Source organism: Mytilus edulis, chromosome 13 (genome assembly GCF_963676685.1).
Source record: "Mytilus edulis chromosome 13, xbMytEdul2.2, whole genome shotgun sequence".
NCBI classification, from domain to species: Eukaryota; Metazoa; Mollusca; class Bivalvia; order Mytilida; family Mytilidae; genus Mytilus; species Mytilus edulis.
In genome coordinates this window covers 21,548,849-21,661,278 of record NC_092356.1, presented here as the reverse complement: position 1 = coordinate 21,661,278, position 112,430 = coordinate 21,548,849, and the positions used below count along the sequence as shown (strand labels likewise).

Sequence of the window (112,430 nt, the reverse complement as noted above, 5' to 3'; positions counted from 1 at the left end):
TTACATTGATCATAATAAAAATAAAATAAAGTTGTTTTAAAATTTATGAAAAGTGCAAGATTTACAATACAATATGAGTTAAAATTGAGAATGAAAACTTGGATTGTGTCAATGAGACAACAGCTCTACCAATAGGGTGAAAACAGCCAAAAACCACCAATAGGTATTCAACACAACGAAAAGATTCTGCAACCGGAGGTGGGTCTGAGCTGGCCCCTAAACAAAATTGTATACTACGTCAACGAAATTGTACGTGATACTTAACTCTAAAACATATATATATATTTAAAAAGATATGGTGTGAGTGTCAATGAGACAACTCTCCATCCAAGTCACAATTGGTAAAAGAAATAAAATAATAAAATTTAACAAACAAAACAAATATATCAGAATAACACTGGCCAGCGATTCCTGTTATGGGAGAGGCGCAAAAATGCGGCGGATTTATATTTGTTTTGTGAGATCTCACCCCTCCCTTTTACTTCTAAATCAGTTTTTATTTATATATAAAATTATATTTGTGACCAGAAAATTGTTACTAATCAGTCGACATTTAGTAAAGTAACTGGTACTTGGACAGGTTTTTTCTATAACGACAGCGACTTGTACGTAACAGCATTTAATAATTTATATGTTTGAGAAATATCGTAACGTTTCAGGGATCGTTTGCCCTCCTTTTCTTTAATACGACCTACCGAATTAGACTTATCAACGGGTTTGTACTTGCATAAGTAACATGATAGGTATCACATGTGCAGCAGGATCTTTTAGCCTTCCGGAGGACATGAAACCATTTATGGAAGGGTTCGTCAATCTTTATATATGAAACTGAAGTTGTGGTATGATTGCAAATGAGACAACTCTTCACAAGAGACAAAATGACACAGAAGCCCATGCTGCATAGTCGGATACAAATAGGCCCGATATGACATTTGTAAAACAAATCAAACGAGAAAAGTAACAGCGTGATAAATGTACAACAACTAAACTACAAACAAATATGTAACACAGAAAAAAGGACAACTTCTAAATAACAGGCTCCTGACTTGGGACAGGCATATACATACAGAATTCGGCGGGGTAAAACATGTTCGGGGGATTGCAACGCTCCACCTAACCTGGGACAATGATGTAACAGTATAACATAAGAACGAACTATGCAAATCAGTTATAGAAGGCTTAACTCATCAGATGGATACAAATAGAAATACATCGAGAGAGAAAAAAAATATAGAGTGGACGTGGCCGGGTACTTGTTCATCCCTACAACAAAAAGACACTTAGTACAGATCTGAAAGAACTCGCATTCACTGACACCTCGTGCAAAGCCAACAACTATTAATAAAACAAATCGTGCAACTAAGACTAAATGTTTTAGTACTCTTTGTTGAGTTTTGTATACTGTTGGTTTTTTTTTTTTCTTATTTGCCAGACGTTCTTAGTTAAAATAAGTTTGAATGTTCCTTTTATATCTTTCGCCTCTTTTTGTTTTTATAAATTTTAATGTACTATGAAATGGAAGGGGTCTACATGGGTTTTGTTAATCCTTCTTCCACTATAACTGGATAGTGTTTTGCTGTTATCAGTGGTATGTTGCCTATTACGAGTTAATGTCTTATCTGTCAAGTATGCTCAAGTGATAAATGACGTTAAGTATTTTCCCTACTTTAGAAAATATACAGCTATATTTACTATTGTCTACTTTCCTTTTTCATGTGTTTTCAACTTTTGTATAAAAATGAATCATATTTGTATCATATTTTATCAATATATAATTTAATTTTGGATGTAACGCGTCTTCTGAAATGTTGTATAATTGCCAATGAGACAACTACATGTATACACCATAGTTCAAATGAAGTGGAAGTTGTCAATTATAGGCAACCGTAAAACTTCAACAATGAGAAAAGCCCATAGGGTATACTAAGTAGTCGGCTATAAAAGGCCCCTACATGAAACATATGAAAACAAACTATAACTAGATGTTCCAAGGAGCCTGTATCGCTCACCAGATATTGTTATTCACAATTCGTGCATGAACTAATACAACCGTTATACTTTTGCTTTAGTTTCAGGGATATAAATCAAAAACTGTTTTTCCCTATGTTCTATTTTTAGCCATGTCTACCATGTTAGTTAGCAAGCAGGGTCATTGGACACATTTCTAAACAAGCACTGGACTCATTTCTTAACAAGATACCCTAATGCTGATTGTGGCCAAGTTTGGGTAAATTTGTTTCAGTTGTTTCATGACAAGAATTTTTGTAAAAGATAACAAAAATTTACGAAAAATTGTTAAATTTGACTTAAAGGGAACTCCTAATAGGGTCAATTGACCACTTTGGTCATGTTTGGATTATCTGTGGTTTTACTTTTCTGAACATTATTGTTGTTTACATTTTATCTCTATCTATAATCTTTATATTCAAGATAACTAAAAACTGCAAATTCCTTTAAAATACCTAATTCAGGGGCAGCAACCAATCAATAGCTTGTCTGATTCGTCCTGAAATTTTAGGACAGATAGATCTTAACCTGATGAATATTTTTACCCATGTCAAATTTGCTATGCATGCGTTAGTTTCAGAAGTATAAGCCAAAAACTGCTTTTTACCCCAAAGTTCTATTTTTTAGCCATGTTTGCCATGTTGGTTGGCAGTCGGAGTCATCTAATATATTTTTCCAACAAAATACCCTAATAATGATTATGACCAAGTTTGGTTAAATTTTTGTTCGTAGTTTCAGAGAAGATTTTTGTAAAATTACAAAAATTCCCATTTTTTGTCAAATTAACTATAGTGGAAAATAACTCCTAAAGGCATGAAAGGTGTCAATTGGCCTTTTTGGTCATGATGACTTATTTGTAGATCTTCCTTTGCTGAACATTTTTGCTTTTACAGTTTATCTCTATCTATAATAATATGCATGATACATGTAATAACCAAACACTGCAAATTTTCCTAAACATTACCAATTAAGGACAGCAATTCAACAAGGGGTTGTCCGATTTGTCTGAAAATTTCATGGCAGATATATCTTGACTTGATAAACGATTTTACCCCATGTCAGATTTGCCCTAACTGCTTTGGTATCTGAAATATAAGCCAAAATCTACATGTTACCCCTTTGTTCTATTTTTAGCCATGTAAGCCATATTGGTTAGTTGGGCGGGTCAACCTAAACCTAGATACCCAAATGATGATTGTGGTTAAATTTGGTTAAATTTGGCTAAGTAGTTTCAAAAGAGAAGACTTTTGAAATATAAACGGTTGACGGACGACGACGAAAAAAGACAACGGACGCCAAGTGATGATAAAATTTTACTTGGACCATTGGACCAGGTGAGCTAAAAAGCAGTAAATAAAAGGCTAAATTCATCATATCAGTTAAGGAAATAAACAAACAAAAGTTAAATGGAAGACAGATATTTTTAATTACATAGATACATTTTGATATTAAAATTTATGAAAGATGTGTTGATAACATAAACAGATAAATTTGCCATTAAGAAGTCCAACTAAACAGACAGCAGTCAGAAATACTGACCACACATTTTAAGTTTATTCGTATATCAATTTGATAAAATGTAAACACTTTACTCAGTATAAAATGATTTGATCATAAATAGTGATAACATCTAATTAATATATTTCAAGAAATGTTCGTCCACTCATTTACGTCTATCATTTTTTTTTTTCAAAAATGTTTCGTCTCTTCACTTTACAATCTAATTGCAGCATTCTTTTATCTATTTTGAAAATAGTTCAGTAAGAAATTTATTTTGTAACTGAAGGCAGTGTGTACAAAACTTTAATTCTTTCGCAGACAGTTCTCATATTGTGTTAAAAGACTAAAGGAGTGTGTCTTCCGTGTTTCATGTGTTCATCACCCTACAAAAAAATAAAACACATAAACTGAAATTTTTATTTTGGTGATAAAAATATAATCGTGTGTTACTAAATAATTAACTGGTTAAACTAATTCCAATATATTTCTGCAGTTTTCTACAAGATAAAAAAAACCAGATACAGTATGATTTCTAATGAGACAACTATATACCAAAATTGAGATGAAGTGGATGTACGCAATTATAGGCACCAATGTTCGTAGAGTTAAGGCTAAATAATGTGTGTCTTTAAAGTACATGGTTTTCCTAAAAACAAATGTTCAAATGAAGTGGATGTAAGCAATTATAGGCAATAAAGTTATGTTTTAGTTATAAAGGCTAAATTATGTGTGTCTTTAAAGTTCGTGTTTTCAAAAAAAAAAAACATGTGTGAAAAATGGATTTCAGTAACCTTTAAAACTTGCATGTGTTGATATTTAAAGTGGGTAATAACTATTGATTGATTTTTGTTTGCTTTACATCCAGTGGCAAATAGTTCATGTTGTTAATGACTAAAACAAATTAACAGGTCTCGTGAAAGAAGAAGTCAACTGACATGAAGAGCGCATTAGATTCTGATCAAACGTGGCTGCGTATTTATACATCCCTCACATGATAACAGAGGCCTGAACTTGGCAAGTGTTTTACTGTCGGTCGGGAAAAGACAAAACTTAACATTTTCTTTATCCCAGTCGCCTTGATGAACGGAAAGTGTGTACACAGTTGATTAGGGAAAAATAACTGGGCATACACACTTAACATGAGCACTTCCGGTGCCTAAACATTTAAACATGCACTGTATTTACCTGCTTTTATATTTGATAAAACAAGGTACTTACATTTTGTTGATGCTCAAAAGTTCCAACCTGCTGACAAGGCTTAGGAATATTAAATACGGTTGTATTTCGGATTCCACTGGTCATTCCCATGTAACCAATGTCAATAAAAGCACCAGGTAATATAACATGTTGGGATACAGGTACACAGCTATCTTTAGTCACAGACATGGTAATATTAGCTCCGTTAAATGAGAATGAGTACATGTCTATATCAATTTTCTTGTCACCGTATCCCACGAAGGTTGACATCAGCAGCTTAGCATCAGCTGTGAAAAAATAAATACAAATTTACAGCCGATTGCATTGAGCGTGTTGTTACATCTAATATCTTTGATGAGCTTGCTTGCTAGCTGATCCGTGAAGTCATTGTTAGGTAAGGTATACTACCCTCCTTTCGAAGTAGCCTAGTCCTACAGACAGATAGATAAGTTATGAGTCGGACATGTCTACTCTTAGATGAGGGTAGTTTACCTAATCTAATAATGATTTCACGTTTCAGCTAGCAAGCAAGCTCACCAAAGATAAGTACCTTTATCTACACAGTCATCGTAATCGGCTGTAAAACACATGAATATATGAATTCGGTATTAGTTTTTTAAATGATGATTAAGTATTATGAGTGCTAATGAGAAAAGTCTCCCTTCAATGTATTAACAGTTTACAATTATAGGTCAATGTACTGTCTTCAACATGGAGCCTTGGCTCAAATCGATAGTTGAATTTCGGTCTTATAGCTTTTCATGTTTTTTGTTTTAATACATTCTTTGGTTTTTAATATTCGGCTTTGAGCATATTTCTGATGCATGTAAATCCAGAAAAGCGCCTAGGACACATATAATTAATGGAGTATTGTGCTCATTTATGTATTAAAGGAGTTAGACCTTGTTTCAGGGAGATAACTCTTTAAATCAGTTATGCGTTTGTAAAAGTCAAGTTTCGTCAATGAATTTTAAGCATTTACCTGAAACAGATTGGAAATAATCTATGTATCCAAGAAGCTTAGAACATATTTATGAAAATGGCTGACACAAACGTACTGATGATTTTTAGAGTTACAAATGTATTTCCCTTAACCTAGGTCTACCTCCTTAAATGATATAGAAATGTGAAAATATTTTGCTCAGTCTTTAGTTTTTCTATTTTGTGTTTTGTGTCTTATTGTTTGTCTGTTTGTCTTTTTCTTTGTTAGCCATGGCATTGTCAGTTTGAGTTTGGATATCCTGTTGGTATCGTTCGCTTTTCTTTTATTTATCATGATCTGTTTTTAGTTTTCATTTTGCTGTGTTATTGTGCTACCAAATAATGGATACAAGTATAATGTTTTCATAAATGCTGTCCTCAAATTTTGCACTTACATGGAATGCATGATACCATTTCTACTTTTAAGACTGAAACAACGCATTTACCATTGGTCACCGTGTACTTCTTACCCTGGAAAATGTAAAATGAAATAAAATCATCATATTTTGTCAAGACTACATTTAATGTGTTGCGTATTTAGAATTGTACAATTATCCTCAGTGCTGTAACATGATTTATTATGAACGAAAAAGAGTTAACACCAATCCTCGAAGATACTGCACTATATACAATCCACAAACTGAATTTACCAAGGTTGCGTGCAATATCGTAGCGGCTACATAGGGCTACGTAGATTCATGACTATAGCTAATATAAAAAAAAGAAGATGCGGTATGATTGCCAATGAGACAACTATCCACAAAAGACCAAAATGACACAAACATTAAAACAACTATAGGTCACCGTACGTCCTTCAACAATGAGCAAAGCCCATACGCATAGTCAGCTATAAAAGGCCCCGATAAGGCAAATTGTAAAACAATTCAAACGAGAAAACTAACGGCCTTATTTATGTAAAACAAAAGCTGCAACCCTGGTTTTAAATATGATAACTTGACCAAATTATTTAGATAGCTTCTATTTGATACTAACCGCTGCATAATCGTCTATTTCATGAGTCTTAAATGGTATTCCGTTAGTTCGTCCCTCTCCTAGCATGGACTTTCTTTTTCCTTTTACGTCAAATGCCAGTTGGAATAATGCCTGAAAAATGTCATGGAAAACGTTATCATAAATGCTTTTTTTTCGCTTTGTGTATAAACCCATGCTCTAAATCCCAAAAAAATTGTTTGCACATGCGTATATTGACTACTGCAGAATAACGAATTTTATCAAATTGGCATGCCTTTAATATATTTCATTAACATAAAACGCTTCCAAACTCTTAAATGATGCACAGGTTGTTACTAATTCAATTATTATGCCTTTAATGTGTTGCAAATGGAAATTGACATATTTGACCTAAATACGACAGCCGTTCATGCTGGCTGTTCAAACTCCTCCCTCAGAAAAATCACATTGCCAGTCTTTTGCTTTTTTACAAACAAAATAGGGAGGCTCATGGAAGAGCTTACACAAACGCTGTACAGTTATAAACATCGGACATAGATATTACCTAAATTGTCCTAATCAGAATCCAGTTCAAGATAGCTAAAAAAAATACAGATAGAAAAGATTTTCTGGTAGGAATGTTGTACATGTAGTAGGAAAATAAATAGTTTAAAATCAGATTTACAAAACAGAAAAAAAAATCCATACAGACCTTTCAAATTCCACCTAGGTAGTAGGATTTTGGCATGTTTGGTAGTAGGAATATAATAAAAAAATCCAATCAGAATTTTGTTCATTTTCCATATCCGACTACTTTCTATACGGAATCTGATTATAGGTAGATTCCTACTTCATTCCTACTAGGGTCTAGTTGGAATCCTACTACTTATTCCGTAATGGTTACCATGGTCACTACACGGACGGAATGATCAATGAAAATAAACATTTTTATTTCCAATGGGAATCGATCTCTTTAATAATGTATTGTGAGCAGTAATTTCACACTTTATAATTGCTAAAAAATATTATCGATAAAAATTCCACGAGTTATGAATTAATCAATTTATATATACCATGATGATATTATGTGTAATGCAGTATTATACGCATAGAAGCTGCCAGAAATTTCAAGCTCTTATTTCGGATTGTTTAAATAAAAGAAATTCAAAACAAAATAATCTGATAAAAAAAAAAATATTTTGAAAATTGCAAGATTTACTTTCAAAACAATTAAACAAATAAAATTCGTTACACTTCTTGACCTTTTCTGGTACGTATACCCACGGGGGGGGGGTCTCTTCCTATATAAAGTATATACATATGTGCCGCTGGAATGGCCCTTTTTTGATCCGTCAAATATATCAATGGGGTGCAATTTTACCGAGGAAATATATCAATAGGTAGTAATTGACCGATTGTGATATATCAATGAGTCATAAATTTCAGTTTGTTGTGCAACGATAAATATATGAATGGGTTATGATTTCGCTGTGAAATATATGTATAGGTAGGGATTTCACAATTATTCGATATATGAATGGGGGGTGTTTTTAAAATCCCAGCTGCACACCTGTACCCAAAATCCCATGTTGAGACCATAAGATATTTTTACAAATTGGATTTTTTTTTTTTTTTTAATAAAAAGTCATCAAATAGGAAACTGGTCCTACTTTTCTTTTGATTCAGACAATTTCGGTTATCTAAGTGTAATTAATGTTCAAAAAAAATATTTATTAGGTCTTATTTAGTAATTATGTAATAAAATCTACGATCCTCCCAATAGGTATAGAACCACTTAGTCGGGTCCGGTCTGAGAGAACATACAAGAAAGTAGTACATATTTAAAACAAAATAGTTTCTATGCATAGCTGTTACTTTTTAATTTTAATTTGTGAAATAATTTGGCAATTTTGGTATCAAATGAAAGGTGAATGAGTGTGGATCATTGTAAAACCTTTGTTGAATGATTACATTAAATAATAAAACAGTTGTATGAAATTGAAACTTGATGGCATTTATTGCCTGATTCTCAGATCTGCAGTACCTGTTTTAGTACTTCCGAACCTCGGAGAACCAGTGCGACCTTATATGCATTTAAAGGTATGATGATTTTTCTAGCATAGGAAACCAGAAGGTATTGTTTTGACATGGAATGAGTGTGACTTCATTTGAAAGAGCTATGAAAGCTTGAAATCAAGAAATTCAACATAAAAAGCAAGGGGACCATTAATTAGTGGTTTTATTCCAATAGAATTCGTAATCTATTGACTACTAGATATAAAGATTCTGATTTAAATCAGTTTTAAATTGACACACACAATTCTTATTCAGTTATTGAAAGCAAAGTTGACCATAACGGGTAAAAACTTTTTGTCTATGTTTTTGTTCCTAATATTCTCAATTTTGATTTATAGTTTTGCTTCTTTTATACTTTTGGCATTATCATATATGAACATGTAAGTGTGGTACGTTTATTTACAAACAGATAACTAATAACGTTTCTATTGCAGTAGATTATGGCACGGGCATCCTATTTGAATAAAAAATTTACCTCAAAATACATCCCAATTACATTGCGTATTATTTTTACATATTGTAACAAGATGTATGTATACTCGAATTACAGGCATTTTATAACCAAAGACACACAGCTGGTATTAGTATTACTTTTAAACATTTACTTATTGCTTATAAAATGTCTTAAAACACATTTAACCATACAGTTTGAATTCAATGATTAAACAACTACTGTAATAAAATGAAGAAATGTTGCATAAATGCCATTGATAAAATTGTCGGACAGAGTTCAAATAAAGCGGGTCTTTATGTCGCAGTACGGACTTCAACAATGGCCAAAACCAGTATTGCAACTATAATTTTTATTCTTTTCTTCTAGACAAGTAACACTCAAATTTGGTATCAACTGTATACGGCGGCCTTCCAGATAACTCCAAATATTGCAGAGTATCGTGACAGATGTAAATATTGCAAAGAGGAAGTACAAAACTATCTCTTAGATGCAGCCATTATACAATGCACATCAAATTCAAACAAAATATGTGGACCCACATCTGTGTATCACTTCATCCTAGACCATAGTGGACACTGTGGAAATGGAATGGAATTTTTGCAACTCAACAAGAAATGTTTTGTTAGACATTGGCTTGTAGAAAATGGTACGTTTCATTAATATAAGGATAAAAGTTAACAGCACATTAAGTTAGAAACATAATTAATTATGTACTGTACAATTTTAAAACACGTATTATTTGGTTTAGAAATTATCTCTTAAATTTTTGTGTATCTATATGTAAAGAATTAACTTACCCCGTTTGTAAATCATCCCAACCATAATTTAGATAAGTTTTTTTGTTACTCTCTTACTATATACCTTAATGAAATGCTGTAAAAGACAACTCATGATAAAATGATATTCAGGAGGAGAATTGTTGTTTAACAATCAGGATCGGGGAGATATATAAATTTGTTTATTATTATCTTCCCATTCTTAAGTAGCTATAATCCTGTAAAGTCTTTATCTTGAGTATAGTTCTGTTGCCGTATGCTTTGTTTTCTAATCATAAAGATGGTTTCACTGATTTGAAGGTCTTACGGTCGGCAATGAAACTTGATCATCCTAAGCAATAGTTTTTTTTTGGTTTTTTTTTTGTTATGTGTTTAAATTTGAAGTTGTCAAAACCTCTTCCCCTATACGTATATAAGGCATATATTACCTTAGCTGTATTTGGCAAAACTTTTAGGAATTTTGGTCCTCAATGCTCTTCAACGTCGTAATTTATTTGGCCTTTTTAACTTTTTTGGATTCGAGCGTCACTGATGAGTCTTTTGTAGACGAAACGCGCGTCCTGCGTATATACTAAATTTAGTCATGGTATCTATGATGAGTTTATTTACAACCACTGAGTCGATGCCACTGCTGGTTGAGATAGATTTCCCCGAGGGTATCACAAGCCCAGTAGTCAGCACTTGTTGTGCTGACATGAATTGTAATTGATATGGTTTTATTGCATATTCAATGTGCGCAATGAATATACAACTGCAGAATTGTTTTGTTTCATTCTTTCGCAAGAAAAATATAAACAACAAACAAACAATTGAAATTTGAAATTTGGCTGATTATTTGTCATGGCATTTATTCAACAATATTCAACAATAAAAACCAACAAACAACCAACATCAACAAACTGGCCAACAAGTTAAAACTTGATGACAATTGGTCACTGAAGGGAAACCAACAGTAAATGCATAATAATTTCTAGCTGCTGGGCAGATCCATAACAGCTTAATGAACGATATTTGAATAAATCACTGCCAGTTGAATCATGTTGATGATGACATCCAACGCACTTTCCATATTGAACGGAATGCCATGACGATAGACACTTTTTTTTTATTATTCCTGCAAATTCCTTGAATATTTAGGTTTCATTGGATCTTCCGATGAATATTGAAACTTCTGACACTTTTGATGATACATGACAATCTAATAGGAACATTCAACACATTTGGACCTGTTCACCATGTAATCTGAAAAATAAACTAAAAACAGCAGCAATTTTGTTTATTAAAGGGAGGGAGGGTGGGTTGTGCAATCTTGTTGATAAATACTCGTGGAATGAAAATTTAGCGGGAGCACGTGTTTTTATATGACCAAAGTCCACGAGGCGCTTCAAAGCATAGTCTTTCGTATGTTTAAATATATGGTTGTAATTATTTAAATGGCAAAACGTAAATAATGGACTGACGAAAATTTAAAACACAATAAACAACTTAATGTAATTTTAATGCAATAAATCAATTTAATTATTAGATCATTAAATTTTAATATTTATAAATTTACTGTTTACAAATTTTTGAATTTTTGAAATACTAAGGCTTTTCTACCTCAGGCATAGATTACCTTAGCTGTATTTGGCAAAACTTTTAGGAATTTTGATCCTCAATGCTCTTCAACTTCGTAATTTATTTGGCCTTTTTAACTTTTTTGGATTCGAGCGTCACTGATGAGTCTTTTGTAGACGAAACGCGCGTCTGGCGTATATACTAAATTTAGACCTGGTATCTATGATGAGTTTATTTACAACCACTGGGTCGATGCCACTGCTGGTGGAGATTTATTTCCCCGAGGGTATCACAAGCCCAGTAGTCAGCACTTGTTGTGCTGATATGAATTGTCATTGATATGGTTATATTTATAAATTTACTGTTTCCAATTTTTGAATTTTTTAAAATACTAAGGCTTTTCTACCTCAGGCATAAAAAAAGATGGACGAAAGATACCAAAGGGACAGCCAAACTCATCAATCTAAAACAAACTGACAACGCCATGGCTAAAAATGAAAGAGACAACAGAAAAACAATAGTACACATGACACAACATAGAAAACTAAAGAATAAACAACACGAACCCCACCAAAACCTAGGGGTGATCTCAGGTGCTCCGGAGGGGTAAGCAGATCCTGCTCCACATGTGGCACCCGTCGTGTTGCTTATGTGATTACAAATCCGGTAAATAGTCTAATTCGGTAGGTCACATTCATGAAAGGGAATGGGATTGATAAGATTACCTTAGCTGTATTTGGCAAAACTTTTAGGAATTTTGATCCTCAATGCTCTTCAACTTCGTAATTTATTAGGCCTTTTTAATTTTTTTGGATTCGAGCGTCACTGATGAGTCTTTTGTAGACGAAACGCGCGTCTGGCGTATATACTAAATTTGGTCCTGGTATCTATGATGAGTTTATTTATATCCGTGTGTGTACTAAAAATGTGTTAAACTTGAGTAGCATGTCAGGGATCCATTACTTAAGAATGAATTCTTCCAAATTTGTCATTCCAGTCCCTTTGACTTTTGACATTACTACATGTGTATGTTTATGAGTAGCGTGTTGTAGTCTGCTGTTGGGCTTACGTTTCTTCTCTCTTTTTATTTATTTTTGAAATGTCTCTTTTAAAACCATGCTTTTTATTCTCCTCTTTTTATTTTCTCCTTCTTTATACTGTTTTACATTACTAGTTATAAATTATGACAACAATCATAGAATATAACTGGTCATTTGCACCACTCAGAATTGCTTTCCTTCTAAAGAATCAGAGTTGAATTTTTTGTCGTGTATCTTTCAACTTTGAATTAGTAGTCAAAATAAACTGCACAATTATCTCATTTACAGGGGATTTGGAACAAAAATTCATTAAACTGCGTATTCTGTATTTCATACGTACCTTTAAGACGATTTTATGCCGTTGTAGTTTATTGTTACTTTCCAAATAGGTTTAATTACATTGCCAGCTGTATGATAACAATTTGAGATATTATTTTAAAATTGTAAATTAAACATCATGGATAAACACAACAACGCCATTATGTGTTCACCATTAATAGGTAAATACAGTTTTTTGATAACATCAGCTATGATGAAAACCAAAAATTATTTAAGGTACTGAGTTTGGAACAATCAAACCTAAAAGTAAAAGTTTTTGATTATCAAAAAACGAAAGGATACTAGAATAATTACTAAATACTTTACAGCCAAATTTTAAGGAAGAAAAAACATTTATGAAACACGTCAATATAATTTACCGTTCAATTTTTATTATTGAGACATATAGACACGTAAAACGTTTATCAGGACTAACAAACTTGTGCTGAAAACTCCCTTGGTGATGTCTGATGGAAACAAGGTCACGATATAATATTACCTAAAAATTAAGCGTTTTCATCTGTTGCTTTCAGAAAGAGCTGCTAGTGACGTCATAATTTTAGTCGTATGTTCAATTGTTGGTGGATTATGTATTGTGTATACTATACTCTGTCTTTACGTATGGATTGTCCGGAAACGAACAGTTGAAAAAGAAACAAATTCAAGACCTATTATTTCAATTGATATCGATGGGTTAGTATTGTCTAACACGGAATAGTGCACAAACACTTTCTTTTATCACAATGACATCCGGACCTTTTACTTTGTGTTTACCCGTTCTGTCAGTGATTTTAGTTTTTAATGGCATGATACTATTGTAAATAAGTATTTAAATAATATATAATCAACGGTGTAAAATGGATAAAACTATTTGTTGTATACATACAATGTTAATATTGAACAAAACCTGTTTCTTTACTTTCTTGGGTTTTTTTTAAATTTCAAATGTTATACATAAAATTTAACAAAACGCATTTTATCTATTATTTTATCTAAGTCCTTCAGACGACGATACGATATCTGGTACATATGATTGGATTGAGCCATACAGACCATCCGCGGGTAAAGTATATATTTTTTTAAGAACAACACCGTTTTTAAGATTTTAATTATATGGTCTAATATCAATGTAGTTGTCGCATAAAAGCATTGAGAATATATTAATCATTGATACTGTATACACTTCATATCGGGTAAAAAACCTGTAATTATTTAAGGATAATTCGTCTTTGAAAAATTATGAGATAAAATATTGCAGCTGTGGTTCGTTTTTAGCATAATCAATATATATATATATATAGAGAGAGAGAGAGGACTGATCGACATTTGAGTATTGAAAACTTTGGTGTATTTATTAGTTGAAATTAGGATTTCAAATTTAGTAACTGCGAGTACTTTAAGTTGAACACTTTGTGTCTGTTGACTTATTAAACTTAGTTATGTGTTTGCTTGATAACAATCATGCAATACACAAATGAATTAAACGACTTGTATTCTTACGTTATTTTAACAGAAAGTGAATGTAAGTGGACAGGACTGTTTCAGGAGTGCACAACAAAGCCGGAGATTATCGACCAATGGGAAAATTTTACTAGGATATTATGCAGTGAGTATGAATTCGCCTTTCGTGTACTTGTTATTCTTCCAAGAATGCAATTTCAAACATATGCGTTGCAGTTAATGTCAATATAAGATAATTAAAGAATTCCAAAAGAACATTTTAACTCTAGAATATGTGAAAGAAAAGTGGATCAATATCTTGAAAGAAAGTCGCAAATTTATGTTTGTTCAATTTAACGGTTCGAAATTGTCTGACTCCGATCAACAACTAACATCGCAAACGAAAAGGAAGGTATTTTTGGCAGTGTATGAGACATTTTCTAAATATTAACGCTAGTACAGTATTAATCTGATATACATCATTTGGAAGGATTGAGGAATATTGCTATAAATACTCATGTAATCTAAGTCGCTGATAAAGATAGGATACAGGGCCCTGTACATATGTATTATAGCATTTGTATTAACTGAAAATCCACTAAATAAAATGATCAGACCTATGACGAATAAGTGTAGGTTCGGATAACCTTATTTTTTTTCAAAAAGATTATCTCCATCTTAAACTAAATAATCACAGTGAGCGTTTATGGTTCCTATAATGTCTTAATACTAATTAGTTCAGCATTGCCGCCGCAAATACAAAATTTCAAACCTGGAATCTATGATGAGTTTATTTACAACCAATGAGCATCTGAGAACTAAATCCATAACTAATAGTTTAATTGATAAATATATCAATCAAACAATATTTTCAGGAAAGAAACTACACACATATAACCGGAAGAAAAGTGACTTCAGGAACTTTTGCAATAATTCGCAAAGTGCTTTATATGAACTCTCGTTTTGAATTGAATATTCATATGAACTCTCGTTTTGAATTGAATATTTATATGAACTCTCGTTTTAAATTGATTATTTCCCATTTTAGTTTCAAGTTGAATATTTCTTGTTTCATTCTTAAATATAATGTTTCTTATTTCAAATATCCAAAGAGATTATAGATTTACTATTTTACAACTTAATCCGATGGCTGTCAAGAGTGTGAGAGAAATTAATACATATATCTAACACTTGAACTACAAAAGCAATTATCGCTATTTTATAAAGTTTAGCCGGAGGACAATAATCCTATTATTATTACATAACATTGGACAAGTATATTTATATTTTATAAGAACCTTTTCATGTTTTAATACCCTTATCTTTGAATTAATTCATGTTTTGTAAACTGTTGCTGGGGCAGTCTTCCCCTAGCTTTCGAACTGTAAACTTGTGTGAATAAATTTGTATATATTTTATACGGTCTTGCGTTTAAAGCAGCCAAAGTGTCGATTATAGACCTACAGACTTTAATGTAACCCGTGCCGAAGTTCACGGACTTATGCCGCAATTTCACGGGGTTATACACACATCACACAATTGATTACATTGTATTGGTATTGCTCTAGTTTCTTATCAGGAGTTAGGGTTATATTTTATGTAAGTTTGCGGTTCTTTTAGAAATCAGAACTAAAAGATATTTCAAATGTGAATATTCATCGTGATTTTTATGCAAAACATAAAAAAGGATAGAAGTGCTTACAATGCAGTTTGCATATTTTATATATAATTTATATATATTAACTCGTTCGTTAAGCCCGTTTGTGTAGTGATGTCATAGATTTAAAGGAACATAATCAATGCATCATTGGCAAATTATTAAGTCAGGGATTTGCTTACCATAAATTACTTTAAAATTTTACTAAATTCTTTCATAGATACAAAGATTTGATTAGTAAATATGGTTGTACCTGTAGAAATAGAAAAAAAAAAACAGTATTTCAAATCCTAAATTTTACGGTAATATTGTACTTAAAGCGCGGAAATCACTTTGTGATCCGTGTAAATTCATCGAACCTTTAAACAAACTTATTAGTAAAGGTTATCTTACCAATGTTGTAATTAGATCTTTGAATATAATTTACGTTGGCACTTATATCGATTTTGTCATCAGCAAATTAAACATAACTCAATTTGTATTCTCTTCAAACGGGATATATAAAGACACACCCACGTTCATTTTTTTTTTGGTATCTATAAAGAGGGTAACCTCTAACTATTCTTCTGCATATCGATACATTTATTTTTGGCATTGCACAAGTCATAAAATTGAGAATGGAAATAGGGAATGTGTCAAAGAGACAACAATCCGACCATAGAACATACAACAGCAGAAGGTCACCAACAGGTCTTCAATGAAGCGAGAAATTCTCGCACCCGGAGGCGTCCTTCAGCTGGCCCCTAAACATGTCTTCTTTGACTGTCCGTGAAGTTAAAATACTTAATCCCTGGGCTGTGTTTTATTCGTGTATAGTTTCTGATGCAAGCATTTTTATTATTAATTGTGTTTGGCTTTCAACTAGTCGTCAATAACTGCGAGTACTCTCAAATCGCACTTTCTTGTTTATTTGACCTGTTGATACTATTTGTAATACTTTTTTATTATTTAATTTTTACATCAGAGGCCCCTGAGGGGCCTCGGGTGTATTGCCATCGCCTACTTTTCAAAGATCTTCAAAGATCAAAGAGATGCATATATAATTAGTGTTGGGATAATAACCGACATTATGAACCCGCGAACATTATAGTGCAGAATAAAATTCCTTGTCTCTTCTTTTATATTCATGTTTTCAATGGATACTCAGATTTTTTTTTAATGCAAATTAATAACATGAAAATGTTTTGTCGTTAGAAATATTCGTATATCAATCAAACGATCTTCAATATCAATGATATACCGAAATATTATTGTCGCGGATGAATACCACCTATGCATATTCATCAAGTGAGCAAGAGCGAGAAGATAAACGAGAGAAAATCAATTCACGCAATTACACACAGAAAGGTAATTATATTTCAATTATTTGATTTAGAGTAACATCTTTAAACCGTTTGTAGCATATTTGTCTATAATATTAACGAAGCAAAATCAGGAATATTTATTCTGACACAATATTAAAATAATTTGTCAGGCCGCGTCCCCCGCAGCCATTTTGAAAATACCAGCAGATTGGTAGGAGAACAGAACCTGCAAGGCAGTGGCGTAGCTTCCATTGAGGCAATGAGGCAACTGCCTCACTAGTTTTTTTTGGCAAAAAAAAAAATATGAAATATTTTCATGTACTTGACACTTAGTTTTATTTCAAATAAGAAAATACTAGATCATCGTCTTTTTCTGTGAAGCTTTTTTACGGAAACATACATTGTCGCCCGTCATTGGTATTATAAATTTGTAAAAAGTTGTTGACGATCCAAAATTGGAAATCATGGACAAATATCTTATTAAAAAAAGAAACAGTCACTGCAGAATCCACGGATAATATGGATCCGGGTAAATTAATATATAATAGTTCTTTAGTATCATGACAGCATTATATCCGATTTATTGTGTATAGATCGTAGATCTTTAAATTGTCACGGTATTTTTGGTTATTTCGTCATCATGTAGAAGTGTTGATATGATTTTTTGAACCGTATTTGATGATGTTAATCAATTAACGTGGTTCCTTGGTGGCAGTGCAAAGAGAACCGCAATTCTTAAGCGACACTTGCCCGATGCAAAACAAGTTGATAATTTAGTAGGGGATACCGATGACGAAAAAGTTGAGAGTAACATCAATATTGCAAATGCCTTTTCCAAGAGTTTGCTTCCGAAATTGTGTGAAACAAGATGGTCTGCTAGAGTTGACACACTGTCCGTTATTTTGGCTAAATACAAGGCAGTTCTTGCATCTCTTGAAGATGTAAGAAAGGAGAGTACGGCAACCGAAGCTCGCACAAAAGCCACTGCATTTATACATATGATGGAGAAGAGCACTTTTGTTGTTGCAATAGTAATTGCCCATCATATTTTAAGTTATACAAAGCCCTTAAGTCTTGCATTGCAGAATGCAAAATGTGATGTGTTCAAGGCCTTCACAGGTGCTCAGATATGTAAAAAGGTAGTTGCTGCTCAAAGGTCGGACGAAGTGTTCAACAGATGTATATGGATGAAAGCAGCTGCGATCGCCGAGAGCATAGACATCGAGCTCGGTAAACCAATAACAGTTGGGCGAATGCGTCATCGGGCTAATGCTGCATTTTCCGACGATTCGGTACACGGCTATTATAGAGTGAACGCATACTTTCCGTTTGTCGATCACTGTTTGAATGAGTGGAATGAACGATTTCCTGAACAAACACGCCCATCTTTCTTGGCGTTTCAGTTGCTGCCATGTCGCCTTCAGAACATAACTGAGGAGGAAATTGCCGATATCCAAGTCAGATATGAGGAGGATATGCCAGACTCTCCAGGGTTTGTTAGAGAACTTGAACGGTGGAAAATGTTCTGTTCCGGACTCCAAAACAGAGATAAAGATACCGGTAATCAGTCTTTGGAAACGACAATTCAACTTGCAGACCCCAATTATTATCCCAATGACTTTATGTTCATGCAGTATTTAGAGTGCTGCTCACAATGCCTGTAGGATCCGTGCCCTGTGAGAGGTCTTTCTCTGCGATGAGACGATTAAAACATTGGAGCAGATCTACGATGACCGAAGACCGACTTTCTGGACTGGCTAGTCTCTTCATACATAGAGATATCACCGTTTGTAGAGAGAAGATTATGAGAAAATTTGATGAAACCAAAAAACGTCGCCTTGGACCATTACATTTCTAACATTAATGATAATTTGATAACTACATGTACTTGTACACAGGTGTTAACTTATTAAAATTGCAAAAAATAGTACACTGTCATATTATTTACATGTGAAAAGAGAATCCCATACAATGCATAAGAGGTATACTTTCGAGACGAATACACTATTTATTTAATATTTAGTACTTGTCATCCCAAAAGACAGTGTTGTATCAAGACTATCTTTCCTCATATAGATATGTTGCGATATGGCGATATGGCATTAGGTTGTGATCACAAATCATACATTTAAATCCAGGAAAACGCGTTTCAGGCCCTCAAACACCCCTAAAAAAATGTTCGCCTCGCTCCGCTCGGCTCAAATTTTTTCGCCTCGCTTCGCTCGGCGAATTGCCTCACTATATATAAGACCCAAGCTACGCCCCTGTTTTACAACCCTATAAAGTTACAAAAAGAAGCATTCAATACTTATAATTACATTTTTTTTAGCTAGAATCATGAAAACACGTTTTTTTATCAAGTCTTTATATAATTTACCTGTGCACTTAATTGTGGGACCTCGTGTCATCGTGAATGATAAATGTTATTGTCTCATACAATTGTTTCAGGAATAGCACGTGATGTGCAGTTAGCCAATCAGAATAACGTATTATAATGAAACATACATCTAATGTAATTATTCTCAAATATAATGCAACTTATTATTTCAAACTCTTTAAAACGACTGACCAATATAAAGTTTCTCACAAGATCGAGCTATAAACATTTGTTCTTAATTTAGATTAGACCTTGATTAATGATCTTATATTATTTGGATAAACTTGTAAATGCTATTGCAGTTCAACTGTGCAACTCATGTATCTTATAAAGTGTCACATTAATCAAGATGAAATATCATTAAACTGATTAAGAACTGACCATTAAATCTTAGATGTAATTGACCACGCCACACTAGGCATTTTTAAAAAGACATTGTTAATAATAGAAAACGTACCATATGATTAGTTTTGGTCAATATAAATACATTGTCGGTTAATGTGACGAACCTTATACACCTCATCTTCGCTATCCAAGGTCCATGCAGTTCCCTCCTCGTAACCCTTGGCTAGCGAAGATGATACACCTAGACATAATTTTATAACTGTTCGTGATGGAGAAAAAGGTAGATATTTTTTTCAAAATTTAGTTCTGGACAAATACGTGACATTTTTATTTCCATGTACCGTATGTAAATACTTATACATTTTTAATGATTAACCGGAAAGTGACCCTTTTTGAAAGTCATTTAATAGGCTAATTTGAATAAAAAATTGATTTTGCAATGTCATGTATATATACCACCTCGTTGAATCCCGGCCTGGCCAAACCAATGAAATTGTTATCTGGTGATTCTCCGCTAAGGACACGACTATAATGTTAATGAGAAAGTGAAAAGCCTTGTCGACTCGGAGTGAGAATAATTTGTCTGGATATTAAAGTGACATATCTGTTTGCGGAGTGTTACATGTACCTTGTGAGCTAGCATGTTAAAAATCCGACTTACTGTGTCGGTCTGTACAAAGCAGGGTACCTTTTCATATTAAAGTGAAATGTTTTCGTCCTTTATAATATATGCATATTAATCTGCTGCTGGACATCATCATTACATATAACTAAGCTACATTCTCAAAATTTTATGGTATTACATACATTGTTGAATCATTCGCTATTGGTTACATTGACTTTCTTACTTTCAATTCTATCACCTTGCGAAAATTTTAATACTCTGAAATTGCAGCATGAGAATACAGTATAATTTTTTAAATAATGATCAGGCACACATATTATGTTGTTTTATTTTTTAAGGCAAACGTCATGAATTAATGTGTCACCTGATACGCCAAGCGGCAAACATATGATTGATATATAAGAGATTGTAATCTATTCAAGTTCGCAATCTCTGATTTAAAATTGTCATTGTGTACAATAATGATCAGGTTTCCTGCCGTAGTTTGTATGTAGGCTTGTCCTCACGATTGCTCAATATTCAAAAATAAGATTATTTGGAATCAAACCTTCGTGAATTTACGGACGCCATAACGAGTTGGTGAGCCGTTATTGAATATCCGTTTTACAGATGATAGATACTAACATTAGCAACACGACGGATGCAACATGTGGAGCAGATTTGTTTACCCATCTCGAGAACCTGAAATTACCCACCAAGTTTTGATAGGGTTCGTGTTGCTTACAGCTGTAGTCTTTATTTTTCTATGTTATGTTTTGTGTACTATTGTTCTGCAGTTTGTCTCTCTTTTTTTTTTAGCAATAGTTGTCAGTTTATTTTCGATTTATGACTTTGAATGTCCCTCTGGTATCTATCGTCCCTTTAAGGAATGACAGTAATATTTTTTCTGTCTATGAAGAAATAACATAAAAAGTCTGGTGCACACTGAATAACGCGCGTAGCGGGTTATTTAACAGTGTGCACCACATTTTTTATGTTATTTCGAATAGACAGAAAAAATATTACAGTCATTTCTTATAATTTAATTCTAAATTCCATTTTAAACCGTAGAAAACCATGAAAAAACGTTGATGACGTCGCGGTCACATGACTAAATTATGTCTATGGGCTCATAACAAAATAACGTCAGCCAATCAGAAGACACGTTACATCCAAAATTAAATTATTTTAAATTAGACATACAATGAAAAAGTTTAGCCCTATGGTATGACCTGTTTTTCATTTGCACGAATAATTCGTTGTCTATCCCGACTGTGAAAGACTGTAAACAATGCATATTACGAAATCCAGTTCATGTTCATATGTCCTCTTTATACTACAGCAACAAAAAATATTCTAAAACAATTTTCCACAGTTTTCCCATGCAATTTGTATAATATCTAAACCTCCATAACTCATTAGTTTATATCTGTGATGTCTAATGAGGAATTACAATTCAATATTTCAATTTGTAATCATGTTCTTTCAAATTAGTAGAGAATCTCATTAGGGTCATGTATATACATACATACTAGATATGTTGCTGTATATTTATGACCGGTTACCATGTAAATCTGCAGTGATTTATTTATCAGTTAAAAAAAAGCAAGAGTTATTCCTCTTTAAACGAATCACTCTTTCTTCCTCTTGATCTTTATTTGTTGTGAAGTTGATGTTAGTTTTCATCATTACCAATCATTAATAACCAACTAAGTACATTATTGCCAAAAATGACTGTTTATTAAAAATTCCATATTTTCTGTAATGGCCCTTGTTTTCTGTAATGGCCCTGTTTTTTCCTGTAATGGCCTTGTTTTCCTGTAATGGCCCTGTTTTTCTGTAATGGTCCTGTTTTTCTGTAATGGCCCTGTATTAATGCCCAGTTTGTCTGTATTAAGCCCAGTTAGGGTTTTTAATAAAGTTAATAAAATCAAGTTTTAAAGAGTATAATACCTTTTTTGTATTTTATTTAATTTAGTAACCAGTAACCAGCATTAAAGAACCATATAAAGGGATCACTGTTCATCCTGTTTTTCAACAGATAACTTCTTTCAACTTGATATCTTGGATATTTGGTATATTTAAAGCTTTATCACGGTGAAGTACAAATTATTATTTTTCAAACTAAACTTTCATTAAAAGAGAAGGAGAGTACATCAAGTTGGCAGCCATACATACATTTTTGTTCAGTTGGTTAATAAATGTATTAAGAAATGGGTGTTTTTATAATGATCCTGTTATATGTCCTCGGTCAGTAATAACGGCCTCGGATGTCACACACACACAACTATATACAGGCTAACATACGACCTGTGTGTTTATGACATATATATTGGAAGTCAAATACCAGTGTGTAACACTGATGGATATTTCTTTGGTTTTTTTTCTAATATATAATATATCGAATATTTGATGTCTCCACGTGTCTGTGTTGATATCAAAGTATCACTAAATATAATTTGCGATATATCAATTTAAAGATAATTATTCATTAGAATATGAAAAGAAATACAAAGCTGTAATTTTTTTATTTAGAGATGAACAAACCGGTAAAGTGTTTATTTGCAATTACGAAGTGTTCATTTTTCTAAAACTAGAAAAGGGTAGAGATTTTGTTTGAAACACTTGAAAAAAGTAAGGATTTCTCTAAAGTTGTATAAGCCAGGTCGTTTTCTTCTGACATCAGATAGAAGGATTTCTCTAAAGTTTTATAAGCCAGGTCTTCTGACATCAGGATTTCTCTAAGGTTGTATAAGCCAGGTCGTTCTGACGTCAGATAGAAGGATTTCTCTTAAGTTGTATAAGCCAGGTCGTTCTGACGTCAGATAGCAGGATTTTTCTAAAGTTGTATAAGCCAGGTCGTTCTGACGTCAGATAGCAGGATTTTTCTAAAGTTGTATAAGCCAGGTCGTTCTGACGTCAGATAGCAGGATTGTTCTAAAGTTGTATAAGCCAGGTCGTCTGACGTCAGATAGCAGGAATGAATGGCACTTTTCCTACTTCCTGTAAAAAAATGCAAATTAATATTTCAGTAAAAGAGTACAATAAAATGTCCCAACTTACATGTATGTGTCTTTTAGTTTCTACTATTTATAAAACATAATCCATAGTACCCGGCCTTTAGTTGCGACAAACAATACACGGTATCTGAGAAAGATGTTCGGTGTTCTGCAAGATCAACAAATGATTTTATTTCACTGTTTATACATATTGATAATTTAAACAGTATTTGATTGGTTGAGACTATCCCATGTGTTATTAAAAAAATCTTTATATCTCCCCCAGGCACGGAAAAAAGGTGAAAAGTGTTTCCCTCAATCGAACGTAAGTTTTTGCTCTACGTCTATTGCTTCATGCAAATGCTAATTTCATGACAAGTGAACTTCTTGCGACTTTTTTTTAAGGTTTGTCTATTTTTGTTCTGTTATCTCTTTTTTATTGCAATAATCAAGAAGAAACATTTATTTCATTTTCTTTTTGTCAAGATATTGTTTCGATTGAAATGTCGTACTCATTGATACGTATCCGGATTGCAGTATACAGGAAGTGAAAACAATAGATTCTTACAATGGTGGTTTTATTTACAGAAGTTTGAAATGTCGGTATGGAAAGTCAAATACGAAACTCAAAATGCATCATTTAAAGTAAAGTCGCCTTTCAAATAATTAACTAAATCAACGAGGGTTTAAATCTTTTTTCATTAATTATGAATTAACTTTCTTACCAATCTTAAAAAAATTATTTATTTCTGATTTAAAACATTTTTTTTTTTATACAAATATAATGTTTCCTTGCATTTTTCACATCAAACAGTAGAACCTATGCTAAAAAGTGAGTCTGTTCTTCTGTGCGGAATGTATGACTATGTTGTAAAAGAGACACATAAAAGACCCTTTAGTTACTTTAACCAATTGAACCCATCACCATCAATCGTTATTCGTCCATATTATCTCATTTTATCCACCATCAACCAATTCAAGACATTACCCTATTCAATCTTATTTAAAGTCAGTTCTATTTATACTATTAGGGATTTTATCTCTGCGTTGAACACCAATTGGTGGCCTTCGGTTGTTATCTGCTCTTTGGTCGGGTTGTTGTCTTTTTGACATTTTTCCCATTTCCATTTGCAATTTTATCGCTTATTCATCCATATTTATAGCGAAGTTACAAATGTCATTCACTTGGATTGATTTCATATTTTGATGTGAGTTTCTGTTGCCAATAGTTTTCTAGCTATTTGTATTTTGTATTTTACATGATTAGATAGTTATCAAAGGTACCAGGATTATAATTTAGTACGCCAGACGCGCGTTTCGTCTATATATAGGAATATCCCTCTTACAGAATTCTCGATCTGCAAATTGATTGTGACAAACATTAACGTATGAGAAGCATTGTGCAGAAGTTCGAATATTAACAAAAGAGGGCTGATTACCGCTAAAACTGAAATAAAAGTAAAAGGGAAACTACACAAACTAAAGGGAAATCCAGAAAAGCGATTCGGACGTATGATATTTATAAAATGATTTTTTTGCAACAATACCACTTCTTACTATATAAAACAATCCAGATTGGGGTTTGAATAATACTTACTCTCTTTTTCCTCGATGGCTGAAGATCTTTACAAACCTGAGGCATTTCGAAAACTGAGGGGTCTGTAATGCCTTCTGTGAGTCCCATGAATCCCATATTAAAGACACCTTCTGTTGTATGGATACTTTCAGATAATGGGGCGCAGTCTTTTGTCGTCAATGACATAGTCATTTGGCCACCAGGAAATTGAATCAGATACATGTCAAAATCAATCGTGTCATTAGGTAAACCTTTATAGCTCGCCATTATTTTATCAGAAGCTGAAAAATAGAAATAACATCATTTTGAGTTAAAATATTTTAGAAATCTGGATTCATTATCGGCATGATCGGATGATTACTAGAAAAATATCAAAATTGCGTAAATAAAAAGTAAAAAAAATAGTAAAAACATAAAACAAAACTGCTGCTGCTATTATACACCAGAAAATATTTATTAAATTTTAAATCTGGTACCTTTTGTTAGCTTTTATTCGTGTGTTTCTCTGTCCTTTATGTTTTCCCATTATTTGTATTGTAGTCCTGTCATGTAATGTGGTCATTGTAATGTTATATTTAACATTGACATAAAAGCGGGAGGTTGGCATGCCACAAAACCAGGTTCAACCCACCATTTTGTTCTTCTTAAAATGTCCTGTATCAAGTCAGAAAAATGGCCATTGTTATATAATAGTTCGTTTCTGTGTGCGTTACATTTTAATGTTGTGTTTCTGTTGTGTCGATGTTCTCCTCTTATATTTGATGCGTTTCCCTTAGTTTTAGTTTGTAACCCGGATTTGTTTTTTTTCTCAATCGATTTATGAATTTCAAACAGTGGCATACTTCTGTTGTCTTTATTTATACTCATAGTAAAGTATCTGATGTTCATCTTTGTTTTGCCTTTTCATCCATTTTTGTTCGTTCATTGTATTTCCGTTCCTTTTCTACCACAAATACCTTTAATCTATCCTTTGGTATCTTAAAGTTTATTGTTTCAACTTATATGATGACGGGGATATAATAGGGATGTCAGCCGAGAGTTCCAAGGTTTTCAGCTACAATGACCAATAGAGCTAGGTTTTGACGATTTCGATAGTTGCACTGCCAACTGTTGTTTTATACTTGTGGGGCTATTGCATTGATATTTGCAAAATATTAAATTTTAAACAATTGCAAAAGTTGCAGTACATATCATACATTTTCTCAAAACCTAAAATTGAACATGTAGTCTATTCGAATCTAAATATAAATGCTCAACTCAGCCAAACATTTTACATTTTCTTAGCCTGTATACAAATAAGTTCGACAATTTGATACAGACTGAGACTGAGTGTATATTTATTCACTTTTTTTATGCACCACCTACGATAGTAGAAGGGCATTATTTTTTCTGGTCTGTGCGTCCGTTCGTTCGTCCGTCCGTTCATCTATTCGTTCGTCCGTACGTCCATTCGTCCCGCTTCAGGTAAAAGTTTTTAGTCAAGGTAGTTTTAGGTGAAGTTGGAGTCCAACCAACTTGAAACACATGTTCCCTATGATATGATCTTTCTAATTTTAATGCCAAATAAAAGTATTGACCCCTGAACATGTATAATGATAGTGCGAGTGGGGCATCCGTGTACTATGGACACATTCTTGTTTTATACAAATAAATATTCAGAAAGGTGATACATGTGACAAATGTCCATGTTGTACTTACGTGACATACAAAACTTTCCTCCTACGGGTTTAATGTCAAATAGTAATGGGCTAACAGTGCACCTTCCATATGAAAGCTCATATTGTTTTCCCTAAAATGGGAAACACATGGATTGGTTCATGGCAAAACAAATTGCACATATATATATATATAGTTTTAATATGTATAGTTATATATTTTTTTTTTTAGAAATTCCTAAGTGACGTCACTTTGTGCGTCGATCTCTTCGGCTTACTTATAATACGTTTTGTGCCTTTTTGATTTGCTAATTTAGGTTCTTTTGTATATTCGATTTTATTCTGTAGTTAACATGTTTAATATATCTATTATAAATTTCTATAAATTTACTGTTTGAAGTATGAATTATTCTAAATAATAAGGATTTTCTTATCCACGGCAGATAACCTTAGCCGTATTTGGCACAACTTTTTGAAACTTTTGGTCCTTAATGCCCTTTAAATTTTTACTTATTTTGGCTTTCGAACTTTTTTGATGTGAGCATTACAGATGAGTCTTATGTAGACAAATCGCGCGCATTAAATTATAAGCCTGGTACCTTTTGATAACTAGTATGTGTGTGTTTCTCTGTACTGTATGTTCTCCGATTTATCCTGTCATGTAATGTTGTCATTTTGATGTTATATTTAACATTGCCATAATAGCAGGAGGTTTGGCTAGCCATAAAACCAAGTTCAACCCACCATTTTTTCCTAAAATGTCCTGTTCAAATCAGGAAAATGGCCATTGTTATATTATAGTTCGTTTATTGCTTTTTAGTGTTGTGTCGTTGTTCTCCTCTTATATTTGATGTGTTACCCTCAGTATTAGTTTGTAACCCGGATTTGCTTTTTCTCAATCGATTTATGAATTTCGAACAGCGGTATACTACTGTTACCTCTACTTATCAATAAAAGTGCAAGAATTTAGAACAATAATTGCTGTGCTTCATCTAAAAGTCACAGAGAGACCTCTTGCAGAAAGCAAAACTCATGTCAAACTTCAATTTTTTATCAAGCCCAAAAAGTAGAATAACAAAAATACTATTGGAAATACAATAAAAATTCAAAACGAATAGTCCCTTATCAAAATGGCAAAAGAAAAATCTCAAACACATCAAACGAATGGATAACGACTGTCATATTCCAGACTATTTATAGGCATTTTCTCATGTAGGAAATGGTGGATGAAACCAGGTTTTATAATGATAGTAAGCTAATCTCACGTTTATAAAAGTCGCATTAAGTTCTAATATATTAATTATCGCTATTTTACACAAGTTTCATTTTGTCTTGCTAACTAATAATTTCCTTTTTCAGCGGAGTCGAGTGATATCAAAAAATATCGCTAAAAACTAAGGGGACACGTTGCGTTGCTAATGAAATTGACATGAAATTGACAACGTCGTCATAGGTAAAATAGTGATACACAGATTATCATTCGTCCTCTCAACTCGATTGCTTTTCTCACCTTCGCCGTACCGACTTAAGCGAGAAAATTAATTTCGTTGAGATGATCAACGATAATCTATAAATATCACATTGACATACCAGATTGTAATCCTGAAAAACCTCTTGGTGAGTTGGATATCGGCCGTAGTACAGTGTTCCAGAAAGGTAGCCCCTTCCTATAGAAGTATCCATTGCCCACTTATCATAAAATGCCTGCAAATGAAAATTCAAAATTATTTTATGTTTAAAAGAGAGACGAAAGATACCAGAGGGAAAGTCAAACAAATAGATCGAAATTAAACTGACAACGCAATGGTTAAAATTAAAAAGACAAACAGACAAACAACAGTACAGAAGACACAACATATAAAACTAAAGACTTAGATACACGAACCCTATTAAAAACTGAGGGTGATATCAGGTGCTCCGGAAGGGTAAGCAGATCCTGCTCCACATGTGGCACCCGTCGTGTTGCTTATGTCATTACAAATCCGGTAAATACTAGTAGTCTTATTCGGTAGGTCACATTCGTGAAAAGGGAAGGGTATTGTTGTTACGACATAAGAAACATATCCAATATCATCTGTGAATTATAATATATATATTCGTCCCGAATGTTTTCCGATATAATGTGGTCGGAAAAGGGAATATCATTTTTCAGTGTTCCTCAGACAATACGCACCAGATCTCTTTTAAATTTAAATTTCTTTTTGTTCGTATAGTGACTATATTTTGTATGCGTAGGATTTGAATCCTGGTTCATCTTTTGCCTCTTGATATCCAAGGTTATTTGGTGCCGAATGGACAAATGTATTCCGGTGCAATGCGAGGAGTCGACTGTAGTTTAAAAGAAATGAGCGGGAAGTTGCATCTATACCCTAGTCCACACTTTGTACTCATACCCTTATGTTCATATTAAAAACAAATTGTGTAGTTCAATATAAGCCTTCTTTTTGAACAAAAAAAGGAGGTAAGAGCCAAAGGGCAAAAATAATCATAAGTCGTATAAATCAGACATCATTAATTGTGACGTGAAATAACGACGAAAGTTAAACATTAAACCCAGAAAATAAAAGATCGAGTAACAAAAACAACAAAAAGAATCGGCATGATTTCAGGTGTGTCGGAAGGGTTAGCAGTTTCTTTTCCATAAGGGTCCCTTATCAAATTGCAGTTTTTAACACATGGAATGCTAACTCAAATAATGTCAGTCGTTATATTGCGCTGATCTCCGTCTAATCTCCGATTGCCATATTAGCCTCGATAGGCTATAGGCCGCTAAAGGGCACTGAATTCTTCCAGTTATTGTAATGCAGGTTAGTATATTTGATGAGCCTTGTGACACCGTTAAAGTCCACAATTCCTCTAAAGTCCACAACACCGCTAAAGTCCACAACAATTTTACGCTAAAGTCCACAACGCCGTTAAAGTCCACAAACTTTCCGCTAAAGTCCACAAAATGACCTCCGCTAAAGTCCACAAGAAAACACCGTTAAAGTCCACAATAACAAGTTCCGCTAAAGTCCACAAAAAAGCACCGTTAAAGTCCACACCATTTTTTTTTATTGTTAAAAATATATTATTCGTTATTTTTATCCCGTTCGTACAATACAAAGCATGGGCCTTTCTTCTCGGTAGTATTTTTTTTATCAGTTTGATACATGGAAAAAGGACAGTATCTATATATGATTTTGTTCCATTAACTTTGATCTTTGTATTATGATGATGATGGCCAATTTGGACATAATTTCTAAAAAGTTTGTAAATTCGTTAGTTATTATTACTGCATTCTACAAGTACTTTTTTTTCTCTTACTCTTTGCATATAATCACTTTTTTACATAATTAATGTACAAAGCAAACGTGCCTCCTAATCTATAACCTTTGAACGGCATTCATTCAGGCAACAATCTTGTATATCATAAACAAAAGTAAGTTTATGAATTCACAAAGGTTTCCTGTCGGAAAACTTAACAAACGTTTAAGGTTATTAATTTCGGTGTTCGTTATAGAAAACAACGAAAAATAATGTGTTATGATTTTCAGAACGGAAAAATGAAGCCAATATGATAAATTCTAAATAAAAAAGAAAATATTTTAAGCTTTAAATTATATTTTTATCGATTAGTATCGGATATTGATGCGTTGAATGGGTGTCTATGAAAATGTCACAATAAAACCTGATTTGATCGATATAGGAAGATGTGGTATGAGTGCCAACGAGACAACTCTTCATCCAAGTTAAAATTTATAAAAGTAAACCATTATAGGTCAAGGTACAACCTTCAACACGGAACCTTGACTCACCATGACTGAACAGCAAGCTATAAAGGTCCCCAAAATTTACAAGTGTAAAACCATTCAAACGGGAAAACCGATGCCAATAAATGGGCCTTAAAAATATGCATAAACTAGTTTTTTTATCTTGGTAAAGTGTTTTAACCACATGTAAAATAACTCACAAGATTAATATGTATAAACTCACAAAACGCTAAGTCTGTTCTACAGTAACCAATAAAATTGTATTGAAAAGAACAGAAACGTTCTTTGATATTATATAATTCGTAAAGTTTCAGCTTAAAACTTTATACTAGTCTTCCATCTAGCCTTTTCAAAATGCTAAAAAAAGTATCTTTAAAAGAGAATAAAGAAAGGAAATTAACTCTGAAAGCGATACCGTGAACTTTGATGTGACGTACATTTTATCAATCAATATGGCTATATGATAGTTTAACAATTGTTGGTGTTCGGGCTCAATGCAAGATGAACGTTCCTATCGCCTTTATTCTATACCACACCCTGCCTTTATTCTATATCCACACCCTCCAATGCTCATAGACACATATGTTTATCAGATCTGGATTTCTCAACAAACAAATACATCGGCAAGTGAATGGAATTTTTTTTTAACATTTGACGGCATTTAAAGCTGGATTTTCACTATTACCATTTGTTGAAGGCGCAGAATTTTCTGAATTATATAATTGGTTATTAAAATTTGTTCATACTTTTCTTCTGTTAGTTTTGTTTTTCTCCTGGTTCAAATCAAATTTTTGGATAAAATAAAAACTTTGTGTTAAATCATCAGAAATTGATAATTAACGCTTCAAAATAGATATATTACCAAATAAACAAATAAACCTATGAGAGTTCTGCTTCTATTGGTACTAATTTTGATTAAAATCTTACATGATTTAGTCCCTAAATATTTGTTATGAAAAAAAACGTAGATTTTCATGATATATATATATAACAACAAATTGTAGGTGACAAATACTTCTGACTATTATATTTTACTGACGGTTTTTGAAGTTACGTTTCTAAATGTTCTAAAAACTTATCTTCCAAAATATACATGTACATGTATGTACTTCCAATAACTTCAATTGCAATTTGAGCATTTGAACTTAATTTCATACTAAAAAACGTAGCGTCACTTTTGTATTTTATCAAAGTTTTTATTTCATTTTCTGGCTCTTGATAAATTTGACAAATGCACATGTATGGTCGACCTCGTATACTAAACCGTACGAGTATACTCATACGTTACGAGCATACTTCATGTATACTTATATGGTCCAGACCGTACCCGTACGGTTCAAATACGCATATTGTCTGGAACATATATACATGTAACATTGTTGAAAAAAAATATACTTGTACTCATCATGGATAATACACAACACAGAACCACATCCGCGTATAATTTATTCAATTCATCTGTCATTCGGAAACAAATTCATTTTTCTTTTTGAAAACAAAACAAACATGCAAACCAATGAGTGATGGAAATCTGCTGAGCACCACAAAATGCATGAATGTATGGTATTCTTTATCATTATTTTGCTTTCAAACAAGAACATGATGGTTCAAAGTCTATTTTTGAGATTTACGGACCGTTCTGGCTGCTATGGAGCCTACAGACACTGAATTAACATCTTACTTATGTTTTATAGATATCTGCAAAGGAAATTTAAATGTCAAATAAAGGCTCCAAGTTATGTCTCCAGCATATACATAAAGAGAATGCAAGAACAAATAATGTTGGAGTTTCTTGTGGATGAACAAATGTTCTCTAAAGAATAAAAAGAGTATAATAGCTAGATAACTTTTCCGAAATGTTGTCTGTTTGATTGATAAAAAATCACAACACAAAGATCAAATTTTTGGTGATAAAGAAAAATACTATATTAATCTTTTCATTCATCATAAATATGATTTATGCTGACAAGATATACTTTCTAAGAACAAAAGTCCATGCTTTTAATTAGATTTATAATATCAGGTGTAAGAAACAGAAAATTGATCTTTTGATTAAATAAAAAAAAATGTTTGGACTTTAACGGTGCTTTTTTGTGGACTTTAGCGGAACTTGTTATTGTGGACTTTAACGGTGTTTTCTTGTGGACTTTAGCGGAGGTCATTTTGTGGACTTTAGCGGAAAGTTTGTGGACTTTAACGGCGTTGTGGACTTTAGCGTAAAATTGTTGTGGACTTTAGCGGTGTTGTGGACTTTAGAGGAATTGTGGACTTTAACGGTGCCACAGAGCCTAACTACCTGTACCTAATTATTAAGTCTAGGCATCACTACAGTAACAATTTAACATATTTTCCTCAGGTAAAATGTTTAAGGATTTTTTTCTGTTTTGTTAAATGTTCAATTTTTACGTTCAGTGCATTGTCTTTTAGAAGGAGGAAGATTAACAATAGAATAAAAGGATGTAGAGGGTCAATAAGATAGCCACCCATGGAGAAAAAACACCAGACAAACAACATCACGAAGTCAACAGACAGTCTACATCAATAGACAGACTTGTCTATTATGCGAAACACAGTATGTCAGGATCTGACTTGATTGGCCGTTTCAGTATCTAAAGAATCATTGGTAATTTCATTGCTCATACCCCAAAATGAAAATAACGTCATGTCATTGGTTGAATTTTCATTGTTTATGACATTTTTAACCAATCACGACGTTCTGGTGTGCACTTTTGAAAATATTACCCAGGATGCATTAGATTCTTAAACGGCGAATTATATCAAGCGTTTACAATAAGTTGACAATTTTAACAATTACAATCGAAGGTATGTCAAATGAAACAAATCCTCCTAAATAAAAATAAACAAACTTAAGATACGTAATAGAAAGATTTTACATGAGACATGTATAATAAAACACAAACAACACAAACCAATTAGTAGGTTACAAATTATAACGTATCAAAGAATGCTCGCAGTTTCTATATAAAAGCAATCTTAAATTACTAGTACTTAAACCTGTTGGTAAACAAAATAAGGGTTAAGCGCAAGATCGCTTGCAGTAATTCATCGAGTATTTCATTCAACAATGTCATAAACTGTAAAGTGTAAAGTCCGTAATAAAACAAAATAAGAGAAAAAGCAAACGCAACATTGAACCAGAGACATATGTCTGTCTAATCGAAGTATATCTAGAAATCCATTTTAATATATTAAAAAGCAGCACTTACCGTCATGGCACACGGAGTTCCATTATTTTTCAATCCAATTGACATCCCAATCTGTCCCTCAAGTTTTTGTGGCATACAACACGAATAAGCTTGGCCAAAAATTACTGAAAGACTAAAAACAAGTAACAATTTCTCCATAGTTTGTGTTGATGATATTTTGTTCAAACACAACAGACGCCTAAATACCAACAAATATGTTGACTCTTATTACATTGGTTACATACATGTACATGTATCGAACTACGTTTTATTAAAACAAATCGGACATGGTGACGGAAAACGGATATCTTGTTATTTACAAGTTTTAGACTATTGTCATTTTGAAAGAGATGTACAATGTATTTGATTTACGTTTTACTAAAATAATATTGCGAAGAACAACAATAATACATGAAGTTCATTTAAAAACATATTCATTTTGTTTATTTTCTTTTGTTACCTCTTCTGACAATGTCATCGGACTCGGGATTCTCTTAAACTGAGTTTTACTGTGCGTATTCTTTTCGTTTAATTTTTCTACATTGGCTAGAGGTACATGTATAGGGGGAGAATTGAGAGCTATAAAAAAAAACATATTTAACCCCACCACATCTTTCCGCCTGTCCCAAGTTAGGAGCCTCTGGCCTTTGTTAGTCTTGTATGATTCTTAATGTTACTAGTTTCTTGTGTATAATTCGGAGTTTAGTATGACGTCCATAATCATTGACCTAGTATACACATTTGTTTAGGGGCCACCTGAAGGACGCCTCCGGGTGCGGGAGTTTCTCACTGCATTGAAGACCCATTGGTGGCCTTCAGCTGTTGTCTGCTCTATGGTCGGGTTGTTGTCTCTTTGACGCATCCCCCATTCCCATTCTCAATTTTTTCCAGTAGTTTTAAAAAATAAATGTTCTACTGTATTCAGTTTAACATATTCTGCCTACGTGAATTTTAGAGCTTGTAATTAAGACAAGCGGTTTGACGAACCAAATTTGTAAAGTGTCAATTTCATTTATATAGTCCGCCAAAAGTAAAGCACCACCTAAATATAACTGGCAATTTTGTTTTTACATTTGCGAAAAGTAATTGGCATGGCAAATGCCGGAGGCAGCTCTAGGAGCGTAGGTAACTAGTTTTATGTGAACAACACCGTCATTGGTACACTTTCACAACATCAACTTGACACAGGATCTGGAAATAATAGACTAAGGTCCGGATGACCCGTTTAACAACCCGTCGGGATTAAAGACTGCTTATTCGTTGTTTCAAAGCCGACCTATTGACTCCCACAGCTTAGCCTCCAGGTGGTCATGTTAAAGTTCCCACAGTAGTTCGAGGCAACATAAGAGCACGTCGTGTTGTCAATAGACCTTCTCTAACAGCCAGACACCGTATAACCAGGTTTCAGTGGGGCTAATGACCATTGACGTTTGAACATGAGAAGCTGGCAAAACATTCATTGATCAGATGATACTAGTAGTCGGTTTATGTTACGACCAGTAGACAAAATAATACAAGTTTGGAGGGGAAATTGAGCTGCCTATGATCAAAACAACATTTTCGCAACGACTGTATTTGGTGCTATTGGTGTTACAGTATGAAATTGTTTCTCATAACTTTGTAAGCTGGGTATGCATATTCTTCTGAGTAACATGAACAGACAGAAATTCAGGGGTTCGGTGCTTTTAAACCTTGTATTCCCTCATTTTGACAATCACTCTATTGCGTCTTGACCCTTTTACATAGACGACAATGCTAGACCACACACGACAAGGATTGCAATCGAGTACGAAGACCAAGAAGTGTCTCCAGGCATGAACCCTATCAAACATGTCTGGGATGTCATTGGCAGAAATCTCAACTGCACAGATCCACCACTGTAACATCTTGGCGATTTAAGAATGGCAATTGTTGAAAAATCATGCAGCTTATCCAGCTGTTATCTATCTTATATTTTTTTTAAATCAGCAGAAAAACTTACAATTTAATTGCAGTATATAATATATTTGTTCTCATGTTAATGTAAGTATAATATCATTCTCCGCTGGTATTTCGTATTTTGTATTTTGTATTATTATATATTATATGCATCATATTTTCTTTCATGTACACCTCTATATTTATATATATTATCTATCACTTGTAAAAAATCTTATATTGGCGCATGAAAAATATGTGTATGTATCCTATAAGGTGTATTGCTTTAATTTTGGAATAAAGTATTATTATTAACTTTTGGCGGACTGTATACATATATAAAAAAAGATGAGACAACTCTCCATGTACATGTATGACTTATTCAGGTAAACTTGAAATGTCTCATTTATTCATGTTAAGGTGGCTCGGCCCTTTAACAGTGCGCATATTTTAACGCATGTTTCTTACGACGACTGCCTTGGGAACGGTCGCTTTTAGGGGTCTTCTCAAAAATAGCTTTGACGACCTTGGAACGCGGGCGTGTATGAAAGCACCCTTGACGATGTAAACAAATGTCGAAATGATACAAAACGTTCTTCAAAACAGGAAATATGTTCGATCAGAAATTCAGAGTGCTTTCTTCATTTTTCGCATAAAAGTTAAAAAGGACAGAAATATACATGAATATAACATTAAAAAAAAAAAAGAATATATAAATACTGACAAAGTCACATGTATGACGTCGACGGTATTTGGTGCCGCTTCGCAAAGCCCAAAACGGCGGCCCCCCTTTCGTGGGAAAAATTTGATTATATAGGGAATCATTGAAGCATGACTAGAGCGCCCCCCCCTCCTTTTAGGAAAAGGTCTGGATCCGCCACTTACTTGTGGCCCGTATCAGAGACATATATGTGTCTATATGTCTCTGCCCGTATAGTATGCTTTGAAAGCATCGGGCGGGTTTATTTTCAAGCTATAATCCGTTTGGCGTTTTATAACAGTTTGTTTCTGTCATAAATCTATTTAAAACTTGAAATATCTTTATTTCCAAGTATTTTTTGGAGTTTATTCCCGAGTATGCGACATATTTTTCCACAGCAAAATTTTGATAATTATAGAATATTTTTTATTTTCCCAAAAACAAATTTGAACATGCCAATTTTCTAACAGACTTAATACTTGACAGGCACACCTAACATTTTAATTTAAAGATTTGTTTACCTGCACGAAAATCATTTGAATTTTTTTCTCGTATCACAATTCCATGATTTCCGGAACACTAGACTAAGTCCTATAATCTAAGACCTCGGGGCCAATGTTTTCTATTTTTATGATACTTTTCTTCTATTACTTATTTTGCTGAATTGTTATTTTGTTGATTTGCAATTTTCTGTTGTATCTATCAATATGTCAACCGAGTTCATATTAAAAAAAAAAAAAAATATCAGCATTAAAACTAAAATAATTGAATCAGAGCACTGATTGTTATTAAAATAGACTAATGGATCCAGCAACTTATTTCACTAAAATGATTATTTGTTTTCCTGCAGAAATAAAACGACACTTCAATAATTTGCTGTTTTCCGCCTTTTCATGAAGATGAAAATTGATCAATCGGGGTGGATCCAGCCATTTTAAAAGGGGGTTTCCAACCCAGGACAAAAAGAGGGTGTTCCAACTATATTTCCCCATTCTATCGTCCAAAAAAGGGGAGTTCCAATCCCCGGAACCCTCCCCCTGGAAACACCACTGTCAAAAGTAACCGGGACTGGCCTAGTATTCCGACCTTATATATCGGTCTATGATATAATTCCTCAATACTGCATGCTTTGCGGAGAACCATGTTTCACCATGTCGGGATTTTGCTAGGACATACACCCGCAGCGTACCGGACAGTCTCAAACACTACTAAAGACTTTATATATAAAAAAATCTATACTACTAGGTTCAGGGAAAGTTTGGAATGTAATTTAAAAACTACGCCCAGTACACAGGAACACTATATTAGCCGGGGATGTTGGCAAACTTTAACTTCTATCTTAATTTTTGACATGCTTTTTTAAAAGGTAAAAAGTTCTTGATTAAAAAAAATATAGTTGAGTGATGTCATTGCGGCAAAAAATATGAATGACAATTTTGTTTGTGAACACTGATTTGATCTTACTGTGGCAAAGAAATGCATAACTAATCATCGATCTATGCGTGATGATAAAAGGAGATAATGTTTTTTTTATTTATAATATTGAATTTTGTGGATAGTTGTTTCATTGGCAATCATACCACATCTGCTTATTTTCATATCGTGTGGTTAACATAGAAATATGACTAATCTGACAGATGATCCCTTGATTATACAGGGTGTTCAAACAGCTGGATATATACATACGAAGCCTCGTAGGGTAAAAAGCGGGAATTTTGCCTATACATGCACCAAGCATAATTGTCCATTCATTTTCTTATGGCAGTCCATATATCTAGCTCCTCTTACTTTGCATAACTTTCATAATTGATACTTATCTGCATGTTCTCATCCGTATTATGCTTGAAATATTTGCCAGTGATCATTCAGTATGCAAATTAAATTTTCATTATGTGCAATCATATAAAAAAACGTTATTTCTGGGACTTTTATTTGTTTGACTATGTGGTATATCAGTTTATAGTAATTGTTGAAGTCCGTACGGGAACATAATTGTTATCTTCTCTGTAAATTGGTCTCTGGTGAAGAGTTGCCTCATAAACAATGATACCCCATCTTCCTATTTTTATACCCTATGCAACGAAGTTGCGCAGGGTATAACGTTTTTGACCTGTCCGTCCGTCCGTCCATCAGCCAGTCTATCTGTCCTGTTTCTTGTCATCACAACTCCTCTCAAACCGACCAACAAAATTTCATGAAACCTTTTTAGATAATAAGGACATACTATGTAGATGTGCAAATCGACAGGAAATTACGAGTCAAATTTGTTCTAGAAGTTATGTCCCTTTGAACTTATTTGCTTCAATATACTACTGCATGTTTGTCCTTGCAACTCCTCTCAAACCGCACAATTCAATTTTATGAAACCTTTTTAGATAAGGACATACTATTTTGATGTACACATTTTTTTTTCTAGGAGTAAGGCCCCTTTGAACTTATTTGCTTCAATATACTACTGCAACAGTTTGTCATTGCAACTCCTCTCAAACCGCACAACAGAATTTCATGAAACCTTTTCAGATAATAAGGACATACTATGTAGATGTGCATATCAACAGAAAATTATCGTGATTCAATTTTTTTTTCTTATACCATTTTTTTTCTTAGTCATTTTATTTCTCCAGTGGCAATGTGGAGACTGACTGCCAAAGCGGGGCCGGCTTCAGTTATTCACAATATAATCAACCAATGAGCCTGCACCCTATGTCGGACTCTGTAACAATCATCCCATCAACCAAATATTTTGAAACATATTTAGAATTCAATAAACAGACAAGTCCATGAAAATGAGGTTAAGTTCAGATAAACCCTGCAAGACAGACATATTTGTTTTTCATTCATTATTTTTTACATAAATCACCCATTAGTTTTCTCATTTGAAATGTTTTAAATTGTTCATTTGTCATTTCGAAGCCTTTAAAACCAACTATGCAGAACAGGTTTTACTCATTGTTGAAGTCCATATGGTGACCTACATGTATAGTTATTTCTGTGTTATTTGGTCTCTTAGCTTGTGTCTCATTTACAATCATATCACATCCTCATATTTGATATTTTAATTTGTTATAATACATTTAATAATCTTTTCATACACCAAATATACATGAAGATGACCTATTTATTTCACAATATAGCATATTAAAAGAGGATTGCTAGACAGAATTGTAAATTATTGCACGCAATAGTTTATCTACTACATGTACCTTTTAGTATTTATTATTTTTGAGTATATGTCCGACATGTTGATGACGGACAGTCAATGGTATACCTTAATATGTCCCGAAAACGGGCGTAAAAAAAAGCCTCAACTAAATCAAATTTTTGAAACGTGATTGATTTTATTCCTCTAATATCTATGAGATCAAATTTATAAAAAAATTATTAATATAATTAATTTCAATGTACTAGTATACATGTAAGAATTGTTGCCATTTATACATCATGTACATTTACAATCAGTTGCTGATCAGCTCTATATTTTCATTATTTTTATTCTCCTTCACTGTTTTTTTTATAAGACTCATATATATGATCTGTATTCATCATTGGGACAGGTAGCAATATATATAGGTGAAGTAGGTCCTTTTGATTGGATTTTTTTAAAGGATTTTGACAGCACTAAAGCATATACATGTAGTTCCAATTTTTAGTTGATCTTAGCTCCTTAAATGGATTGTGGCAACACATATTGCATATATACATGTAGAATGTTGTTCTTAAGTTTCAGCACTTTACGCATAGTTTCTGGTTGCAAGACTAGAATATGATACTGGCTTCTCATGAAATTCTGTCAGAACTTTGCCAATAGTTTCCAAGTAAAGTTGAACATTCCAAGATCACTCCTTCCATTTGCAATGTACATGTACAAATGTACTTGCAGCCTGAAATTAAATATCAGAGTAATTCTGTCAGAAAATCAACAATTATTGACATTCAAAAGCATATAGATGTAGACTAGTTCATAATAGGTAATGTGTCCATGGGACACAGATGAGCAACCGCTTGCATATAAAGAATGAAAAGAGTGACACCACCCAAATTTGTACTTGATCTGAGTGTTGTTGTAGTAAGCATTGCATATAAGTTTCAGAACATTTGGATGAAGCAAACTTGTGTTAAAGAAAGGAACAAAAATTCAGCATTTTTTTAATTTTGTAAAGGGGCATATCTCTAGAACAGTAAAAGCGACCCCACCAAAAATTCAAACTTCATGTTTGTTTGTTTGTAGTATCATATATATGCATTAATTGTGTATTAGTTTCATAACATTGGTAGAGGCAAACTGAAGTTGGAGAACAGAATCCAAATTTGGGAGGTACATGCAAGTTTGATAAGACTGACAATGCAAGGGTAACCTTAAAAGAAGTAGAATGGTATAAATAATTATGTGTTTATTTGATAATAGGTTCGTTTCCATGTGTTTTTGTTTTCCCTTGAGAACACATAAAATATTTTTTTATAATTTAATTTGGTTGAATATATATCGAATTTCTGAACAGAAAATAATGAAAATGAGACATAAAAAAATATAGCCAAAAAATAAACCTGTGATAATACTGCTTCTATTGGTACATGGATGCTAAAAATCAATCCAAAATATTTTTTTTTTTAAGAATATAGTTTTATTTACAATATACATGAACAGCTAAAAATCTCAAGTGACAAATACTTATGGCCACACTCTGTACATGTTTAACCCTGATACTTCTATTACTAGACCTTAAGACATTTTTGTATACCTAACAGAATTGGGGGGGGGGGGGGGGGGTTAATGGTAAACAAATTGTGATTGATCAAGACGAATCCTTCAATAAGGTGTAGGGTTTATCATTTACAAATTAGGCCAATTATTTCATATTTTCAAGAAAATAAACAAATCAATCAAACCCCTTGAGGACCTTAATTGAGGGGTGGACAAGGGTAAGGAGACAGGGGAATGAGGGATCAGAGAAAAGGGGGTATCTTGGAAATATATTTTGTCATTTTTATTTTGTCTTGGAGCAAGGAGATGGAAGTATTGAAGTAATCAAAAGGGGGGGGGGGGGGGGATTTTAGGGTTGAAAGGGAAGGGAAATATAGTTAGGACTAAGCCTATAAGGAATAGAAACTGTTCCGAGGGAAGTTATGGGGTACCCCACATACATATGACCCTGACTTGGCTACGAAATTAGATATTACAAATGATGATTAAAAAAGACTAATTCATTGACACTAACGGTAGCGTAATAATGACAGTTGTAGTGCTTCATAGTAGATGTCATCCCTTCCTCTTCGGCCGTTCAGGGCCGTAACTACATTGAGGCAAATGAGGCAAATGCCTCATGCTGGAAATTTCAACAACAAAAAAATGAAAAAAAGATTGTCTTTGTATCAAATTGTTTTCACGGAAAGTGTCTTGCAAGAAGCAAGTTCTCTTCACTCCCTGATGTCGCCCCTGCATTTTTTTCGTGATCAATGTTTCTATTTTACTTTTGGTTTTCGGAGTTGATGGTCTTTTGTTTGTACTTCTGTGTCTCGGGTTTGTCTTTTGTTCTTTTATTGTCCTACTTTATGACTATAGTCTGAGTGTTGTTTTTCATTTGTAAACGTGTGCAATGTTGCAGGTCCACCGATGTCCAGATATTGTGCGGAAAAATATTTTAAGAATATGCTCTCGTTTTTTATATAGATTAGACCGTTGGTTTTCCCGTTTGAATGGTTTTACACTAGTAATTTTGGGGCCCTTTATAGCTTTTTGTTCGGTGTGAGCCAAGGCTCCGTGTTGAAGGCCGTACATTGACTTATAATGATTTTACTTATAAATTGTCATTTGGATGGAGAGTTGTCTCATTGGCACTCACACCACATCTTCCTATATCTATTTACGATGCTATACTGGTCCCAGAAAAAAATGTTGTTTCAGTCTGCATGGATAATTGAACTTGATATCAAAGAATACAAATATTTTTTTGTCTTTTATTCCGTTGATTAAGATATTCAATTTTCCATATTAATAAGACATATCTATCACTTTTGTGCATGTCTCACCTAGTTTCGAGTGATTTAAACGACTCAGAGAAAAAACCGGCAATTTTTCTTAGTATGGATTGTAAAATTGGGTATTTTCTCTGAGTCGTTTAAATCAATCGAAACTAGCTATATATAGGTGAGACATGCACAGAAGTGATAGATATGTATTATAAATATTGAAAATTTACTATTTTAATCAACAATAAAAAAATTAAAAAAAATATCTGTATCATATACCCAAGCTCCTGTGGATAAAACTACATAGCTGACATGGTTTAAATTAAAGAAAGACCACCAATTTTCCGGTATCAAATCATTTAAAAAAAATAATGTATTGCCATATGACCTTTTACATTGAAGGGTTAAACTTGCATTAAGTCGTGTTTAGACAGAAAATAAAGGAATATGGAGTAAACGTGCACGGGACCTAATCGCACACAAAGTCAATGCATAGAAAAAGTACAAATGATCAATGGTCAAAGTTTTTATTCCTGTTCTTCATCTCGATAGTTGGACTTCAATAATCATTAATACCGTAAAAGAAGGTCAAGATGGTCCCTAGTGTTGACTTAAACTAGTACTTAAAGTATAATACTGCACTGTCACTATATTTAAATCTAGTCATAAAAAAATCACCAAAATCAGCACAATACAAGACAAGAGCAGACAGACAGACCCAGTATTAATGATTATGAGAAATACGATTTTTACTTTATCCTACATATCGGTCTTTTAATGTTGCCCCTAAAACCTAAAAGTCTTAAATTACAATAAATCTATGCTTTTGCTTTGAGAACAAAACATTGTCGAAAAAATAGTTAAAGATTTATTTGCGTTTCAATGTAAGAAATAGTCTGTGGAACGCTCAGAATGCATGATTTTGCGTTATTTTTCTCAGAGCTTATAGACCCCTCGCCAAAATTTTTTCGACTCGCTACGCTCGGCGAATATGTTTTGCCTCACTATTAAAAGAGGCTAGTTACGGCCCTGCCGTTTGCACACGGATATTTTTCAAAACTGGCCAGACATGTTTACAACTTGTCTGTAAAGGGTAAAATAAACACATAAATAAGATACCAGCTATAACGATCTATAACATTAAACATGGAACAGAAATTGAGCCGGTGCAAGGTTTCAGCCGCAGTGATTTTCAACAGTAGTAGGTACGGAAAGTGATTTTTTTTAAATCAACTGATCTAAGAAAACTTAATCTCATTTTAAGGGCATTGGGAAGACATTTTAAAAACAGTTTCATTTTTATCAATACACATACATGACATAATAACAACGAAGAAATAGCAAATTTTCAAAATGGAAATTTTTTACTATTCTGGAAAAACTGTTTCCTCTCTTTAAAAAATAATAAAATATTTTTTTTTAATCATTTGGGTTATAGTTTTTGTTTATATTGCTTCTTTTACATCTTGTTAGTCAATTTCAATCCTCCATATTAAGTTTTTTGGTTAAAGTAGAAGCATAAAGCATGAAAATGTCAACCACTCTCATGAAATTCTATCGTCCAAAGTCACAGAACATGACGATAACTTTATATAATTATTCCTTTTTTCAGAGCATCAGTTGGTATATTGAAACATACCCGCCAACTATCACTATTTGCAGGGGATTTCCCCCATGGAGGCTCCCAAGTGGAAATTTTGTAAGAGCAATTTTGTCCACTATTTTAAAGAAAACAATTAATTTAACAATTAATGGCTATGATCTAGTTAAAGCACGAAGAAACCAAAAAAACACATTAAAATATATTTGAAGGCCCCCTTGAAGGTTTTGTAGGACTATAAGAACCATCTTTCACGTAAAACCCCCATGGGCATTTTGAAAAGTTGGCAGGTATGTTGAAAATGTAAAGTAAAACTTATAAACATTTGAATGTAAAAAAGAAACAAAATATAAAAATATGAATATTACTCTTTATATACAAATGTATATTGTTATGATATTGTAATTATTATGTTTATTTATGTTGGCCTAATTTGTGTTGTATGGCCTAATAGTTGTTTACCAAATAATCTTATAACTGTGCAGTTTAGGAATCACTGGAACAATCACAGAATGATTGGAACTTTCTAGAATGATCCTTATAAAAGATGCGTAATTTAAACTTCTACGTTATTCCAGAAACTTCCGTTGTAACTTTCCAGGATTTTCCACAATGTTCCATTATAGAGTGTTCCAGAATTTTCCATGACAACACTATATATACAGACACTAAAGTTAAACTCTTACTCTTGGACTTGGACTTAGACATCGATAGACATTAGCATTCACAGCATTTGGATTGACACTTTTATTCTACAAACAACATCATACTGGATTGTGACCTTAATAGTGAACGTAATATTCAGATTGGATTCAAAAAGTTATCCGGATACAGATAAAGATAAAAGATTGGACTCATATTTTGACAGTTAAGTTGACAGTAATATTTGTGTAATACTTCTTGTAAACTTTTGTATAATAAATAGTGTTAAATTTTATTATTGATTTGTGTCTTTTGTTGGCTACAATTTAAAGGCGATTTCTGGCCGTAACAATATGTTTAATTGTGTGTGTGTATAAAAAAGAAGATGTGGCATGATTGCCAATGAGACAACTCTACACAAGAGACCAAATGAAACAGAAATTAATAACTATAGGTCACCGTATGGCCTTCAACAATGAGCAAAGCCCATACTGCAAAGTCAGCTATAAAAGACCCAGAAATGACAAATGTAAAACAATTCAAATGAGAAAACTAACGGCTTAATTTATGTACAAAAAATGAACGAAAAACAAATATTTAACACATCAACAAACGACAACCACTGAATTACAGGCTCCTGACTTTGGACTTTTTACAGCATGTGGTGGGGTTAAACATGTTAGCGGGTGCCCAATTCTTCCCCTGACCTGTCACAGTACAACATAAGAACAAACTATAAAAATCAGTTGTACCATGAGAGACAAGAATTGTTTTGAAATATGTCATCTGTCTTTGTATAGTCATGATAGTTTTAGAATGTTCCCTTTTCATTAACATTCTATTTAATGAAATATTCTTATTCTTATATAACATGTATAGTAAATGCTTATGAAGAAAAATAAACAACAAGCTTTTAACAATTATTCTACTGGACTAAAATACCTGTTGCACTGAAAAACAATGAAAATAATATAACATTATTTTTTATTCGAGAAATTTCAAACAAAATAATTATGTCAGATCACTGTAAATACTTGTACATGTATGTATAAAAGTAAAGTAAATTCATATCTGTATATCAGTTACAATATTTATACAGTGAAATCTGTAAACCAATCTCATTCAGGACTGAAGTTCAAAATGCATTCAATGTGAATAGCATTCGAAGTAAACTGCCACTACTGCATGGATTCCTAGTATGTATGTTTTTAGTTGAACATGTTGAAAATACATATGTTTTATTCAGTATCCTTACTATCTCGTGTGCAATGGCAAGTGGTTGAACTATCTTTAAATCGCAATAAACTGGCTGTATAATGCAAAAAAAAACCTATCACCGCTGATTTCCAATCAAAACTTAACCAAAAGTTGTCCATGCAAGGGAAATAACTCTGTATACACAAAAAGGAGGGTTATTTATAAAAATTAATTTTGATATGAACACAGCTATCTAGATTTATTTAATGGACCTAATTATTTAATTAATATATTAAACTTAATAAAAAAATACATTTTATGGCTGTATAAAGTTCCCTTGTATTTTTTTGAAACGAATGTAACTTTCAAACCCTTGTTTGTACCTCAAATATTTCATCGTATTCCCGAAAATTATAATATACAAAATCATGTATATTCATATAATATCTATCAAAAGCAATCAGAACCTTCTGAGACTTAACAAGTTAATAGAAGGCCGTAATCGGAGGTCACCCAAAGATTTTACTTTTACACACATCTGGGAACAATTATTTAGGGTAATTTGGAGTTATCTCCCATTGGTTTGCCATACCTAACAGTAGCGAGTATTTTGAGACAACCCCCAAGTTTGTATTTTTCGTTATACTGATAACATTTGGCTGCCTAATATATCGAAATCTATGTTTTCTTATGTAATAACTCTACCTTCATCGTTGTATATTCGCCACAATGTCTGTTATGCATGTACATGGTCGTATTCATCAATATAGTATGCTGCTCGGCAATGGCGACCTTGAAATTCCTCTGGTCCGATAATGGCGCCAAATTAGAGGGAAGCAACTCGCGCCAGACAAAATTACCGTATTTCACCAAAATAATCAAAATTTCGCTTTTTGATAAAAAACAGTAATACGATAACCACATTTATATTCAGTGATCGTTCATTGATATAATTACAAACATTATTTTATTAAAGCCATCAATAAAGAATTCACAATTAAGTAATTAATGGAGTCCATTGAAATCAGACCTTATGGGGTAGAGGGGTTAAACAAAAGCTCGTAACTTTTTTAAAAGCCTGGTGACCCCCATTTTATTTTACCTTAAAATGTTCGAAAAGTTCATAGCTTTGACATATCTGTTTTTAAAAAAAATCTACCGGGGAAATTTTACGAAAAATCGATTAAACCAATATTTTTTGCCTTAAACTGAAATTAGAAAATGCAAAATTTAGACATTAATCTGAAAATAAAAGGATTTTTAAGTCAAAAACAACCAAGGCAAAGGTTTACATTTCAAATTCTAATGTTTTTTCACATAAAAATCATACTGAACTGGTTTTAAAAGTCTTTTAATTTGATGTAACCGTTATTGTTGAAAGGGTGGGCATGTTTGGAAATAGGGTCAAAATCGCACATTTCGCTTCAATTTGAGGGGAAAACGAGCCTGGTGACCCCCTTTTTTCTTTGCATTTTTGGATTCAGCATAAAAAGATCTACAAAATATGTGAAAATAAAAAATTCTACCGGGGGTCCTTATTGGGGTGAGCCACCTTAACTACATGTATATATAACAGATTACTTTATTCAACTAAGATGAAGAGGTACGAAATCCTAGCCCATAGATATAAGAAGATCTGGTATGAGTGCCAATTAGACAACTTTCCATCCAAGTCATAATTTGTAAAAGTAAACCCAGTTTTTCACCAATAATTTTAAAATATATAATAAATAGAAAGACACTTTGAAATGGCAACACAAGTACTGGCCACTAACAACTATAAAAGAGGGACGAAAGATAATAGAGGGACAGTAAAACTCATTAATCGAAAATAAACTGACAACGCCATTGCTAGAAATGAAAAGGACAATCATCAAAAATATATAGATATTTATAATATATCATGTGGCACTATTCCGACATATATACAAACGCCTAACAAGTGTACAAAATAACACCAATATTCAGAAAAAAAGGGAAGGGGGTATCGAGCTTGCCTCCCTAGAGTGTCTTGCACAGTCGTTGAAAAAAAAAATATATGAGCAATAACTAGAAGGCGTGTCGACTGAGGACTTCGACCATTATACTTTTTTGCAGACCTCGTCTTGCTGATCAGTTTTGAATATTCAGCAAATATGGCAAAATAAATAATAAAAACGTCATTAAAGGACAATGACTCGAAAAAAAGAGTTGTCTGACGCTTTTGATCATGTTGACTTCTTTTTAGATCTTATTCTGCTAACATTTGTTATTTGAAGTTTCTCTCTATCTATGTTTAGGACAAAAGGCAATATAAACACACATAAATGATAAAATAGTTTATTTCAGTGCAATTACTCATGAAGGACAGGTTTGACTAAACGGAAAAAAATAGTGCTCAACATTCTGAACATATTCTCCTGTCGGATTTATTTCTCATTTTAAAGGGGTGTTCGAAATAATAGACCAAACTTGCATGTTACCCCTATTTGTTTTATTTTAGCCATGTCTGCCATCTTTGTTGGTAGGCACGGTCATAGGACACATCTTATAAACTAGATACCCTAATGTGGTGAAGTCGGGTTAAATTTGGCGAATATGTTTTGTGAAAGCTAACAGACGACGAAGGCTGACGGACGCCAATTGATGAGAAAAGTTCACTAGGACCTACGGGTTAGGGGAGCTAAACATTATGTAAAGGTGTTAGGGTTATCATCATAGAGGCTCCCGCAGTGTCAAAAACGACCTGCGACCTCCGAGCTTTTTAGAGGCGACTTCCGACCTGATGGCCTTCTAAAAACGACCTGCGACCTGTAAAATTTGGAAAAAACGACCTCCGACAGACTTCCGTCCTCTGTGTTGGGGAAAAAACGACCTGCGACCTGTACATTTCCCTTATAAACGACCTCTCGACGAATTTAAAAGCGACCTTGCGACCTGAGGGGGGTACCCTGTGGGAGCCTCATCATAATGACTCTACTTCATATTCACGCTGAGTCGGCTGGCAATATACTACACGCTGTCCACATGAATGCACGTGACCTTAGCCATACAAATTACTCTCGGACTTGTTGCTCTTCCTCATAAATGTCACGTGCGTACAATTGATATTGAGCGTGTCTGTGTTAATATTAATTTTTCCTTTGCTTATGAATATTTATTTAATAGAAAGTACAACTTATACATATCAAATTAAAAAAAAAGTAAACATAATAAGAAGAAATTTAAGTGTTCATTTTGATTCCTATTGAAAAGGGTGAATATATTTATTTCGCTTGAAAATATTTTAAACTACTTTGAAGAAGATGTCTTTTTTTTTACATTAAATAGAAGGAATGAATGGCGACTGTCCAACATCCTGAAAAAGAAAGCACATTAATTTTACACGTCATTAAAGGCTCAGTTTTATCCTTCTTTTAAAGTGTTTAATGATTTATACTTTGCATTAGTGTGGTTGTATAAAACAGAATTCACAGTAAAGGCATTTGAATATTTTTTTTTTTTTTGCAATGCAATGCAAATCGCTTGGTCAATGTTCGTGGAACCCTTTTCCTAGCATCCAAATCAACAAGAGATTATGTTTCAACATTCGAAACGTGATCTGTTGTTTCACAAAACGCAAACGTGATCATTTTTTTTCTTCACAAAACGCAAACGTGATCTGTTGTTTCACATAACGCAAAACGTAATCTGTTGTATCACATAACGCAAAACTTGATTTACAAGTAATATTTTTTTCATTTATTTTTTATAAACTTTTTCAATATCTGCTTGTGTTTATTAAAATCGTATAAACTACGAACAGAAAAGTATTTCATTTCATTTAAGATTGACAACATAATAATTATGTCGAAAGAAATGTTATTGCTGGACGGTAACACAGTCTACATCCCCTCTATTAATTACAAAAGTTCCATATGTGATCATAATTATGTCCCTCTGGAATCATGATATGGTACCCATAATTGATCATTGAAATCCTCTTTTTTAATGATAAACCACATCTAAAAGGGCTATTTTCATTGTCATGGTATTATCATAATTTCAAACCGATAGTGCTGACATGGCTATAAAAATATGATCACTCCTTCGTCTTCTCCCAACAGTAATAATGCTAATGAGAAGCTAGGCATCGGTTTGTCAGTGCGGGATGTAAAATGTATGAATACACAGTCACATACAGTCATACATTTTACCTATTATGACTGTTTGTTTCATTCTCACATTATTGTCAATATAATGGAATTTTATGCGACTGTCATACAAATGAGAGGTGTAGCAAGCTTTAAAACCAGGTTTAATCCACCATTTGCTGCATTGAAAATGTCTGTTCTAAGTCAGGTAAATATATATATGTAGGACTCAAATCTATGGCGGGTTCCAAATATATGGCAGATTCCTCATCTATCATTCCATGCGTTTGATTTGTTAGGGCTTTTGATTTTTCCAATTGTTAAGGGACTTCCGTTTTGAGTTTTCAATGGAGTTCGGTATTTTTGTCTTCTTTATTTTGGTAACCGATGGCGTCACATACAAAAAACTTATATCAATTATTTGAACCAATTACAAGGCAATGTGAATCTCCTCCATCGAGGGGATCCGTTTTAAATGGCAGTTGGTCCATATTTCCAATAGCTATACTGATTGCATTATTTTTGTTATATTTATTCCCGTACTGAAACTATATGAAATAGACCTCAATCACACACATATCAATCAAACTTTTTCTTCTATTGACATAATTATAATTCCGTGTCAAACCATCATGACATCTTACCCGATTTAATTATATTGTAAATCAGATTTATCTTTACTCGCAAATTCCTCGAAATCACAGATATTATTAAATTGAATAGATTTCTTATGTTAGTTTTATATGTTGCTTTAAGTTTCCATCTATTTGGAAATATGAGAATGGTGAATGGAGGGTTTCTACGTTAATTGTATGATTATTTGTGTGATTTACAATAAATGCCGAAGAAAAGAAGTCTACCGATCGGATACCCCTCTCACTGCATTCTTAACCTGCCAATGTTATATGTCTAACGCCGTATGAGAAGCGTTATTATATCATGATCACTATTTTGAGTTCGACTATCAACAAAAAAGGCGGATAACTCAGATAACTGTACTAAAAGAAAAGCTTAAAATACAAAAAGTACTCAAGAAAAGGTAATGAAGTTGCAAAATGCAGACAAAAAAACATCGAGTATTGTTCTATGTGACTTAAAGTTGCTTTACATCTACGTTTTGGTCTCTTGTTGATAGTTATCTAATTAAAGTAAATCCCAAAAAGCGCATCGAATTCGGACGCATGAAAATTAATAATTAAAAGTAATATATCAATTGTCTCAATAGCAATCAAACCACATCTTCTTTTTTTTTTTTTTAATTTAAACCAATCTAGCTATATAGAATGATGTTGTAATACTTACTCTCTTTCTTACCGTTCCCTGGAGATTCTTACAGGACTGGGGCATTTCGAAAACGGATGGGTCTGTAATGCCGCTGGTCAGCCCCATGAAACCAAAATTAAAGACACCTTCTTCTGTCGAGATACTTTCGGATATTGGCGCGCATCCCTTTGGCGTCAATGACATGGTCATTTGGCCTCCATGAATTGGAATCAGATACATGTCAAAATCAAGTGTTTCTGATGCTGAACCATAATAGCTCGTCATCAGTTTTGAGGAAGCTGAAAATAAAAATAACCTGATTTTCGAAAATAAAATTATTATTAAATAATTAAAGGAAAACTGTATAATCGTTTTGTATTCAAGGATTGCATGAAGATAAAGTAAACAAAGTTCTTCAAGACAGAAAAAAACATCTGTGGGTACTACTTATACAAAAGGAACTGCTTACTCATCAGGGCGCATTTGATTTTTAAATTAGTTGATGGTCAAGTATATGATTATCATCCAACGTTTCTCTATTCGTCCCTTCCTTAGGTTCATGGCATAACTTGTTCTCATCTACAGCGTAGATGTTTAAATGACCCTTTGTTAGTCAAAAGGGGGATGTCATAATTTTGAGATTGATAATAGTTCGAACCCTACTCGAGACAAGTAGCTATTTACACCTCATTGGATTGCCGTGGATGAAAACATACTTGACATACTTGAGGAGGTACTTATATTAATATTGTAAATGGTTCATGTGGAAAATTCTTCAAGAGTTGCATGATTCGAAAAACAAATCATACATTGTCTCAAAACTTAAATTTTAATTGCACTCTGTTCGATATGAACTAGAAATGCTCGATCTTGACTTAAATGTTCCACATTTCTTGGCTTAGTACTTATTGATCTAACAAATTTCGACCACGTATAGTTATCATATCTATTAATTTCATATAATCTAGCAAACATATGGAATTTAAAAAGGGATTTGATGAGTAATTAAATCATGCATCAATAATAAAGAAAAAATCAATAGATTAGGCCAAAGTATGTAACTTTATACGTAGTATGCTTACGTGGTAGGCACAACTTTCTTCCTATTGATGTAAAAGAAAATGGCAGTGGTTTAACAGTGCAATTTCCCATTGCAAGCTCAAATTGTATTCCCTGAAATGAGATTGGTTCACGACAAAAATACCAAATGCAATGATTCAAATGAGTAATTAAGAGATAACTGTATTGCATATAAAGCTTTGTGGACGTCCATTGATAGTTTGCCTGTCGCACATTGAGTTCACATGGCGACGCGTAGCTGTCATCCAATCAGAACCATTGATACAAAATAATTGCATTATAATTGCTGTTCTCTTTCTAAGAGACCCTTAGCGCAAACCAAAATTCATATATATTTATTTTGTATCTATCCCAGTCGGGGAAACTAAGCACAAAACAAATCTCACGTCTATTACTGTTTGTATCTTTGACATGTACCTTTCAGCCATGCATCATGTACTATTTGTTTATCGTAGTCGTTTCAATTAATTGTAAACACTTTGTATACCGGGTTCTTTTTTCTGTAATATAAACTAAACTACTATGCAAACGCTTTCCCTGCAGAGAAACCATGGAGTTCGTGCGATTATATATTAAGATTGTTGATTTTATATGAACATACCAAATTGGTTTACGAAATTTTAATATCGGTTAACTTCAGTTGTCTCTATCTTTCAGTGTGTTTGAATGATTTTAGATATTCTTCAATTCGCCTTTTAGGAATCTAAGGGACTATGGGTAATCCTATTGTTCGTACACCACAATGAAAATAACGTTACATTATTGGTTAAATTTCTATTAATTATTGTTTAGAACATGTTATACCAATCACAACGTTTTGGTATACGCTTTTGGAAATATTACCCAAAATGCATTAGATTCTGAAACGGAGAAATGTCTTAAATACATTGAATAGAAAAATGCAAATGTCACACTGACTTATTACCTGACTGTAATCCTGAAAAACCTTTTGGTGAATTGCTTGCCCCTGGACGTAGAGTGTTCCCGAAAGGTAGCTCTTTGCTATAGTAGTATCCATTGCCCACTTATCATATATTGCCTGGAATTATGTTCATTATTGTCTTTAATATATCCCAAAAGAAAGTGGCCGGAAAAGTATAATATTTTGCTAAGATTTTCCCAGACAATAAGCATCATCTCAATTAAATTCCTAGTTTAATTTTTTTTACTAGAGTACATTGTGTTTCTACCTTATACTTGCAAACTGGCTCATACAATGAAAGACCACATAGCGGCAGACCCCACGACACGTCGCAACGTCAAAACCGCGAGGTATGCCTTTTATACTTGATCAACAAAACATTGAATTCGAAAAATACGGCCCGAGGAATACCTGAACAACAACAGAATTTCGGGTCAGACATTTCGTCGAAGACTCAAAGCTCATGGAATGCGTCCAAGACGTATTCCGAAGGGACCACTCTTCAAACAGCGTCATAAGGCTGCAAGACTTGGATGGGCTAGTGCAAGACGACGTTTGAGGTAATACACCTGGCAGCATATCCTGTTTACAGATGAGTCCCGATTTGGTCTGCGTTTTGGTGATGAACGCATGACAGTTTACCGTAGGTAAAGTGAACGTTTTTCAGACCCTTGTGTCATGGAAACGGATCGATTCGGAGGCGGAAATGTGATAGTATGGGGTGGAATATGTCACAACGTATGCACACAGATAAAAATCGTTGATGGTAACTTGAACGCTTTGAGATATAGAGATGCAATTATTGGCCCTATTGTTCTGCCATCTTTTTGACAACGCTGTTTCAACCATGTTTTCCAACAGAATAACGCTATATGTCAAGTGGTCAGGATTTGTATGGACTCTCTTAGACAAAACCATATTCGCGTTCTCCTGTGTCCAGTATTATTACCGGATCTTTCTTTAAAGGGACCAACTTGGCAGACGTGTTCGAGAAAGACAAAATCAATCGGAAACACTTATAAGGTTTAAAATTAGCTCTTAAACAGGAGTAGAACAATATACACAAGCCAACATTATGACTTTGATTGGATCTATGCGCAGTAGGTGTAAAGTTGTGGTAGCTGAAAGAGGTGGTCATACTCGTTATTAAATATCGAAAACTGAAATCTGGAATAATAACTGTGATCCGTCCGTATTTGATCCAGGAAATGTCTTACATATTATTTTATTTGTTACTGTGTCACGTAGAACGTTTACAAAATACAATTGTATCTATTTGTTATTGTTTTCTACCAAACGGCAAAATGTTATTTTTGATAAAAGTGTTGTATCGTTTCCTTGATGACTAGTATATAGCTAAAATACCACTTAAATGTGAAATCAAGACTAACCGTGATGGTGAACGGGTCTCCATTATTTTTCAAACTAATTGACATCACCATCTTTCCTTCCAGTTTTTCTGGCAAACAACATGGATAGACTTGTACAACAAATACTGCAAGACTTACAAAATGTAATAATTTCCCCGGGCCCATATTTCGTGTTAAATATATATTTCTTCCAATTATATACCAAAAAACATGTTATACAGGCTCTTATTTCTTCGGTTATATACATGTACACATATTGAACTAAGTTTTTGTTCTCGAACGGACATGATGATGGATATCGGATATATCATGTTATTGATTTTACAAGGTTAGGACTATACTAAATTGTCATTTTGATAAATATTTAGAATTTACGTTTTATTTTTTCAAGAATGTTGCGAAGTAGCGACTGCTAGTCACAACTATCTATACATGTTTTACATTTAAAACATATTGAAGTACTCAAATAGCAGGAATGTTTACTTGTACTCAGTTTGGCATATACTATCTACTTGAATTTTGGAGTTTTTTATCCAGACAAGCGCTTCTGACGAACCAAATGTAATGTGAACTAAATAATGTTTACTAAACTAAACTACTAAATTGTCTATTCTTCTTACCAGCACACTTGGTACAATTAAAAACCTGATAATAAATTGTTCAAATAAGGCCTTCGAAAATAGTGGAATAAATTACTTTTGGAGTGTCAAGAACTCGTTGGAAGTGCTTGATAAATTGCATGCTTATATTGGTGATTTTGAATCTGTTCAAAGTTTTGATTTTTCTACCCTGTATACCACATTGCCTCACATTCTCATTAAGAAAAAATTCACACACCTAATTAAATGGGCATTCAAAAAATCAGAATGTGAATATATATGTTCAAACTCTTTTAGGTCATTTTTTAGTAGCAATAAACAAAAAAACTATGTTAATTGGACATGCTTTGATACTATATATGCCCTTGAATTTTTACTAGATAACATTTTTGTTCGCTTTGGAGATTCCGTATATCGTCAGATTATCGGAATTACAATGGGGACTAACTGTGCACCACTTATTGCGGACCTGTTTTTGTATTGTTATGAGTTACAATTTATGACAAAAATAAGCAAAGACCCATCGAAACAACATCTGATAAACAAATTTAATAATACTTTTAGATATTTGGATGATATTTTGGCTCTCAATAATGACGACTTCAGTATGTATATTAATGAAATTTATCCTGTTGAACTCACTTTAAATAAAGCTAATACTAACAATGACCACTGCCCTTTTCTTGATCTTGATATCTATATCACTAATGGAAAGCTGAATACTAAAATTTATGATAAAAGGGATGATTTTTCATTTCCTATCGTTAATTATCCGTTTTTAGATGGTGACGTTCCCTTGTCACCATCTTACGGTGTTTATATATCTCAACTTGTACGATTCGCTCGTGTATGTAACAATGTTTTCGATTTTAACGAGAGAAATTTATGTATTACTGAAAAATTATTACACCAGGGTTTTCGATATCACAAACTAGTCAAAACATTTACTAAATTTTATCATCGGTATAAAGACATCATTCGTAAATATAGCTCAACATGCAGACTTCTAATACGTTCAGGTATTTCACATCCAATTTTTTTATGGTAATATTAATCTTTATAAAGCACAAAGGTGTCAGTATTCACCTCAGAAACTTACAAAACCTTTGAAGAGACTTATTAAGAAGGGATATAATTACGATACTGTTGTCAAGTCATTAAAGATTGCATATTTTGGCGTTAATATTGAGTCACTGATAAGGTCTTTGCATCGGAACTAAACACATTTATTCTAAAATACTGTTGTTGGCATGACACGGGTTATGTTCTTCTCATATATGTTATGATGGTATGATACTAAACCCCTAACGGGAAGGATTGTGCCTGATGTTCATATGATGAAATCATAATCTTTCAGTCAGTTTAATTGAAGTCTGGAGCTGGCATGTCAGTTAACTGCTAGTAGTCTGTTGTTATTTATGTATTATTGTCATTTTGTTTATTTTCTTTGGTTACATCTTCTGACATCAGACTCGGATTTCTCTTGAACTGAATTTTAACGTGCGTATTGTTATGCGTTTACTTTACTACATTGGTTAGAGGTATAGGGGGAGGGTTGAGATCTCACAAACATGTTTAACCCCGCCGCATTTTTGCGCCTGTCCCAAGTCAGGAGCCTCTGGCCTTTGTTAGTCTTGTATTATTTTAATTTTAGTTTCTTGTGTACAATTTGGAAATTAGTATGGCGTTTATTATCACTGGACTAGTATATATTTGTTATGGGGCCAGCTGAAGGACGCCTCCGGGTGCGGGAATTTCTCGCTACATTGAAGACCTGTTGGTGACCCTCTGTTGTTGTTGTTTTTTATTTGGTCGGGTTGTTGTCTCTTTGACACATTCCCCATTTCCATTCTCAATTTTATTTATTATGAAATACATGCGTTTTATAAAAAAAAAAAGAAGATGTAATATAATTGCCAATGAGACGACTCTTAACAAGAGACGAAATGACACAGATATTTTGAAACAACTACTAGACTAGTATATGTTTATTTGAAGTGAATATCTCTCTTTTTATTCTCAATACTTACTATCTAGTGATTATGAAACTATGAATTTGACTGTCCCCTCTGGTATCATTCTTCTCTCTTTTAAGAGCCTATAAATATTTTATAAGTTAACTAGTGTTGATTAGACAGTATGGCTTATGCATGTGAAATTTAACAAATAGAGTCTTATTTGTTCATGATTATAACGCCATATAAAGTGCAAACTAATAGAAAATCACAAGTATAAGACTAAAAAACATAACAGCTATCATGATCAGGCTCACAAAATAGAGATGGGATTTACCCAATATTTTGTTTTACTGAACAAGATGAAATCTTAAGCAATGAAATTGTAAATCGAAACAGGGAATATGAGAAGGAGATAACAATCTGACAAAAGAGCAAAAAACAGCACAAGGCCACCAATGTGTCTTCAACACATATTGGTTTCATTTCTCTTATCTTAACAATGCTTATCAAAGTTGAAAAACAAAGTCTTCCCTTACTTAACCGTCTTATGATATAAATGTACAATTAATGCTTCATCGCAAAAAATAATGATTTTCTAGACATGTATCATCAAATGTTTTATATAATTACATGCTTTCTAATAGTAGTTTAACTGAAATATCTATAAATGTTATTTCATGGGATCCTTAAGCCCCGGTTACAACAGATCGTACGATTTTTTTGTCGTGGAAGATTTATAAGATAGTTGTCGTGACACTGTCGTGCAAAATGTCAAAAAAATATTTCGAGTGGTCACATCAGCTACGACATGTCCACGATGGGTACACGATCGAGAAAAAAAGTTGTAATTGTACCGTCGTAGGTAAGTCGCAAGTAGGTCGTGCAACAGTCGTACGACAATCATGAGTTGTTTGGGGCTATTTTTCATGTCATGGGATGCGCGTGATGTCGTTACTGTCGTTCGACTGTTGTGATACTGTCTTGAAATATGTCGGGCTCTAACCGCATGAATCCAACAAAAACACCGGCAGATTCCAGCTCCAACTCCTGTATCAGTGTATACTATACTGCCCAAACATCAGGCGTGGTTCGATCTATGCCCTAGCCCACCAACATCGGGCGTTTCGCTAGTTCCTATACTGTTCGGGGCTCTAATCAACGCCAACAGGACCATATTTTGCTCTTGTTGGAGTCCGAGAAGGCGCCTATTCAGCAGGACCAAGCGTAATCCTTCTGGTATAAAGCTATCCTCTATAAATGGTAGACGGTATGTTTTCCTAAACATTTATTCCCGCCGAAATGTATTCTTTTAAATAAAACAAAAATATGTTGCACGACGAACGTACCACTGTCGTACGACAGACAATCCATGTTGTGCAAGCATCGTACGAAATTTGGTATTCGTGAGACACTCGTGCGACTGTATCACGAGTGTCTTGCGACAGTCGTAGGATTGTCGTACGACAGTCGTGCAAAAGTGTACGACTTTTTTTTAAATGGTTTATGTTGGTACCCATGAAAATGTGTTTATCGGACGACAGTCGCAAGACTTTGATAATACACTCTTATACACACTCTTAAGCCCTGGTCACAACGAACCCACGACAAATCTATGCAGCGCCACGACAATAAATTTGATAAAAAACGCGAGTCATCATACGACAGTCGCACGATATGTTGAGCATTGTGGCGATGTCGTGTGTCGTGGGACAAAAATTGGACAGGCACCTTTTTTGCTCTACGATTTTTTGTCGTGTCACTGTCTTGTAGCTGTCGTGAAAGTGTCTTACCACAGTCGTGCGACTGTCGTGCGATAAAAACCCATTGTCGTGGGTACCAACATAAACCATTTTAATAAAACAATCGTACGACTGTCGCATGACTGTCGTACGACAATCTAACGACTGTCGCAAGACACTAGTGATACAGTCGCACGATTGTCCCACAAATACCAAATTTCGTACGATGCTCGCACACCATTAATTATCTGTTGTACGACAGTAGTACGTTTGTCGTGCAACATATTTTAGTTTTATTCAGAAGAATACAATTCGGCAGGAATGAATGTTCGGAAAAACATATCGTCTGCCGTATAAGGAGGATGGCTACTACACCAGAACGTTACGCTTGGCCTTGTTGAAAAGGCGCCTTGTCGGACTCCCAACTAGAGCAAAATATGGTCCTGTTAGCGTTGCTACCACCTTTCTTTTGTTAATTTTTCTTTTCGGGGGCATCCTGGTTAAAATTCGCTGAACAATTATAATACAAATTAATACGAAAAACGTTGTTTTTTTTGTGCACCGAACTTATAATAACACTGAATAATATTGAAAGCAAATGACAAATGGCACTTAATAAATCAGGCCTTTTTTATATACTAGTAAATCGGATTCAAACGCGCGAGTGACCCACGACTGTTGTACGACAGTCGTATGACAGCTGCACGACAGTGACACGACAGTTACACGGGCATCACATGACATGATAATCTGAAAACATCCCCAAACAACTCACGATTGTCATACGACTGTCGCACGACTGTTGCACGACCGACTTGCGACAAACCCAGAACAGTACAATTACAATTTTTTCTGTAGTGTTCCTATCTTGGACATGTCGTAGCTGATGTGACCAGTTTTTTTACAGTTTGCACGACACCTATTTTATAGATCTTCCACGACAAAAATTCGTACGATCTGTTGTGAATGGGGCTTTACGACAGCCAACAGACAGTGACACGACAAAAAATTGTAGAGCAAAAAAGGTGCACGTCCAATTTTCGTCCGACGACACACGACAGCGCCACGATGCTCAAAATATCGTGCGACTGTCGTACGATGATAAAAATTACCCGCGATTTGACTAATTTTTATGTCGTGGCGCTGCAAAAATGTGTAGTGGGTTCGTTGTGACCAGGGCTTAACCAAACACAAAATAATTGCTATACTTATCCGCAAAAACCGTCCGTCATTGAACGAACGGTATAAAGCCGCACCAATTAAGATTGACTATTTAATTACTCTAAAAGAGTTTTCTTATAATCAAGGGGAAAAAAATTTCACTTTGTATTTTCCAGCTGGTTGATGAATTGACACAAATTTCCGACAAACTCTTTGATAAAATCAAATATGAAATGACATGCATATATAAAAAGGTTAATACATGACTTGTATTGATTTGCACGTACTGAAATGATCGGAAAAGTCACTTAAAGATAAAGTACGATCAATTTATATTTCAATCCTTTGTTTACAACAATACAAGTAGTTTAAAAGAAATATAAGATAGACCAGGAAGTGGGAAGTGTGCAAACAAAACAATATTATTTACTAATTTTTCAACTACAGTGGAATTTAAAAGGTATTGTACAATTCTTTTTTTCAGCAATCTATAATGTTATTATCGCTATGACATAATTGCGTCCTTCATTTTATTTCATTAAATTTCATATACTGTATTTTTACTATATATACACTTTATTCTAATAAACTGCTTTATAAACAAAGGTATACATGGATATTATGCAGTAAAATAAAGGTAAATATGTTGAGAAAATAAACAATGAGTACAATAGAAATACTAGATATGTTTACATTTACAAAACGGGCTGTGAATATTAATTGAAAGACTTTTAAAATATGAAGAAGAGTTAGAAGATTAATTTTTGGAATCCACTCCGTCGTATACAACTTTAATAAAGTTGCACAAATTTCGAAATAAAATTGTTTATGTGTATTCCTTAAAATAGTTGTGAATATGAATATAAGTTGATATTTATATGTTTTTGTTTTTGTTCAATGTGCATTATGCCACCGGTTTGTTTTTAGTTATAAATCACTGATTGGTGTTTGAAAATGAAGGAAACGTTACGAGGTTTCGTACTTTTACCGGAAAAGGGGCTGTTATAACTCGTTTAAATAATCGCTGAATCGAAAAAAAAGTACTTAAAACTATAAATTAGTAAACAATCTAATCAATCGGATATTTTTCTCTTTTATTCTGTTTTAAACTTTTTTATCTTATTTTTTGTTTTTTCTTTCTATTTCATTCCAAGATGGAGATGTTACCAGTAGTTTTCCTTTTATTTGTTTCCGGTACAGTATTTGCCAATGTACAAATCTCTGAGTTCTTTCCTTTTGGACATGGTACAAAGGATACATTGCTTCATTCAAACGATGATGGGTCTTCACCGGTTCAGAACATATCAGTGGTATTTGAATTCTTCTCTGAACATCGTAAGCAGCTCTTTGTAAGTGCTGAAAAAAATATTTGATTCAGTTTCGACATGAATCAATATAACTTATTTCTTTAACAAACTGTGACAACTTACAGGTACCAGTGAGATTAATCTTAAATTCGGCTTCACAAAATAATATTTAGACGTGTAAAAATTAAATCGATAACAGTATATATGGCAATAGTAACGTATTCTATCAGCTGTAAATGTATACTTTCACAAATCTATAAAACAAACATTAACATTATCGATCTATGTTATTAATCTATTAAAATACAAACAAAGCAATCATAGGAAATAGTTTTTTTTATATATCAGATAAATCCTTTTATCTCAAAAGTCCAAAATAAACGTATATATGTAATACCTATTGCCTTTTTAGTTGTAGTCTCAAATAAAATGTATTAAGCGAGTCTGTTTATATAACAAATATCATCCAGTTTTTGTTTTGATTATGAGTGTAAATTTATGATATGAAATCAGAAGATGTGGTATGAATGCCAATTATACAACTTACCCAACAAAATCCAAAATAGGTTGATAAAAATATAAGGCATCAGTATGCCACGTACAGAAAGATCCTGATCAATTTATAAAAATCAAAAGAATAACAACTTCAAACGCATTGAAAAATAATTGTCATATTCCTGACTTGGAACATAATTTTCCTCAGAAGAAAATGGAAAATTAAACCTGGTTTACAGGAAGCTAAGCATCTCATATGACAGTCGCATAGAACTCTAATATTATGACAACAATGTGTAAGCGAAACAAAATATACATGATAGTTAAAAATGTCAAATAATGGGATACAGGAGTTATCATTGTGCTATAATCTTAATCATTTTAAAAACAAACTACTATATCACCAACCTAAAAGACAAAATAGCATATGTACACTCTATAAACAAAGCCCATAAATGGGGTAGTGGTTAGTGCATCGGACTACTAACACAAAGGTTCCTGGTTCGATTCCCGATCCGGGATGAAATTTTCAGAAACTGAATTTTCGGCTCTCCCTTGACACCGTTTTCGAGTATGGTCTTGAGGGAACGATGATAGTCCGTCGGAAGGGGACGATAAATGGCTGACCCGTGTTAAGAGAGAGCCTTATCTCTTGCACGTAAAAGACACCCTTGTAGATTTCGAAAAAGAGTAGGCTAATGCCGCTACAAGGCAGCACTCGTACCCGCAAAGTGGAAAGGGATTAATATAAGTTGCAAAACTTGTTTCCCAATCCACTATAAATAAATATGTTTAAACTAAACTAAACCTAAGCAAAATGAAAGACGATTATAAAAAAAATGACCATAGCATTCTGATTATCACTGTCTGCAACATTTGATAATATCAAGTGAACCTAAGCTTTTATAGTAAGTGAATTTTTTTATGGAATGCTGTACACCAAGTTTAATTGTTAAACAAAATATGTGATATTAGAATCAATTAAAGCGTTATAGCAGAATGCAATGAGTGTGTAGGTAGAGGAATAATCTTTGGTTAGCTTGCTTGTACGTTAGTTGAACTGTGAAGTCATTATTTGGTTAGGTAAACTACCTTCCTTTCGGAGTAGTCTAGTCCTTCGGACTAGTCACTAGTCTAATCTTTAAGGAGGGTAGTTTACCTAACCTAATAATGAATTCACGGTTCAGTACCAAGCAAGCTAACCAAGGATATAACATTTCCCTACACACTCGATGCATTCTGCTGTGTTTTTATTATTATAGGTGAATACAAATGGACTTGTATCGTTTAGGAATTCTATTTCCACATTTACACCAGAACCGTTTCCAAACATTGGTGCGCTAGTGGTACTTGCTCCTTTTTGGGCTGATATAGATACTAGCAGGTGTGATTCAACATGCAATATATGGTATAGAGAATCAATGGAACCAGTAGCCCTCAGCACGGCTACTACAGAAATCCGAAAATATTTTCCTGTAATGAAACATTTTATCGCAGAATGGACGTATATTGTCACCTGGTATAATGTGCCTCACTTTGGCGCATCATCTTCTGAATTGGAAAAGGTTTGGACTTCATGCATTATACATTAAATTATTCATTTCCTCCATTACTTGGTTTCATTCAATGGAAAAGCTATCATTTGAACCAAAATACCATTACCGGTGTGATGGAATGATAACTTATAATACTCTTTAGTCAGTCTCATACTTTAGCCAAGAAATTATTAAATGCGTTGTTAACTCATGTGTCCTTGTTTTTTTCTGATTTTTTTTTCAATTTAGTTGTACTGTGCGTATTGTTGTATGCTTTTCTACAACAGCTACAGGTGTAGGGGAGGGTTGAGATCTCAAAAACATGACTTTGGTCGGGTTGTTGTCTCTTTGACACATTCACCATTTCTATTCTCAATTTTGATGTACCTGATGCCCTGGTAGGCAAGGCTCCACTTTATTGTAAGTATCCAGTAATTAAACATGAACAAATACAAATCATCTAAAATAATGGACAATTATAGGTATCATAACAAGTGAGAAAGGGATAAGGCAATCAAACTAATGCAGATTTGCGTATCACACTCAGTGCAGTGTGATACGAAAAATATCGACTCATGCAAAAAATAAATAACAGGCCACAACCATAAGAGAAAAATGATATTCTGTGATAAATTTCAAATTTGTAATACACCTCAGATAGTTTTTTATGCTTAATTCATATCAAACCAAAGACACAACACATTATCATTGTAAATAAATATAGAACTAGCATTTGACAGTTTTGTCAAAGTGCATATAAATTCCAGCAATGTCTCAGTAAACACATTTAGAATAAAAAAATATGTACATCTTATTATCATGAGAACATAGTTACTCACACCTTCTCGTTCAGTGAAGTCCGTACCATTCGTAAGAGAACATGACTTTCCATCGGCAAATAATTACACCCGATTGGATTTAAGTAAAAGAGGGACGAAAGATACCAAAGGGACAATCAAACTCAGAAATCTAAAATAAACTGACAACGCCATGGCTAAAAATGAAAAAGACAAACAGACAAACAATAGTACACATGACACAACATAGAAAACTTTCACGATAATTCGACCATATGTTGAAATCCTCTCCTATGATCAGTCTTTTACGTTAACCTTTACGCTGATTATGCGTTATACGCCCCTTAACCATAAGTAATTTTTGTTGACTATTAGTATTCTATATTGTTCTAGTTTAAGTTCTATTGGCTAATAAGTTGACTACTTTCCATCACCATTCAGGTTTTGTTTTTAAATGGAATTTTCTGAGAAAGAAAAGTCATATTCAATTCGGGCTTTAATGTTCATAAAACGTGATCGAAAAGGCAACTGTGAATCTTCACCTCTTGAAATCAATGCACTGTTCAATAGCTTTCATGTCAGCAGCAACCCACATTTAAGGACGTCTGATTGAAAACACAAGCTAAGTAGCTAGATAGGTATAATCTATATAAAAGCTCATCTTGAATGTTGCTACATAGACATGAAAGGATGATAATTGGGAAGCTGCAAGCAATCATATATTTTGTCAGAAGTTCCTTTCTCAGCTGACCCTTGTCGTGTTTATTGTCAATAATCGATTTGAAAATTAAAATCCAACATAAATTGAATTTTTCTTAGTGTTATATTTGATCGATGTAAGAAAAAACCTCCATGTAAATATACATATGTTACAGTAAATTTGTATAATCAGGGATTATGTAGAATCCCTGATGTTTCAGGGAATATGTAAAATCACTAAAATCATTAGTAATTATATATAATCCCTGAAAATGACCAGTTATTTTACATAATTACTGAACATTTAAATAGTTATTTTACAAATTCCCTAATATAATTTCAGGGATTATGAATTATTCAAGGATCCTTTGTTTGATAAAAAAATACAAATTATTATTTTTTACTTTCATATTCCTTGTCAGATGAATGAATTATGCTTTTATACACCGAGGATGATCTTAAAGATATAACCAACACAGGGTTTCGAGATAAAGTTGAAGACTTCAAAATTATTAATATCAAGATTCACTTTAAAGCGATAACTTTACATTTATTGTTTGTTTATTAAAAGCCAGCGTTAAATGAATATCCATATTTTATTTGTAAATCCACAGAGCATGTGATTTGTGGTACATGTAAAATAAATGGTGAAGAAGATTATGGAACATTTGTATTTTTTTTTATTTTTTTTTTTGTTCAAATGTACATGAAATTAAAACAAAAAGAACGTACTTATCAAAATGTATAGAAAAACTAAGGACTGAGAATTAAGACACAATTTTAGAGGAAGCTGGCAAATGGTGTAATATTCTCACAGCAATTCCACAGGGTAAAAAAAGGAAAAGGAATCCCAAAAAACATAATGGTAATTGACCACCAAAAGTCTGAAAAAGGATATCACCTGGCCACAAAAATATGATATCTTGCTTGAACAAGTTCGAGGTTGCTATGTCTCTTTCTTGGGGGTACCTACAGATGTTTTTACTGAACGCTTTATTTCTCTTAGGTTTCCCAAAAATAAAATCTGATTTGATGTGAAGAAAAATGTTTTCTAAAATGTGGATATTGAGGTATAAACAGATGTGAAGCATATTATTTTGATATAATGACTATTGTGTTTAATATTTTAATATATTGTGCCTAACATTTAAAAAATAGGTTTATCATTTTGATATTTTGGGTTTAACATTTTACAATTTAGCTTCATACCGTGTAATTCTGTTTTAATATGATTTTATAGCATAAATTACTTGACTTTTATTCATTTTCTTCAAAAGAAAATTAATTCTTCATTTCAGTTGTTATGTATAATCCCTGACGTTTTTTTTTCTAGTTATTACATAATCCCTGAAAATTTTAATGATAACATATAATCCCTAAACTGGCCAGTGATTCTACATAATCCCTGAAAATTTCAGGGATTCTACATAATAACTGATTATACAAATTAACTGTAACATTGTAACACATATACTGAGTCGTTTATTCAATGTGAATTTTGTTTTTTGTCTGTATGCATAACAATGTATCAGTTATCATTTTGAGGTAACTCTAAATGTAGTGAGATATGCGTTTATTTTTTTTTTCAGAGAAATACGTTTCAGGCCGTTTTGATTACAGATAGCAAAAGTGCTTTTGTGATTTACAATTATAATAAGATAGAATGGATAGCATCTAGTGATATACCTGCTCAGGTAAATATAAATATATGAATAAAATATATAAATTTAAGTACGTCTGAACCAATGACAACTGTACGACAGCTGGTATCAATCGCCAGTGATGGTGCTACCTGGCTGAAAACTAATACATCTGTATACAAATTATATAATTTATCTAAATATCAGCCCAAACAATGTTAGATTTGTAAATTTACAGAGACAAATGTTTGTTTATCCCGGACCGGAACTCCTGCTTTGGGGATATCGAGACAACACCTAATGCACAGTGTCCAGAGCTCTACATCATTCGGTCACCTAGACTGAACATATATATATAAAAAAGTTTGAAGGTTTCGAAGCTATTAGAATATTTCCATCTAACAATATTTACATATACTATACCTCTCAACGGAGAAACTGTAAATTTACGAAATTTGTCCAAAAGACCCATGAGTTCTTTTTTCTATGTTGCACCATGTGTACTATTTTTCGTCTGTTTGTCTTTTTCATTTTTAGCCATGGCGTTGTCAGTTTATTTCCGATTTATGAGTTTGACTGTCCCTTTGGTATCTTTCGTCTCTCTTTTTTCTTTCCATTTAAAAGAAAATGGAGAGTTTGTACTAGAAAAAGAAAAAGGAATAACATGACGGAAAGGATAAATCATCTATTTGGACATTCGATCTTGCAACTCAAGGTAAATTCAAGTGGACAATCTTATTTGTATATTTAGAAAATCTCGAAAAGACTAATATATGTCACAAAACAAACATTTTCTCTGACTTTTTTATTATTCTTATCTTGAAAGGTTGGATTCAATATGGGGGACGATATCCACTTCTATTCTGTAGAAGGTTCTAGAACATCACAAATTATCAATTTACCTAATCTTTCGAACGTCGGATATCCAGGAAAGTTTGTCTTTAGAGTAGATTTGAGAGACATTAGACCTGCACCTACTCCTGGAGGTATTGTATATTTTTATACAAAAAATAACTGCATCGTAAGAGCCTATAAAAACTCATAAGAGAAAGGTAACTGCTGTTATACAGGTCTACTATGGTGGGCAAGCTATGTACCTTTCTTCTTCTAGAAGAAATGTTTTCTATATAAAACTTTTTGACACTCAATATAAAATTCCGGATAAAAACCGTTCTAATTGAATGCATGTGTTAGAACTAATAATAATAAATTAAACTATCTTTAAGGAAGACATATCTGTTCTAATATAGGGTATTTGTAACTAATCAATGATACAACAATCGTTGCGCTCGAATCATAACTGATGGAAGCCAAATGAAAAACGAGATTGATGAGAATTCAAACGCAAAAAATTCCGAAGCGTGATAAACATCATTTTAACCGTCTTTGAATTTGCTAGTTTCTCTGTTAATATATAGTTCAAATGTTGTTTTCTTATTGACAATCATAGTTGATTAATCATGTTATTGTATAAAGATGAGATTCAAAATGTTTATTCAAAATTGCATTGAACGATTTCGGCTGCTTTGTTTTTTATGTCAGTTTATGTATCTAATTTGTGATCCTCTGCTATTTGAATTTGAAGGTGTTGAAAATGGATTTTTTTTATTACATGTATCCTCCATGTTTATTTTAGATCCTGGTCAATGTTTTCTAAAGGCAGCAGATATTGTGTTCGTTGTAGATATGTCTCTAAGTATAGACATACATTCTTTGAAAAACTTAATGTCCGATGTAATATCAGAGCTACCAATTAATGCTATGGAATGTCAGATTGCAATACAATCTTTTTCGACATCGGCAAAAACAGAATTGCGATTAAGTGACCATAAAACGAAAACTGAAGTCCTCGCACATATTTCCAAAATGAATACAGCTACTGGTATTTCAAATTTGAAGAATGCATTGAGTTCTACCACGTAGGTTTGTATAAATATAGATTTACATACCACTGTATCGGGTGTGGTACGATATTTATCTACTCCAGACATTTAAATTTTCTAATTTAAAACTGGAGGCACGCAGAACGATTTTGATATTTAAAATTTTACTTGTCGAGGGTTGATAAAAATCGTATTGCACAATATTGGGAGGTGAAATCTGTTTCTCTATTGACATTTAGACATTATGCAGACAACCTTAATTCTTCTTTTCGAACTACCGGAAAAACGATGTGTTCTTTATAAGTAACGTCATTAGGCATGGTTGCTTTTGTCATATCGTCACTCTAGAAATTTTAGCGGAAAGCAAGAAAATTTGAAATCATAATCAAATTTTGACCAATAAAGAACTGAGATAAAAAAAAAATATAACAATAACCAACCGGTCAGGTAAGGGATGTACTGATTTAGAATGAGGGGAAAATACAATACTAGTATACATAATATGTTTGGTATCTATGTTTTATATTTTGCTGCAAACTGGTAAGTATGTTTTTTATTGAATAACAAAATTTTATGTTCAATTCCTTTTAGATTCGAAATAACTCTCTAAAGGCATGTTCTATTTTAAATTCAACATTGGTATTATTGTGTCTGTCAAAATTTACATCGTGGTAACGCATGTTTCACAGATATTTACATGGCTTTCTGTGGTTTTTAGATCACGTTCAATTTTGTCCTAACCGGACAAAAATTGTCAATTATGCGCAACTTTGTGCATCATTTACCTGAAAGAAGGGATCCCCTATACCCTTGCACTATTAACGTTCATAAAGCGTCTTATGGATTGGCGTTGTGCAGGATAAACTAGAAATTGCTTTTGTTCCGTAATTATTTAATCACATTTCCCTATTACAGCTGTGCTGATTGTCAATTATGAGAATTCAATTCGCCGAATAATTTGTTCAATATAGCATCATAAATTTTCAATCACTCTCAAAACATGGGAAGGGAAGTGTGACGATGCCCGTAAATGCACGAATGATGTTCGTTCTGTTTATGTCACAAGTATAATAATTTTACTTTTGTGACAATAAAAAGATATATTATTATTAAAACCCAAGTTTTTGACGGAAATGCATTGAACTCGAAAGTATATGATCAGCAAAGACATGAAAGAATTATTTCTTAGAAAGTATCAACTAAAGTATTAATATTTTCATTTTTAGACAAATGTTTTCATATGTCGATAAGGACGACGGTCCGCGATCATATGCCAAACGATTCGTTGTCATATTCACTGATGGTTTGATGGTTGCAAGTAGCGAACTAAAAACTCAAGCAGACCTTTTACTAAGTTTTCCAAAGATGATTGTTGCCACTGTTGGAATTGGTTCGTCGGTGAAACATGATCATCTTGAACTGATTTCTACAGACATTAACTCAATTCTTCGACCATCAGCAAATATTATTTGGAAGTATCTTCGATCGAATCTAGCTGTTCCTGGATGTCTTGGTAAGTGTAGCATAGTGTCATACATTTTTCGGTATTTTGGGGAAGTATCTTCATACGAATTAAGCTTTAACATAGTGTCATACATTTTTCGGAATTTTTTGGAAGTATCCTCAATCGAATTAAGCTGTTCCTGGATGTCTTGGTAAGTGTAACATAATGTGATACATTTTGCGGTATTTTTTTTTTTATTTCTGTGCATACACTGTCTAATCGGATGTAACATGAACATACATGCGATTGATGCGACTGTCTTACAAGTGAGATGCTTAGCTAGCTATAAAACAAGATTCAATCATCCATTTTCTACATCAGAAAATGTCTGTACCAAGACAGGAATATGCCAGTTGTTATCCATTCGTTTGATTTGATTGGCATTGAATTTTGATAAGGACTGCTAATTTTGAGAAGTTGTTTTTACCATTCCTTGTTCATTTTGCATTGTACATGTACGAATTAAAATTATTCATATTATATTAAAATACATGATCAACTGAAAACAACAAAATATTATACATCACCCATTTACAACATATAATCAATCAGAAACTTCTACAGAAAAAATCGAAGCTCTTGTTTTAATTTGTGCACTTTTGTTCTGACATGCCATTTTTTAGGTTTTGCGTTCATGGTATTATCAAGTTTGTGTTTTATATGTACTTTCAATGTTTTCTGTGGAATAACGCAATGTATTTCTTTACCAAAGCAACTTACTATTTTTATTTGTATACTTACATCTTGCTTTATAAGCTTTTACCGGTCGATTATGATATTGTATGAACTCGTTTAATCATATTTTGATATAAAACAATAACACTTTTCCGTCTTTTTAAGCCTGTAAAGTGGATTTTGGTGGTGAATTACGCATCCTGCTTGATAGTTCGAGATCTATCAGTCAAAAACTATTCAAAGAGGGGAGACAATTCATTTATACATTAATCGAAGAGCTCATATCTTTCAATTTGCTGAATATAAATGTATCAGTGGATATATTCAGTGAAGACGTAACAGAAGCAATTCCGCTTCAAAATATTTCTGGAATGAAACGTAAACTTGGTGGACTTTCACTTGTTGAATATAATGGTAATCATGTCAACCAATCATTGTTGTCACAACACATCAAAGATATTGGGATGACCTCATCGTCAACCAATTTTATTATATTTATATCAAATGGCGTCTTCCTTGATTCTCATCTAATAGAAAAACTAAAACACTCAGCAAATGAGCAATCGATCATAGTATCTGTAGGTCTTAGTGAAGACAACAACTGGGATAATTTAGAAGATCTGGCATCATATGGCTATTTTGTGTTCTCTAGTGATGATGCACATCTTCTAGCCCGTTATTTGAAAAAGGAAATGACAACAACGACATGCACATAAATTGCATTTAGTCAACTCATTTAATAGATTCGATCATTACAATACAAACTATTTCGAGGTTTCCCTTAGAAAAACACAGACATTGTCATATTCAAATAGGGATAAGCATCTTGTTAGACGCATCTGTTCATTAGGCATTCGATAGAATTAAGTAAATCTCTCGTATACTCTTTTGCTAGTGATAAATTATGTCATTTATATATATATATATATATATTAATTTTTTATGCTATGATTTTGGTATTTTTATTGCAAATAATTGAATTCTGCTGTATTCTAACATCGGGAAGGCATACTGTATCCAAAGCATACATGTATATTCAACAAACAAAAAACTAAATAAAGAACTGTTTTGATACAATTACCGCACTTGAATGTTTACTAGATACCGTTTTTGTTCGATATGGATATTCTGTATATCATCAAGATATGGATATTCTGTATATCATCAAGATATGGATATTCTGTTTATCATCAAGATATGGAAATTCTGTATATCATCAAGATATGGATATTCTGTTTATCATCAAGATATCAAAATTCTAATGTTGACTAACTGCTAACCACTTATTTTGGCTTTTTTTCTGTATTGTTTCGAGTTACAATTTATGACTAAAATCAGCATAGACCTATCGAAACAACCTCAGATACAAACATTTAATAACACTTTTAGATATTTGGAAGATATATTGAATCTCAATAATGACGAGTTCAGTATGTACACTAAAAAGACTTATCGAGCTGAACTGACTTGGAATAAAGCTTATATTAAAAATGGACGCTGCCTTTTCCTGAATCGTGATATCAATATCTATAACGGGAAGCTTAATACCAAAACTTTCGATAAAAGATATGATTTTTCATTTCCTCTTGTTAATTATCCATTTTCAGATGGTGATGTTTCTTATGTATCATCTTATAGTCTTTATGCATTTCAACTCGTTACATTCGCATGTTGTCAGCGGTACACGGACGTCATTCGTAGATTTAAATCAAGGTGGAGAAATCTTATACGTTTAAGTATTTCAAATTTAATCTTTTATGGTAGTATTCTAGCGAAGCACAAAAATGTCGTCATTCATTTCAAAAGCTAACCAAAACCTTTAAACATGCTTATTCGGGAAGAATATAGTTACGATACTGTTGTCAGCTCATTAAAGATGGCATTTTTTGTATTAATATTCATTTACTCATAGGGTATTTCCATCGAAAATAAACACATTTATTCTAAAACCAGTTGTTGGCATGATAGAGGTTATGTTCTTCTCATATGTTATGATGACATGATACATTGGTACTAAACCCTTAATATAACGGGATGGTTTGCTAGTGATTATTTGTCAATATATGTTGATCATTGTCATTTTGTTTATTTTCGTCTGTTACCTGTTCTAACATCGAACTCGATCTCCCATTAAACTGAATTTTACCCTGCGTATTGCTGTGTTTTTGTTAATCTTCATTGGCTAGAGGTGCAGAGAGAGAGAGAGAGGGAGTTGATATCTCACAAAACATGTTTAACTCTGTCTCATTTTAGTGCCTGTTCCGATTCTCTCCTTAGATCAGTTTTATTTTAGTTCATTTATTTGTTTCGGAGTGTAGTTCTAGTGTGACGTTATTTTTTCTGAAAAAGTACACATTTTTGTTTAGGGTTCAGCTGAAGCCCGTCTCTAGGTGCAATGTGTTGACAACACATTTGTTGCCTAGTGAAGATTACTGCTCTACGGTATAATTGTTGTCTCTTTCTAGTGCCAATTGATGTGCATTAATTGATTGATACTTCAGTCTTGGAAATAAGATATTTTTATCATGTTTATTAGTTTAAATTTGTTTTGAACTTTGTTTCAGAAACTACTAGTTCTTTGATATTTAGTGGTTGTCGTCGGTTTATATCTGTCATGTTTTATACGTTTTTCGTGAATTGCCTTGCAATACAGAGGCCAGGCGGGTTATTTTATACACTATGAGGTATTTTTTTCTCATTGTCAAAAAACATACGGTGACCAACATGTACAATTTCTTTTTTCAATCAACAAGCAGCAAAAAGAAATATAGGACTTACGTTATAGTTTAAAAGAATTTTGTGAAGTAGTAATTGTCTTGCTCAACTATACATGTAATACATTTCAAACATAGTGCAATATTTAAAGCTAAGTACTGTTATCAGCGGTACAAGGACGTCATTCGTAAATATAAATCAACGTTCAAACACCTTATACGTTCAGCTATCTTTTATATCCAATCTGTTATGGTAATATTCTTTACAAATCACGAAAATGTCGTCATTCATTTCAAAAGCTAAGCAAACCTTGAAACAAACTTATTCAGAAGGGATAAAGTAACGATACGATTGTCAGCTCACTAACGATATCATTTTTTTTGGTATTTACGTTGATTCACTCATAGTGTATTTTCATCAGTTATAAACACATTTACTTGTATTCAGTTTGACATTAATATCTACGTGATTTTTAAAGTTTTAAATGAAGACAACCGCATCGTACGAACCAAATTTGTAAAGTGTCAATTTTATTGATACGAATTTAATGTAAAATACAAAATGTTTAAGAAATGCACGTGTATGTTAATTTAGAGTAAATATCTTGCTATTATAAACACTAAGCAATGAATGAGGTTGTTTAATTTGATATATGTCTTTGTGTGCTTCTTTATCACATATTTGTTTGTTTTTATATGGATTACGTTTATAACACATTGTTGACTGCTGTACCCCTATTTCTAACATTTGTATTTATAATGTTTATTTTATTCACGCATCGTTATCAATATAAAGGAATTTGATGCGACTGTCATAAAAGTGAGAGGTATAGCTAGCTGTAAAACCAGATTAAATCCATCATTTTCTACATAGGAAAAAACTTGTCCCAACAGTTATCAAAGGTACCAGGCTTATAAATTAATACGACCGATGCATGTTTTGTCTACATAAGACTCAACAGTGACACTCAGATAAAAAGAAAAAATGAAAGTCAAACAAGTACAAAGATGAAAATCATTGATGATCTAAAATACCAAAAAAATTGTACCAAATACGGCTTAGGCTATCTATGCATGGGATAAAAAATCCTTAGTGTATCGAATAATTCTTATGTTTGCAAACAGAAGATTTAAAAAAAAATGACCATATAATTGATAGTTATGTCAAAACTGAAGCGCTGACTACTGGGCTGATGATACCCTCGGGGACGAAACTACACCTACAGTGACATCGAACTAGTGGTGTAAATAGGTACCAGGCTTAGAATTTAATACGCCAGATACACGTTTCGTCTACATGAGACTCATCAGTGACGCTCAGATCCGAACAAATAGAAAGTACAAAGTTGAAGAGCATTAATGACCAAAAACATTGTGCCAAATCATAGTACGGCTAAGATTATCTATACCAAGCAAGGAATATGACAGTTGTTATTAATTCGTTTGATGTGTTTGAGCTTTTGATTTTTTCATTTGATTAGAGATTTGAATTTTCCACGCAGTTCAGTATTTTTGTGATTTTACTTGTAATTACATGTATAGTGCTATTGCAACTATACTTATAATTCCTATTATTTTATTTTGTTAACTAATAAGTGTTGATTAGATACATCTATTAGAACTCTGTTCGTGTGAAAATTAAAATGTCTTATCTTCAAAGTGATTTATTTTGACCTCATTTGAACCATATGTACTGATCAATATAAATATCACGTGATATGAAAGGTCGTGACCACTATAACCTTGACTCGGCCTGACAAAAGTAAACAAATAAACAGTTTATTGTGTGAAATTTACATAGTAACATAGTATAGTCAGTTCAAATACTAACTAAGGTTTGTGGTTTATCATTATTTTTGGTGAATGCTTGCATTGTGTTGCAATTATTTTACAATGTATATATTGAATTTGATAATTCTTGGTTTCATCAAAGGTATAAATATCTATAAAAAAAACAATTTTCCAACTGCGTTCTATCAATTAAATGTAAGAATATGTAGGTCATATGTATGTATACTAACGGATTCAGAACGTTGCGATGTAACAGGTGAAGGTATATTGATATAGTCCAAGTCATGAAGAATAAATTTAAACGTTTTGAATCATTGACTGATTTTGTAGATTACAAAATTGATTAACAAGGAAATTTATATGAAATAATGAAATAAAAATATCGAAGAAAGCAGTATACTAGACCATGAAGAAAAAACATGACATGTCTTCAAAAATTGCAGAAACCTCTGATTTCCGTTATTTAAAGAAAATGTAAATCAATTCACCGTCACGTCCATGTTACCATCAATTAATTATTTTTTTAACTCGAAATATATGGTCTCTCATTTTTTATCTGAGTTGTCGTTCTTAGTTTCTTGATATTTATTTGGTTTTCGTAAAATTTTGTGTTGTCTTCGGGGCGGTGGAGGGGGTATTTTAATCAGAAAATCATTTTATTCAATATAGTGTTTAATCCTTTGTCACACTGTACTTATCTAACTGCCCATGGCTGCATGCCTAATGTGGTACCATATTAGATAATATGATTCTTTTTGTTACAATTATTTTTAGTTTCATTAACATGATTAAGCAACTTGAAGTCATATAAAATTGAAAATGGAAATGGGGAATATGTCAAAGAGACAACAACCTAACCAAAGAGCAGACAATAGCCGAAGATCACCAATGGGTCTTCAACGCAGCGAGAAAAGTCCGCACCCGGAGGTGGTCCTAAGCTGACCTGTAAATAAAACTGTATACTAGTTCAGTTAAAATGGACATCACACTAAACTCAAAAACACATAAACGAAATAAATTTAAAATACACAACACAGTACACTTTTATACTCCTTTCTCAACTTAAACCCAATCGCAGTAATATTGAATTCATGTGCATCATCTGTATATTTTTATTGTCCATGTTTGGCTTTCAAAATATTTGGTTTTTAGCATTATTAATGTTACTCAAGCTCAACATTTGCACTTGCTATAATTGATTGATCAATTGGTTATTTGATGTCTATCGTCAAATATTACACCATCTAAGCCGATAACATGTTAATATGATACAAATGGTTAAATATACCCTCCCTTTTACCTCATCGACACGAGCTTAAAATATATAGCAGTTGGGACACAGATATATACTGTATCACCCTACCCAGAAATATTATTTGGAACTACAAGTCGCCGACCTTTCTAGTGTATAAGTCCGAAATGCTGCATGTTTGCGGAGAGACTTATTTACCATTTTTCGTTAAAACAATGAATGACAGTAAATGATTGTCATGTTCTCCTTCGCTATGTTCATACGAACATAAAGATTGTCTTATCAATACGTAAATAAAACAAAAATCAATGTGGGATGAGAAATAGCACTGATCAGTTTAATAATAATAAATTGTGACAATTCTGTAAAACAGTGTCTCCAAATCTCCGAATAAATGCTAGGAAATCTACAAATACAAAAACGTTCAATCAGAAAAAGATAACTCTATTTAATAACATAATTATCTTGAATGCAAAATATACGTGTCGATCTGATCAGTGAGTTTTGCTCGACAAGTGAAATGGCGCGAAATTAAAAGATATGTATGTATAAAAACCGAATTTACGAGTGTAGGGGTATGCAAATATTTATACGCCGAATTAAGAAATGAATGTTAAGGTCAATAAGACGATAACCTATCAACAAAAAGTCAGATACAAGATTTATCAAACCTATATTTACCTAATATTAGAAATCGAAATAAGTTTAGAGGCAATAAATACGTTTTCTGTATATGCTGTAATGCTTTCCACTGAACAACTTTGATATTATTAGCAGTATTCCGTTATTTTGTAATATTTAACTAATCAATAAATGTAATCGAATCGTTACTTAGTAAATTTAACACATAATTTTAAATATTATAGCCCATACAAAATAAGATCTGCAAATGATATTCTGAGAAGTATAATTCATCTATAATTATAGATCGACAGAAAGTAAAATTCATAGTTTTAACATTAAAAATTACTAACCAAATAGGATCTGTAAATAGTATATAAATATCAATGAAATTGTCATTCGACTATAAATGACAATTTAAATTATTTTGTTCCTACATGTATCTTGAAAACTTTAATATAAAAAAAAGATGTGGTATGATTGCCAATGAGACAACTACAAGAGACCAAATGACACAAAAATTAACATTTGTAGGTCAACGTACGGCCTTTATAAAAGGGGCCCCGAAATGACAAATGTACAACAATTCAAACAAGAAAACTAACGGTCTTATTAATGTAAAAAAAATAACGAAAAAAATATATGTAACACATCAACTAACGACAACCACTGAATTACAGGCTCCTAACCTGGGACAGACACATACATACAAATGACAAATGTGGCGGGTTAAACAAGTTAGCGGGATCCCAACTATCCCCCTAACCTTGGACAGTGTTGTATCAGTACAACACAAAAACGAAGTATATAAATCAGTTGAAAAAGGCTTAACTCATCAGATGGATATAAATAGAAATACATCTAACGAAAACACAGAGTGGACGTGGCCGGGTATATCCAAACAATAAAAAGACACTAAGTACTGATCTGAGAGTACTCGCAGTTACTAACACCTAGTTCAAAGCCACTTACAAATTTATATAAAAGAAAATCATGCATATAAGACTACATGTATAATGCATTTATATTGAAAAAAATATGACTGTCCAGAGAGCAATGGTCCTCGATTTTCTGTTATTAAAGGTCATTAATTTATATTTGTACGGTCTTTCCATTTCCGAACATGAATACTTTAGCACATTGCTCGTCCAAACTTTTTTTTTTTCAGACCAACATTTTTTTTTTTAATTTACCTGATGTTTGTTTTTCTAAGAGTTCACTGCTCGTCTTCATTGAATTGTACTGTACTTTTAGTTCTTTTGATTAATTTAAATCACAAAATATATTTCAGCTGAAAATGGCGACATCAATACCTACATGTATATGCGACATTTGCATCACTAATGACATACCGAAAACTGCCTCTGGTTGGTGTTTAGAATGTGAAGAAGCTATCTGCACTGATTGTGAAAAACAGCATGGCTGTATGAAATTAACAAAGAATCATAAAATAATACCTATAGACGATAACAAGATGTCAACTTCCAATCTTGATTCGGAGCAGGAATGCAATGACCATTCCCAAAAGTTAGATTTTTTTTGTTTAAAACACTCTCAACCATGCTGTGTTACTTGCATTTTTGAGAAACACAAAAGATGTCAAGAATTGAAGCCATTACCGGAAGTCGAAAAGGGGATGACGTCATTCGATAGTTCGTTTTCAAATTTAGAGGATCGAGTAGAGGATATTATTGAAAGTATCACCGGTCTATTAAAGGAGAAACAAGAAAATAAAACAAGATTAAAAGTTCAAAAAAATAACATCATAACCGAAGTGCAAACTATTCGAAAGTCAATAAATAGACACTTTGATAAAGTTCAGCTGATTCTAATGGAGGGACTGGAAAAGGAAGAAAAAACACAAAACGAAAGAATAGATATGTGTATTGAGAAGCTTTCAGCAATCCTAAAGAAAGTTGACAAATTGTCAAGTAAGTTGGAACAAGCAAAGCAACATAAATCAAAGTTCCAGGCTTTTCTTGCTGCTTTTGAATGGGACAAAACAATTGAAAAAGAAGAAAAAGCATGGACTTCATTGCAAACAGATAAATTATCAGATAGCGCTGACATTCAGTTAGATCTTTCATCGATACTCAAGGAGTTTGAAAAAGATTTAACTGAATTTGGAAAGATAGAAGTGACGTATTCACCATCTAAGAAACTTCTATTAGAGAATCCTCCAAACCAAGGACATTCATTGACCTCTGCTTCAAGCGCCATTTATAAAATAAACATGACAAACATTTGTTCTTTTCAAACACCGTCGGGGACATCGAGGGAAACACTTATAACAGATATAGATATGTTAGATGATGGACGAATTATCCTAGCCGACAATTCGCCAAACCGACGTCTTATTTTAATGAGCCAAGAAGGTGAACTTATCAAAATCATTCAACTAAATGATATATGTTTCGGTGTTGCAGTCATAGACAAAACAACAATTGCTACAACATTAGTAAAAAAGAAGAAAATTGCTATCGTCGACATTGACTCATCGGAGGTGCAACGATCTATATCAATGAGCGAGGAGTGTTACGGTTTATCTTTTGCTGGTGAAATATTAGTAGTCAGCCTCGATGACCCCACATTCCAGTTCGTTAATCTTTCCGGTAAAGTTGTATCTTCAGTGTGGAAAGCTGATTACGCCGACTATTGTTGCGTTCATAACAACAAGCTGTATTATGCAACATCAAGTGGTGACTCGGTATTCGAGGCGAAATTGAATGGAGATATTGTCTGGAAGTCATACTGCCAGAAATACGATTTTCCCGATGGTATTACTACGGATGCTTCTGGTAATGTCTTTGTTGCTTGCAAGAGTAGTAAGAAAGTAATAGTCTTTGGAAAAAATGGCAAGGAATCTAGAGTTCTCCTGACTAAAGAAAACGGACTAAACAACCCAAGGGCTATACATTACAAGCGTGAAATGAACATACTTCTTGTGTGTAATTTATCCGGACAATGTTTTTTATACAAAGTTACGGATTGATTAATTATCTTCATCATGTTGATACCATCTCAGAAATAAATTTTGGGTAAATTCTTTCCTAAGGTTTTTGAAATTTGGCAATAGATCGGCTAACACGTTTCCAAGCTAAAACACATCGTTAGTTCCAAAAAGGTACGTTGTTCGAACAATCTCAAACCTAACGGACACAAAACGAATAAACAAACAAGAGTCAACTAAATATGAAACGCAAATCTTGAGTAACAGTTACAGTATCGCAACACTGAGTAACAGGAAACCAATCAAGAAAACTTGGAATCTAGCTCTGGTTAACAAGAAGGACAAGTTGGCTGATAAAAAAAGATAATAAAAGCATGGAATGAAAGTTTTTTCCTCTTGCCGCAATGATATTTCCAATTCCTCTGAATTAAATTAATTTTAATTTTGGTTACACATATTTATTTCGAATCATGTTATGCCGAAGAAACATTTATATTTCATTTGTATTTCGGACTAAACATTAAGATTAATTCACCTGACTTTCTCCTGATTTTGATATTTTTTAATAATTGATTTTTAATGTCCAGTTGCAAATATTTCATATGTAGTCAAGGCGAGAACTTATCATTGCTTATTAACACTTAATTCAATAGATATGAATGGATTCGGACCGTATTATTTGTACTGCCATGAGTAAATGAGAACTGAAATTTTGCCTTGCAACAGCACCCCTCAGAGAATTGTGCTAACGGTTGTTAAACTGTGAAGTTTCTGAGCGTGTACCTTCGAATTCATGATTATATACCACAGATACTTACAAGGAGGGGGATTGCGACCTAGAAAAGTACTCCAAATTCTAGTTTAATCCTACAACGTTCATTTGACAATTCCCATTGAGGAACCTTGTCAGTGGCTCTCTTTCTTTTCTTTTTTTCTCCCTCCTAAACCCCGTCATATTGAGTAATTTGGTGTGGATGGTAGATTTTTCATATGTCTAATGATTTTATTCACAACCTTTTGAACCCTTTTTAGTTCACCTGGCCCGAAGGGCCAAGTGAGCTTTTCCCATCACTTGGCGTCCGGCGTCCGGCGTCCGGCGTCCAGCGTCTGGCGTTAACTTTTACAAAAATCTTGTCCTCTGAAACTGCTTGGCCAAATTTACCCAAACTTGGCCACAATCATCATTGGGGTATCTAGTTTAAAAAATGTGTCCGGTGACCCGGTCAACCAACCAAGATGGCCACCATAGCTAAAAATAGAACATAGGGGTAAAATGTGGTTTTTGGCTTATAACTCAAAAACCAAAGCATTTACAGCAAATCTGACATGGGGGTTAAATTGTTCATGAGGTCAACATCTATCTTCCCTGAAATTTTCAGATGAATCGAACAACCCGTTCTTGGGTAGCTGCCCCTGAATTGGTAATTTTATGGAAATTTTACTGTTTTTGTTTATTATCTTGAATAATTATTATAGATAGAGATAAACTGTAAACAGCAATAATGTTCAGCAAAGTAAGATTTACAAATAAGTCAACATGATTGAAATGGTCAATTGACCCCTTTAGGAGTTATTGCCCTTTATAGTCAATTTTTAACCATTTATAGTAAATCTTAGTAATCTTTTACAAAAATATTCTCCTCTGAAACTACTGGGCCAAATTTAACCAAACTTGGCCACAATCATCATTGGGGTATCTTGTTTAAAAAAATGTGTCCGGTGACCCGGTCAACCAACCAAGATGGCCACCATAGCTAAAAATAGAACATAGGGGTAAAATGTGGTTTTTGGCTTATAACTCAAAAACTAAAGCAGTTAGAGCAAATCTAACAGTGGTATAATTGTTTATCAGGTCAAGATCTATCTGCCCTTAAATTTTCAAATGAATCGGACAACCCGTTGTTGGGTTGCTGCCCCTGAATTGGTAATATTAAGGAAATTTTACAGTTTTTGGTTATTATCTTGAATATTATTATAGATAGAGATAAACTGTAAACAGCAATAATATTCAGCAAAGTTAAATCTTCAAATAAGTCACATGACCAAAATGGTCAGTTGACCCCTTTAAGAGTTATTTCCCTTTATAGTCAATTTTTAACCATTTTTCGTAAATCTTAGTAATCTTTTACAAAAATCTTCTCCTCTGAAACTACTGGACCAAATTCATCCAAACTTGGCCACAATCATTTGTGGGGTATCTAGTTTAAAACATATGTCGTCCGGTGACCTGGCCATCCAACCAAGATGGCTGCCACGGCTAAAAATAGAACATAGGGGTAAAATGCAGTTTTTGGCTTATAACTCAAAAACCAAAGCATTTAGAGCAAATCTGACATGGGGGTAAAATTGTTAATCAGGTCAACATCTATCTGCCCTGAAATTTTCAGATGAATTGGACAACCCATTGTTGGGTTGCTGCCCCTGAATATGTAATTTTATGGAAATTTTGCTGTTTTTGGTTATTATCTTGAATATTATTATAGATAGAGATAAACTGTAAACAGCAATAATGTTCAGCAAAGTAAGATTTACAAATAAACCAACATAACCAAAATGGTCAGTTGACCCCTTTAAGAGTTATTTCCCTTTATAGTCAATTTTTAACCATTTTTCGTAAATCTTAGTAATCTTTTACAAAAATCTTCTCCTCTGAAACTACTGGGCCAAATTAATCCAAACTTGGTCACAATCATTTGTGGGGTATCTAGTTTAAAACATATGTCGTCCGGTGACCTGGCCATCCAACCAAGATGGCTGCCACGGCTAAAAATAGAACATAGGGGTAAAATGCAGTTTTTGGCTTATAACTCAAAAACCAAAGCATTTAGAGCAAATCTGACATGGGGGTAAAATTGTTAATCAGGTCAACATCTATCTGCCATGAAATTTTCAGATGAATTGGTCAACCCATTCTTGGGTTGCTGCCCCTGAATATGTAATTTTATGGAAATTTTGCTGTTTTTGGTTATTATCTTGAATATTATTATAGATAGAAATAAACTGTAAACAGCAATAATGTTCAGCAAAGTAAGATTTACAAATAAGTCAACATGATTGAAATGGTCAATTTACCCCCTAAGGAGTTATTGTCCTTTATAGTCAATTTTTAACAATTTTCATAAACTTTAAATTTTACTAACATTTTCCACTGAAACTACTGGGCAAAGTTCATTGTAGATAGAGATAATTGTAAGCAGCAAGAATGTTCAGTAAAGTAAGATCTACAAACACATTGCCATCACCAAAACACAATTTTGTCATGAATCCATCTGTGTCCTTTGTTTAATATTCACATAGACCAAGGTGAGCGACACAGGCTCTTTAGAGCCTCTAGTTAGAGCTTGCTATATTTAATAGACAGCTGGAATTTTTAATCCGTATACTAGTATTGACCTTTAGACGTATACTATATTGTTTTTTAGCGTAGTTGGATTGCTCGTCTTCTTGGCGTATAAATCCTTCATTTATACCATTAAAACAACTAAGTCAACCTCATACAATAAACTATCTTCATATTACCGACTTTTGACTCCGGAGTATATATAAATGTTTCACATGTTACCCACTCTGTGGTAGGACATTCTTGTAGTGAGTCAATTAAGAGCAACTAAAAGTAGTAAAATTAAAATACAGTCGGTGCCATTTAAGGGAAACAATAACTTTTATCCCAAATGATTTTGTTGTGGATAGAAAACAAAAAAGAAGTTGTAAGATTGACAATGAGACAATCCATCAGAGTTCAAATGAAGATTCTGTGCGCATTAACTCTAGGCAATCGTAAGTCCTTTATAATATAAGGAAAATCGTTTGCCATATTCTTGCCGTCGCGACATGCACAATATGAAAGAATTCAAAGGAGAAAACAAACGCCATAATTGAAAAAGAGTAAAATTACGAAAAACAAATGGGATAATGTCAGCAATGAACCAACAACAGTTTTAGAACTACATGCTCCTGGTTTTGAGTAGACACTTGAAAAATGTTTAAAATGTTTGTGAGCACCCGGGCAATCCTCCCTAAGTTTGTCTTTAAAATCTTGCTAAGCAAGGAGGTCCAGAATAAAGTAAGGTTTAAATTACTACATTCGTAACCTATCAACATGTTCTCTTCCTAATGTGCATGTAATATTTGCGACTGCACGTGAATCAGAAATCTATTCGTTGTGTCATCAACTTTTTTAAGGGTGTTGCTAAACGACGGAAACGGGAAAAGGAACGGAAACGGAAAGAACGGAATTTAAGGGGGGAAATAAAGAGCTATGAAAATCAATAGATCTTGTGTTGTTGTTAATTTTTGCTATTACAGGTTTTATCTATTTACCATATATTTCAATATAACAGGCGAACATGCAAGTAAGAAAATTCGTCATATAAGATCGATAACTCCTGTAAGAAGTCATTTGACTGTTTTTACGTGAATGGACATTAGGTATAGCTCAACATTCTTATAAAATTGAGAATGAAAACGGGGAATATGTCAAAGAGGCAACAACCCTTCCAATGAGCAGACAACATCCGAAGTTCACTAATAGGTTGTCAATGCAGCGAGAAAATCCCGCACCCGGAGGTGTTATCAGCTGACCCCTAAATAAAATTATGTGCTAGTTCAGTGAAAACGGGCGTCACACTAAACTCCAGAAAATATAAATGGGATTAAATTTTGAAAAAATATACAAGACTAACAGAGGCCAGAGGTTCCTGACTTGGGTCAGGCGCAAAACTTCGACGGGGTTAAACACGTTTTGTGAGATCCCAACTCTCCCCATATACTTCTAGCCAATGTAGAATAAAAAAAAAAGGCATATGAAGCATAAACACAGTAAAACTCATTTTAAAAGAAGTCCGAGTCCGATGTAAGTTTTGACATGTTTTTTCACATCAGGTTTTCGTTATTTATAGCGCTTCTTGATAGACAGAAATTGCATGTTATCCCTATGTTTTGATTAAAGCCATGTCGGCTAAATTGACTGACAGACAGGATTATCCAATACAGTTTGTACAGTGGATTCCATTGAATGTCTATTCAAAGTTAATATCTTTGCTTGTTAGCTGAAGTCATTGTTAGGTTAGGTAAACTATCCTTCTTTAAGAATAGACTAGTCCGACAGAAGACCAATCTATCTGTCTGTTGGACTATGCTACTTTGAAAGAAGGTACTAGTATATCTGACCTAATAATGACTTCACGGTACCATACCTGTCAACTGACCCGTATTTTGCGGGTGTGACCCGAGATTTTAACAATTCTGAGGGATCACCCGGGACACCCGCCGGGTCACTGAATAACCCGGGAATTCCGAAAATGACCCGATTTCACCTGGATTTCTAACCCTAGAGAATGATTCATAAGTGATTTTTCTTTGAAATACCGGCAAATTCGTAATTCTTTCATCAACAGAAGTTCAGCCAACTGTGTAGACTGTCAAATTAAGTAACCCATCAAGTGCATGGCTTCACTTGACAGCTTTGGTGTCAAACACACTATTAATTAACACCAATTACCTTAGCTTCAGGTCGTAAATAAATTTCACTGTTGTCACGTTTTACAAACATTTTTCAACTGAGTTACTTCCCCTTTTTTGTCACCATTCAAAATTGTTCCTTATATTTACGTTTTTTGGGGTAAAAAAGATCAAATCTACTACAAATAGAATTTAAATACATATTGAAATATAACTTTTCATTAAATTCATACCTTAATACAATTATAAAAAAAAAGTTGAAAATTATTTTTTTCATCTATACTTCCTAAATTGTCATTTCATAAAATATGATTATATTAGTCCAGTTCATTTTAGAGATGGCATACATCTTAAAGGTTATGGTATTGCAATACTTGTTAGTTGTATGAAAAGGGTAATTAATCCTTTAATAGGTGTAAAATCAGGGGATAGAAGAGATCAGAATACACATGCATCTGATTATAGAAAAGTAACAAATTATGGTCAGAAAGGTGTACAATATATGCAAAAAAATTATCAGTCAAACACTGGTAATTATATGAAAAAAGATCAATTTAATAATTACTATGGTCAAAATCAAAACATGTTTTCACAAAGTAATCATTCTAATAACTATAGGAAAGATCAAGTTGAGGGTAATGGAAACAGAGATAGAATGCTCGAAATGATGGAATATATGCTCCAAGAAATGAGAAATATGAGGTAAAAAGCACAAAAAAATAAGTAATATCAAATGTACATGTAGGTACACTTTAGAATTTGCATTTTAGAATGTAAATATTCAAGTTTTGATAAGAAAATTTTAGTCAAAATAATAAAATGGATCAACTAGTATTATCACAACAATAAGATGATAAAAAAAAAACCAATATTTTCTTTTGCATGTAATGAGATAAAAAATGCTTATTTTGAATATACATTGTAAATGCATGTAAGTGATGGGTGTTTCAGAAAAAAACATATTAGTGTCATGATGAAAGGTAGAAATATCTGTATGTATATTTTTTGAGGTGATTTATTATGTTAAAGTTAGTTTTACAGAATACTTGTAAGATTCAGTTAATTTTTAGTTATACAGAACACTTGTAATATTCATTTTAACAATGAAAAGAGTTATTTCCCTTAGACTGTTGTATTTTTAGCAGTCATGGATAATAGTAAAAAAAATTAATGTATTTTGGAACTATGATTATTGTTTAATCTATCATGTTTATAGAAACATTAACCAAACTGTGTAATTATAATAGAAGGTTTTCAGGCTAACAAAAAGGTTTATTATACAATTGACAATAGCAAATATTAAAAAATGAACAGAATTCATAAAAAATTGTCAATTTCCTCATGGAATGTACATGGCCTTGGGGATAAAATGAAAGACCCAATGTTTCTGGATTTTTTAAATAAAGATATAAATATATTGTTAGAAACCTGGAAGGGGGGGTCAGAAGATTTTAAAACTGAAGGCTATAACATTATCTCTAAAGTACGCAAGAAAACAAAAAAAGCCAAAAGACATAGTGGAGGCATTATAGTCATGATTAAAAAACAATTTTACAAGGGGATTTCTTATCTTAAAGATGCTACGTCATCCCAGAATAGATTATGGTTAAAGCTTGACAAGTATTTCTTTGGACTTAAACAAGATTTATATCTTTGTGCTGTTTATATTCCCCCTTTTTCATCAGCACATTATGATAGTGACTTGGAAAATCTTGAAAATGAAATTAGTTCATTTTCTATTGAAGGACAAATTATTTTAATAGGGGATTTTAATTCTAGGACTGCAATGAAAGCAGATTACATAGAAAATGACTCAGATGAAATAAATAATTTTGATGGTATTGACCTTCTTCCAGAGAGCTATATAACTGATATTGATATCAGAAGAGTAAACCAAGATAGCACTTTGAATACATTGGGGAATAAATTACTTGAATTATGTTCGTCCTCAAGGCTTCGTATACTTAATGGTCGTTTTTTGGGAGATTCCCTGGGATATTTTACTTATATGTGTAATACTGGGTTCAGTACAGTTGATTATGCTATTGCAAGTGAGAGTCTCCTGCCTGAGGTAAAATACTTTAAAACAAATGACTTTACATATTTATCAGATCATGTTCAAATAAACTTATATATGAATTGTTCTATTATATCAGATACATGTATGAAGAAATGTTTAGATGAGAAGAGATGGCATTTGATAAAATCATACAAATGGACAGAATTGTCATCTTCAAAATTAATTGATGTTCTATCAACAGAAAATGTTAAAAAGGAAATTTTAGATTTAGAGATGGAACATTTTGATAGCAATAAACTAGGCGTTGATGGTGCAACTGAAAAACTAAACAAAATTTTACAAACTATTGCAGAAAATACATGTAAAGTCATATCTAAACCAACAAAAAAGAAAAAGAAAAAAATTAAACAAGTATGGTCAGATAATGTAGTATATGAAACAAAAAGACAAATAAACTATTTAGGAAATAAAATCAAGAATAACTTAAATGACAAAAGTTTAAAATCTAAATATTTTGAATTATGTAAAAAACTAAAAAAAATGATTAAACAGAAAAAATTTGAATATCACCAAAAACTTTATAAATCACTTTCAGATAATTTAAAAAATAATCCAAAAGAATACTGGAATGTTCTAAAGGCAATAAAAAAGAAACCAAATATTGAAGAAGATATTCCTGAAATTTTAATGAATGAAAATAAAATCATAAAACATTTTCAGGATCAGGGTACACCAGCCTCATATGATAAATCCTTTGTAAATAAACTGGAACTGAACTAAACATTATAGAAGATAATATTGAATTGAATATGGAAACTGATGCACCAATTACATTTGCTGAAGTAAAACTGGTCATTTCAAACCTTAAAGTAAACAAATCAGCAGGTCCAGATAGAATTGTGAATGAAATACTGAAACACTCACAACCTGTGATAATTAATTCTATTGTAAAAGTTTTTAATTTGATTTTAAAGACAGGTAATTATCCAGATTCTTGGAAATTATCTTTCATGATCCCTTTACATAAAAAAGGTGACAAGTTAGACCCTAATAATTATAGAGGCATTTCTCTTATAAGTAATCTACCAAAAATTTTTAATGCCATATTAAATAATAGGCTAATCAAGATTGTTGACAAACAATTAAGTGATTGTCAGTTTGGTTTCAGAGAAAATCACAGAACAGCTGATAGCATCTTTTTATTAAAGTCCTTGATTAATAAATATTTACATAAAGAGAAAAAAAAGATTTATGCCTGCTTCATAGATCTGAAAAAGGCTTTTGATTCAGTATGGAGAACTGCTTTACTTTATAAATTATGTAAAATGGGAGTTGGCAAGTCTTTTTATAGAGTTATAAAACAACAATACTTAAATACTAAATCATCTTTAAAATATAAAGATTATGTATCAGAATATTTTAATATTGCTAGAGGGGTTAAACAGGGAGACACACTAAGTCCCACTTTATTTAATGTCTTTATAAATGATATTGTAAAAAATTTTGAGGGAAATGATTCAAGTCCCCTTAAACTTATAAATAGTAAGGTAGGATGCCTTCTTTTTGCGGATGATCTTTTAATCCTGTCAGAATCAAAAGAGGGTCTACAAAACAGTTTAAATAACGTTAAATTATATTGTAACAAATGGCAACTCTCTTTGAATACAAACAAAACTAAATCCATGATTTTTAGTCAGTCAAAACATAAAAGTGAAACATCACATATTTACTATGAGAATAAAGCCATAGAGAGTGTAACAGAATATTCATTTTTGGGAATGTTGATAAAATGTAATGGAAATTTATCACAAAGTACTTTAGAGCTGACAAAAAAAGCAAAAAAAGTATTTTTTGCAATAAAATCATATACTAAATCATTGAATAATCTACCTATAAAAGTAGCAAATAATCTTTTTGATTCTTTAGTAAAACCAATTATGACCTATAATTCAGAAGTAACATATTTGGATACATATATTTCTTTTCATCGAGCCAAAAGCAGAGCCTTAACTTCAGGAAAAGAAATTAATCAACTTGATTTTATAGACAAAACCCCTATAGAAAATATGCATCTTAAATTTTGTAAATCTACTCTAGGGATAAGAAAAAATGCATCCAATTTAGGAGCAAGAGTTGAATTAGGAAGATTGCCTATAGAATGTTTTATTAAAACACAAACCCTTTTATATTTAGCTAGACTATATAATAATAATATTAATCCATTGTTAAAGGAAGCTTTTTCTCTAGCACAGTCTCTAGATTTGACAGGAACTTACTCATGGTATACATATGCTAAAAATATTGTTAAAGAGACTAACGTTGACCTTAATATTCTTTCTACTTGTAAGGACATAAAAGATGTAAATAAAATAAAAAACGATATAAAGTTAAAAATGAAAAATAGATATGAAGATTTAATTCAAAATAAATTTCAAAACATCGATGATAAAAGTAAATTTTTTCTCTATAAAAAACTTAAAAAAGATTACAAACTAGAATATTATCTAAATACATCTAATTTTCAGATAAGGAGATTAATCACTAAATTTAGAATAAGTGATCACTCCCTCTTGATTGAAAAGGGGAGATATTTTAAAATCCCAAGAGAGGAACGTCTTTGCCATAAATGTAAAATACTAGAGGATGAGAAACATTTTTTACTATATTGTGAGTATAATAAAACTCTAAGAAATGAATTTTTTCATCACATATGTACAGAAAATAATAACTTTAATAATTTAAATGAAGAAGAAAAAATTCATTATTTACTAAATCCATCATCGCCTTTACAAACAAATAAGTTAGGATCCTTCTTGAAAAAGTCATTAGAACTGAGGGCAGGGGACTCTTAACAACTTGTTTGTTGTTATAAATTTTAATGCTGTTGATATTTTGTATGTTTAATATGTATGTATATATGTTTATTGTGTTTATTGTATTAATATATGTTGGTCACAAACTGTAAAGTTTATATGACAATAAAATATTTGATTTGATTTGATTTGATTTAACTGTTTCACTTTATTTTACTATACTCTAATTATGAAAGGGAAGAAGAGCAGCTGATGACAGTGACAACCTTTTAAAATTAATAAAAAATATAGCCAGTCACAACTTAACTAACTTAAGGATGAAATACTAGACATATAGATCAATAAAAAATGTCAATAATTACTTTAACCAAAAGAAGAGGAGAAAGTGTCACAAAGTTATCAAAAGCCTTTCAAAGTGCAATGACATAATGATTAATAAAGTGAACATGTTTTGGAAACTTTTCTTTGAATTATAAAAAAATGTCCCCTAATTACTGAAATTCAGCTGGAAAAAGTTCGTACGCGTTATGACCTGAGATTTCATTCTTCAATGCAGGTCATGACCTGCATTTTCATCGTCACAGGTTGACAGGTATGCGGTACAGCTAACCAGCAAGCTAACCAAAGATATTACCTTTTGCTACGCACTCAATGGAATCAGCTGTAAAGAAGATACACCAGTGGTAATTGTTGCAAAGTTAAACCAAAACTATCAGGCAACTCCCCGAAAGACATATGTTCAATTACATTTGGTCTAGTAGTTTCAGAGACTGAGAAATTTTGTAAATTAAGTTAACAAAGACGAAATCGGACGACGAGCGCAAAGAGACTCACTTTGCAGGGCCAGGTCAGATGAAAAGAACTCTCTCAAAGTATAACACTAAAGACTAAAGCCGGTCTTAGTACCAGCAGAAAACGAATATGACAGAGCAAAAACATTGAATTAACATTTCACTAGTATAATTATATCAACTAAGAAGACATCAACTGAATATGTACCACTAAATAAACCGTTACATCCAAAATGGAAAGACATAATAACTTAAGTATGGGCGATAACAAAATTAGAACATGGATTCAGTATATAAAAGTTTGAGGGCCAGAAGAAACAGGCCATAGTATGTAAAAAAATAGACCTAAAAATATAAAATGAATTAGCAGCTATCATAGTATTATTCACCAATTTTCAACAATCATCAATACCAGCTTGATACCTGATGAATGGAAAACAGGAGACATTTGTGCATTTCCGCAAATTGAGTATCTCAAACATGCATTCTCTGCAAGATGACGAAGCATATAGTATAGTCCAACATAATGTGTTACCGTCTAGATTATTATAATAATGCTTTACGTTTTAGATGCATGATTCTTTTCTTAGTTGTAAATGGCTTTGAAATAGCTGTCAGTTAACTGCTAGTACTCTCAGATCTGTACTTAGTGTGTTTTTTTTTTTTTTTTTTTTTTTTTTTGTTATTGGGATGTACAAGTACCCGGCCAAGTCCAATTGTATTTGTGTCAATCTGAGGAGTTACGCCATTTCAACAGATTTTTATAGTAAGTTCGTTCTTATGTTGTAATGTTATACCACTGTCCCAGGGTTATGAAAAGCAAGAACACGTTTAGATAATTGATTTAATGTTAAGGTTAAAAAGAAATGCATCGTTTGAATCAACAAACGACGAACGCCAAACTGTAGACGCATTTGCAGCGAGTATATAGTTTGTCAAAGTTTATGCAACTTGCAAAAGAATGTTAGAAACAAAAAATCAAAACATGTGCTCGCTGAACAGTTTGTTTCGTTACTGTTAGAAAGAAATTCGCACCAAATAAAAAAAAATATTTGTCTTTCTTTTCATATTTGTGTGAAATTATGTCAAAAGTTCGAATGAAAAAAAAATATTTGAAAAATCCGCCGGTGCCAAAATTGCAGGATTATCTTCCTTTCCGGAACATCTGAGATCATCCTAGGTTTAGATCATCCCAGGTTTTTACGTGTTGCAAAGTTTTTAGTTCTCTATATTATGTGGACTGCTGTTTGTCTTCTCGTCGGTTACCATTTTTCGCTATGGCTGTGTCGGTTTGTTTTTTTACCTTCGAGTTTGATTGTTCCTTTGGTGTCTTTTGCCTCTCTTTTAAAATGTTACCTCTCCTTATAAAAGGAAAGACACTTACTGTACATGGAGTAATTTTTATGCGGTTAAAAATAATGTTGCCAATATGTATTTGCAGAAGCAGAGTTATGAGAGTTAATCAAATCTGCACACACTTACAGAGAATCGTGTAGCAGTCATGTGTTCTCGTGTATGGCCGAGAAGTGATCGAAGAGTGGTCGAATGAGGCCGAGAAGTGATCGGGTATTGGTCGAGTTGGTCTGGGATAAAATAATTATACAAGTCGCAGTGATATGGAAGCGATCGGGCAATGGTCGAGCTAATCTGGAAATGATCGGACATTAGTCGAGCAAAGGTCGAAATGATCGGTAAATTTTTTGTATTCCGACCAAACTCGATCTCTACACGATCCTTTCCCGATCAAGTCCACCGTTACTCGACGAATTCTCGATCTCTTCTCGAGTGAATTAATGCTTCTCGATCCTTCCTCGAATGTTTTTGACATGTCAAAAACTATCGGGTAGAAATTCAGATCGATGACAAGCAAGGTAGACTAGTTTTCTCGTTTGAATTGTTTTACCTTGTCATTTCGGGGTCTTTGATAGCTGACTATGCGGTATGGGCTTTGCTCATTGTTGAAGGCCGTACGATGACATATAGTTCTTAATTTCTGTGTCATTTTGGTCTCTAGTAAACAGTTGTCTCATTAACAATCATACCGCATCTTCTTTTTTATATTCAAACCAAGTAAGATTGCTTTGGATAAACACCGCAATTTGAATGCCATAATGGTTGCCTAAACGGACCGTCAGAAGTAACAAAGCGGATCTTAACTATTAATTTAATATCAAACAGAAAACAATATATGTGCAGAAAAGATGGTAAACCGCAAACTTATGAGTTGCAAAAATTGGCACACCATATTTTCTCTTTTCCCTCAATTTTCTTTTTCTGTTTTTCTATTTTTTATGTTATAATTAATATTAATGTAATGATAAAGGGTTTTCATGTTTATATTTGGTTAAATATTGGCTTTTTCCATACATACTGTGTATTGTTATATAGAAATTAATTCGAATATGCCTTATTTTGTAAATTACGGATAATATTTACAATGGTAATAATTAAATGGTAATATAAGCTGATCGTGAAAAAGATACCACTACCCCTCGCGGTTCGTGTTAACCTTCTTACAAACCAACACTTAACCATTGCATCTACTTTATAGATTACAACTTGTAGTATTGATTTTCACTTTCTAAAAATATATGAAGGGGCTCTCTTAAGCTAATAAAGATTAAATACAATGTCAATGTGTTTTAAACTTTTGTATTTATGTATAGTTTAAAGAAAGTCAATTTGTCAGATAAGCGAACTAGCAGGGTTTTTTTCACCAGGAAGTAGGTATAAAAATTTAGTGTGTATACTAGTCAAACATCTTGACGTCGTTCATATTCTTTTCTTGAGAGCTTGAAGGTATTGTAAAATTTATTTAAAAATTTAAAAAGTGTAAAAAAGTGTAAAGTGTATAAATCAATGATATACATGTATACACATTCAAGGAGTTTGTACATTTTTAATAAAGGAGATAGTAAGCCGTTTACTAATATTTACATGCATTGTTTAATTATTACCTCATGCAAACCTCCTTTTTTTTTTTATAAAAACTTAAGTTATAAGAGGATACTATAAGCCAAGACTGAATCAAACAAAGTCATCTTGATGAAGCAATGGAAAAAAAAAATCATATTTCAAAGGAAAATTAAACGAACTAAAGGTAGGGAAGCGTTAATGCAAGCAACTCAAATTCGTCCAAAGATGATAGGATGAATGGTTGTTTAACGTCCAATCAGAAAATGCATAGTCAGGACGAGAAAATGAAAATGTTAGTGCGATATGCATATGAACCATCAACACAGTCTACACGATTACATACATTCAGTATGGAGGTAAGTTACCCTACACAGACACATTATTTTAACTTCGAGCTGAACATGCAGTCTTTGCTCTTACTCCTGAATGTCGCGTGCCTAGCGGAGATGCAGCAAATATCAATTCAACAATCCTTGATTGGACCCGACCTGCTACCACGTGGCATTCGATGTGGTTATATTTTCGTTTAAGGATTTGAATAATTCCAAAGCAAACCGTAGTCGATGTATATGTACATGTAGTTAAGTTAGTTTTGTTGTGTTGTACATTTTCGGATCGAGGTGTTAGTTGTTAGCAGTGGCTGTGGTCTGTTGTTCTGTATAGTAATTAAGGGTGGTTTTTGTAATTAGATTTAAATGATATTAAAAAGAGAAATCAGCCTTCTTCTTTAAAAGAGTTCAGCTTAATTTGAAATATAAAAATGAGAATGAAAATTGTGAATGTGTCAAAGGGAAAACAACGCGACCAATGAGCGGGAAACAGCCGCAGGCCACTATAAATGGGTTTTTGGTACAGCGAGAAAATCCCGCACCCGTATAAACGTCATTGTGACGAAAGTATAAATATACTATTTTAGGTGAAAAGCTAAGGAAAGTCCTGAGTTCACGACAATAAAATATAAGCTTTACCGTGAAGTCATTGGCAAAAGGTCTCGTGAATTTTGTATTTTTATAGGACAGACTTCATTGTATTGTATATTAACCTTAATATGTTCATTGCAATAAAGAAATTAGAATGACTATGCTGGTATATTAAAGAAAAATCACTGTAATTTTTATGCCACTACTCAAAATAAAAAAAAAGATACGGAAAAATCTCGTCGCTGGATCCAGTTCTTAAACCTTACATGATCGAAACAGTCAATAGCAGGAAAGCTGCATTCATTAATATAACATTTTATTATAACTATAATAGAATAATAAACAATATGATCAATCTTATATATTTCTATTTATAGACATATTTATTTTTCTTTTAATTTAGTTTTTACTTATGTTTCCACTTATACAGATTAAGATGCTACATGTACCAATCATTTGCCTGTTATTGTTCTCTAAAACAGTATTTGGAAGTGTTCCAATGTCCGAGTTCTTTTCTTTTGGGGAAGATGTAAATGATACCATGCTTTATCCAAACGATGACGGGTCTTCAACGGTTCAGAATATATCAACTACATTTGAGTTCTTCTCTGTACATAGAAAACAGCTCTTTGTAAGTCGTACAACTAAGTTTTTAATTCTGAGGCAATTTTTTAAAATACATGAATATGTTTCACAAAACTGAAGCCAATTTCCAACTATCCGTGTCAGACCAAAGGACGAACATTTTATTAATATAGCATTTATGTTTCACTGTACAACCTCCAATATTACACATAATTCATACAGTATAGGAATTTCTAAAAGGAACTCGCCTAGTCCAGATCAAAAATTCTTCGAATGAGAAAAATGATTGCCTTATAATTCATGTTAAAAATCAAAATAGGAGAGAACAAAAGACATTCAGCAAAGCAACGACAACCATTTAGGCTTAATTTGACAGACATTTATGAAATGTGACGATCATCAATATGTTTGTAAACGCTCAACCCGCCCATCCGCTTGCTCCGCACAGGCAGTTATATCATGACTTATAAAAATCGAGTTCAGAACGTGATTGATATACATAATAGAAGCCAGCTCCTTTATATAACAAACACATACAATTAAAGCAGTCAATAATAAATTGGGTTTTATATACTTCTTTCATACTTCTCTAAATTTATTACACCAAAAGTAAAATCGGCTTCATGCTCAACAGAATAACAGACACTTAATGTGTCACTTTGTTTCACAAATTTCAATTTTTAGTTGTGCATGCAAGAAAACGTACAATATTAATTATAATTCCATGCCGTTTTTAATTACAATGTTAAAAAACTACAATGTATGTAACATTTAGGAGATTTGTGAAAAAAAGTTTTCCGATGAATAATGTCCTTTGAAAGCCAATGTATTAATGTATTTCCTTCTTTTTGTAGTATGTTTTCCACAATACAATTTACATGTGTTAGTAACAATAGAAATATAACGCTAAATATCTTCATTTAAAAAAAATTCAAGCCGACAATACGTACCTACATGTACTTATTTGAAAGTTGGTCAACCATTCTAAGATTTTAAAGATTTTTTGGGACATTGCCTTCAAATTTTAAAACATGTCGGAGCTTTTCGTTTTTCCCATTTTACATAAAGAAATTGTCAGTTTGGTTGATTATAAAAAAAATATTTCTAGGTGAATACAAACGGACTATTATCGTTTTTCCAATCGATAAGAAAATATACATCAGAAGAGTTTCCTAAAATAGGCGAAAGAATAGTACTTGCTCCTTTCTGGGCTGATATAGATACTAGAAGGTGTGGTTCAACATGCAGTATATGGTATAGAGAATCAACAGAGTTAGTCGACATCAGCAAAGCAACCTCAGAGATCCGGTACTTTTTTCCTGTAATGAAGCATTTTAACGCAAGCTGGACTTATATTGCTACTTGGATTAATGTGCCATTCTTCGGAGCCTCATCTTTGGGCATGAACAAGGTATGATCCCATTACGTATTAAGCAAAAGGGCAACCATTGTTAGTTGGGGTTTGGGCGGAATCAAGAAGATTGTTGTAATTAATGTTACAGCACAAAACAATGATTGAATGTTAATGGCCCTTCTCAAGTCACCCCATTAAGAACATCAGATCGTTTTCCCTTCATCTGAAACATTATTACCGTATGATCTCCAAGGAAACATACAATGGAAAGGCTAAGATTTGTTTACAGATGTAATAGGCTTTGAGTCGAATGTTTTGGGTTTTTTTTAATGAACTTCTACCTTTTTTTCTGTTTCTTAATTCAGCAATATTAAGCAATCGATAACTAGTTTTTGATATGACACTTTTGTGCTTAGTTTTACCGTCAAATTTGAAAAATGACTGATCTCTTTTTTTAATGATGAAATAATAAAAATATTTACAACAGAATACAAACAGCATTTGATTCAAACTTTGATGACTAATACTATTGGTATTCATAAAAAGAAAAACGCATTGCAATCATTTCATCCGTAACAAAGTTGACAAAAGTTACTTCTTGTTGATCAATGGTCAACAAATTAAAAAAACCGGATAGATAAGATACGTGCTCAACTTGAGGTAACTTCTGTCAATTTTGTAACAGATGAAATGATTAAAATGTGTTTGAGGAACAGGGAAGAATTCTTAGAAACTTCTGGAAGAACTAACGTTGTAAAAGCAGCCTAAACAACAGCTCAAGACAGACTAAAGCTGTACAGATATTTAGACATGCTAAGAGATCGCGTATTATATGCTGATACAGATTCTGTAATATTTACAGCTAAACAGGGCGAATGGGAACTTTTTACCTGAAGAGACCGGGATTACTACTAGTATCTACTGGGGTACAGAAATGAAATCCCCTAGATCTAAGTCTCTTGCAGGGAAAGGTTGATATCCCTTCCAATCATTCACAGTCCAAAATCTCCTGCTCACTGTTTTGCAAATAAAACTTCTTACACTCACTTTGTTCATTGTTAAATTTGCTATCCCCATTAATATAATGAAATATTTGCCACTGGACGTTTAAAAAGGAAGAAAAAGTTTTTGAACTTATTAGTTGTCTTTTGGTTTTTTTCTTCAGAGAAATACGTTTCAAGCTGTTTTAATTACAGACAACAAAAGTACATTTGTAATTTACAACTACAATAAGATAGAATGGACCACAGGGACGTCTAGTCAAGGCAATGCTGATACCGGACTTGATGGAATACCTGCTCAGGTATAGTAAGTTTTATCTGATAGAAGTTTTAAACTATTCGACAAGTGAAAATTCTGTAGCCACGAAAAAAAACTTGTATATAGTACAAATTACAATTTAAGGATGTTTGCTTGTCATGTTTTGGAATTTTTGTCAGATTTTCGAAATCCTCTGGTTTTATCCATTTGAATGCCTTAAAAATGTTTGCCCACGGACCCCCATTTTGCTTTATATAACTCTTTTACATATAAGCCATTTGTAAAAGTCTTATAAAATCTTATTTTTTAATAGTTTTTGTGAACTTTAACTGGTAAATGATAAAGCTATGAAAAATCAAGAGAGAACATTTTCCCGCCAAAATTCCAATGGCTAATATTTCGAAAACAAGCACATTGACCCCTATATTTTTTTTTTTTTTGATTCCTCAATTAATCCCCTATCAATATATACTAGAGTTATGGAAATCTATTTAATTTGAAACTGAGTAGCAAACTTCCTAAATACAAATGTAGTAAAGACCAACTTTGTGACAGGAAAGAACAGTTAGTCTTTATCTTAATATAAATTATTTAGCATTAAAAAGAAAGCCAAAATCCAATAACTTTATTCAGTTGCTTGTATAATCTATTGGTGTGGTTATTCAAGGATATAATAGAATGCTAAAGCAATGTGAAATTTTGTTTCTCATCGCATACCAAGTAATTCCCTCTAGACGTACTACAAAAATCGTTCATCATATTTACATTCGATTTGGTACCAAGCGAAATGAAAATCTCACCCTGAAAAATGTTCAGTATAACTGCTTTGTTTTGATTTATTTTTGTTTTGGTGTTGTCCTTTTTCTAATGATATAAACACAATTATTGAAGTTTTGTCCTGAAATTTCCTATTTTCTTCAACAAAATTTGTCAAAATAAGATAAGAAACACCGATTACGAATTGTTCAATTGCAAGTGAATAATTGACCTCATTGAGTCTGTATTCATGTGACCATCAATTTAATAAAATGATATTTTTTTCACCACAGCGAGACGCATTGCAGGGTACATAAAATATCGCATGTTTATTTCTTTGTCTGTCCTTCCGGTCCTGCTGGTTAATTAGGTTTTTCACGTGACTGTACAATTCTTGCTAAATTTCTATAAAAGTGATATCGTATGGACACGTTGGAAAATCAGTGCATATCAACTATTCTTTAAAAGAATTATGCCAGGAAATATTAATTATATTAGAAATTGCATGGTATTTGTTGTTATTCCGTCATTTCTCCAATATATTTGTAAAAATAAAATGAACAAAATAAACAGCTGCGCTACGAGCGCATGATACGCCCGTCGTCTTATAAAAGAAACCATAATACATGTTTTTTAAACAACATGGGGTTGTACAGGAAGTCATGCTAAGTATACTCATTCCTTATTCTTGCGTAAAATGAAGTTTATATCACAACCTGTTTTCTGTGATACCAAATTGAAGCTCAATAAAAATTCAAGAACTCAAAAATGAATTAAAGAATCATCACAAAAAAGTATACAGATCTTAAGACTAATTTAACTAACGAGTATGTGAAATTTTATGCAATAATTATAAATAGTTTCTGAGATACGGCACGACATGTGAAAAAAACTCAATAACTCTTAAATTAAATTTGAATCATCCTCAAAAAGTATACAGATCTTCAGATTAATATAACTGAGAAGTGTGTAAAGTTTTAAGCAATAATCATTAATCGTTTTTTAGATACGGCGCGAACTGTGAAAAAAACACCCCCCTGTTTTAGTTATAAAGTCCTGTAACTCAAAAAGTTCACCAAAAAGCTTACAGATCGTTTGACCATCAGGAAAACATCATGTTAAGTTTAATGAAATTAGGATATTAAAGAACCTTATTGAGCGCGCTCACATACCCACGTCCCAACATTGTCACTGGAAAAAAAAATAACTGTATTAAAAAAATTGTATAAGAAAAAAAAATGAATCACAATTTCCTGTCAATATGCACATCTGCATAGTATGTCCTTATTATGTAAACAGGTTTCATGAAATTCTGTTGTGTGGTTTCAGAGGAGTTGCAGTAGTATCATTGAAGCAAATTAGTTCAAAGGGGTGTAACTCTAGAAAAAAAATGTAATTTCCTGTCCATATGCACATCTACGTATGTCCTTACTATCCAACAAGGTTTCATGAAATTCTTATGTGTGGTTTGAGAGGAGTTGCGAGGACAAGAAACAACTGACGGACTGACGGACAGACAGACAGACGGGTCAACACATTATACCCTCAGCAACTTCGTTGCGTAAGGTATAAATATGCTGTAACAAAGTAACGACGGACAGACGGACGCCGGACATTTGTATACCATATTACATCCTGTCAAAATTTTTACGGGCGTATAAAAATATTGGCTATTGCCTTTTCTTAGATAAAGTACGTGCTATGTGGAGGAAATAGGAACTTTGATCTTTTATTAAAGTTGTATATTGTTAATATTAGCGGCATACCATTATTTTTTTAACATAAATAAATTGAATAAATTGTTCAGTTAGGAAGTTTACTTCTTGGTGTAACTAAATTTTCGGTATTAGTTTTTAATATCATTGGTTTTCTGTGCTGTAATAAAATGACAGAACATCGATCCGGACCAAATCATAGATGATAAAGGATAATAAAATGATAATTGGCATGCATTATATTAGTAAGACCAAAATGGTCAGTCGTCTTGAGATTGCTCAGTGACGCTCACTATAAAATATTTGTTGAAAATCTCACAGAAACAGTAATGTGTTTTATTTCTTATGATTTTATTCTCTGTTAGAATCAAATGCACTAATATTAATGGTGTAGACGTTAGCATTAGAATTAGAAATTGGAGCATCGTAAAATCCACAATACATTTCTTATTACGGAAATTACACGCATTACGTCCCGCGAAAAGTGACGTTTTGCGGGAATTCAAACGCTTAACGTCGCGCCAAGAGTTAACTTCCTTGAAACTGTATCGGATGCGTGTTCAGTTATCAACAGGAAAAGAATGTTAAATTTGAAAATGAAACAAGATTAAACCATTTGAATGAAAGAGGGGCGAAAGATACCTGAGTGACATCAAAATTTATCATGACTAAAAAAGAAAGAAAAACAAACAGACAAATAATAGAACACAACATAGAAAACTAAAGAATTAGCAACACGAACCCCTCAAAAACTGTAGGTGATATCAGGTGCTCCGGAAATGTAGACAGATGCTGCTCCACATGTGGCAACTGTCATGTTGCTTATGTAATTGCAAATCCGGTTAATAGTCTAATTCGGTAGGTCACTGTCGGGAAAAGGGAACGGGATTGTAGTTACGACATAAGGAACATATCCGATGTCATCTGTGAAAAGAATATTCCATAATGGTCAACACACTTGTAATGGTGTCCGTAAATTTACGATAGGGGGCTACAATTTCAGCACTTTGTACTCTTGGTTTAATAGATTCCTTGTGAGCAGCAATCCTCTATATCGGAAATGCAAGGCCGGGAATATCGTATCAATTGGAAGATATATATGTATCTTACCTCCTATACATTGCTAGCTATATGATTGGTTAAAGCATCCGCCTGGAGACAGCATATATTCCATATTAGGTAAGAATGGAGGCGGGGCTTATTTCAAACACGGTTAGTAGTGGTGTTACGTCCCTTTATAAAAACAAAACGGTACTGAGAAAAAATCTTAAAGGTTTCAATAGACGAAGACATTGATGATTACGATGGAAATAAATTCATAAAACACATTTAAATTTTGGGTCCTCAATGGTCTTCAACTTTGTACTTGTTTGGCTTAATAACTTTTTTAAAGATTGGAGGAGTCCTTTTCATTTTTCATACCAAGTTGTGTAGGTGAGTGAGACTTAAACAGACTCATCTGATATACATTACAGCAATTAAGGACTGATCAGAAAATTGGACTATAAAAACTGAAAAATCTAAACACTATTTTTTCTCAGTAATTTAACATGTTTAAGACTTTCAGTTCGATTTGGCCGTTTCAGTCTGATTATTTGTAACTAGTGACAAGTTTTACGTCGTCACTTCGAAAACATTTTTCTGCTTAAAGTTTAATTTAAAATAACTTAAATATTTGTCTCGTAATTGTATGACTTGAAACTCAATAATTGTTAGATACATCGAGGAAAATAGATACACTAAACAATTATGATATATAATCTATAAAAAAGAGTGAAAAAATGGATTCAGAAAAGAAAATGAACTTATAAACAAACTAAAATGTCAAATGTCAGGATCATCACTTATGGAATTCTGCACATCACTTTCAGTTGATCACAAGAAAGTCCAGTATCGTTGCAATTGGTAATACTCGGTGTTTCCTCGCAGACCATGCAAGCTTTTAATACCATATGTACAACAGATTAAAGGTTACAAATAATTTACTCAGTAGCTGTAAGGGGTGGGAGTCTGTGATTGGATCCTTCCTTTTTTTTCGGAAAAATAGAAAATTACGTGAATATTACGGAAAAGGAGACCACAGTTTTTTTTTCTTCTAGAACCCCTCTTTTTGAAATGTCTGGATCCGCACCTGTAATAAATCTACCACGCAAGTACCACGGGTTTGCTATATTATCCAAGTTTGCTGTAGTCTGGATTATCATGAAGCAGATATAGTCTGATAACTTCCCGAATTAAAACAATAGAAACTGAACTATCACTATAGGAAACGATAGAAATGTATGTCGTATATTTACAATTCGATGAATCGTTCTAAAAGTTATTTTTAAATACTGATTTCTTGCTATTGATGTATTACTCTCGATTGGTCCAATAATCTAAAAATCAAATCACGCTTCGTTGACATAAATTGTTAAGATATTATTACCCATTCTGCGTACTGTATCTCGCTTTGGATAACTTACATGTCGCCTTGAATTTGTTTTGTCGACACGACAACATTTTCTCTACCCGCGACAACATTTTTTTCAGAGTAATTACCTTTCCCCAGCGATGCTACTAAAGGTAATAGTAACACAATGGTACCGGCAATCCCTCTGCCTGTCCGTCGGACCGTCCGTTTGTAACACTATTGAATCTGCATCCTTTAAGGGATTCTAAAAATGGCAAATTTATCACACCGAGATATGTCACGTTTTTTTTTCACTTGCCATGATGAACTTCCCAGATAATTTTTCAAACTGCTTTTCTTGGTGGATCATGGAACACACAACACAGATCATTCATTTAAAAAAAAAAAGAAAAGCTGAGTTTTCATTAAGACAACAAAATATGTTGCCTTTTCGTATGTTCAGATGTAAGACAATTGTAAACTCTTACTCGTGGAATACGCTATTTTAATTAGATTTGAACTAAATGGAGAAAGGGAGACAAACACAATTTTAAAACGACCAAGTTAAGGTGTATAACCAACGTCAAAATGTACAATTTTTGATTAATTTACAAGTTAAATGGTCAACGGGAGATAACAATGACCATTTTTTTTAATTGTTAAGTAATGTTACGTTTAAGTACGTCAAAAACCTAAAATTCTCTATGAAGACGAAACGCGCGTCATAATCCTGGTAACTTTGATAACTTATTAAACCTTACAAATTGTTATTGTTGGCATCTGTTTTTGTAGGATCAATGGAAGTAGTTTCTTTATGCTAACAGTATCGAAGAATTGCTCATTTAAATAGGTCACTTGTCTAAATTTCACATGTTAAGATAGTCGTTAAGATAAATTCGTTACATAGTGTGCTAATGAAGTATACGGTATATATGGGATCAGATTCGCTGTCACCCCATATGGAATTTACTGACCCCATATCTAACGTTTAGGTCACTAGCACACTATGTAACTAATAATACTCCGTATGCAGGCGCTGCAGGAATGTTGCTACATAGAAATGGAAAGTTCACAATTGGGACGTTGAATCATCTTTTTTTTGTCGTAAAGTTTTGTTTTCAACCGACCCTCATTGTCAATTTCTATATGTAAGTCAAGATATGAGGCAGATTTAACTGGATTTGTTGTATCCTTTATTTCTAATTCGGTGCGTTCAACATAGTCACCAAATATGAATAATTCAGTAAGAGAACACCGTCTTTATAGGGGAAAGTAAACATGAAGGATATTGAATCGATCAAAAAACACTCATTCTTATACAGTTAAAAACGAAGATTAACATAAATTTTAACCTATAATACGAAAACAAACAAACCTAGGAAACTAAAAACTCGCTATTTTCTTATATCTATATTCATGTTTATATCGTCGGCAGTCTTTTGATGTTACCTCGAAAATTTATTAGATGACGGCTAGAAAAAATACGCACGAAATTCTGATATATATTATCTAGCCTATGTATATTGGTTTTTTTTTAGACTTCTGTAATTTGGATACACGTTTTGTATGTTATAAGTCAAATATGAAAATTTTAGTCAAATCGGTGAACATGAACTTGACAGCGTATGTCCCTTTAAATTATGAGCTATTATATATATTTTCTCTAATTCTATGGAAATATATCCCTTTCCGAACCAATTGTATAAAAAAAAATTAATCAACATGTGGTTGCAAGTGATCTCAGAAGATGATTGGCTGAGTCAAAGGGTCAAAACCTTTCTCAGCTCCATGAATTGATCAAAATGTTCTAACAGGTGTTAATGAAATTGATAACTTCGTGGAAAGTGGAAGGCACTCGAAGGGGATTTTCGTTTAGAAAAGAAGAAAAGAAGAAATATTATCTAATCATTAGAGAAACAGATAATTACATAGTAACGCGTGGATTATCGGATTTATCCAATCGAGATAGTTAAATTATCAATTTTAAAGTCCGAGCCTCGTTTATCAATGTAAAAATCTATATATATCTGCTGATGAAAAAATATATTACATCATACTTTCTATTGTAGGTCAATCTTTTTTTAGGGAAACAAAATGTGAAATAGCATGAAAAAATTATTTTGAAAATATTAAATCCTTTTTTCTTTGTTAATAAATGTACATGTATGTATATATTTAATTTTCCTCTCAGGTTGGATTCAATATGGGTGACGAAATTCACTATTATTCTGTAGAAGGTTCACGACAATCCGAAATTATCAATTTACCTCATCTATCAAACGTCAAATATCCAGGAAAATTTGTATTCCGGGTTGATTTGCAAGACATAGAATCTGCACCAACACCAGGTATTATATCTTGTAGGCAAATAATTTTTAGACGATAAAATAGTACTAATAGCATTTTTAATAACTCCTATAAATCCTATAACGACGAACACATATATAACGGACATAAAATACACACCCAAAGGCACTGTCGTTTTTATTGGATAAAGTTTAAAGTAAATCTTACAAAGATTTTTTTTCTCCAAAAATTAAAATTCTATAGCTCTTAGTTTTGAAAAAAAAACAAATTCGTAAGAAAGTACACAGACACTGTAAGAATTGTCCTAAATTAGAGGTTGAAGTAAGCTGCTTAAGGTAAATAGATATACTTGAACTTGAGTAAGTGCAAATCTCTTTGACAACAGAACAAAGGGCAACGTCATAACACTAATTTTCATTTACTTTTACATGTACCACATATTTGGAATTTGGGATCCGCAATGCTCTTCAACTTTTTACTTGTTTGGCTTTATAATTATTTTTATCTAAGCGTCACTTATGTAGACGCAACGCGCGTCTGGCGTATTAAATCATAAGCCTGGTACCTTTGATAACTATTTACACCACTAGATCGGTGCCACTGCTGGTGGACATTTCGTCCCCGAGGGTATCACAAGCCCAGTAGTCAGCACTTTGCTGTTGACATGATTATCAATTGATGGTCATTTTTTTATAAATATCCTGTTTACAATAATGAATTTTTCGAAACACTAAGGAATTTCTCATCCCAGGCATAGACTACATTAGCCTCATTTGGCACAACTTTTTCTGAATTGTTGAAGCTCAATGCTCTTTAACTTTGTACTTGTTTGTCTCTTTAATAACTATTTTGATCTGAGTCTGACTGATAAGTCTTGTGTAGACTAAACGCGCGTCTGACGTATTAAATTATAAACCTGGTATCTTTGATAACTATGTGCAACTACTAGTAAACGGTTTTTCTTCAAATGTAGCATCTGACTTGCATATCACGTCTTGGTATTTGCATATTTTCGTTGTTAAAATCCCCAAAGTATAAATCATAATGTAATATATTTATCATGTTTTGAACGGATCATGTTCTGCTTTGTTAAGGCAATTGTGGGTTTTTGTGCTGTAAGTACTAGGTTGATGGTTTTAATAACTATAGCATTGAGCGTACTGACACATTCTTATTCCATTCATTACATCGTTCTTAACTTGATGATCTCATATAAATAGACAGCTAAAATGAAAAAAAAAGCGTTTACAAAATTACATGACAGTGAAGATTGTTTTTACTAATTTCTATTTAAGATTGCCGATTTTCTTAGAGCTCTAGTATCCTTAGAAATCGACATAACTTTAAGCTGCGTACGTATATAATACGTATGTGATAACCATTTAAATGTTAATAATCGGAGACACTAATTTGTCTTTCTTTGACCAAAACAAAATAATATATTGGGTGTAAAGTAGACGATCATTTCGACAGGTGGTAGGAAGATTTTTTTCCGGATTGATCAATTGGTTTCTGTTTATTTTGCTCGGCATAATTTTTGCACACATTTGTTTTCTGTAGAGTTTGTGCCAAGTCATTTATTTTAAGACGTTCCTACCAGGCTAAGATATTCATTTTCAAAATTGTCATTTCCCACTCCCTCACACCCCCTCAATAGCTAGTTAAGAATAAAGTTATACAAAAGATGAACCATTTTAAAAAGTGTCGAAGTACTGTGAATATTAGTTCAAAAGAATAGCAAGCTTATTTCAGTTAGCACATCTGAACCTACAATTAAGCAATTCATTTCTATTTTACCGATTATGTCTGTTTTGTTCACGCATCGTTGTAAAAATAACGGAATTTGATGCGACTGTCATAAAAGTGAGAGGTTTAGCGTTATACAACCAGGTTCAATCCATTATTTTCTACATTTGAAAATGCCTGTACCAAGTCAGGAACTTGACAGTGGTTGTCCATGCGTTTAATGTGTTTTATCCTTTGATTTTGACATTTGATTACTCAATAGGGACTTTCCGTTTTAAATTTTCTTCGGAGTTCAGTATTTTTGTGATTTTACTTTTTTCTATTAATCATTTCATCAATCAACACGGAGATAACAGCTATCAAAAAATGTATCTACTGAAAATAAAGGTGTAATATTTATAATACGTATCCTCTTTTTTGTAGATGCTGATCAATGCTTTCTCAAGGCAGCAGATATTTTATTCGTTGTGGATTTATCCTTCAGTTTAGACATAAATGATTTGAAAAACTTAATATCTGATGTTGTATTAAAGCTGCCAATTAATGCTATGGAATGTCAGATTGCAATGAAATCTTTTTCAACATCAGCAAAAACAGAATTTCGTTTCAAAGACCATAAAACCAAAAATGAAATCCTTGGTCATATTGCTAAAATGAGCACAGCAAAAGGAGTTTCAAATCTAAAGGATGCATTGAGTTCTACCACGTAAGTTTGTGAAGAATTAATATGTGTATAATGTGCTAACTACTACATTCATAAAACAGTAAATGTATTACAAAACATACATAATTCTATGGGTTTTTTAGTATGAGTGTTTCCGATGAAGATAAACGAAATTTGTTTAGTGTTATTTTCATTAACTCTAGCAATTTCCGGTGGTCGATATTCTTTGTTGTTGATTTAAGTTCTTTTTAACTTAGTCCAAATAATTATGACGTCTAGGAAGGCTATTGTATAGTTTTGTCTTTGACACCTTGCATCGCAGAAAAGCGTCAAAGCAAAATTTTATAAGAGCCTTCCAAGACGTCATAATTATTTGGACTAATTTTGACTTTGCCTTCATTTAAATGTAATACACAGAAATGATAAAATTTCAATATCTTTTCGAACTTAAGCCTAGTTTATAAGTTAAATATCAGTGTTATCTTAAAACTCAAATTGACCGCTTCAAAGAATCAAAGTTGTATATACAGTAGTATAGCGGTGTTCAAAAGTCACAAATCAATTTAGAAAAAAAAATCCGGGTTACAAATTAAACCATAACCGAGGGAAACACATCAATTATAAGAGGAAAACAAAGGAACAACGGGAACATCGAAGTGTAAAACCGTATTAGCATAAATATAAAATGATAAAGAGATGAGGTATGACTGACAAGGAGATAACTATCTGCCAGAGTCTAAATAAGCCACTGTACAGCAATCAATAAAGCATGTATAGACTACAAAAGGTATGACAAAAAAGTCAAAATAATTTGATATAGAAATTTCTATAGCAATTTTATTTTACTGTCTAGCATCAATGTTAACCAAGCATATTTATCATTAGTCAAATGAGTTAAGGTTAAGTAAGATAATTTGAATTCGAGACGATAAATTCAATCACGTCATAATGACGTTACATTGGTGACCTATCGAAGCAAGCTGTTACGCTGTTTCATCTTCGGAATAAAAATATATGAAAATGAAACAAGAAAGACGAGAACCTTGCGTAAATAAAATCATTGGCACTCAAGTATCAAGAGGATTAATGTTGTTTAAGGGTTGGAGGGATCATATACTTTAATTTGGGAAAGTTTACAGAACTTTGAACGAATCAAGTGTCACTTTTATCAAGGATTTGATACAAATGCTTGCTTTTATGGATTCATTTGTAGAGTTTTATTTTTCAAAATGTTTCAAAATAACAAAAGTCTCAAGTGGAATTCTCGGTGACAAACAAAATTCGTTCTTCATGTTGAAACCTTAATTTTATTGTAACACTATATTCTAGGATAATGTAAATGATATTGTATCTTATTCCGAACGGCGTATACTGACTACAAGGCTGTTATATCAATGTACAGAAAATATCGTACCCGTTGAACAAATAATGATCATCGGTGTGTATCTTGTATTGAACAATAATCCCCAAATAAAAATTTGTGACTAAATCATGACACTGCTTTACAATGTTGAATACAAAATTATTTCTTATTTTCTTATTGACAGGCAAATGTTCTCTTATAACGACGGTTCCAGATTGTATGCTACTCGTTTTATTATAATATTCACTGATGGTATGGCTGCAAGTAGAGAACTTAAAACTCAAGCAGATCATTTACGAAGTTTTTCAAATATGATAGTTGCTACTGTTGGAATTGGTTCGTCCGTAAAACATGATCATCTGGAACTTATTTCTTCAGACTTCAACTCAATACTTCGCCCATCAGCAAATAGTTTTTGGAATTATCTACAATCGTCCCTGGCTGTTCCTGGATGTCTTGGTTAGTATCATAATTTGACATTGTTTCCCTAATATTTTTATTAGCTTGTAAAGATGCTTCATATCTACCAATTGTATGTGCATGCGTTTGTGCTATTTGTTGTACTGATGTTTACACATTAAATATGTATTGATTTTGAATGAGAAACCTAATTTATACCCAAAAAGGTCATACCTAAATAACTGAAATGCACCATATGGTGATTTCGAAAAAGGCACAGAAAATAATTTTCTAAATGTTTTAACCTCACAGAGTTGATGAACTTTTCTGATATTTAAATATTGGTTTAACAACTATAGCATATACAAAGAATCCATGAAAGCAATATTATTTTTCCTTTTGAATCGCTATTAAGATGTATAAAGTTTATTTTAGGATCTACGAAATCCACCAATCAACCACTCATGTTATATATAATTGTGTATACTTTAGTTATATTTTGGTATTTTTAAATGTCAAATATATGGTACAAACTCTTTAAATTAAATATGTATTTGACACTAAGAATATTGTATCTACGTTTTAGCCTGTAAAGTGGATTTTGGTGGTGAGATACGCATTCTGCTTGAGAATTCAGGATCCATAACACATGAAGTCTTCAAAGAAGGAAGACAGTTCATTTATACTTTGATCGAAGAACTCACTTCTTTCAATTTATCGAATGTAAATTCATCAGTGGATATATTCAGTGACAAAGTAACAGAAGCAGTTCTGTTACAAAATATTTCTGGAATGGACTATAAACTCGGTGGACTTTCCATTGTCGAACACACTGAAAATAAAGTCAACCAATCATTGCTAGTACAGCACGTCAAAGATATCGGGATTACTTCATCGTCGAATACTTTCATTATATTTATATCGAATGGCTACTTCCTGGATTCTCATTTAATAGAAAAACTAAAACACTCAGTAAATGAGACATCAATCATAGTATCTGTGGGAATCGGTGAAGACAACAATTGGGACTATGTAGAAGATTTGGCAACCTATGGCTATTTTGTCTATTCTAGTGAAGATGCACATCTTCTAGCACGTTATCTACAAAAGGAAATGAAAACAACGACATGCACATAAATTGCATTAAGCTAATTCATTACAGAGATTACATGTATTACAATTAAAACAATCTCGAGGTTTACCATAACAAAACATGCCCTTTGACGTATTAAGATAATGGTAAGCATCTTGTTTACGCAACCACGCCTTAGAAATTCGATAGAAACTGTTATTTTTGATACTATTCTGGCCTTCCTAGTTTAGTGTTTGATGATGGTGTATGTTTTATTGCAAATTGTTCAGTTTGTCGAACTTTCGAAGTTGAAGAGGCATCTTGTAACAAAAACAACCCAAATATTATCATGATTGTGATGATTAACTATGATTTCAAATAGTCTGAATGACAGAATTTTTACTCTTACGTATTTTGAGATATTTGTCAAAAAAACAATTGTAGACCTCCCATATGTACACTGTTAATGGGAAATGTATGAAACGTATTTAAAATGTACAACTCTTAATAAGTACAATATTCTTTTGAGTCTTTACGATTTTACAAGTTTTTTGTTTCCTTTTGCTTTTATTCTTGGATAATCATATATAATTCTTAGTAGAAGTTTCATATTATGTTCGAATCGAGACCAACAAAAGACATACAGATAACACAAAAACTTAGTTTTTGTTATTGTATCATGAAGAAAAAATGTGGTATGATTGTTAATAAAAAAAAACTATCCACATGAGACCAAATGTCATAGAAGTTTGCAACCATAGGATACCATTTGGCCTTCAACAATTATCAAAAGTCATATAACGTTGTCATCTATAATGGTTACACAATGTTTTCTGTTTACAGTGGGATTTAGATGGAACTTAACAAGGTAATGATCGTAGTATACAACCTTTAAGATTGAATAGCGGTCTCAATAGAAAAGACGGTTGTTTTAATTTATTTTTTAAATATTTAAATACCATAAACCCCATCTTTGCGTTTGAATATGATGATATTCATGTTTTCATTGTACACGGATGACCCACTTGCAATATTATTTGCTATGTTTATTTAACCGAAATTGTGGTCAAAACTCTCATTTTGACTTCAAATTTATCAAAAACTACCTTGACCAAAATCTTTAACAGACGAACGAACAGAAGGACGAACGAACAAACGCACAGACCGAAAAAAATACCCCTTTGTAGAGCAGACTTGGGGTAATTGTAATTGTAATCGTTAATCAGCTGTAATTGATTACAATTTTTCAAGTAATCATTATAATCATTAATCAGCAAAAAATCTGATTACATGTAATTTAATTTAATCAATTACTTTTCAAAATGACCTGTAATCCTGATTACATTTTGATTACATTCTGATTACAATGAAAAAAATCTTGAACTGTTTTTATGGTCAATAAACTATAAGAATCTTTTTGTTATTCTTATTTAATAAATAACTAACCAGTTAAGATAGTTTGGTTTACTTTATCAAGCATGCATTTGTGTACTTCAGTAAAAAATAATCTGTTACAATATTAAAAAGTCATCATTAGCCTAAGAAGGTCTTAGTAAAAGATATTGTACATATATTCACAATTTAAAGATGTACATATATTCACAATTTAAAGATGTACATATATATATTTGATAAAAAAAAAAACAGTAATATTTAAGCAATATTATACTTTTGTTTAACCCTGAATTATAATCTTTTGTTAATATTGTGATTATTGTCAACTTTGAATTGACAGGTAGGAAACTAATTAAGGTTTGTTTTTATTGCAATTTTCAATTGAGTATAGCTGTAGGACAATGTATATTATAAAAGATTAATCAGGCATGTGAAAAAACCTACAGAAGATGAAAATTTATCTAATTAGCACCAACTAAATTAAAAGTTGGACAAATATCTTGTTTAAAATAAGCAAATTTTTGTATGTACTTGGACTGGGCATGTAAATTGCATCGACTTATAGTACTTGTATTTTGTTTACAATTTGTTTAAACAATTCTATTAAATTTTTACATATTTTTTACCTGGTAACTTTATT

At 32.8% G+C, this 112,430-nt stretch overlaps 6 protein-coding genes and 1 long non-coding RNA gene across 7 annotated transcripts; 4 read left to right on the top strand and 3 right to left on the bottom strand.

The window, feature by feature from the left end:
* Positions 1-3,414: 3,414 nt before the first annotated feature.
* On the bottom strand, positions 3,415-6,996 carry LOC139502051 (ependymin-related protein 1-like). The gene is made up of 5 exons (XM_071291372.1): positions 6,952-6,996; positions 6,679-6,789; positions 6,081-6,156; positions 4,726-4,991; positions 3,415-3,890 (listed from the first exon to the last, which is right to left on the bottom strand). Exons 2-5 carry the CDS (start codon positions 6,742-6,744, stop codon positions 3,843-3,845), a joined length of 456 nt encoding a protein of 151 aa, XP_071147473.1. The 5' UTR covers positions 6,745-6,789; positions 6,952-6,996; the 3' UTR covers positions 3,415-3,842.
* Positions 6,997-9,550: 2,554 nt separating this feature from the next.
* LOC139502249 (uncharacterized) lies at positions 9,551-14,577 on the top strand. Its single transcript, XR_011658755.1, has 4 exons — positions 9,551-9,812; positions 13,391-13,550; positions 13,855-13,919; positions 14,371-14,577. It is a non-coding gene; the product is annotated as an uncharacterized lncRNA (long non-coding RNA).
* Positions 14,578-23,229: 8,652 nt separating this feature from the next.
* On the bottom strand, positions 23,230-34,018 carry LOC139502049 (uncharacterized). The gene is made up of 5 exons (XM_071291369.1): positions 32,855-34,018; positions 28,405-29,640; positions 26,858-26,948; positions 25,181-25,440; positions 23,230-23,587 (listed from the first exon to the last, which is right to left on the bottom strand). Exons 2-5 carry the CDS (start codon positions 28,669-28,671, stop codon positions 23,552-23,554), a joined length of 654 nt encoding a protein of 217 aa, XP_071147470.1. The 5' UTR covers positions 28,672-29,640; positions 32,855-34,018; the 3' UTR covers positions 23,230-23,551.
* Positions 34,019-48,101: 14,083 nt separating this feature from the next.
* Positions 48,102-54,827, bottom strand: LOC139502050 (uncharacterized). The gene is made up of 5 exons (XM_071291370.1): positions 54,564-54,827; positions 53,176-53,289; positions 52,253-52,343; positions 51,210-51,469; positions 48,102-49,132 (listed from the first exon to the last, which is right to left on the bottom strand). The coding sequence occupies exons 1-5, from the start codon at positions 54,705-54,707 to the stop codon at positions 49,097-49,099; spliced, it is 645 nt and encodes a 214-aa protein (XP_071147471.1). The 5' UTR covers positions 54,708-54,827; the 3' UTR covers positions 48,102-49,096.
* Positions 54,828-60,166: 5,339 nt separating this feature from the next.
* Positions 60,167-71,431, top strand: LOC139502048 (collagen alpha-6(VI) chain-like). The gene is made up of 8 exons (XM_071291368.1): positions 60,167-60,459; positions 61,154-61,348; positions 63,064-63,366; positions 66,422-66,526; positions 67,299-67,458; positions 68,109-68,391; positions 69,582-69,868; positions 70,700-71,431. The coding sequence occupies exons 2-8, from the start codon at positions 61,154-61,156 to the stop codon at positions 71,248-71,250; spliced, it is 1,884 nt and encodes a 627-aa protein (XP_071147469.1). The 5' UTR covers positions 60,167-60,459; the 3' UTR covers positions 71,251-71,431.
* Positions 71,432-74,993: 3,562 nt separating this feature from the next.
* Positions 74,994-79,960, top strand: LOC139501036 (E3 ubiquitin-protein ligase TRIM56-like). The gene is made up of 2 exons (XM_071289991.1): positions 74,994-75,083; positions 78,204-79,960. Exon 2 carries the CDS (start codon positions 78,210-78,212, stop codon positions 79,902-79,904), a length of 1,695 nt encoding a protein of 564 aa, XP_071146092.1. The 5' UTR covers positions 74,994-75,083; positions 78,204-78,209; the 3' UTR covers positions 79,905-79,960.
* An 8,191-nt stretch (positions 79,961-88,151) lies between these two features.
* LOC139500178 (uncharacterized) lies at positions 88,152-110,484 on the top strand. The gene is made up of 9 exons (XM_071288916.1): positions 88,152-88,889; positions 94,123-94,218; positions 95,213-95,413; positions 96,476-96,778; positions 97,887-98,024; positions 105,036-105,192; positions 107,321-107,603; positions 109,109-109,383; positions 109,910-110,484. The coding sequence occupies exons 1-9, from the start codon at positions 88,152-88,154 to the stop codon at positions 110,458-110,460; spliced, it is 2,742 nt and encodes a 913-aa protein (XP_071145017.1). The 3' UTR covers positions 110,461-110,484.
* The last annotated feature ends 1,946 nt before the right edge of the window (positions 110,485-112,430 follow it).

Excerpts from the sequence above, each read along its gene's own strand:
- LOC139502051 (XM_071291372.1), bottom strand. The coding sequence starts at position 6,744 with ATGCTAGGAGAGGGACGAACTAACGGAATACCATTTAAGACTCATGAA. Across the intron at positions 6,157-6,678 it reads AAATAGACGATTATGCAGCG|GGTAAGAAGTACACGGTGAC; the intron begins GTTAGTATCAAA and ends TACATTTTCCAG. Across the intron at positions 4,992-6,080 it reads AATGGTATCATGCATTCCAT|CTGATGCTAAGCTGCTGATG; the intron begins GTAAGTGCAAAA and ends ATTTTTTCACAG.
- LOC139502049 (XM_071291369.1), bottom strand. The coding sequence starts at position 28,671 with ATGTTGTGTCTTCTGTACTGTTGTTTGTCTGTTTGTCTTTTTAATTTT. Across the intron at positions 26,949-28,404 it reads TTTTTCAGGATTACAATCTG|GGAAAACAATATGAGCTTTC; the intron begins GTATGTCAATGT and ends TTCCCATTTTAG. Across the intron at positions 23,588-25,180 it reads AGCCATCGAGGAAAAAGAGA|GAAGTAGGAAAAGTGCCATT; the intron begins GTAAGTATTATT and ends ATTTTTTTACAG.
- LOC139502050 (XM_071291370.1), bottom strand. The coding sequence starts at position 54,707 with ATGGGCCCGGGGAAATTATTACATTTTGTAAGTCTTGCAGTATTTGTT. Across the intron at positions 53,290-54,563 it reads GAGACCCGTTCACCATCACG|GCAATATATGATAAGTGGGC; the intron begins GTTAGTCTTGAT and ends ACATAATTCCAG. Across the intron at positions 49,133-51,209 it reads AGGGAACGGTAAGAAAGAGA|GATGTTGGACAGTCGCCATT; the intron begins GTAAGTATTACA and ends TTTCTTTTTCAG.
- LOC139502048 (XM_071291368.1), top strand. The coding sequence starts at position 61,154 with ATGGAGATGTTACCAGTAGTTTTCCTTTTATTTGTTTCCGGTACAGTA. Across the intron at positions 61,349-63,063 it reads AACATCGTAAGCAGCTCTTT|GTGAATACAAATGGACTTGT; the intron begins GTAAGTGCTGAA and ends TTATTATTATAG. Across the intron at positions 63,367-66,421 it reads CATCTTCTGAATTGGAAAAG|AGAAATACGTTTCAGGCCGT; the intron begins GTTTGGACTTCA and ends TTTTTTTTTCAG.
- LOC139501036 (XM_071289991.1), top strand. The coding sequence starts at position 78,210 with ATGGCGACATCAATACCTACATGTATATGCGACATTTGCATCACTAAT.
- LOC139500178 (XM_071288916.1), top strand. The coding sequence starts at position 88,152 with ATGGAAACTGATGCACCAATTACATTTGCTGAAGTAAAACTGGTCATT. Across the intron at positions 88,890-94,122 it reads TTAAACTTATAAATAGTAAG|AAAATGCATAGTCAGGACGA; the intron begins GTAGGATGCCTT and ends ACGTCCAATCAG. Across the intron at positions 96,779-97,886 it reads CATCTTTGGGCATGAACAAG|AGAAATACGTTTCAAGCTGT; the intron begins GTATGATCCCAT and ends TTTTTTCTTCAG.